This window comes from Diadema antillarum, unplaced genomic scaffold (assembly GCF_040938485.1).
Source record: "Diadema antillarum isolate AM-2024a unplaced genomic scaffold, OU_Dant_1.0 seq00001176_RagTag, whole genome shotgun sequence".
Classification (NCBI taxonomy): domain Eukaryota; kingdom Metazoa; phylum Echinodermata; class Echinoidea; order Diadematoida; family Diadematidae; genus Diadema; species Diadema antillarum.
Genome location: NW_027271979.1, coordinates 73106 through 177051, shown reverse-complemented (window position 1 = coordinate 177051; position 103946 = coordinate 73106). Strand labels below are relative to the sequence as shown.

The 103946-nt window shown below is 38.9% G+C and overlaps 3 protein-coding genes and 1 long non-coding RNA gene across 4 annotated transcripts; 3 read left to right on the top strand and 1 right to left on the bottom strand.

Annotated features, from left to right (window-relative positions):
- Positions 1-410: 410 nt before the first annotated feature.
- LOC139744444 (transcription termination factor 2-like) lies at positions 411-29284 on the bottom strand. The gene is made up of 21 exons (XM_071654881.1): positions 29161-29284; positions 26725-26833; positions 25517-25600; positions 24902-24962; positions 23417-24206; positions 22018-22271; positions 19496-19643; positions 17991-18140; positions 17481-17580; positions 16587-16726; positions 15775-15864; positions 14364-14629; positions 13100-13305; positions 12437-12504; positions 11516-11592; positions 8798-8889; positions 4580-4811; positions 3539-3694; positions 2365-2669; positions 1611-1769; positions 411-474 (listed from the first exon to the last, which is right to left on the bottom strand). Exons 1-21 carry the CDS (start codon positions 29186-29188, stop codon positions 411-413), a joined length of 3579 nt encoding a protein of 1192 aa, XP_071510982.1. The 5' UTR covers positions 29189-29284.
- Positions 29285-31533: 2249 nt separating this feature from the next.
- On the top strand, positions 31534-46403 carry LOC139744443 (ADP-ribosylation factor-like protein 3). Its single transcript, XM_071654880.1, has 4 exons — positions 31534-31594; positions 43404-43614; positions 44670-44776; positions 46170-46403. Exons 1-4 carry the CDS (start codon positions 31592-31594, stop codon positions 46401-46403), a joined length of 555 nt encoding a protein of 184 aa, XP_071510981.1. The 5' UTR covers positions 31534-31591.
- A 14960-nt stretch (positions 46404-61363) lies between these two features.
- LOC139744442 (uncharacterized) lies at positions 61364-84618 on the top strand. The gene is made up of 7 exons (XM_071654879.1): positions 61364-61784; positions 62333-62804; positions 64344-64606; positions 74376-74538; positions 75413-75577; positions 82507-82639; positions 83660-84618. Exons 1-7 carry the CDS (start codon positions 61444-61446, stop codon positions 83878-83880), a joined length of 1758 nt encoding a protein of 585 aa, XP_071510980.1. The 5' UTR covers positions 61364-61443; the 3' UTR covers positions 83881-84618.
- LOC139744452 (uncharacterized) lies at positions 66659-69463 on the top strand. The gene is made up of 4 exons (XR_011711828.1): positions 66659-66927; positions 67379-67523; positions 68315-68406; positions 69038-69463. It is a non-coding gene; the product is annotated as an uncharacterized lncRNA (long non-coding RNA).
- Positions 84619-103946: the final 19328 nt, after the last annotated feature.

Here is a 103946-nt window from a genome sequence, read left to right as displayed (position 1 = left end):
ACATGTACACCATTCCACTACAAAACACTCAACATATTGCAGCAGATTGTGGCGGGACAGGGCACTTTACACATTGTCACACACAGCCTCTTGGAAGAACAAAGCAGTGGTATGTATGTTGCAGCACATCATGACTACTATGCATAGTTCATATATATTTGGTATGCTTTTAACATAGTCAATTCTATTGGCAAGTTTTCACTAGTGATAGCGAGAACTAAAAATAGTTCTTACATCAATACACTTGATGTATCGTACCATTGTTTAATACCATCCATAGCGCTACTGCAACATTTACGTTACAGACTGACAACCTCAGATGTTGTTGAAGCATTGGCCTGCACAATGACAACGCTGCAGTCTGTACGTCAGTGGCTGCATCCATGCAGTGAATTGTAGTCCCACTTTATTTACTGAACGCCAAACAAGAATCTAAGGTCTGCCAGGCTTAGCTTCTGGTTCTTGGTTTGGGCTCTGGAAAAGAAGAGAGACATGAAAAATAATAATTGTTCCATTTTTCTTTTTTTTATGGGAGTCCATGCATCAACAATAAAAGCCCTACACAAAGAGATCTAAAACTTCCTTGATTCAGATGTCTATATTTGAGACCCATGCATATGAGTGATAGAGTTCAGGACACAGTTAAGTCATTAATTACATCACTCCTGTGGTGTTTCCCCATCTTCCATCACTTTTTGTTACTTTTGCAGCTAACAAGTCAACCATAAGGTACAGTGAAAAGAGTGAAACAGCTCATTTTTCAGACTCTTTCATCAAGGCCAAACCTTTTAGGGGATCCTCATGAGTGCATGATTTATTTTTCCCCCTTTCTTGCGTCTTGAGTCGATTGGTAATAATCATGGTGTATCTGGTAGCACTGTTAGATCTCAAATCCATATCCCACTTTATTTGCCAAACTAACGCACTTCAGTTTAAGTGCAGCGCCCCCTTTTTACATGCAGATGAAGTTCATTGTACTTTTTTATTTCAATTTCAATAACACTTTTTCATTGACGATAACCTTTAACCCTCTTTGTATGCAGATAATCCTCATTTCATTTCTATCCCTCATACCAAACTATCATTCCACTGCACTGTCCTAGTGAAGGTATGGCTGTAAAATGTCACTTTTAGCCAAAGTTCACTGATCTTTGACAATAAAGAATCGAGACCTTACAGCCCTGTCCCTTCTTCATTTCTCCTAGACATATATTTCTTCTTCCTAAGTTCAGTGACCTTTGTCATTGAGGCATATCTGACCCTTTGATTGATCCCATAATTGAGAATCTGAGGCATGTCGAAGAATGGATGGCTAAAAAAATGGCTTGTTGTTGTTGTTGTTGATGCTAAAATGTGCTTCAGTCTGCATTGAATAGTTACGCCCACCACTGTCCCACCACTCATATTATATATGGGTGGTGGGACAGATGGGAAAACCCCAAACAAACTGCTTCCAACACCCTCTTTAACCCGTTGAGGATGAGCCGAAGTTGCTACAACATGCATTTCTCCTAGATGCATGCTGAGTATACTCGGGTCTCGTCTTCAATGGGTTTAAGGGCCGTGGGGCAGGCACCCGACCGATAGCGAGGAATGAGAAATGGACCCACCCTGTGAGGACATCTTGGGCCAGCTGAGTCTTCTTCCGCTGCAGCTGAAGGATTCTCTCCTCCACCGTGTCACTGCAGACAAACTTGTGGATGTTGACGCTTCTCTTCTGCCCCACTCGGTAGATCCTGTCACATGCCTGGTCCTCCAGGGCGGGGTTCCTGTCCAAGGCAGGGGATGAGATATGATTAAGTCAGCACCATGTGTTCAGGGAGACTCGTAGCTATTAGTCAACAGGGTTCTGACATCATTCTGGATACCACAGTTCCCATATTGTTACCTAAATGTAATTTTGAAGATTAACCTCATATTATTGACTTTTGAGAACAAATATGAATAGACACCATCAACAGCTCCCCTTGAAACAATCTTTCACCTATCACCAAAAAAATAAGTTTCATTGATATGGCCTGATTACTGCATACATTGTTGACCAGTCAGAAATAATTTTTCTTGTTACACTGGAATGCTGGTCACGAATGCCTTGGAAAAGGAACCCCTAGAATACTGCAAATATAAGTTTTGCTTACATTTGACACATGCTCTCATTTTTGATGACTGAAAAGAGAAGTTACCTCAGGTGACAGGAGTTCAAGCATAAATCAAAGTTAGATACCTGGTAGACATAAACATCCACCAATGCTACAAAGAACCGCAAATTAACTTCCACCCTAAAAAACAGATAAAACAACATGGTCTGTATCATGTCATAAGGTGTCAAGTGGTGTTTTAAAATCAATAAAAGTTTTTACTGACCAGTGCATGTCCAGGAGAAAGAGGTTGTTCCCACCGATGAGGTTCAGCCCCACCCCTCCGGCCCTCAGGGATACCAGCAGCACCTCCCTCCCATGGGGGTTGTTGTTGAAGTCTTCCAGGACCTCGTTGCGCTTCTTGGGCGGGATGTCGCCACGTATGCTCCAGTACTCAAAGCCGGCGGCGGTCAGGTGCGATGCCACAACGTCCAGCATCTGTGTCCACTGGGACACCAGGACACTCTTCATGGGCCGGTCTCGAGGACTCTCGGCTCGAATCTCCTTCAGTCTCCTCATCACCACATTGATCTGGCCAACAGATGAAGTAAAAAACGTTCAGGCCAATGTCACAGACTGTCACAAAATTGTCGCAACTATGCTTGATATGACAGACTACTCACGTTTCCTGCAGTATTATTTTGATATTGAATAGTGCACTAGAACACAATACCACATTCAATGTGCAAAGTTAGGCATATATATCTGTTCTGTAGCACATAGTTCGGAAATATGAGAAGTTTGTGTTCAATATGAATGAAATCAACTTAGCATATATTGTAATTTTTTTTCACTACATGTTTGCAATAGGTTTGCTCTTTTCAGAACCATGGCTAAAACATGATCCACCAAAAACTTCATATAGCACCACCCTACCACGTAAACCACTATCCAGAATATCATCTCTACTTAAACTCCTTAATCGCAGCAACATTTTACCATTGATATTATGAGATAAAGACTTAATCTCTTTTTGTTTTTGTGCACATGGATGGCCTACACATTCCTTGGATTACTGTTTTGTTATTCTTTCTTTAAAATGCTGCCAGCTGTACAAATCTTCTGGTAACAACAATGTCTACCTGGATGAAGCTTGATGTACAGCTTGGATTAAGTTGGCAAATGGTAATTCATGTCAAAATACCTGCCACAGTTTCTTCATGTTCACTTCCTGTTGCACTTTCCCCTCTTCATTCTTCAGGAACATTTTTAAATCACTCTGAGAAGAAAAATACTTTCAAGTCTTGAGGAATTTTATCTACCAGTATGGCCAAATCAAAGTCTATCCTTGAAGTTTGCTTTGTTTCATTACAGTCAACCTAAATCAACATGCTATCAGTACCACATGACTCTGGAGGCTGATGATTTGATAATTATGAACATACACTACAGACACACACCTTCGTGCTGACAAGGGTCGGGTCGTACTTTCGCTGCTTGACCTCCTCCTTGGCCCCAGAAGCACCGCTGTCCTTGTCACTGATTCCAAGCTCCTTCATCTGACTGATTAGGTCGAGGTCGATCCCGTCCGAATCACACGATTCAGTTTCAGGCAGCTGGAGAACGAAGCCGTATCAATGATTGGTGAAGGTATTTTCTTCTAGAGAAAAGGCGCCACAACCTTTGGTTTGGTTATAACTATCCATAAGAAAGATTGCACCATTGATCATTCTGTTTCATAAGAGTCGAAGTGAAAAGCAGGATCGAGCTCAGGATTTAAATCTGTCACCTAATGCTCACCAGGCAGTGGAATTACCGAGTGTGTTGAAGCCAATTCATGGAAGCCACACAATAATCTTGACAGCATGAGAATCCCATCACACGCTTCACATTGCCCATACTCCTCTTCAAATATTACCACCCCTGTAAGAATCCCACTATTCCCACCAGAATCTCACTGGCCCCATCTGAATCCCATAATCCCTTTGCCAATCCCACTACTCCTCTCTAAATCCAACCACCCCTGTCAGAATCCTATCATCCCTACCCAGATCCCACAGGCCCCATGAGAATTCCAGCACCTTCATCAGAATCCCACTGCTTCCTTCACAATCCTGTCACCCCCCTTCAAAATCTCATCGCCCTCTTCAAAATCCCACCTCACCCTTCAGAATCCCACCACCCCTTCAGAATTCCATTGCCCCCTTTAGGATCCCGTCATCCCCTTCAGAATCCCATGGCCCTCATCAGAATCCAACTGCCCTCTTCAGAATCCCACCAACCCCTACAAAATTCCATGGCCCTCCTTCAGGATCCCATCACCACATTCAAAGTCCCACTGCCCCCTTCAGAATCTCACAGCACCCTTCAAAATCCACCATTCAGAATCCCCCCTTCAGAATCTCACCACCCCGCTCAGAATCCAACTGTCCCAATTGGAATCCCACCACCCCCTTCAGAATTTGGTGACCCCCCTCGCCCCACCCCTTTCAGAATCCTACCTGCTTCATAAGGCTGAGATGGCTACAGCATTGCCTCAGTCTCAGAAGGATGACCAGGATGTAGGAAGCGTTCATCTTTCCTCCTGGAGCTGCTCGGTCCAGCTGCTGCATCACTTCCGTTGCCATGGCACCAGGGTACCCTGGCGCTGACTGCGATGCTGCGGAGGGAAGGGTTGGGGCTGAGTTTTGACCTTTGCCCTCGTGCCACCTGATGTACGCCTTGACCGAAGATCTTGTAAACAGCATCACAAGGACAAGAAGGAATACATTAAAAAGCATCAAGGGTTTGTTGGTCAGAGCGCATGGTATCGATATCACCTTATCCCCCATGTCAAAGTTTTTTGCAGAGCAATCAATCGTCATATTCCAGTTTTCAAAATAGACGTTCAAACTTCGAACAGCTGAGAAATCATGTTCAAAGGCTGATTATCAGAGCAATGAAGTCATTCTACAGTCACAAAGTCGAACACTTGAAGAACTCTGAGCCTGGAAAGTGACATCAACAAATATGTAGTCTTGCCCGAATCCGCAAGAAGCAGATTAGTTTCCCATCTGATGGTAAATCAGATCTTGACATTGCACATGAACTGAAATCGCACTTTGCCGCCACTTGCAAACATGTTAACTGCTAATCTAATTATGATGAAGAAGTTGAAAGACACTGTGGATGAACAGAATCAAGAGACTCTGCCTAGAATCTGCTGTTTGGAAGATGAACACCACAGTCAACACCAAGCTCATTTCCATTGATGAAGCTGGGTTCAATCTCTGGACCAAAAGAACCCCTGGATGTGCCAATTGTGAGAGACAGGCAGTAAGCGTTGTTGCTGAACACCAAGGACCGAGGACTAAGCCTACTGATGGCTTTTGCCATGAGAAATAGAAGAGGACTTGTAATATTCACCATGACATGATAAAAGGTGCTATGACTTATGAAAGTTCAACGGTTTCTTGGAGCAAGTTCCCCTTGTTGCTGGACAGAACACATGCATGCTCTTTGACAATGCTCAAGCACATGGTCGAGCACAAGAGACAAACCTACCAGGAAATGCTGAGATCAGATACATTCCGCCATACTCTCCATTTCTAAACATCGTTGAGAATTATTTCTCTTTACTCATAAGGCTGCTGTCTAGAGGGAATTGGCAAATGTCCGTGAAGAGATTCTCCGCCAGTCTCATGAGGATTGAATTGCCACGCTGGCTCAGATTGCTGATCAGATCAAGTTGTCGACGTGATCACCCTACACATGAGCCAGAACCTCTTCCGGCGAATGCAACGTTACCTCCCACAGTGCATGAGACAGAATGACATCAACATGTGAAGACAGTGAAATCATCATATGGAGCTGGAGTGAGTAAAGTCATGCACAGACTACCTTTAATGACTATATAACAGGAATAAACTAAATTTCTTAGTTGATTCTTTTCTTCTTTTCTTTTTGCTTTTGTAAGGGCAGTGCACCACTTTTTTTTAAACGAAAGTACAAAAGAGTAAAGAAACATTCTCTACAAACTGAAACTTGAGGAATATTCTTTTTTTTTAATGGAAGAAATGAAAATACACATGAATGTATTCTTCATGAAACTGTAAAAGAGTACAAAATACATGGAGTATCCAACAAATGTCAGTACACCCCTCACAAAATGTTCATGACAAAAAAATATTTGATGTCTTCGAAGCATTATTGAAATCTTTTCTTTTGTCTCTACAATTACTTTGTCTAAAATACCATGTTTACAGTTTTACCCCAATATTGTCATTCAAATTAAAGTTCATAATGAAAAGAAACATCAAGAGTTCGATGTTTCATAGAGGGTTGTTCTCACTCACATACGATACATTCAAACTTGCTGTTTTTGCATGAAGAAGGATTTTTAATGCTCGGAAGAAGTGAAGAAACATTCTCGAGAAAACTGCTATTAAAAAATATATATAAATTTTCTTTGGCAGGAAAAAAGTATTTATGTACGTAGAAGTTTAGTTGGTTTTTTTTTTCCTATTTTTGCAAGGAAAAAAAATTCTCAGGGAGAAGTACATTAATGAAATAAGTTGCAATATTTGCTTATGACAGTAAAATGTATACATATTTATGTATCTATGAAACTATGATACAAGAGTATGAGAAATGCCGTTTTTTAGGAACAAGATCAATCATGTTCTATGAGATGATGCAACAGACTAATCTTAACAAAAGTAAAACAAGAAATAATTGTGCGTTTATCATGAAAATGATTGGTACATATTTATTCATGAACTGCTACAAAACTGCAGCAAAAGATGTTCAAGAATGATAATTTTTGTAAAAGAATATTTGTTGTTTGAGATAATGCAAGACAGTAAAGAAACATTTTCAAGAAAAATTATTTCTGGTATGTCAGATTCATGGAAGTTTTGTTATTTGGATATCTTTCTTCAGGTGTGCATTCATACAGAAGTTTCAATAAAAAATCATATTTCTTGACACTGTATAGTCTGGGCTTTTTTTTTTGTATGGTGCTGTGTACATTTGTTTGGGTTTTTTTTCGAAATTATGCAAAATAGTTAAGAAACATTCTCAATAAAAATGATTATTAGTATGCATTAGACAATGAAATGTGAATAGCCACAAGCAAGAAAATTTCATCTTTTCTGATGAAATATTGCATGTAAGGAAGTCATGTTCACAAGATGCATGGAAGTTTTATTATTTTAATTTGTTTTCAATGTCTGTGCATTTACGCAAAAGTTTCAATAAAGTTCATATTTCTTGACACCGTAGAACAGGTGTTGGATGTTGATTCATTCAGCTATTATGTGGACATTTGAACGGCCTATAATGACGATCAGTTTCAACCAGTGGAAATTTGACCTGAAAAACCTTCAGAAATTCAACTCTAAAGTTATCTACTAATGACTTCACATATACATGCTTAGGACAGAACTGAAAGAGGGATAATTGTATGTATGTCTGTCTTCATTTGAAAAGCTAAATGTCATTATCTATAATAAAACTAACAGAACACAAGACCTCTACCTTATTACTATCTTTATGATCTATCTGGATACATTTTTTAAAGTGACTGCAATATAGCTTTGATATCACCATTGAAAGAGGATAAACACTCACTTCAAAATACAAGAGAGAAGTGTGAATGTGTTGCTCCTACAAGTAAATACATTACTTTTAAAAGTAAATATATTACTGGGCTCAGCGCAAGGATGACACACAAAATTGTGAAGCGTTCCATACGTTTATTATGAGCCCCCTGGCGGAGACTTCCAATATGAGCTCCCTCTAGGGACATTAATAATGAGCTCCGTTGCGGAGACTTCCAATATGAGCTCCCTCATGGAGACTTTTATTATGAGCTCCATCATGGAGACATTATATTGTATATCTAATAACAATGTTTGATTTCCTGAAGATCTATTATTGTCTGATTTTATGTCAGTATTGTCTGGGGCAAATTATTTATTCTGATTCTATGTCAGTATTGTCTGGGACAAATTACTGTAAACGTGGAAATTTTCGCGGTACATTAATTTTCGCGGATTTCGCACTACGTTCGGCTAGCGCGAATTCAAAAACGCGCGAATATATCTTCGCAATTTTCTATGCACATTTTGAACGGCCTGAATTGTGTGCGCTTCGTCGATGATACTGCTACGTAGTACAGACATGTTTACGCATGTAGCAGTATCATCGCACGCACCGAGCCCACGGCCGATTGGTGTGCTACATCCCCGCGACTACAGTACTAGTACTACAGTACATGTATTGAGTAAAATACATGTACATTGTACTACGTAGTTGAGTGCTTGTACTCGCACTCGCGCCACTCGCTACGCCGCTTTTCATACGCTGGCATCGCTGGATGAAAACAGCGACTGTGTATTAACCTGCTGCGGAGCGCGAATTTAAGAACCCGCGAATATGTTTTCGAGCCGCTCAGCGCGAAAATATTGACGTTTACAGTATTCATTCTGATTTTATGTCAGTATTGTCTGGGGCATATTATTTGTGTTTTTATACGGTCCCATTTTAATCTCTCTCTCTCTCTTCTTTTTCTTTAAAACAACAACAAGTTACAACAGATTACTTCTCTTCTGTATCAATGTCTTCAGGAAGAGGAGGCTAAAGCTTAATCATCACATTGTGAATTATCTTGGAAAGGCAGTGTTCATCAGGAGGGTGTGGATATTATTTCTGTCTGTCTTTCTCTCTCTCTGTCTTACCTGGACTGCTGATACAGCTGATCGTAAACTTTCCTCTCCTCCTCCGAGAGTTGAATCCTGTGACATTTAACAGTCTTTTCTGGCAGCACAACCTTTGAAAAAGAGATAGATGCATGCCAATTACTGTATTTAATTAAATGGTGAAATTTTCATGATCCTTTACATTTTTGTGAAGTTAGGGAATCACACTGTTCATGAAAAATCACGATGTGGCAAAATACTCACAAAAATCATCCCAAAAATTTTCTCCACATGCACTGTCCGAGGCCAGCACACTGGCATTTCAATTTCAAGTGACTACTAGTTTTAGAGCCCTGATGCTATGCTATCAGGCTGCCCTGCTCAAATCTTTGGAATACTCGTACTTTTTCTTTGTGAGAGATTTTTTTCTCATTTCAACTTCAAGCAATGTTTCAAGAAAACGACTTGTTTGAGAAGTCACACGCTCTCCTGAACAGTTGTCTTGGAAGTGCTTTTTGTGCTATTATCACCGTAATGAGAAGACCACAAAGTGTGGAATGAACAACTGCCAAAAATGTCCAATCGACTGTCATTCACAGTAATATCTGTACGCAAGAAATCAGTATGTACCAGAGTCAATAACTTACAGAACAAGAGACCCGCGGGTCTAGCGCTCACCTGAGTATCGCAAGTTCACTTTTCACGCAGTCACTAATCTAAATTATTCACAGCTCTACCAAAATTTGACCAGGCATTCTCAAGTAGAAGATGAAAATGTACAATAAGGGCCCAATTTTTTAAAGATTCCTTAATTTGGGGGGATTGGGGCCCCCTGGGGCCCTCTGGGTGGGGCATGGTGCCCATTTTGATAAATTGAGATCCTGACCCCCTAGGGATGCTACCTGCCAAGTTTGACAAAAATCCATCATGAGGTTTTCAGGAAGATGATGAAAATGTACAATTCAGGCCCCCATTTGGACCCTTCCAACCACCCCTCCCCCCTCCCCCCTACCCAAGAGGGGCACCCCTGGATCTCCTATGAACAAACTTGAAACTACAGTCATTAATGTACTCACTCATAGTATTATCTCAGCTCTATAACTTCTGATTCTAGAGAAGATTTATAAAGATTCCTTCATTTGGGGGGTTTGGGACCCCTGGGGGCCCCCTGGGTGAGGCATGGTGCCCATTTTAACAAATTGAGATCCTAACCCCCTAGGGATGCTACCTGCCAAGTTTGGTGAAAATGGGTGATGGGGTTCTCAAGAAGAAGATAAAAATGTACAATTTAGGCCCCATTAGGACCCCTCCTCACCCCCTCCCCTGGGTCCCAAGGGGGGCACCCCTGATTCTGCCATGAACAAACTTGAAACTACAGTCATCAATGTACTAACTCATAGTATTAACTTAGCTCTATCACTTCTGGTTCTAGAGAAGAAGATTTTTGTGGATTCCTTAATTTTGGGGGGTTTGGGCCCCCTGGGGGCCCCCTGGGTGGGGCATGGTGCCCATTTTAACAAATTGAGTTCCTAACCCCCTAGGGATGCTATCTGCCAAGTTTGGTGAAAATGGGTTATGGGGTTCTCAAGAAGAAGATGAAAATGTACAATTTAGGCCCCATTAGAACCCTTCCCCACCCCCCTCCCCTGGGTCCCAAGGGGGGCACCCCTGATTCTGCCATGAACAAACTTGAAACTACAGTCATCAATGTACTAACTCATAGTATTAACTTAGCTCTATCACTTCTGGTTCTAGAGAAGAAGATTTTTACAGATTCCTTAATTTTGGGGGGTTTGGGCCCCCCTGGGGGCCCCCTGGGGGCCCCCTGGGTGGGGCATGGTGCCCATTTTTACAAATTCAGTTCCTAACCCCCTAGGGATGCTACCAGCCAAGTTTGATGAAAATCGGTCTTGGGGTTTTCAAGAAGAAGATGAAAATGTAAAAAGTTTACGCACGACGCACGACGGACGACGGACGACGGACGACGGACGACGGACGACGGACGACGGACGACGCACGACGCACGACGGACGCCGGACGAAGGGCGATCGCAATAGCTCACTTGAGCCTTTGGCTCAGGTGAGCTAAAAATACTGACAAAAGGAGATGTGTGCATCTTTCCATGTATCAGTAAAATCATTTTGACCTGTAATTGGCAGGCTCTAGATTAAAAGTTTCATCACACGTTTCCCAATAACCTCTGCTCAATTCTGAGAATTACCTTTCACACTGTCATAACCTACTATATCAGTATATGCCTAACGTGTATTATTGATTTACACTTTTGTGCCCCTGTATCAAATTGCATCAAACAATTAGCTAGATCAAATGATTAGCTATTTTGATTTACTAAAATGTATGTTACTACAAAACAAAACTTAATGATTCATGCAGACTGATATCAAATTAAATGTGTAGTAAGAACAACAATGATTTTCAGTAATTCAAACGGTCCTGATCAAGGAATTCAATGAAATTTTGCATACAAAACAAATGGAGAGTTGCTGAACATCTACATCACATCAAATTACCAATTTGTCTTACTCTAAACTTCATTAATTCAAAACATTGTTGTGTGTGTCTAATTTATTCTCAAAATTTTCACTGATCTACTTCTCTGATTTTTCTGTTTTCATCCGCAGCAACACAATATCAGGATGGAATTCCCCTTCAAAGTGAGCTATAGGAATGCCAAAAAAGTTTTTTGAAACAAACTCCTATGCTAATAATAGGCATTGCCATGGAAATGTGACTCACCAGTGGCTTCCCATTTGCCATCTTCTGGTCCTTGGTTCTCCTCAGGAGCAAGCTTTTGACCAATGTGTGCAGCCGGTCTGACCCTGTCAATAGAATTGTTGTCATCCCAAAATTAACAAAGCTACTGATGTGCGTTTACAATAGGACTGTCGCGACGTGAGGTAGATTTGCAGCTTGTTGAGTGTCATCTTCGTAGAGGTGGCAGATGCAAAATATCAATCAAAGCGTTAACAGCTGCCTGTTTCAAATGGTCATAAGTGTCACACATGATCGCACAGATGTTAAAAAAAAACAACCCTGAAGTTGACTATTTTTATGCATAACAGTCGCATACTGCTCCTCCTTCAAATAGCTCATTGTGAAATCCTCTGATTACACAGATAAATGAAATAAGAGGACTAAAGCTTTCCTCTGAACTGCTGAATTTGGTCATCTGAACTCACATCAAAGCTGTGGCATTACACCAATGTATTACAGTTGTCAATGAATGATACTTGACTTAACTGAACTCGATTTGCAGGCTGAAATGTGTGTTATTGTTGTTTTTTAAACCCCTTTTGGCATTTCTTGTCATTGACCGTACCTGAATTTAACAAGTTTTAGAGGGAGCACTAACTGAAATTTAAAACAGAGTGCATAAATAAATAATGCAAATATGTATTATCTAATAGCTGTCCCTATTCAAGTTTGTTTCTAGACAGGTACATGTATATGTCGCTTTTAGAGAAAAACATTTCACAAAGATATGACCGCAAATTAAAAGACAGATTTGTAATGTGTCAGTTGGTGGCAATGTGTCAGTCAGTAGGTCTGAAGCAATGCAATCTTTTACTGTAACAAATGTTGTCACCAACTGAAGGAGGAGGAAAATCAAACACTGAGAGAAGGAGGTAGATAGAAAGAGACAGGGAATAAACTTACTCCGCCCAGCGTTCTCTACTTGTCTCTTCCAAACCTGGTATTCATCAAATGGACTACACCTCAAGAACCTAGTTACAGAAGATAAGAAGCATCAGAGTCAAGAGTCAACATGCACTGTTTGCAGCCAATCCTTCATGAACTGAGTTATCAACAAATTACCTTATATTCATGATAAACAAATTCATGCTTTGCTCTTGAAGTAGTAATATAAAGTGAAGACAATAGGTAAACAAACTTGATTGAGATGATTTAATTTCTCACTTATAAAATCTTTTTTTTTAAATACTCACATAACACTTACAAGTTCTAAGAGTAATCCATCTCATAAAATTAGTCTTGTGGATATGCTGCCAACAGGCATGTTATAGGTGATGAGTTTGAGTCTCACTGGAAGAACTGACCTTCCTTTACAATCACCACATCGAGCAGGGCACTGTTTTACAACATCATACATCATGGTTGCTATGGAAACATGGAGTGAAAAAAAAAAACCCAAACAAGCCAGTGATGTTGTCCTGACTGGATGTTGATGGTAGTAATGTATCAATAAAGGATGCGTGAAGCATGTATGAAGGATCTATGAGTGTCTGTGCAGATGTGGTGTGGAAGCCAGATAACACACATGACCGTTGTCATGACTACGTCTGATAGGATGACACTGACCTGAGGAGAGAGAACATGTCCAGAAGGTTGTTCTGGATGGGCGTGCCCGTCACCGCCCAGCGCGCCCTGGCCCTGAGGCGGCAAGCGGCAATGGCCGTCTGACTCTTGTGGTTCTTGATGGCATGGGCTTCGTCCAAGACGATGCGGTCCCAGAGGATCTGGAGCAGGAGCGGCTGACTTTGTTTGCTGGGCGGGGCATCCTCATCCTGTCATCGATTTGAAATGATTTCTCGATTCTGTTTGTGTACATCACTTGCTTCCAAAGTTGTTGAGATGACTTAGCCATTAAACAGTGACTTTGTGACTCTCACCTATCTCAGAGAGGTTCTTAATTATAGATCAGATGTCACAGGGGATACAGCAAGGACATTTCCAGACTCTCTACGCACAACCCGATGTCTCTAGTCTAACTCTTCTTCAAAAAAGGCAATAATTTAATTCTTACCGCATTTGTAAAAAAAAAACACACAGAAAAAGAACTTTTGAGCTCCTTTGAATTCCACATGAATAAAGTAAGCAGAAATATAATCATATGGTTAACATTTCACTGCCCCTAGTCCAATTGAGGATCCACTGCTTGTAACACAAAAGTTTGTTGGTGTTGTAGATTCATTTCGAAGACAATGAAATCATTTCTGGATAATCTTTTCCACAGAGCATCCCACTGTTATGTTTTTTCCCATAAAATTTGTAATAAAGTATTCACAATAGATTGAAATGTTGTAGCCCACCCCTCACATGGTTCTGTACTCTCAGACTCCCAAAGGTACCCATCAGGTAGCCATGTGTTGACCAGTATGCAGATTTAGCCTTGAAAAATGAAAGAATCCTTTGGCTTTGCGATATTTCACATCAAATGCTTGAAGATATTTCCGTCTTCTCAATTCCCCCCTCCACAAAGAAACAAATAAAAGCCACCAAATCTATATCACACTATGCAGCTGAGGGAAATACTCCTGTATGTTTCCCTCTATGTGCTAACAATGACTTCCATTGACTGATTTCTGTTCAAGAATCACCATAAAAATGCTTTAACTGACTTCAAGATCAGTGAGGATTTGTTAATAGACAAAATATACAGTAGATGTTCCTCGAAGGAAGTAATTTGTATGGCGGATTGATTGTCAAAGTATAGAGTTTATGGTCTACCATGCATCAGCATGTATGGTGAACGTAAACTCTACACCTTCCCAGAATGTACGCTGTAATAACAAACAAACAAACAAACATACACACACACAAAAACACTTCAAGCTGGACAAACCTTGACAGGCTCCAAGCCTTTGTCCTCTTCCAGAAGATGCTTCAACTCATTGCTGACCACCTTGTAGGTAGTGAACACCATGTCGTGACCAGCGAGCCTCCCGGCGTTCTTCTCGCGGCCGGGGCCGTGGTAGAGGTAGACGCTGAGTTGGCTCGGCTCACAGCGCCTTTCCACCTCCTTGGCCCACTGGTGCATCAGGGAGGCGGGGCATACCACCAGGGTGCAGGATGACTTGATGACACCTGCCTCGGCCACTGCCGTAGAGTCTGGGGTCAAATCGCAATCATGGGCATTTAATGAAATTCGGTAAAATCCCTTTACTCGTTCCTACGACTTTAATGCTCCCAAACGAGATTCCTTTTGCCCATCAACAAGGAAAGGACAGCTCAGTAATTTGTCTGTGCCAAAGCAGTCAACTGAACCCAGGAGATGAATAGAGTGTGCACTGGACTCACAAATTCTTCTGTTATACACTATATAAAGACACCATAATGGGGTAAGCGAAAGTCAAAATCTAGTGAGCTTAGCCTTGATTGCTACATACGCTTTCATACAAGTTTTACAGCAAAATGAGCACACTCCAATGTTGGAAAAGGTAAATCTACACAACGTCGCTGGGGCGACAAGACCTCGTATCTACAAAATGTCCAATGTTCAGGAGAGCAAAAAAACATGGCAGCTAAAGCACTATATCCAATGGGATAGACATTCCTTTGACATGCCGTGGTGGCTTCATTTTGGGGGTAAGACATCTAGGGTTTGGACAGGACATCACTTAACTGATTATCTGACCATTAATCCAAAAAAGTCATTTTCACCAAAATTGCAGATACAAGGCGTTGTCACCCCAGCGACGACAAAATCTGTCACAATTCTGAGACAGAAAAAGAACAGATACTGATAGCAGAAACTGTAATCTTTTGATCAAAGTCACTTTTCTACTCATGTGACACTACAAATAAACATTCAAATAGGCCCCAAATGCAGACAACCTGGAGTATATTTTAGGAACCGGGTACACCTGGTTTCCGTCAATGAGTTGAAACAACAGGAACCTGGTATTCTTGGTTCTTGGAAGGAACAGATTAATTTCCTGAAAATCCAATCGCCCATGCTTTTCTGTTGGCATATATGTCATGATGCAGGCATATGCTCTCAGTGCAGCATATATATGGTGTTATTTTCCAATTACGTGTCATGTATGAGGGCATCCATTAAGTGAACTTCAAATGAAATGCTACATTTTACCGTTTCTCACAGTGACAAAATCCAGTCAAGTAAACCAAAATGCGGTTCTTCTGCAACAGAAGCATTAGATTTTAAGCTGTAAGGTTTAGCAGAGAAGAACAGCACACACACAACAAGAAGCTTTAACAAAAGATTTAGTTTTAGAGCGGGATAGAATCCTTACCTTTCTCTGGTTTTTGAGACCCAGTGAGTTGCTTGTGTTTCATGACCAGAGATATCATAGTGAGAGTCTTGCCCAGTCCCATATCATCAGCTGGATACATGATACGAGAGAGAGAGAGCGAGTGTGTGTTCATTACGGGAGTCTGGCAAACACACACTCACATACACTGAAGCATACACTCATGCACACATATACATTTTAATTCTTTTTATTAAGTTTCATTCAATTAACCCGTTGAAGATGAGTCCCAAGTATACTCAGGCAAGTGTCTATGGGAAATGCACATGTTGTATAGCAAAATCAGCCCATCCTCAACAGTTTGATACATAAAATAATATAATATGGTACTACATCACAGTGACAAAATAACAAAACTTTATCATTAACATAATATAGCAATAAACAATTTTTTAAAATCCTTTATTTCTTTGTATTCTTGTATAAAAAATACACAAAAGTTTTTGAGTAAAGAAAGAACCCGTGTTTATCAAAAGACAGTGCAACAAGCCCAGACCCCCTCCCCCTTCTCCCCATTGCAAGTTTCTTCCTTTCCATCCAATCAAACCCGAAGGTAACCTTCAATCTACAAACCTATTCAAATGCACTTCTAATAGCCACCTTTCCACCCTGTTAATGTCCTATTTACCCCTATATATTTATCCCACGTATATAAATGCACTTCTTCACACACACACACACACACACAGACAGACAGACACACAGACACACACACACACACACACACACACACACACACACACACACACAAAGATAAGAATGAGGAAACTCAAAGTGTACAAAGTGTGACTAACCAAGTATCCCACCACACGGGTGCTGTTTCTCTCTCCACACCAACCAAGCGAGGGCGTGTTTCTGATGTGGCATCAAATTGACCTGCAGTCCTTGAGGGTCATCCGATTCTGTCTCCGGCGAAGGACAAGTTTCAAGTGCTCTGTAAGCCAAGAGAGAAAGAAACAACACACCTTAGTCGCAAAAACTGACTTCACTAGTTAACGATTTTTCCCCCTTTTAAATGTACAGTATGTTCTTTTTTTTGCATTACACTGATTTGTGGCAATTGTATCTGAAAAATATTTGCGATATTGAAAATGGAATTTGATTTTTGATATGAATTATGTGTCATAAAGCTGTCAGTTGCTCGTAAAAAATGTCCGGGGAGAACTTTATCTACGCTGTATTCTGTCATTGGTCATTCAAGGCCAATCTAATCACTTTGATGATTCTGAGCTCATTTGTTTAATTACTATGATTCTAGCTCACATCTCATAATCTGTTATGGGCTTTTACTTGATTTGCTTTCCATCTAGATCACATTCTTTTTAGATTACTGCATTAATGGAAAAAATGATATGTCATTCCCTTCTAAATAAATCATTCTGATTCAATACATCCACATGTATAGCATTTATGTCTATGTATTCCGTTAAGTTATGTCATTGTTTATGTATTCAGTGAAATCATGTCACCATAAGTAACTTACTGTTATATCATGATAATCACACATTGCTATCTTGAAATGCTCCTTCATTACAAACATGCAATAGAAGGCTAAGCAGTAATCAAAGAGACACATCAGCCATCATAGGTTTATATCACAGTTGAAGATTGGAATCAGTAAAATTACAGAACAAAGTGGAGTAAACAAACTACATAATGCCAGAAATTTGCCCATTTTTTGGAATTACTTGTGAAGCTTTTCCAGGGCATCACTGATGGTGGAATTGACTTCCCGTTGCCTGGATACCGTCATCCGGCCACCATATAGCTGCTGCATCTGAGGTTGGGCTGCGAGTGAAAAATCAGGGTCATTATTCAGGCTGTCATGTAACTGTCCCAGTGCCTATTTTGTTATTTGCTTCTATATGGTGCTGCATATAGAAACCCTAAGACCAGATGAGAGAACATTTGCATGTTGCAATTCTTCATACATTCAGGATAAGATAAATGGGGCTACCATGAATACATATGCACCAACATATTAGTCAGTGGGCGTACACAGCTTACAAAGAATAGATAGATATGAATGGTAAAAATGAAACTAATGAATCATTTTTCACTGATTTCTGACAAAATATTGCAAGTACCAATGCAGTTACCAAGGTTTACAAAAACCATCTACACTCTGAGGTCATTGACCTCTGTATTGACAAAGTATTAAGGAACATAAAACGGTATACAAACCGATGATGACTGACCTGCATACTGATATGGTAGATATATGGTTTGTGGCTGATTGGACAGTCCAGTATTGGTTACAGCTGACTGAAGTGGCAGGAAATGTTGCTTAATAGAAGTCTGTTGCATGGCGGGTTTCTTCTGAGTTGTGGGGTTCGAAGCAGTTGCAGCTGCAGATAAACATGAGGTGTGAAAAAAAAGACAAATAAATAATAAAACTAGACTGCAGGGAATGTGAGTACAGTCCCACCTCTATAATCCAGCCCTCTCTTATCCAGACTTCTCTATTATCTGGACACCTCCAGGCAATGAAGGCCAGAAAAAAAAAAAAAAAACCTATTTCAAACACAATCAAAACTACAAAACTCACAGAATTTACCTATAATATTCCCTGCAGATACATGGGATGAATTTTACAGTATGATGTTTCAATTTCATGACTATGATTTTAAGTAGACAAGAATAAATTACAATTCTGTTGGGGTGTACACTACCTATGTAGCTAATACTGGGTTGGCAGCCTAATTGTACTCATTGCTTCTCCCATACCCAACCAAATTACTTATCCGGACGGGCTTCAGGCCCCACATGGATGGATAACAGAGGTCGGACAGTAATTCAAAATAATAATAATAATAATAACAATAACAATAATAATAATAATAATAATAATAATAATAATAATAATAATAATAATAATAATAATAATAATAATAATAATAATAATAATAATAATAATAATAATAATAATAATAATAATAATAATAATAATAATAATAATAATAATAATAATGAGACTCTTATAAAGCGCTCATTTCTACCTAAAAAAAAAGATACTCAAGGTAAATGTAAAACTTTTCATAACACAAACATTAATCCCGAGATACAATTATATGCTCCTTGTCAGATATGTGATGCTATCAATGCAATGTCATGTAACATGAGAAATTTTCTAATAAGCCAGAGCTTTATGGGAAGGAATCCTTCATACTGGTTTGCTGAATCACAAGTGGTCATAACTTAAAGCCACAAAGTAAAAATGGCATTGGAAGGCATTGTGGAATGTGATATCATTAGAAATGAGGCAAGCACTTAAAAGTAACCAAATCATTATTCTGTAACAAAGGTAATCGAGAACAAGTCAGGACTCCAAAAGAAAGAAGAAAAAGGACAAGCTTGGCCAATCCTCTCAACAAAAGGCTAAATATAAAAAGAAGTAAAAACCCAACTCCCAAAGCCATGATACAAAGTATGACAATTACATGGATGTACTTAGCTATCCATTGCAGTACACTCATATTCATTCCATTTAGTTTATTTATTTATTTATTTATTTTTTGGCTAACTTGTGGTCCTAAAGAACCACCACCCCCCCCTACAACTTTTTTTGTCTTTTTTTTTTTTTGCTATTGCAGCTTCTCTCCTTCATGTGTCCATAAAATAACAAGAAAGGCACAACTTTGCAATATATAGGCTCCTAATCTACCAAAGCTTGATGTTGTGGCCTAATGAGGGAGAAAGTTACCGAGTGATATTTGATTTTGTTGCGGTGTCTTTTGAGAGAGGGCCAGTTGGTCCAGCTTCCTGATAGCTCTCTCCAATTCAAACGCCTGCTGCTTCAACCTCTCTCCGTTGTCTGGTAGACTACCGAGTGGAATCTTCTTCATCAGCTCCTGGAGGGAAAAGTGGAAGCTTGAAAACATGTTGAATATGACTCAATATTGTCTATTCAGAGAAATATATTTATGACAACTGCATTGTGTATGTGTATACATTCGTATCCCGGCAATTACCCCCAGAGGGCATTTACCCCCCGGCAAAATACTGGCTAGTGGTAAGGTTAGAGTAAAGATTAGGGTTAGGGTTAGGTTTAGGGTTAGGAGTTTGGATTAGGGTTAGGGTTAGATTCAGGATTAGGATTAGGGCCAGGGGAAGGGTGCGGGGTAATTTCCCAGGGGGTAATTGCCCTAGACCCGTATACATTGTATACATGCGAATTGAGAGAATGCAGCAATATCAATGGAATACATCAGTGAAAGTTACAAGAAAATCGGACAATCTGTTCAAAAGTTTTGAATTTTTAAAGTTTCTGTACAGTTACGGCTGGATGAGAAGACTACTACAGTTTGTGATGTCACATGCGTAGAACGATATACAGTAAACCTCGGATAAGTCGACGTCGAGTGAGTCGAAAATCACTTAACTCGAAGCAAAATAAGAAGTCCCGATTTTTCCCTATGTGTTTTCTCTAAGAAATATTTGGATAAGCCGAAGTACGAGAGTCGAATTTCGGCTGTGTCGAAGTAAAACATTCAGTCCCTTTTGTACATAATACACGTAGTTTACATCACTTGAGCCGAAGAAGATTTGTCTGGCATTCTCATTACACTTAGAGAACAAAAAAATCGGCATGTCGAAGAACCCCGTCCCTGGCCCGCTGCAGGTAAGCATGCACACTCACCGTACCGCTCTGCACGCATGTCGAATACATACACATGTATACATGTATACACACAGCACATCGATCCATATACTTTATCCATACACACAGCACATCCATACTTTATCCATGTCAAGCCAGAACTCCTTGGTCAACCAATCGCTGCTTTAATATTTTAGTGACAGGCCAAGTGGGCGGAGCTTGTTTGTGCGTGCCCGACTGGCTGTACAGTTTTGTTCAATGGAGGTGGGATGGGCCTGGGAGAGTGTTTGTCTCAGGGTAGGTTGACAGAGATGGCTACCTATATTGCACCATAGACATAGCACATGCACATTGCCACATTAGCGCAGACATTCTCAGAACTACTTTTAACTACTAGTATTGATACAAATTCCATGTTCAATTTAGAACAAAATAAGAACATTATCTTCAAGAACAGACAAATTTGAATGCAAACACACACACGCACACACACACACACGCATGCAAATGTACTATAATACATGTACATAACTGTGAGTCGAAAAAAAATCGACTCTCGCCAGAGTCGAATTTCACTTAAGTCGACGCATTTTTGTCAGTCCCGAGAGCTTCGACTCATGCGAGGTTTACTGTAATAAAAATATAAAAGAGAATTCCAAAAAATATGACTTTAAAAAAAAAAGTACACATTTCTCTAACTTGTTACTGACATACGTTCAGGGTAATATTATTCCCCCTACCTTCTGAAAGAGGCAAGTCGAGTGCTCTTTTATAAAGGAGAGAAGCAAAAATATGCTGATTTTCTTTAGATGTTCTATATTTCATTCTTCACATGTGACATCACAAGCTGTAGTACTCTTCTCATCCAGTGATGGCGGCACTGAAACTTCAAAAATTCAAAACTTTTGAACAGATTGTCCGATTTTCTTCTAACTTTCACTGATGTGTTCCATCGATACTGCTGCATTCTCTCAATTCGCATGTATATGAAGGTGAACTTGCCCTTTTAACAATATACTGAGTATACTACTTGTAGCTACTGCAGAGTAGCAATGGATCACTCCATGCTCTTTCTTTGATGTTTAAGATGAGAAAAATCCACAAAACTTTTTTTTTTTAAAGGATGTACATATACAATTTAAAGAAAATTGCCTTCAAAATCTTGTGACGAATGAGGAGGGCGTTGTTGGAAAGGTATAGTCTTTTTCTTTTCTTTCTTTCTTTTTTTCTTTCTCTCTAAAGTGCATAGAGACCTTGTCAAAGGTATTATGCGCTATATAAGAACAGTAATAATAATAATAATAATAATAATAATAATAATAATAATAATAATAATAATAATAATAATAATAATAATAATAATAATAATAATAATAATAATAATAATAATAATATTAATAATAATAATATTTTTTCTTGAGCTTATTTGACTTGTTGACAACAGTAAGCGCCTCAAGTATTGTTTAAGGGATGGTAACACTTTAAGTCATGTGTCCTTTGAGTTCTTGCTGTTGTTGCTGTTGTTCTTATAGTCCTGACTGATGTCGTTAAAACTGTTTAACACTTCTATAGAAAGACAAAGGAAAGCACGATGGCAATCTTCAGGGTCCATATTCATGCCTGACCTTCTGTTTGTTCAGCTGTCTCTCGTAGGCCTTTCTCTGCGCCAACATGGAGGGCGGATAGACCACACCAGACTGGACTACTTGTTTCTCTCCCATTGGTTGTAGAGTGGAATGGCTGGATGGCGCTGTTGACTGACATATGTGTGTTGGTGCACCAGGCTGGGCAGAAGGTGGTGAATTACTGGTAGGCACATTTGGGTTGGTGCTACATGTCATCGCTGCTTCTCCTCTGCTCTGAATGCTGTAAGGTTTCTCTGTTCATTGTTGTAATGGAAAATAGCATCAATTTTTGACATTAAAAAGACATAAAATGTGTGCCCCATAAATCTCTGCAGGCATGGCAAAAAAAGGAAAAATTCTGAATGAACACCTTGACCTTATCAGTTTTAAAGCTTCCTTAAAGTTAATGTGGTAACATGCATTCCCATTTTTGTTTTAAGCTGGACTAGGTATGAATAAACTTGATCCAACTATCACAAAAATTATGGAAATAATTGCAAAATTTCAGACTATGACTTATGCCTATACAAGCCTCAGCAGGTTACCAAAAGAATTTCATGCAATCCTCCTGGATTATTACTGTGACTAAAGTGAACTTATGACCTTCAACCTTGACCCAAGAGCACTGACCAGCAAACCACAAGGTACACAATCTTTATCAGTTTATCTGTCTATGGTCTTTCATACATTCACCGTGTATTGCCAGGGCACCTTGCTTCAGTCCAAAAGTTATTGCAGCAACAAGGAGTGATCATATTTATAGGCTCACATGGACTACCATTACACCCCAAGCCCCACTCTGGGGTGGAGACTTGAAAAGATTCGGCAAGTATTTAGACACGAGCACAGAAGAGTAAATCAAAGATAATGCACAGACTTACAAAATAGGATGAAAAAAAAATTGTATGCTGCAAATATCCCATTGTAAATGTTTAAATTTATGTACTTTCAGACTGTTGCCCTTACAGTTACAGGTACAGTAATTTGGATGGCTTTATCCAGAAACAGGATCTTTACAGCATTATATTTCTTGATACCTTGATACCATAAAAATTTTAATAGCAGGAACAATTTTCAGGTTACCCTGGGATATCTATCACAAAAGAGTTAAGAGACAATCTGAGCACAGATGGTATGTGGTTATAAAGAACAAAAACAGATTTGACACATGATTTGACACATGCTTTACAAAACTTATCCGCAGCAACCTCAAGATGAATGAAGCAAGTATTGAGAGCCTGTAAATGACAGTTTCTCTTCCTCAAAATTGCAGGTTGAATGTTCTTGGAGTGTGGCTTGCTTGTTTTGTTTTTTGTTTTTTTAATTAGTTGTATGTTTGTTTGTGTGTGTGTGTGTTTTCTTTTTGGGGGTGGGGGTGGGTAGGTTTCTTTTGCCTTACCTGCTGGGTCAAGTTTCATCTTGAGCATAAGTCTCTCTCGAAGTCCTATTGTAGGATCCAGATGAGGGTTTGCTTCAGCAAGGGTTTTCCCCAAACTCTGGGAAGAAGAATGAGTTCTCTTCTGTTTCTCTTCATCCTCATTCTCACTTGCACTCTCATCGCTGGAACTGCTTTCAGCAGCAGCTCTACTAGTCTCCCGCCAAGACGAGTTGAGGTCTTGACCTTGCCGCAGTGCTGCAACCTCCTTAGGTTTCCCTACTTGATCGTGGAGTGTGGCCTGGGCGGTGGCTGCCACCTGTTGCTGGGCTGCAGGTTTCACCTCGCCTGATTTTGATTCCTTTCTGTGTGTCTCTCGGTCACCACATGTTACAAGCTTCCTCCCAGACTCTCCAAGGGAGGACGTTTTCTTGGAGGCACCATGCTCTCCTGCGTCTCCATCGCTATGGCAACGGTGGGCATCTTTCTTGTGCTCCACCTTCTTCCTCACATTGGCATCACAGCCTTCACTCAGTGTTCGACTAGAAGTAGAACTCCCACTCCTGGTAGCACTGCTATCACTGTCAGAGACTCCATGTTTAGAGCTGGACCTTTCAGATTTGGCAGTTAAATTGCTCAGTGGGCGAGGATCTTCTGGAGAAATATTCCTCACATCTGACTTTGGTTCTGTGTTGTCCCTCATATTTCCGCCAAGCTGTGTTCCTTTCTCTTTGTCTGTTGTGGACATCTGATGATGGGCTCCCAAGTGATGTTTATTCACATCTGCCAATGGTTTACGATCGCCTTTGCGAACCTATGAAAGAACAAGTAGTACAGGAGAACTGACCCGATGTGCAAAACACCAGAATGAGTATGCGATTTACTTTGTAACTAGAGCACTCGGACGGGGGACCCATTCGAGCACATGTATCCCCCAAACCCGTCCCCCCTTCACCCATTTGGATGACTTCTAGGACCACAATGTTGTGTAATGTGGCAACTGTTGCAGGATACAGTGACATCTGCTGAGAAATGAGCCCAGTATAATATATCCAGGAAATATGATATGCCATCTTATAAAAGTCAGAACAATGAGAGTTAGTGAAAAATTTAGAAGGAAACTTAAGAAGGAAATCCATTGCATGGAAATGGGTGTACTTTATACAGTGTGAAATGTTCAACTTTATCATGAAAGTCCACATTTCAGCACACTACATACTATTTTATTTCATTTATTTATTTACTTATTTATTTATTCATTTATTTACTTACTTATCTATATATCTATCTATCTATCTATCCATATATTTATTCATTCATTCATTCATTCATTCATTCATTCATTTATTCATTCATTCATTCATTCATTCATTCATTCATTCATTCATTCATTCATTCATTCATTCATTCATTCATTCATTCATTCATTCATTCATTCATTCATTCATTCATTCATTCATTCATTCATTCATTTATTCATTAATTTATTCTTTGTCTATCTGTACTTACAATGACATATCCACACCATCCTTTCTTCTCCTGTTTGGACTTCGTGCAACGGTAGTATTGTCTAAAGAGAAAGAAAGTAAATGAGGAAATAATACACAAAACAATATAGTGATCTATAGATGAAAGTGACCTTACTAGGCCACAATCCCGGACAGATTGGATTTCAGTATTGCATAGGAGGAGAAATGTCATGTGTCAGTCAATCAAATATACGATGAGTCAGTCAAGAGAAAAGAAAAGACCATATTTTCTGAATCAGTATGTGAGAATTATGCCAGATTCTGATTAAACGTAGCACTAACATGGCAAAGAATAAGGATACTACATGAACAGTTACATGACAACATGAAAAAAAAAATATTAAGGCAACCATATTTCTAATACGTTCAGAAAAACTGTTGGACTTTTATGTCACTAATGCTAGTTTTACATGTCATGCAAATCTTGTGGAATTAGAATTTTGAATGGTCAACTTATGTTACTAAGGAATTTTTAAGACCTCATGGAATCCATCTGATTCTTTCATTTTTTTTATTTTGCACTGTTTCATTGTGATTGATTTTATTCATAATTTCAGCTGTTGTAAGATAGTATTAGTGTTTTGTGCTTTCTTACCTGAGCTCTCCATTGGCTTTGGTCCCAAATGCTTGTAATTCAACCAGTATGTCAGGGTGATTCAAGCAGTGTGATGGGGGAAGACTGGAAGTGGAATGGCAAAAATAGCTAATGGTCTTGTATTCTCCATTCATGAGAGATTAATAAAAAGAATGTGTAAAGGAAACCCAAACCCAAAGAGAAATGTGGATTGAGTGAAAGCAGCAACATTAGCAGAACATATCAGTGAAAGTTTGAGGAAAATTGGACAATTGATGCAAAAGTTATGAATTTTTAAAATTTTGGTGCTGGAACTGCTGGATGAGGAGACTACTAGAGGTTATGGCGTCATGTGTGGACAACAATATAAAGAAACTATAAAGGAAATTCCACAAAAATTCATTTTTCATGAAAATTACATATTTCGTCAACTTGATATTGACCTTATGTTAAGGGCAGCAATTATCTCTCCTGCTTTCTGAATGCTCTTTCATTATGCTAGAAAAGTGAATTTTTGTTGAATTTTCTATATATATTCTTTATATTGTTGCCCACACATGACGTCATAACCTCTAGTTGTCTCCTCATCGAGCGGTTCCAACACCAAAATTCTAAAAATTCATAACTTTTGCATTGAATGTCTGATTTTCCTCAAACTTTCATTGATGTGTTCTACTAAATGTTGCTGCTTTCACTCAATCCACATTGCTCTTTAGGTTTGGGTTTCCTTTTTTAAGTTATAATCTCTAGCAACTAAATAACTGTACCTATCTACATTATACCAATACTTGGCTTCAACAGTGAAAACTCTTATATCATGACAAAAAGCCACAACTTTTTGTGGAATGTGTCCCAATCATGAAAGCAGTATCACATGTCCATAAATGCATGATTAAAGCCTAAAAAGATGCAGTTGCAAAGTGGTGGCACTAAATCCTGAATGTTATCTACATTTTCTATCCTAACAACCTTTCTCTGGGTTGGATCCCTTTTCATTCATATCGGTTATTCAGAATAAAGTTTCAGATTAAACTAAGTTTAATTTTTAAAAAATGCAGTGTTGCCATTATCAGTAAGAACTTGATTCAGAATCAACAGTGCAAATATAGCCTAGTGCATTGCGGCATAAAAGGGCAAAGCTGGTATCAACTCTACCGAGATATTGTGTAAATGAGCCAATAGAAATTAAGCTAGAGTACAAGTTGTTCTGTCTGCGAGGAAACGCTTACTCTGTTTCCTGCACAAAGCTGCACTTTTCTGCTGACACTCCACAGATGTAGAAACTTTTTCCTTTCCTGGGTCCTTCGCTGATGCCTGTTTTCAAGAAACAGGGTAGTCCTGAAACAGAGAGATTCATGATTCATGATTGCCAAACTTAAAACAGATACTGGAAAATGACCCCCCAAAAAGTATCTCACAGATCCTCTCTTTCAAAAAGTGACTTTGACATGTCATGTGATGGTCTGGGATCCCCCAGATGTAGGCAGAACACTCTATCTTTCTAAATTGACCAAATGCCTTTGACCAGTAAATGGTCTGTAAAAAGAGTAGATTGGAAGTTACTTTGGTGGGAATGTACAATCAAGAATTAATACATTTCTGGGGTACACTTTCTCTGCTGATACACCATAATCATATCTGTGGACTTGTTTATTACTAAGCTCGACTGAAAATTATTCCATTCACCTTACATGGTGAATTGACAAGATACCCCACATTAAAAACATCCATTATCAAAAGATAATACACAGCAAATTTGCATCATTGATATTAAAGCAAAATGCAGAGTCTTGATATGAAATTCAAACATCCTAGGTAGGACATTAGTATACTGTATAAGCTGTTATTTTCACAAGGGTTTAATTTTCGCGAATTTCATGAAACACAATTGGATCGCGAATTGAACAACACGTGAAAATGTTGCCGAACATTAGAGTAATAGTGCATTTAAATTAGTGTCAGTTTCAATTCGCGAAAACAACATCTCGCAAAAATGTCTGTGACCTCATTGGCAAAAATATCTGTATGTGAAAATAACAGCGTATACAGTAACCATATCTACCAAAATGAATAAAAGTAGGTTACAACAACATCCATCCAACAGATCTCTAGGTCTACATAATGTGGTAGATCAACTTGAAATTAATTACATCCAATAAAAGTGACTCAACCCTCTAAAATACTGAAAAGAGTTTTTAAAATAAATGAATGCCCAGCTCACAAAACCCACAAAAACAGTTATTTGGGTTGTTGACTGACTCAAATCTTTTAAGCTTTTCTTACCTGAGAGAGTACTAGTAATCTCTTCTCTACCTGCAATCAAATTTGGCGACTTAAAAACAGAACAAAATTAAGATATTTCGCAGTTTTCTTGACCATAATTTTTGGACAGGCACTGCATTCGCTGTGATTTTCATTGATAATAAGTATGCCAGAGTCCTTTTTGGTGGGTTTTGAGCCGGGGGCACATATATGTACATTGTATAATGCATTTTGTAATTGTACCCCACTCAAATTAATAGGGATTTGGTTGTACAAACTCTTTTTTTTTGTCCTTTTAATTCTACACGGTCGATCTAGGGTATACAGACTACAGTTGGTTAGAGATGTCTAGTAGATCTGGGGTACCCGCATCTCGCCACAGTCTGAAACCACCACAATGTCTAAAATGGCTACAAGCACATCGAACATAAATGCACGCACGAACACACACACATGGCAGTGCCTGTGGGTCTAATGCAGGTGCATTAACACGTGCAAGTTGCATGCTGGCGACTCACCGGTAGTTGAGATTTTTTTATTTCACGTCCTAGACGTGGATGGTGAGGTAAATGACGGCATTTCAAGGAACTGCGCATGCTCCTTACACTAGCCCGACCAGACGCTGTTAAAAGTGTTAGTACGCTGTGCGTTCGTTACAATACGGAAGCCCATTCGTGCTTCGCCAGAAAATTATCTGGCGGCCGCCAGATAATTATCGTTTAGCGATATCGATATCGATTATTATCTGGTGACCGCCAGATGATCTGGCGGCCGCCAGAAAATTTTGTGGTGGCCGTCAGATAATTAAGTGGCGGCCGCCAGTGAGTTATCGCGCTCCACTGAAAGTTTTATCCTCCGTGGCACGAATGGGCTTCCGTATTACAGCGACTGGGCTGTGTATAGTTAGCACCTCGCCACCCCGCTCTCCCATCCATAGACTCTTCTTATCATTAATCTGTAGACTGTAGATCTAAATAGAATATGAACGGTATGTCGAGGTGGTGTGGATCACCCATTTTAGCATTTAATGATACAACATAACACAAGGCAGGGCAGGGGAGGCCGCTGAAAAATGCACCGAATTCTGGCTAGTCTAGAAGTTTTAGCTAGGTCTAACTGTTAGCTGTCTAGAACACTAAACGTTAGTGTGCGTTTATATGTGCATAAGCTAGTGTGCACTAACTACGACCAGCTGTACCAGCAGCCCCATACCCCATACGCATACAATGTACTAGTAGATGGGGCTGCGCTGCATGGTCTCGCGCGGTCGTAGTTAGTGTGCACAGACTACAAAACTGATATAATTATCAATACATGGGACTACGACTCTACGAGGCAAAAATGCATTACAATCGCAGACTTCATAAATGTAAATGACAGGGAACATATGACTTATAACTCACCGTGTGATTTACAGGGTACTTGCTCCATTTTAGCGTGTAAATTCTGTTGTTAAGAGAACATAACTTATACAATAAATGGAATCTATTAACTTTGCTTGTGGATTTTCAGCCAGTTCCGTCGCAGGATCGTCGGGGAAGTTTACACTGCTCAGCTGTCGACATTTAAATTTGTATTGCCGCTGCGTAAATAGTCTTATCTACCAGTCGTCGTAGAACTTGTATAACCTGCGAAGAGTCGCTATCCATTCCTGCAACAACCATTCTTCACGAATAAGGTGTTGAGTATTTCAGAGTAGTATGGTATGCCTATTCTAACTTGCCGATGACTCCTGCGACTCCCTTACGGTCTGCTATTTGATTCAATCTATTATACAGTCAAACCTGTCTATAGCGGCCACCCAAGGGAGACGGAAAAAGTGGCCGCTATAGACAGGTGGCCGCTATAGACAGGTAATCCAACTTTGTGTGCATTGCTTACATGTACATGTATCATCGGTGTATCCTTACATATTCATGTATGTGTGTACGTATGCACACACTGTGTGTTTCGTGCATTTAACCATGCCGGTGTATATGAAATTGTTACACAGTAGTATGTGTATTGTCGTGAAGATAACTTAACACCAGTGCATTATTATGACTGAATGGGGGATGAATGCAGCGGTGGCGGTCACTGAACGTTGCCCGCACGGCTACAAAGCAGAAAACATGCTGAATTATCGGCTCGGCTACGGTTCCATTGGTTTTTTGGCCGCTATAGACAGGTTCAAATCTACCGCGGGAAACAAAATTTGTGGCCGCTGACCGCGTTAGACAGGTGGCCGCTATACACAGGGTCTTTAACAGGGCTTTTCTCTCGGGGGGATTTTTCAGCGGCCGCAATAGACAGGTGGCCGCTATAGACAGGTGGCCGCTAAGGCAGGTTTGACTGTACTTTCTTTGGGAGCTCTGGATATATGACCACAAACGCGGCCCTGGTTTGTTCTTGGTCTCTGTTTTGAATCCCTTGAACCTGAAATTTTGGTGGCCCGAAAAAGAAATGTCGTGACCGGAAGTAATAGAAAATACAACAACGACAACAACACCCCCCCCCCCCCAAAAAAAAGAGAAATCTTTTTGAATTCTAGCTGCCCAATCGAGCCAATAAAAGGTAACCTTTTTAGAAACTTTATGTAATGAACTTAATGCACAACTTCAAGTGAATCAGTTGTCCACTTTCCTAAGACTTGAATTAAACTGATGTACTTACAATACACGGAGCTAGAGCTGGTGTTGATAGCTCCACGGACCATGGTTCTGCTAATAAGCTACTTTCACTCAATCCTCATTTTGCTTATATTTTGGGGTTTTGGTTTATTAAGTTCTGCAGTCCCATTATAGTTGCATGACTTGTTGTTTAATCAATCCTTCATGTGCACATATACAAATAAGTGAACACTGAAAATATATAGGCCTATTTTTTTTTTGTTCTTTTATCTCTGCATGATCGATGACAGATCCAGGGTGGGGCACACCGGACGTGCCCCCTTTATTTTTGAGATAAAAGATATAGAAAGAAAAAAATGAACATGCGGGCATGTCTACCACCTTTAATTTTGTTCACCTTAAAATTGCGCTGTTCAAAAGCCTTGTTCTTTTTTTCTTGTCAGCTGATGAAACCCGGAAGTGGCTTTTTTTTTTTTTTTTTTTGCTTGCTTGCTTGCTTGCTTGCTTGCTTGCTTGTTTATCAGCAGATTAAACATGGAAGTAGCACCGGAAACATTTTTTGCGCCCCCCTCCTTTAAGGAATTCCTGGATCCGCCCCTCCATTTTGCAAAAGTCGTGAAAAGGGGATGTATATAGGCCTGAAGCCAAGACGCCTGCTCAGTATTCTGATGAGGAAAGAAAAAAAACAACAACAACAACAAACCAAACCAACAAACCAACAGTAACACTGATCACTATGATTAGCATAGGCCCTAAACATTTTCCTTTGCCATAGCCATGACTATCGCCTATAAAGGTGTATATTTTCCCCCAATTTCCAGTGATTTAGACCCATGGGATCTCGACATCACCCACGGATCTTTTACCATCTACTGGGGTAGAGATCAGTGGCCTCACGTCCCTGGTACACAAACGTCGAGTCCATTGTATGTGATTTGGTATAAAAGGTAATATTAGTGTTACTTCAAATTGAACAGAAATTAAAAAACACTGCATCTGACATGTTCTATCCGATACAGTACAGTAGTTACTCAGCTAATAAAAGAAATACCGGTGGTATTGTTTTTCTTCTTAATCCTGGTGTGTAACAACTATGCGAAGGAATCTTCCCACAATGCAATGTTTTCGCCTAGTCGGCGGAAGTTCCCTGACGTCACTGAACATCGACATAGTTACAGAAAGCCGTTTGCTGCTGAAGAGACAATCTTTGAAACAGACACCAACCATGGTAGGAATTTGTCATATTTCAATAAAATATTTAGCTGTGCCGTTCGAAGGTGTATGTGATGTTGGATTTGTCATGTTTTGATTATAGATTACATAGAGGGGATGTTGTCAACTAGCTGAATGAATGCACGTCTAACGTTAGCTGTCTGCATGAGTTGCACTCATTCACTCACCCCTCACGTTACCGCACGCAGTGCACCGCCGCGCAAGTGCGCTAGTCATGATGTATGATGGGGGGTTGGGTTTCCGGACACCTAAGTTCGCGCGTGAAAACTTACCTATTTTACATAGAATATGCACCCTTCTTTACCTCAAAGACTTGATATAGACTCCTCATATACTAGACAACATACTCTGAAAACGGCGTGAGAATTAACCTGCTAAATGGTTGGATTTTCCCCTTCAAAGTGACCCCGTGTACGAATGTATCAAAGAGAGAGTTGTGCACGCGTTGATTTTGTAGGGGAAATACATGGAGTCGGAGCGAACGTGCACGGTGTTTACAATTCTCGCCGTACGATCGAATCGACGCTAACGAACATTCGATCGAACTGGCCTAATGACATATGTGTGTATAGAACTATTATTAGAAGTACCCGGGTAACTCGTAATATCTTGTGAGACTTTCACTGCGTCATTTTTATTCCAGACCAAAGAGGTTTCTAACCTCTTTGTTCCAGACGCACTTACACGCACTTAAAATACGCGTCCGGTCCCACAACCTGTCCGGACACACAACGCTTGGTCATACAATCTGGTTGGGTGTCCAACATCGACACCCACCCTTATATTTTTCTATCGGTAGAAACTTAAAATATCTCACAATTTGCCTGAAATTTTACTCACATGCAAAGAAAATACGGCATTATCGTGATATAGTCCCCACCTAGATCCCCACCCACCACAGTGCGCGTGCACCTGTGCGTTTAGGGTTAGGACTTGGGGTATAGCATAGCCCGGTTAGGTAGGTTTTTTTTTTAATTAGTACGGACACGCAGCGGTGGGGACTATATCACGATTATGCCGAAAATACTCTGAATTCACAAGCGTACATTGAAAATGTGATTTGCGGTATGACCCGCACCTTGTCGTCAGCTCAGGGCGTACAGCAGGGGGCCTTAAAAACTGCGACCAGCCCGAACGCGAAGCAACGCGCTGCTGGTTGCAGTTTATGCACATGCACGTAGCTGCGTAGTTAGTCTCAGCTCCCCATGTGTATAGAAACATAGATCTGACTACTGTAAAAGTGGTTTCTTTCGCGGTGGTTTTATTTTCGCGCTTTGAGGTTGAACTGCGAATTTAACATCACGCTTGTTACAACGCTATTGCGCACTTCCACACACAAAGATTCTGCGTATTCAACATAGTACACACAGCGATACCGCGTAATGTAGGTACAAGCATGTTATAAAGTACTCGAGAATCGGAATTTCAGGTAAGCTTGCATTTAATTTTGATTTCTATTTAATAAATAAAAGAATAATTGGATTATAGTTTGGGTTTTCATGTGCAAAATAAAACAGTTTTTGCCGACTGTGAATTCACAGATTTTGCCAACCGCGAATTTAAACACACGCGAAAAAGTCGGCACCGATGGAAACCGCGAAAGTATCTGTACGCGAAAGAAACCACTTTTACAGTTCATCATGTTCGTTCTTTACACGCAAAGTGCTATAATAGGGCCTACATGTACATTGTAGATAGAGGAGTGTCAGTTTTGAATTAGATTGTATATACAGTGTCGATGTGTTGGACACCTACCATACTAGACTAGGGATCCTTAGGTCCATATCTCCAAACATCTTGCCTCCCACAATATCTTCATCGACATACAACACGGGTTTAGACAGAAACTTTCCACCACCACCCAACTCATATCAGCCATTCATGACTGGTCTAGTACTCTTCAATCAAGGGGCCAAACAGATATAATTTTTCTGGATTTTCGAAAAGCATTCGACCGAGTTCCTCACCAACAGCTAAGCATGAAACTTCAATACTACGGCATAACCGGCGATACTCGACGCTGGATCAACTCGCTCCTTTCTAGTAGACAACAAGCAGTCACAGTAAGAGGATCACAATCAACCTGGAGACCTGTGACAGCAGGGGTGGTATTCTGAGGTCGTAATTAAGTCTGTAATTAACTTCGTGATTAAGTCGTGAAGTTAATAGGCCCTTAATCATGGGCAAAATCGGTATTCTGAGGACGTAATTAAGGTATGATTAAGTCCCCTGTAATTATCTTAGGTCCCTCCCATCTAATTGTTATTCCATCCAATCAGACGCGTTGTTAGAAGCCAAAATGATGATTACACGCGCAAATATGACCTCAATGCGCGCTCCTGCACGCCCCCTGTAATTACAACCCAAGAGCTCCGTGCGCACACTCCGGTATTTGATTACAACCCCTCACATACGCACGCGAAGATGTCAACCTCTTTGCTCACATAAAATGACAAAATTCCTCGAAGATCGACTATATTTCTTTTTTTCTCTGAATTCTACGGATACCATGATAACAAGATTCAACCGCTCCTCGGTTACCGAAGACGGTAAGCATCGTTGTGGCCGAGAAAACATGATGTAATGCGTGATATCGGAGTAGTTAATGACACTCTTTGGTATCATTAAGTTTTCCATTAACTTTCATACTTAATTACACCCTCAGAATACCGATTCGTAATTAACTCTGTGATTAAAGGACAAGTTCACCTTCATAGACATGTGGATTGAGTGAATGGAGCAATATTATTAGAACACATCAGTTTGGGGGAAATCGGACAATCCGTTAAAAAGTTATGAATTTTTGAAGTTTCTGCTCAGTCACGGCTGGATGAAAAGACTACTATAGCTTGTGATGTCACATGAGTACAACGATATAAAAAAAGAATAAAGAAAATTCAACACATTTCCATTTTTCTCGCATAACAAAAGAACACTCGACTTCTCTCTTTCAGAAGGCAGGGGGAATAATATTACCCTTAACATACGTCAGTAGCAAGTCGAAGAAATGTGCACTTTATTCAAAAAGTAAAGTTTTGTGAAATTCTCTTTTTATTTTCCTCATATAGTTGTACGCATGTGACATCATACACTGTAGTAGTCTTCTCTTCCAGCAGTGACTGTGCAGATACTCAAGATATTCGTAACTTTTGAACAGATTTTCCAATTTTCCTCAAACTTTCACTGATGTGTTCTACTAATATTGCTGCATTCTCTCAATCCTTATGTATATGAAGGTGGACTTGTCCTTTAAGTCCTCTCAGAGGTGCACGCGCATTGATACGCGCAAACGCGTAGGTCCTTTCCGCCAAAACGCTTGTTGCTATGGTAGTTAATATACCCCCTACTTAATCATGCTCTCAGAATACCAATTCGGTAATTAAGTGCTAATCAGACACTTAATTAGCTCTCAGAATACGGCCCCAGGTGTACCCCAGGGCTCGGTGATTGGACCAGTTCTCTTCCTGCTCTATATAAATGACATCAATGTTCATGTCCAGTCCAAGATGCGGTTATTTGCAGATGATAGTGCTATTTACCCTGAAATCCACCATATAGAAGATCACAAAATCCTGCAGCAAGACCTCCATGCTCTCGCCGGCTGGTCCAAACAGTGGCTACATGGATTTCAATATTCCCAAATGTGCTACTCTTACTATCACCAGAAAACGGAAACCTTTGCTCTGTGAATACAAGCTCCTTGGAGATATCATACCCAGACTCGGAGTCCAACAATACAAGTACTTGGGGGTCACTATCTCAAAAGATCTTCGCTGGACTACACACTGCCAGGCCATTCGTCAAAAAGCAAACAGAACTCTCGGTCTCCTTCGACGAACATCATCCCCATGCTCCAAAGCTGTCAAAAACCGGGCATATCAAATGCTTGTTCGTCCACAGCTACATTGTAGAATATGGATCAGAGGCATGGAATCCATACTACACCAACACAGTACAAGGCCTTGAAGGAGTCCAAAAAGCAGCTGCTCACTTCGTTCACCATGATTGCAGTTGGGGTGCTTCCTCTACAGCCCTTGTATCCAGACTGGGATGGGACACACTGCACACACGACGCCTCACTGCACAATGCACCATGTTCTACAAAGTCCACTACAACCTTGTCAACATCTCACTTCCGCCCTCCATCTTTCCAGCCCCTTACATGTATATTGGCAGTCTTGACCACAAACTCCAATACATGATACCAGAAGCTTCAATTGACCCATACAAATATTCCTTCTATCCACGTACTGTGCGGATCTGGAACCACCTACCAAGCAATGCTGTCACTTCACCTACTGTTGATACCTTCCAGAAGGCTGCCCTACCAATCGTCAGAAGGTTGCAGCCTCCTGTAGGGTCCAAAATGCTCTAAGCCTGGCTGCCTGATTTTTATTTGCACGCACATGACATTTTATCGTAAATATCTACATAACTGTATAATAGCACTTTCAAGCACTGTCGGCCAATGTCGTCATCGCACAGCCCATCCCAGTTTAGCTTTCGGCGAGCTGCTGCCGGGATTATCATTTCAAGGTTCAAGGATGACTGCTACATATTAAATCCTGGTTGAATAGTACTTAGGTCCCTAGTAGGGCATGCAATTTACTACAAATCATAAAGTATAAATAGATATTAGAAGTTTCGAACAGTGTCTAGAAATGGTTCTATTTCTCTAATTCTACCTAATGTTAGGTTATTAGCGTAGAATGAGTTTAGACACCTGTATAAGGTACAGCTAATAATAATAATAATGGTAATGAGCCATCAGAATTCGGGTGTGTTGTGAAGTGAAGACAGAAATGGTGCTGATGATGGTGGTGGTGCACTACGGTTTGACTGCCGTAGGCCATGTGTACATGTTGTAGACCATACTACCTCAGTCAACACAGCACAAGCGCAGATCCCCGACCTGCGTAATTCATGTCGCCCCAGTCCCCACTGAGAATGCCTGCCGCTCCACCACTCAACTCCCAAGTGCGTACAGAATATATCTTGACTATCGGCTGTGCGATCGCAGCAAGGAGAGAGCCAAAAATATCGGGCCTCTTCTCTCTCGGGCTCTCTCTGCTCTGCTATGCGTTTGCCTGGTCTTACCTCATTGCTGATTGGCTGAGCCACGGCACCGCATTGGCTGTGTGTACTGTGAGTGTTGTATCTCGCTCGTCTCGCTTCCTGCCATCACCGGCATGCACAGCGTGTGTAATCACTGCACGCTATCCCGCTCTCGTAACCCGTTTGTATGTTCCCTCACAGCCTCGCTGCGCACCGCAGAAGTATCGGCTAGGTCGCTCGCTGTGGAAATCTAACATTTTCAACATTGCTCTATGTACTTCAAACATCCTCACACATACAATGTACATTGCACATACTCGCACACGTTAAAAGTAGCATCAAAACATAGATAAATCGCTTGAGAATTCATTAAAAAATACCACGAGAATGAAAAAAAAAATTGCATGTATGACCAAAAGTACTTCTTTGATACCGGTATTCCTGGCACAGATAGGAAAATTCCATAATAAAGGGCAAAATTATACGGAAAATTTACGTTGTTTTCCAAAGAGCCATGACGGTGTACTCGGTATCAACGTAAAGCTTATGAATGGAAGAAAGCGATGATGTCATTTTCGAAAGGCATTGTAGGAGAGCAAGCCGACCAATGAGGGAAAATCTTTCATAGTTGAAAGCGATAGCAAACTGATCATCAACTGATACTGATTTGCCGTCGTTTGCTATGGTAGGGATAAACGGCATATGACGTCATCGCTCATGACTGGTGGGAGTGCAAACCTTGTAGTGTGGTGGGCAGGCACAGGCATCCAGAGGGATACTCGCATTCTTGGCTTAACTGCAGAATACGCTGTCATAATATTCAGTACGGTAATTTTACTGTTCTAATACTGTAAAAGTGGATATTTTCGCGTGACTAATTTTTCGCGCTTGGCCGGGTCGGAAGAGTTTCGCGTGTTTTTAATTCCGAGGAATCAAGACATCACGCACAGGCACATATGGCAAGCAAAAATATTCGCGTGCTTTTATTTTCGCGCTAGTTTCTGGTTGCGCGAAATGCGCGAAAATTTGAACACCGCAAAAATTTCCACTCTTACAGTACTATAAAGCTAGTTGGTCAACCAATAATGACCTACAAAGTTACAAATGTAGGTGCCTGTTCATGTGTTGTTGTGCATGGGATCCACGGGACATGCATTGGTTCACATCGACGGATCATATCAGTCTGGGAAGAAACCCGCCCATGAGGGAGGCTTCTCATGTCATGAGAAGGATCCCTCCTCATGAAGGGTGCACGTCACGAGACCGACACCCATGAGTCATATAGCCCACAAGTCATACAGCCCATGAGTCATAGAATCTACAGCCCATGAGTTTGACATCCAAGTAAAATAGGCCCACGAGTTATACAGCCCATGAGTTCGACACTACACAGAAAAGGTTCACAAGACTGACACTGCAAACAGAGCCCACAAGACCAACACTACGCTTAAAAGGCTCGCAAGACAAATGCTGGCAAACAAAGCTCACGAGACTGACACTATGCAAACGAGGCTCACGAGACCAACACTAGGCAAAGAAGGCCCACGAGACTGACACTGTGGATAGATCTATACAGAAGTTGAATGTATGTGTATGGTGTATATGGTCTTGTTTCAGATCAATGGTGTAACTTTGAAAATGACTACTCTATGAACTCTAAAAAATAAGTACAAAGTCGTATTCCCTTTTCCTGTGGTGGTTTGAAAGGGCACTAAAAGTGCTACCTCCCATAGCATAACAAACTTATGTGGTCAATTTAGCTCCTTGCCAGGGAGGCATATGTGGTCCAAAAGTGCCATTCTTCAGGGACAAATTTTACAAGGTTTTAGGGTAATCAATATTATGTTATGAAGCTTTCCAAAATTAAAATATTATTATTGCTGTTGTAGAAGAAGAGGAGTCATACTAAATACCTATCACCATTGGAACACTACAACATCTCATATGTGTATGTGACACTACCTTTAAAGGGGTGTTTCGGACGTGACATTTTCCGTTAACAAATTAGGGTCGAGTAGAATTAGTGCTTGGAATAAGTAAATTCAAAAAGAGAGCATCAAATCATTATTTAATGCATGGCCAATGATGTGTAGATTTACATGTAGCAGTATGAAGGCATCACCCATGCTAGATTAGCAAACATTCAAAAATACATTTTTGTTAACAATTTTCCGTTAACTTTTTGTCACGTCCGAAACAAATTTCAAATTGAGATAATTAATACAAAAATATGTAACGAAACAGTTTTCACCATTTCTAAATCACCACTGCTACTCTCATAAGAGTCTGTGAATATTAGGAAAGTATTTGTTTTTTAATAAAAATTTGCTGGGAATTTTACGTTTTCCGTTAACACATGTCACGTCCGAAACACCACGTCACATCCGAAACATACACATGGTAACTTTCAAGTCAGGTTCTCCACTAACAGACTTACCAGGTAGATAGTTGCTTGTATGACTTTCATAACAACACACTGGTTATATACATGCATGAATTATGTCAGCTCAGTTTCATTTGTACATTTTGGAGTAATAAATGTAAACAAAGGGTGTTTCGGACGTGACGTGTTAACAACCTATTTAGACAAATGGACCAGACACAGCAATATACATTTGTTCACTCATTCTTCTTGTATCATTATCATTTACAGGGTACAAGATGTAGAATGAGCTATAACTAACATTATTTAATGGCACCTACTTGCCTAGAGACACAAGTATGCCTAATTTTAACCTAGGATTGGGATAACTGAGTGTCTTTCATTTCCTCATCCACAGAGGGAAAATGGGGAGTAGAGTTTCAAAATATGTGTAATATCTTCAGTATGTAACTCATATTTGATATCTCTTACATAGTCTCTCTGCAGTTTATTTAAATTCTTGGTAGTTTGAAAAGCAACAGATGTTTGCATTATAGTAAACACTGTTTCGGACGTGACACATTAGTGTTAACATTACTTTTTACTTGAATTCTATACAATTTTGCTCACATCCATTTGTGTTTTAAGTCAGTTTCATTGAAATACAAATGCAAGGCAAACTATTTGGAAAAAAATTAACTTACCATTACTTATTTTTCTTTCTTTTTCACCTTTATTTGTCAAGAATATTTGATACATGTATGGACATGGATATTGCATAATGTTCTCATTGGACATTCACATGTTATATTTCTGTACAATACATTGCACAGCGACTCATAAGCGTGCTGCAGCAGTACATGTATGTTATTAGATTAGTGTCATGCTAAAGTGCTGTGAATAATGAGTCAGTTTCATTAATAATTCATTGATATTTCGTTACATCAACTTCTGTAAACACACAAACCGTAGTACTGAGAATACTGTGAAAATCAAAATGTCAGATTTCTCTCCCTACTTGTACAGTGTATGAGTAGGGTCAATCCTGATTTCAGATAAACTGCGCCCCACTAAACATTTTTGTTAGGAATAATCACATGATCTGGAAATGTAACTATCCAGACAATTTACCCTTAGTCAACTATCCCCCCCCCCCCCATGAAGTTCCACCTTAGTGCACTGTGCAGTTGAACTGGGATATTATTAAAAGTGTATGAAACTAGAGTGTGAGTACTAATAACTGGGAGAGGGCTATGAGCAGTAAGATACTTTTACAACTCCCCTTCTCTATTCTATAAGGGTCATTCTTTTGTGCATCTCAATCTGCTCTACCAAAATATGACAAGTCAAGTTTTACAGGTTGTGCATATGGTCATATAATATACGGAGAACAATCAAACTCCAAATTGAATTAAAGAGATGTAAACTTGAAATCACATCATATACCATCCACTCCCAACCAGAAGCTGATTTAGCGTTAGAATAGCTGCTAAAAATGAATGTTTAAAGGACATGCACATTGTAAGAACTGTACTTGTACATATCCCCGAGTGAGCTAGATACATAGATGTACATGTATGATGTCTTAACACATGTACATAGTAAAGGGCATTGCATCATAGACAGACAGGGTAGTGCAATATATTTGAACAAGCAATGCACTTGTAAACAGATAAATTTAAGTAAATGAAAATGTAAAACGAAACTTGAATTTAATGATTACATAGACACATACAAAAAAACAAACAAACAAACAAACTGGCAACTAAAAGTGGTATAAGGGGATGTAAATATGATCTTGCCTGCTAAAGTACCCTATAAATATATTTAAATTTGATGGCACATATGTGTATGCATAACGTTATCTAACTTGTGTTCCTACAGTCACAAATACCATGGTAGTCAGGATATTTAGCATTTTATTACAAATAACATTTTTTTTACTTGTTACTGATAGTACAGTGCAGGACCAATTGATTCCAGTACAGTTCTACAAAATTTCGAGGCCATGATTCCATCTTTGTCACAGGTATCAAAAATACAAATAACAGCATTCCTCACTTTGAATATGCATAAATGCACAGAATAATTGAGCATGTTTGCATGCGCAGGAGTTAACTGGACAGATGTTCTAAAGGTAACTTCTGTAGTAATCTATCTAGCTAGTAACCAATTTCAGCAGACAAGTGAGCTCTACTTCAGTCGAAGGATGTGTTTGAATTCACCAGGAGAATGTTGTTGCAATTTATCAAATGCATATTATTTATGCACTGATTCTTGAATATTTGTGTAAGAAATCATAAATAGGAGATTATAAAGCCTAGTGATGCCATGACTTGGTTATTATGTACAAAGCACAGGTCACTCACTCAACAACAGTAGGACATAAAACCACCTGTACATCCTGTATTCTTCATGACTCTTGAAAACTTGTACTAAACAATCTGGGTTGATTGAGTTTTTGGCAGCATAGAATGCACATGTGTATCTATATTATGTACTTTAAGCTCTTTATTTCACTCTGTGTCATGTAAACTTTTAAGAGTCACGTCCGAAACAACAGTATGGATTTTACAGATCTATAAAGCTTAGTGGTCTGCAATCATTATTCCTGACTTGTAAAACTGACCTTTTTCAAATGTGTGTAGGTGACATGAATCACTAAATCCTTCTGTATCTCAATATTACCTGTATCCGACTTGTGTAATGGCAGGCTTCTTGATAACTAAAATACTTTGCATGAATTGGCTAAATTACAGCTTTTTCCAACAAGTTACAACCGTAATAGGACATTTGGTAATAAATTTGCTTTTCCTCACCACTTAAATGTGGCAGGCAAGCTTAAGGGATACATTGCGTTGCTTTGCCAGGACAATAGTTAAGGCTTCGTGAAAGGCTTTGTATTAAACATTAGAGACACAAATTTGTGTAAACATTGTGTGTCACGTCCGAAACGAATGTCCTGCATGTATACTATTAATATGTTGAATGCATTTTAACAGGGTAATTATGCATAAGCTGTGGCTTGGCCACCATTAAGATTTGAATTCTAATGAAATTGATTTTGTTATTCCACTTAAAATGAGTTAAATTGTATGTTAACTACTGTGTCACGTCCGAAACAATAGCCTTTTGTTAACAGTCACGTCCGAAACACCCGAGTCCAAAAAATATCACCACAAGTTAAAATGACTGAAATCTGGTGACACCTATATCATTGTGTTACTTCCTAAGCATGTTTTGTATACACCATTAGTGATTCATTTTCTCTCATTTTTAATAAAGAAATTCAAAAAAGAAATGGTCATTTTGTAAAAAATGACATATTTTGAGTTTTCCTCCTCAAATATGAAAAAAATTACATCTCCTTATCAAAAAATGTTGACTAAAATTTGGAGTCTATATTGGAAGCATGAAATATTGATAATGATGGAAAGAGAAGTTGAATATTTTTATGCTTCTATGTCAAAAAATGGAAAAATGAATTTTTCATAAAATTAGCCCCATGCTTCAGTTTGCCTCCCCGTAATTTCCTTTTCATTGATATGGGAGCTCTGAAACATTTTTTCCCATTAAATACCAACCCTAAGTGAAATGTCCAGCAACATTTCAAAGCATGAAAAGCAATTCTAAATTTTAGCCATTTTGTCCATCAGTTACACCATTGATCTGAAACAAGACCATATGTCGTAGTTGCACAAGTGCTTGCTGATGTTAATTACGACTATGTGCAAAACATTTTTTGATGTTTCACTCCATAGATATTTTCTCCTTTTACTTCATAGATGATATACTGTATACGCCGAATATTTCGTGAGGTTTTTATTTTCGCAAATTTCGTGCGTCAGGTGCTATTTGCGAAATTAGAGACACGCGAAAATATTGATTCTGATCCCGATCGATGTGAATGTGACGTACACGTATACATTTCTCCGTTCAATACAGGACTCCACGATTGCAAATTTAACCACTCGCGAAATCTTTGGGAATTCCCGATTCGTGAAAAATTTAGACTCGCTAAATATATGCCGTATACAGTACACACATTTTCAGAAGTTACTATTTCATAGATTATTGTTATCCCATTAATAGCAATTGAAGTGTGATTACATTTCCAGATGTTCTGCAGATTTTTGTAAAATATAATGCAAAAAAAAATACATCAGGTATTCAACATATCATTTATATCAAATATTGCATTGATAGCCTTTCTATATTTGTATAATGTAGAACAGTGTGTTAATGTATGCTGCCATCTTCTCACTGGTCTCACATCTTTCTGTGTGCATTGAGGCTGTACAGTACATAGCTTTTACGTTTATGCAAACACACATGCTGTGTTGCAAATGCTGACCATATCCTCTTTGCTCTTTTTGTTCATTTTCAGGGTCTTTTAGATTTATTACGAAAGATGAAGGGAGGCACACAAGGCAACAAAGAGCTGAGAGTTCTGCTTCTTGGGTTAGACAATGCAGGAAAAACAACAATTCTGAAATTCCTCTCCAATGAAAGTGTGGAAAATATTTCACCAACACAAGGGTTTAACATCAAGAGCTTAAAAACAAGGAATTGGAATCTGAACGTGTGGGATATTGGAGGTAGGTGAAACATGATTTTTATTGTATCGTGTCTAATTGATATTACTTTGATTGGTCTGTAAAAGTACATTTGCGGACTTTGAAACATTTTGCTCAATTCAGCCTATGGTGTGGACAAGTTGAATACATTCACCATTGTACATAATTATGTACATGTAGTAGCTGTTAGCACTCGTAAAACAATATATATCAAAGAATATGAAAGAATCCTGAAGTGGCATTTTTTTTTTTTTTTTTTTGGCCTCTATATAAAACTCACTTACTTGGTGCTCTTGCACGAATCATTTGGGAAGTATTTTCCTCTTTGCACATGAGCAGAAAAAAAGGTCATTCATATATAAGTACCAGCAGGTATGTTAGGTTTTTTTAATTTCTGGGATAAGCATCTGTGCGGTAACGGTTATTCATGTAATCCCTGTTATAAATGCTGCTTGCCAGCACATCCACCTGACAGCAAAGTTGGTATTTGGCAATATTGATAGAAAGAGATTGTTCATACAATCAATACAAATTAATGACATGGATGCTTTCCCACGTGTTCACTGACGGATTATTCTGGTTATCTGGTCTACACAAGTTCATTCTTTGTTTGAACAGGACTAGTGAATCCCATCAATTGTTACGTAAAGCTTATAATGCCTTATGTTTCTCTGAAAATTAGTTAGTGTGCTTAACCGACTGAGAAAAAAAGAAAGGTCATCCGTACCAATGTGCCCATGAGCCTCCCAACTGGCTTATTGAAGTCATGCACATTTCTTTTTTCAATGTTGTCTCTATGTACGAAAAGGCTCATATATTGTACTTGGTTCATTTTGGAATTTGATATATTTGATACACTTGTAAGTACATGTACATTTTACTTATATACTAGTCATGAAATAAACATGATACTGATTACTTTATATTCTGGAAGAAAAAGCAACAAGATAATGATGACATGTACAATCTATAAAGTTTCAATAATGTTAGAGTGGTAGCATATGTTTTTTCAAGTTTAGAAGTTAAAGCAGGGAGAAGATTCCCTTTATGTGTCCCCTTCTTGCCACCATCCACAGGTCAAAGAAAATTAAGAGCGTACTGGCGAAACTACTATGAAAATACAGACATTCTCATCTACGTCATAGACAGCACAGATAGGGCAAGGTTTCAAGAAACAGGTCTGGTAAGTACAAATAACTATTAGAATTATCATTAATCTTTAAAAATCTTCTTCTCTAGAAGCAGAAGTGATGGAGCTAAGTTAATACTATGAGTTAGTACATTGATAACTTTAGTTTCAAGTTTGTTCATGGCAGAATCAGGAGTGCCCCCCTTGGGACCAGGGGGAGGGAGATGGGAGGAGTCCTAATGGGGGCCTAAATTGTACATTGTCATCTTTTTGAAAACCCCAAGATGAATTTTCGTCAAACTTGGCATTCGTTGGCAAGTAGCATTCCTCAGGGTTGGGATCTCGATTCCTTCAAATGGGCACCTTGCCCCATCTAGGGGCCCACAGGGAGGCCCAACCCACCCCCATTAAGGAATCTTTAAAGATCTTCTGTAGAACCAGAAATAATAGAGCTAAGTCAGTACAGTGAGTTAGTATATTGATGACTATTGTTTCAAGTTTGCTCATGGTGGAATCAGGGGTGCCCCCCCCCCTCCCCTTTCAGAGTCCCAGGGGAGGGGGATTGGATGGGTCCAAATGTGTGCCTAAATTGTGCATGTTTATATTCCTCTTTGAAAACCCTGTGATGGATTTTCACCAAACTTGGCATGTAGCATGCCTAGGGGATATGATCTCAATTTGTTGAACTGGGCACCATGCTCCCCTTGAAGGCCCCAAAGGGGCCCACCCCCCCCCCCCCCCCCCCCCCCCCCCCCGAACAAACAAAAAAATGAATACATAAATTAAGGAATATTCATATATCTTCTTGAATTAAATTACTAAATTGTACATTTTCATCTTCTCCTTGAAGACAACATAATGGATTTTCACCAAACCTTGCATTTAGCATTCCCATAAGGATAGGATCTCAGTATGATTGAATGGGCACCATGCTCCCCTTGGGGGGTTCCAGGGGGCACAAACCTACTAAATTTAAGTATATTCAATAACCTTCTTCTCTAAAATCAGAAGTGCTAGAGCCTAAAGTCCTTTTTTCCAAACTGCATTGTCCAATTTTTAGTGTACTTAGCAGGTATTTTTATCAGTGTGATAGAATATGCAAATGGACACCATGTCCCCAGCTTTCAAAGCTGCCCCTGCCCCAAGTTTCCAGTGTTCTCAGGCGAGAGTCTGCAAGAATGCATGGAAAGTGAACTTGCGATACTTAGGTGAGCACGAGATCCCCGGGTCTCTTGTGTATCTGATACGTTCGTTCAACCCTGCAAAAAGATAAATGTCCGTCACAGGGAAAATTGAGTCAAATGATCGCGAAGGAAAATTTGAAGGAGTATGCCCAGGCGCATAGTTGTTTGATTTTTTTCCCCCAACAGCCAAAAAAAAAAGGAGTTCGGTTAATACTTGGGTACAGTTGATACACCATTATTTACAATATCCTTGTACATTTCAGGAACTTGCAGAGCTTCTTGAAGAAGAGAAGTTACAAAGGGTGCCAGTGCTGATATACGCCAATAAGCAGGACCTGATGGGTGCTGCGTCAGCAGGAGAACTCTCAGACCTTCAAGCGCTGGACCTGCAGAACATCAGGGGAAGAGTGTGGCAAATCCAGCCCTGCTCAGCAATGACAGGAGAAGGTGTACAAGTGAGTGATGTGTTGGGATCAATGCCAAGGGCCAAACGATAACCTACACTGGACAGCTGTAAATGTCATAGGCTGCATTTATCTAAAAATTTTCTGATGCAGAATCACGATCCTAAACGCGTTTGAGGCGTTTTAAGGGGTTAGATAAATGCAACCATGTTTTTACACGCGTTAAGAAACACTGTTTTGAAGCACCTTTCAAAGGGCGTTTTGAAACACGTTAGAGACCACGATCACCATTCTGTGAGTAGATAAACGCAATGCCATTTTGAAACGCATTTATATCTCAAGGTCAAATCCCAGCTGTTTCCGGTTGTGCTCTCTACCCACTATTTGTGTGTGACTGATGAAGCATGTTTGGTGGTATGCAGTTGACCTTTACTTCCCGGGTCAAACGGCGCAAAGCAGCTGCACAGTGGCACCACTTGAATCGCGATTATATGATGGTTAGATAAACACGGCACCCTGAGAATCGCATTTCAAATCACGTTTGCAAACACCATTCCAAACGCGTTTTGAAACATGATTCTCTCTCTCAAGTTAGATAAACGCAGCCCTTGTTTGATACATGTCAAGTGAGGTCAGATTACATAATGTCTTTTCCCCAGCAAATATCAGCTAAGAAAGTCCACGGGGAAAGTAATTTTGTAATTTTGGACAGAGGATAACAACAACTTTAGGGGGTGGGGGATTCTTTGTGCCACAGGGGTTAAAGGTCACTCCTTGGAGGACAAGTCCACCTTCATATATACATGTAGATTAAGTGAATGCAACAATATTAGTAGAACACATCAGTGAAAGTTGGGAAAATCTGACAATCCATTCCAAAGTTATGACATTTTAAAGGGATGGTACAGTATTGGTGGAGATGGGAATTGGGCTTTTAACTTTTTGCGAGATACCAAGAAAACACTTATCAAACAGTACAGAGCATACCATTTTCAATTCAAAGTTTATTTGATGAAAATCGGGTTTGGCATAACTGAAACATCCCAAAACAAAGTAAAACAAAGCGATCATAAAAAAGTGTGGGTCCCACATGTGGGTCCCACACTTATTAGAATCGCTCTGTTTTGTATATCTCAGCCATTTCAAAACCCATTTTTATCAAATTAACGTTGAATTCCTCATGGAATTACATGCTCTTTCATATTTCATAAGAGGTTTCTCATCATCTCACCAAAAAATGTTGGAAACCTGAAATTAGGTCTCGACTAAAACTATACAATGCCTTTAAAGTATCTGCGCAGTCACTGCTGAATAAGAAGACTACTGCAGTGTATGATCATATGTCACATGCATACAACGATATAAGGAAAATAATAGGAGAATTTCACAGAACTTATAGTTTTTGTATAAAGTGCACATTTTCTTCGACTTGTTACTGACGCATGTTAAGGGTAACGTTTTTCCCCCTGCCTTCTGAAAGAGAGAAGTCTTTTTGATGTTCTTTTTGTTATATGCGAAAAGTGAAAATATGTTGAATTTTCTTTATTCTTTCTATTTAGCGTTTTACACATGTGACATCACAAGCTATAATAGTCTTCTCATCCAGCCGTGACTTAGCAGAAACTTCCAAAAATTCATAACTTTTGAACCGATTGTCCGATTTTCCTCAAACTCTCACTGATGTGTTCTACTATTAATATTGCTGCATTCCCTCAATCCACATGTCTATGGAGGTGGACTTGTCCTTTAAGATCAGTGGTCACAATATTTCAAGTAAACCCCATTTAAATGTAAGTAAAGGGTCATACAAGAGGCAGAGTGCAGTGGTTGCCTGAGAAGGCATCAAGCTTGATTCAGTGGACTGCATATATTAGTGAAAGTGCTCTGATTTAGCTCTTGTTGTTATTCACTTTTGATGTGCATATCACTGATCTTTCAATATACTATTATAGTATATGTATGATGATTTTTGTGTAGACCATGTCCCAGTTTGCTGTACAGTATGTACGTTGTCTATAATGAGTAAAGTACACAGTGCACAGATTGCCTCTTACAACTGTATATAGGCATATGCAGAGACATGTGTGCTTACATTACTTTTGAATAAATGTCTCATCAATGTACCATTGTGGAAGCAGTGAGGTTGTGTTAAATGTACAATGTAAATCCTCAAAGTGTTACACAGCTTTCACGTCTCTTCTTTTCTCAAAACAGGATGGAATGAAGTGGGTAATAAACACAGTGTACAAGAAGTAGAGTGGAAGGTGAGGACAGCCCCAATTCATTACCAAAACTGTGTCAGCTGGGAGGTTGGTGCGATGCGTGGACCTCAACATCCCCTGAGCATGGTCCAGCACATCACGTCGTCTCCTAGGCAAAGTTCTATGTCTGTCAGCAGCATCGGCAGTATGAAATATATTGCCGATTATCTGGTACTATAAGAGTCTTTTAATGTCACTCTAATCCAAAGCACTGCAGCAACAGCTGCACTTGCGATCGATGAAGCTCACCTTGTTATGATTTGCCACCGACCACGACAGCCATTCACTAAGGTTACAATCACTCAACCGCATTCATGGAGCCCTGATGATCACCGTCATCGTTCATGTCACCTTGAGTTTTGATCCGTCTTTAACAGTCTTTGCCATGGGCGTAGTGGGAGATTCTGTACTTGTGTAGTAGATTAAATAAGGAAGAGTGGACGGGTATGCAATCTCTGCTGGATTAGTGGACTAGGCATAAATGTCTAGTGCAATGTGTAGGGGCAAGTTAGCTGCTTACTTTTATATTCCTATGATATCAGTACTGAAAATTAATACATTTAGAGTCCACATGCACCCAAGTTATGATGTCGTTCCCTGATTGATTAAGCCAATTTCAACTGACACATTCACTCATATACATGAATGCCAGCAGGTCAATTACAGGATTCTGCTGTAGAAAATGTACAGAGCAGCTCTGTCTGAACTGATTTTATCGTTGCTGTTCCCCAGACCAGTCCCACACACACAAATTTTTATGGGTTTTATACTTTTTGACAGGAGAAATAGATTGGTAGCTTAATACACAAGCCTTAAATTTCAATGTCATCAGTTGCTGCAGATTTTTAAAGGGTTTTTTGGTTGGTTTGTTTGTTTGTTTGTTTGTTTGTTTTTTTTTTTTTTGTCCCATACACCATTTTGAATTACGCTATTCATGACTGTGTCAATTCTGAGCCAGATGTTCAAGGGAAGGCGATGTTCGGAATATATTGACTTTCTTGTTGATGTTATATAAATTTGAGTCTTTATAAAAATTAAAATTGAAAAAAAGATCACTCGTGCGTACTTAATCAAAACAAAAGAAAAAAAAGAAGCAAACCACAAAAAGGTCAGTGCTGTTATTAAAGGTTGCACTGGGTAATCCTCATGTTCCAGTCCCAAATTGGATGTAGAAATATGGTGTGACTATAATGATGGCTTTTAGAACATTTTTCAATGTATACTTTGAGATCATAATGCCTAGTGTGCATGATGAATTAGACATATTTTTTATGTGGTTTGTTTGATGTTTTTATTGTCTGTCTGTCTGTTTGTCTTGAAGCCAGAAGAAAGGTGTCACACCTCGGCTTGATACAAAAATTAGAATAAGAAATCATAGAGGTCCTTGTATTTCTCGTATTCTCTTGATTTGCTTCAAATTGAACCCATGCTAATCTGTGAGACTGTTCTTGGATGAAACCTTTAAGGAAATTTTGAAGGCTTGCTTAAAACAAGGTACTTCCTTAAAGCTGGAAAGCATGTTAACGGGTGTAAATGAATATTATGCTGTGTTGTCAGTTGTTGTGCACTGCTCTGTCATCATGTCGAAAATAACGAGTAGTTTCCATTGTCTTGAGGCATGCAATCGTACCGACGTGTGAAATTAGAGGGCCAGTGTGAATCATACTTTGTATGTCTCCTTTGATCATCTGCGCAAGGTGCTTTGCTGCAGCGTAAAACAGTGTGTGACAAATACAAGGTATCAGTATAACAGGCGTGTCCACAACAATTAGAAGAAAAGGGCAAAACTGAGTATGTGGCATGGAGGCAAAAGTGATGATATGTTATCAAAATGGAATATGTCTTATTTTTGTTCAGACCCAGAAGGCCATAAGCATGGCACAAAGCCTAAGAAGGAAACCCCCTTCTGTGTCTTAATTGACAGCATAGCTTTGTATTCATTTGCAATTAGCCCATGGAGAAATACATAGGGAAAAGTATGTCATAAGTTGAATTCCATGAATAATCGTAGCTGCTGCTCCAATTTCCGATCATTTTTTAGTTAAGAAACACATCCTGCAAGTGTCCACAGACATGGCATCAGAAACTCACCAGTATTATCGGAAAGAAATGTTCTTTTCCTCAGGCATGAAACCTGTCAAATTTGTTCGATGAGTGTGTGTGCATTGTCAGTGTTATCCTGTGCACTGCCATGCCAAACCCAAGATGTACCTGTGCAAGTTTGAATCCAATGTTTCACAATCACTGAGTGTCCATAGATTTCTCCCCACGTTTGTGGGTCAGAGGGCAATGGAGGTAACCTGTCAAAGTCCTCACAGGAAAGGAGAGATGTTGGTCAGATATATCTAGTGCCAGATTTGGGGTTTGTCGAGTTCAACTGTAGTTCTTGAGGGAAAGGAAAGTGTAACCAGGGAGGTGTTAGAGAAGGAGAAGAAACTAGAGTCTGTCCTTTGAACCCATGCTCCATGCTGCCGAGAAATTTAGGTCTCTATCACTAGTGTTAATAAAGTGCTTTGACAAAAGACAGCACTTTTGTGGTTAGTATTCGTCATTCCTCAATCACAATAAACCTAGCAAGCAGCAGTTCACTGCCCCTTTCTCTGTTTTCCACAGCAACTATTTTGTGTGCAGAGAACAAGACATGTATGCAAAGTAAGATCAGTAAAAGATTGTGCTTCTTTATCTGTAGAATGCTATTAATCATGCAGAAACAAGCATTAGCCAGCCAAGTACTGTATCCAAAAGATTTAACATTTAAGTGCTTAACCTGGCAAAAAAAAAAAAAAAAAAAAAAAAATGATGCATAAATGTGTCGAAGATGGTTAAAAGTTCACTTTTGTGAGATAATTACATTCCTTTTTTTTCAGTAGGGTGTTGAAAACAAGAAGATTTGAAGGAAAATTGAAAGGATTTTCTCCATAACATTATTACCAGCCAAGTTCCAATACATAATCTCAAAGTTTCCTCTTAAATACAGCTTAAGATGAATGAGATTGAGAATCTCTTCGTTGGTCTCCATATTCAAACTGTAAAGAGCAACTTGGAGTATGGAAAATCAAAGCCAGTGAAATGCTAAGCATTGCCTTGTCATGCTACAGAACTTTGGCATGAATTTGCACAAATTGCAAAGAGATTCCACTCCTTCTCTCTAACATCTCCATGGTGTAACTAGCTCATCAAGATGAACATGCACCAACTTTGGAATATTTAAAGGATCAGGACATGGTCTGTTTGATTCCTGGGTACTAGTGTGCATCTGGCTGTAGTCCGTTTATTTTATTGTTGCATCAGCTCATTGATACATGTGTCATCTCTGTTTGTATCCGTACGTGAAGGATCTATACAAAGATGTCATCAAACATTGGGCAACTCTCAGTCCATATTGGGCTACTTATGTCTTCAAATTTGTCATACATCAGTGTATCTGGTTTTAGCTTGCTTTGCCCCTAAGATTGGCTCCTATTTTTTAGATGTTTGATTGGTTTGCTCTTTCAGTATTCCATTTCCCCAAAGACAAGAAGTTCAGTTGTGTCAATGTAGTATACAGCTGTCTAGCAGTGTGCACCACAGTTAGGTGTGGCAGTTGCAGTCAGTAAGTGTGTTTGAGAGATGATTGCCGGTATACACGAGAGTCAGAAATCTAGAGAGTATCGAATTCTTTTACCTGTGGTTCCAAAGTTGGACAAGATGTTGATATCGCTGTATTGAATCTCTAATTTAGTTTGGTTTTTAAACAATCATGAGACCATTATACATGTGTATATGGATTCCTTTCTCTTGGTTAGGTTGTACAAAATTTGAAGACAGTAGTGTCATTCAGACGTAAGTTATGGTATTCTATGGTTATGCTGGAACAGATCTGTATTCACTTCCTTTTTTTCCCTGTGTTAATAAATCATATTTTTCATTGAACGTAATGATACACAGAATCTGTGTTAAAGACAGTTGTACAGTAAAACCTTAATGACTGTGTAATTATATAAATAGCACCTTGTTTTGTAAAAAGAATGTGTCAATCTTAAATTTTGGACACAAGAATTTGATGAGGCATGTTTTATTGTCAGAAACAGTGTACCGGAATCCCTATTGAGTGAATTCAAAATCACTGTACCGGTGATGTCATGAAGATGTCATCTGAGTTGATTTAAACCAGCCCTTTCCCACTCCCATGGGCCAATTGTCAGTCAACTGGCCAATCAGAAACAAGTATTGGTTGTGAGACCACTGGCTAGAGGCTTGTCAAGAGTCAGAGTAGGAAGTAGGGGCAGCAGGGTTCGCAGAATTTGATCACCCACCTCACAGAGGATGCGACAAGCTTCCTTTACCTCTCAACACCCACCCACATACACACCACACACACACACACACACACACACACACACACACACACACACACACACACATGCACACAGACACACACACACACATACACATGACATTCTGGGAAAAGATGTTGATAATTGCTTGCAGCAGAGTTCTACAAGTTCTATTGCTGTTCCCTCCAGGTTTGGAGCCATCAGTACACTACGTCAGTACTTCACTTTTGCTCATATGACTACTTATTCATCAATTTTTATCTCAAATCATTTCAGTATCATTAGTTTTGTATTTAAAAAAAAGTGAATAAGTAAAACTCTTGTAGTATCTGTCTTGTGTTTGTAGATTAAGCCTCAAAAGAGTTTATGTGGTTACTGGCACAGACTCAAGTGTAAGAAAAGCCATCAAGGCCCTCTGACAATAGTTCAGTGTACTTGTAATCCCCATATGTTTGACAGTCGCACGCAGTGAAAAACGGTGTTCATTTTTGGTAGTACAAGTGTATGTACAAGTCTTCAAAACATGTTGCTTATGATAAAGAGTTTATGCTTGTTAATTGCCCGTCTTCAAACATTTACTTTTACTGTACAAATGTAGTGGACTTCACATGACAGAACGTGTAGTATTATTAATTTCACAATGAAACTCTGAGTGATTCACATTGATATGGAGCAGCATAGCACTATTTATTGAATCAGTGTTTTCCAAATACAGTGGAAACTCGATATAACGAGATGGTCGGGACCGAGTCATTTTCCTCGTTATAGCCGATATCTCGTTATATCAGTAGGCATAAAAGAAGGCATAACATAAAGACATTAATTTGCACATGTGGGACTACCCATCATATTTCAATCAATACCGATAACTTGATATTGTGTGTGAGGGAATTACTCACCTTTATGGGCAAGAAAATGTTTTTTTGCCAAGGAAATCCAATATCAAGAATGTGTTTCTTATTAATTGTAGATGTTTGAATTTGTAAATTTATATAGCTTGCGATTGTATCAAGATCGTCTGTGGATTGGTATGTGGTTATCGTATGGGTGTGTGTTGTGTGGAAGGCTTGAATATGGTCTGCACAATGCTGTGTGTGTATGTGACACATTCTGTATGTAATGACTGCGTGTGTGTGAAGATGGGGAATTCCCTATGTAGAAGGCCAATCACAGCATCAGATTGCCTCACACCTGCTAAACGTCATGATGATGTCATGTATACATATGGCCGTCCCACCACATTTTCTGCATGTATCAGTGTGTGCGCACACACACACTTACACGTACAACATGCAGTGCTAGCTGGAGTGCACTGATGAAGAAAATGATTATATGTGTACAAGACAGTTTTTGGCGCATCAAGCTTTACAATCTCGGAAGATGATAGCACAGGCGAAGTAAAGCTTTACCGAAGGCATTTTGCTTTAACTCGCTATAGCAGGTTTGATTGACTATGTTTTTCTTTGTTTGGAAGTCACAAAATTTATCTCGTTATAGCGGTTATTTCGTTATAGCCGATCTCGCTATAAGAGTAGCATTTTACATAGACTTGTGTGGAAGGAAATTTGGGACCGGGAAAATTTCCTCGTTATAACCGATATCTCGTTATAGCAGTGTTCGTTATATCGAGTTTCCCCTGTATAGATGTTTTAGCAAGCCCTTTAAATGAAACCAATGAGAAGTCATAGTGAAAACAAACAAACAAACAAAGAATAGAAGTTTTATGTTGCATAGGTGCTGTTTAAGCAGTTCTATGGCACTGGTATCATGCAGTGCACATGAACACAGAGACCCCATGGCCTGGGTTAAACTTTTTAATTGGTGTACATCAAGTTCCTCAAGTACTGGGCTGAATCAAATGATTGATATCTTCTGAAAACTGAGGCTCAATTGTTTTAATTGTTAGAATTCAATGTCCCCCTCACTTGAATGTTTCATTTTGAATGTTTAATGTGGCGGGAAATCAAATCCTGTTATGGGTCCAAATGATGCAACTGGTTCAAGTTTGTTATGGGATAAGAGTCCCAGAAGAAGCCACGTCAATTGCAATGGCCGTAAGCACTACGACAGATCTATGTTAATTCTTATACAATGGTAATCCTAATGATTTTGCTTCTGAGTAGTGATACTAGTGTTTCATAGTGTATTTCTAACCAGTGTGTGTTGTAATTGATATGGCATGTTGTTATTTTTCTTCTGTGCAGCCTATAAATTCAGAACATTGTAGTTATTCAGGTGGTAACTGTGTATTCACTCTCATGTGTGATGTGCGCATGGAAGTACACAGTCCTTGCTAGGTCGTCAAAGTTTGATATAGATATTCAAGAAAAAACTCTCTATTCTTGTAACGATGTGTACCATGCAAATTTGTGATCAGTCATATTTTTTGTTTATTGTTGTCATTTTGTGGTTTGTTTCTGAAACAATGTAAACATTGAGGCTATATGATATGGCAGCATCACCCAAAATACAAATTCCTCGTATTGTACATGGCACATTTGAGTTGTGCAAAATATGGGAGGCGGTCTAAGATGTGTTTTTATGTATTCGTAATGCCTTGATAGAAAAATGTTCTTCACTGAAGTACAATCTTGTGTAATTGTAGAAGCCTTCTCTATTGTATTTATGTATATATGGATCTTCACTCTCTTTCACGGAAAAAAAAGTAAACTTGTAATTGGATGATTGAAATAAAAGAGGAAGAATACATGTTTAAATTTGGCGTGACACAAAACCTCATCTTTAAACCCCTTGGATACTGCTGCTTGTTTTTTCTGTGTTTCTGTGTTTATTTGTATCGTTGTGTGTTTGTGTAGTTTTCTTTCACCTGGACAACCAGAAATGGAGCCTTTAGTCCTATTGCGTAAGAGATTGGCACTCAATTCTACCTCACTGGTTTTGCACACGCAGCTATGTGACAGTGGTGTCATTCATAACAGATGAACATGGCAGCAGATTTGTAATGCTAAACATGTACATACTGTACAGAAGGAATCCCATAATTTGCTGTATAGTGGGGTGTGCTGAACTGTCGAGTTTGGGAAATTTTTGCAGAGTGAAAATTGCTTTTTGTGGTTCTCATATCTGCTCAAATAAAACACAACATAACAGCAGCAGCATCAATCAGAAATTCACACATTTTGGCTTTGTGTTATTGTGGTTGTTTGTTTTGTTTTGTTTTGTTTTGTTTTGTTTTTTGTCTAGCCGATCACTAACATGTTTATTTCTAGTCATCTACAAAGTAGATTACTACAGTGAACTACAGTTATAACGAAGTCCTCGGGACTGGCCATTTTTTATTTTTTTTAACGAAATTTCATTATAACCAAATGGTATAGTATATAAAGATAAATATATAGATGATAATTTTTGGCCCTGAATTTTTATTTTGTTGTAACGAGAACTTTGTTATGAATGTGTTCTTTATAATGGAAGTGCTCTTTATATGTCAATATTTGTATTTTTGTCTGATACACATAATGCTCTCCACAAAAGTTTCAGTTTTCAGTTTCAGTAAGTTTTATTTCTCCACTTGTACATAACAGAAAATGAATATAACAATATCAAACATATTCACAAGTCATGAAAATACAAAGAAGATTTCACATTACAAGTATATAATAATGGGAAATAATACATGAAATTCATTACAGATCTTTAAGTGTACAGGTGGGGGAGACCGTTATCAATAAGGAAATCGCTTGACTTGGATAACGGCCTCTGAACATAATAATGCCTTGTAACAATTTTTTTTTTTTTAAACTAAAGGAACGGAACACACACACACGTAGATTGAACAAATAACGTAAATCTTTAAAGTATTTTGAATGTCATTTGACCAAAAAGGACAACACAAGGTGGAATGTATGAAGACACACGCACAAAAAAAACCCCGAGAATAAGGGACCCGAATAGGAAGAGTAGAGGGAAGAGAGAAGAGAGGAGAAGAGAAGAAAAGCGATGAGATACAGTGTTCAGGAGTTGGGAGCTAACAAAAGCGTAATTTCTAATTCGAGTGGTACATTACGAGAAGAACGTTTTCATAGGATGATTTAAAACGTTGTAAAGAAGAACTGCGTTTAAGGTCATCATTCAATGAGTTCCATACATCTGGACCATGATGTCTTGTGGAATTTTGAGCTATAATGAGTTTAGGATTTTCCAAATGATGATCTGTTGCATGACGGGTAGCATATGAATGAATACTATAATTTGAAATTACATATCTTTAAACAATTCAGGGAGCCGATTGTTAGTATATTTATACATAAATATTGCCGTTTGCCGTGTATGTATATCAGAAATTCTAAGAGTCTTTAAATCATAAAACAAAGTCTTAGTGTGTGCTAAGTAGTGTGAAAAGTGTTTTGCTCTCCGTGGTCAGATCAAAGATACTGAATAAGTAGCTTTCTAGGAGGCCTATTGAGACTTTCTGTCGGTCAGATATGATGACTGGTATTAAAAACTTGAGGTGTTGGAGCTCTCGGGTACGAACCCTTGCAATGTCCGCACCAGAAGCGATCACACAATATCGAGCCAAATAACAGTAAGAATTTCGACTCGATCCCCATCAGATCTAAAGTGAAAAGTTGTCAGGATTCCAGAGAGCCCGTGAAACGGGGCTCGTGTTTAAATTCATATAATTATTTATATTTTAAACTACACGTATAGCCGCCCTCATATGATTATGTATCAAGTCGCTATAAAATGATTTTCTCTACCGGGAGACAAGCACAGACACAAACACACACACTGACACAAATTTACACACATACGCACACACACACTCACACACACACACATACACATTTATAAGTGAGTCACTTTGTTTGCGTTTGTAACGTGTTTGTCTTGCCGATCTTTGTGAATTCAAAGATTTGTGCTCCGCTGCATTCATACTCCGTCGTGCTTGTGAAAGAAATGATATTCTCGATATCCTGTAGAGATGGTACACACAACTCGACACATATAGGGTATCTAGTTTTCATGTAAACATCTCCACTTTTTGATCGTCAAATGGCTGAGAAACAGAATGCCCTCATAATTGAACCCCCCAAAACACACATACACACACACACACACACACACACACACACACACACACACACACACATACACAATACAACAAAACAAAACAAACCAAAAATGAGTAAGTTATTCATAAATCTATAAATCTCATACGTGCAATGTTCACAGAAACGTGATATCGGGCATGGATTTATATACAAATAAAATGAGATAATGATGTCTTAGCCTCATAAGTCCCTCATTGGCCTGCACACAGATTTGAACTAAACTTCTTCTTCTTCTTTTTAGGTTAGGCACTATTATGTATTTAAATTTAGCTATTTTGACATCTTGTTTAGTTGACACCTGCATCCATAGCTTGGTTTGACAATAAAAAATTTTGTATTCCAAACCACTTGTGTTGCGATGAATTCTTCGACGGCTTGAAGGGCTGTCGTATGTCTATCAGGATGAATGTTGTGTGTTCTGTTGTTTTTCCAATTACTGTATTAACTTAGACATCAATTACCTGTTTAGATGATGACAGGAAACGGATTGTAGACTTCATAAGATTTTGGTTTTTGTTTGTTTGTTTGTTTGTTTTTTCAAAGGATTTAACGAGATAAGATCGTCAAACGTTGGAAGGTCCAATGATCAGACCACACGATTTTGGTTGACGTCACAATAGGTCCGGCAATCACTAACGCACACTATCTGAGCAGCTTCTCGGTTTGGGTCGCCCAAAAAACAAACATGGTCACAGTGTTTGCACATGGGAAGCCATATTATTATCACAACGGTGTGTTTGTGGTGTAACATCGGTTAGGGTCAGGAAACAGAATATTGCTACTGACTGAAAAAAAAAAGGCAACTTAACTATAAATCAAAGAAAAAAAAAATCGTTTGAGAAACCCGCACTGCCTTTTAAGAGTGTATGAATATAACGTAGGTGCCTATAAAGGGGTTTTTGAAAGACATCAGCCTATCTACATTACGTGCCGTATGATGCCGATTTTGATATAATGGCATGACATTTTTTCCCCCTAGAGATGTCGTTCGTTCGCGGTAGTCCACCTCCATTTGTTTGATTCCCATTTGTTTTCATCTATATATGGCGTTAGGCCTATATGTGATTGTTAATTTTTATATAATGTCTAAATCTCTGCTGCCGCATCAACTTCACAAGTAACAATATAACTATCTTATCACGATTCATTCATATTGTACAACGTTTTGATACAAATAACAATTACGTAGGCCTTTCTATTTTAGCTGCATGTGTTTCCTCGATACTACCGACATTGTATAGACTTCATTTAAGTTAACACTCAAATGTCTTGCTGGGTTATAGATAATAATAGTTACCTTCCCAAGCTTTGATTCGATTATGTGAACCGAACTTTTGCAATTCCACTCCATACATGTTTAAGTTGGAGTATCAAAATCAAACAGACTGTTACCAGGGATTCCAATAAAGTCTTACCTATAGGTATAATAGAAAAAGGAGGTACAGAAATGTATAAGTTTCATGGACATAAGTTTACGAAGTACAAATATTAGCAGCACTCTCGGCTGTATAGACATCAAGACAAGTGATCATGCCGATTACCTATACAAAATTTCACTGACTTAACTATTTCGAGTACAATGTAAAAGCAAAAAGAAAACAAAACGCATTGCTAAATATCTACCCGCGGTATCATTATGTTGTGTGTGTATGTGTGCATATCAAGCAATCAATAAACCTCCGTCTGACTGTTTATACCCAACTTATTTTAAGGGGAATAAAATCCAACTTTATGATGTGGATAGAGGAAATGCAGTAATAAGTAGAAAATAATCAACAGCGAAGTTTGAGGAAAATTCGCACAGTCAGTTTTGGTGCAACTACCGCTGACTAAAAAGGCTGCTACAGTAACATGTCCTTTCTTTGCATAATAGAATATAGAAAGTTCGACATATTATTTTTATTTTCTGTATAATGAAAGAGGACCTAACTTACCTCTTTCAGAAAGCAGCCTGAATGATATATTTCAGTAACAGTCGAGGAATGTAATGTGTGCTTTTCATTGAAGAAATTGCATTTTGTGGGATTCTCTTTGCATTGTCTTTATAAACATATCGTCGTCCTAAAGTGACGTCACGAATTATCGTCTTCTCATCCAGAGATAGCTGCACCTAAACTTTCAAAATTTTAACTTTTTCAACGGATTGTCCGATTTTTTTTTTCGCTGATATATATTCTGCTGATATACCTACATTCACTCAATCCCCATCGCATGCGTATAATCATCATGTAGGTTTCATTCTCCATTAATTCATTTCTAACATGACGTGGAACAACGATCATTGTATACCACATACACGTATGCACTTATAAGTCTTTTAGTGGTCTCATATACCTGTGATATCTCGGAGGTAGGGGAATAGGGAGGGGGGCTATAAGGATGGCAGATGGAGTTAGCGATCTGTCATCGTATTAACGTTTATTATATCCAAGAAATATTGCCATCATTCTATATCAAAAATAATATACCTTTCACTCGGCCCACATAGATAGATACAATCGACATTTCAAAGGAAGTGTGACAAATACAAAGCAGAAGAAAAAAGGAAAAAAGAAAAGACAAGAGGGTTAAAAGTTGGACAGGACTTTTAGACCGGGAACAAACATCAAAAGTAAAGTTCATCACTGTTGTCCAACAGAATGAGATCTCCGAACAAGCTTCTCACACACAATGCCTGTCTGGTCTTTTACGTTCTGTCCGTGTATGCTTCACCTCTTTTTCCTGCTGTCGGAAGTCCTGTGGTTAGTACGGAAATGATAAGACTAGTTCCTCTGAAAATATGCGAAATGCAGAACGTTACCATCACACTCAAGATTCTGCGCTCATTTTAGAAGAGTAAGTTCACCTTACATACTCCTGAAACTCTATAAAACATGAAAATAAGCAAAGATTTTGTAAACACACATACAATAATTGCCCTCAACAAATCGTAATAAATTATGCGGCATGATATTGTGGCAGAGCCAGAGGGGCCTAGTAATTCCAAAAAGTCCCAGAGTTCTAAAAGCGTCGCATCGAATCACTCTCTGTTTTTCTCTTTTCGTATTCATGGTAGATAAACAAAGTGAAAAAGAGAGAGTGTGTGCGTGTATGTGAGATGGGAAGAGAAGAAAGAGAGGTAGAAAGGAAAACATAGCAGTGTCGTCGACAAAAGAATATTGATCGCTCTATTACCATCACAATAGTTTTGCAGGGGCGTTCCTTGCCTTCTGTTCCGCGGGATCAGCGGGATCAATAGTGGGTAATGATGTAATGGTGCCAGGCGAAACCAGCCAATGAGAACTGCTCTCTCGCTGGGTACGGAACATCCCCGATTTATTTATAGCACATTAGCTCATCGAATCTCGGGCTTTGCGCTGTGTATATTTATGCGGAACCGTTTGACAGTTGTCAGAGACAGGGACAGCAACCTGTTTGCAGGAACCACCAAGAGTAACTTCTCAGCCTTTAAAAGAAAGAACAAAAAACTTCCTAAGACAACATGGAATCTGCTAGGAGTATTTTGCGACGCGCTAGCAGGCGTTTAAGCCGACGGTCAAGGCGCGGGGAGCGGAGAACTTCAGAAATGTCAGTCGAATCCACGGATTCCGTGGTGCTACCTCCAACGGCAACGGCCGAGGAGATCGCCGAAAAGCGCAGCATGACATCGAACGAACGTGGAGAGTCTGTTTCGCAGGCCTTGTCAGGAGATGAGATGCTTGCAGCAGCTGCTAAATTGTCGGATGCTGATACCAACAGCTCGATTAGCACGGAGGACCTGCCATCTCCCCAGCCCTCGGCTCCTGTCAGTGCCATTGAAGGTTTGCTGCAAAAGCAGCGCAGGTATGTGCGTTGTCAGTCTGATTCTGAATACTTGAAGATATATATACAAATACCACGCCCTCACCCCTATGTATTGCTGAATTACCTTCACAGTCCTTTACATTATGCACCAAGTAATGCAATGATTGCCACATGTAGGCCTACCTTGTCAAAATAGAAATTTAGTCCCTTCCAATATTTTAAATGTTTAAATATGTTTTGTTATCACACCTGTTGCACCACTGATTACATCCTGCAGACACGTAACCATGGTAATGTAGACTTTTAAAAAATTTTTGGGAAGTAACCATGCATTGCTGGATGCTGGAGTTATTAAGTCCTGTAGTCTATTATCCCCGTGCACTTCAAGCTTGCTATTATATGTCACCCACGTGTGCATGGATATGTTTACATTTTCAGAACAATGATGTGTAGACATCATAAACAGAGTAAATCTGGACGGACTGAAATATTCCAGTGTGATGAAATGAGAGTAATGATCGTGATTATATAAGTGCTCTCCAAAGATTTACTTGACTTGGATGTATCATTGTTCTTAATCCAAACAGGGAGTTAATGTGTGAGCTGCTGACTATACAGAACAGCCATCGCCCGGTGAGCAAGGGGGACCAGCGTCGCCGTCTCGAGCGCTTTCTACGCCAGCACATCCATGGGGACGTATCTGACAGCATCAGTGAGGACTCCAACGATGGCAGCGAGTCGTCATCAAGGCAGCGCCGGAATGGTGTGGTTACCATGGAACTGGAGGGGTTGTCTCGGCAACAGTCCGTGACACAGCGGCTCCAAAGCAACGGCTTCCGCCAGCGGCTGGAGAATATCATCCGCTCCACAATTGGCAGACAGGAGAGGGAGGTCGAGGCAGCCCTGAGACTGCGCACTGCTGGTCTCCCGGGCAACAGGAGGGTTCCACTGGCTGCTGAAGGCGGAGCGGTGGCTGACACTGCAAGCCAGGCCAGCGGAACATCTTCTTTCTCTGACTCCAGTTCTCTGCATATCAGTGTGCTACATGAGGGTGTTCCAGTAAGTTTCCCTGCTACAAATAAAGATTTGTCCACCAACTTTGCTGAAAAAAAAAAATGATATATGCTTCTAGGACTGATCCAAACCAATGCAACGATTGTCCTAATGAAATCGTCCTCAATTACTAAATATCCCAGGAAAAAATACCATCCTCGTCAAATTCAACGAGACTTCCCAGGATAGCTAGGCAGTTATGTATGCTAAGATAACTTTTGATGAATCAGATTTTCTTTTGTTATCGTTATAAATTGTGTTGGGGGGGGGGGGGAAGGGGTGATTGATCAGGTGGTAAAATGAGAGGGTTAGAAAATGGAAACAATTTTAAGGGTTGTTTTAATTTGAGTATGGCTTGAAATATCTTTTTTAATCATCTTTTCTGATCTTTGCTGGCATTTTGCAAATTGATATTTGTTTTTATCATTCTTACTGTCAGCACAACCATGGACGTACAACAACAACGGTCCATGGCACAACATACACGATATGAAACAATATGGCTCTACTGTTAAATGCTATTGAAGCCTTGAAACAAGACTAATTCAGTGCACAGTGGCTGATGACTAATCAGACTTTGGGTATTGCACAACACAGCGCTGTGAGCACAATACAGGCATAGAAGGACACAAGGAATACACTGCCTCTGTTTGCTCATGAAGTTCACTATGTAATCTTCTAAATGTCATTGATATTAGTAGGCTTGAGCAAAGATTCCTCTATGTTTATCAGTCTGAAGGGAAGGATAAACTCATCTTTAGTGTGCAGTGCATGTACTTTTCGTTGGTTGTGCTTTGAACAAAAGGAAGTAGGTGTTGGTTAGTGACTAAACACTACTAGGCTGATTATGAGAGTTCAGGAAAGGTGCTATCTGCCTGATGTCGCAGTGGGGCCCCAAAAGAGGTTGATGCTTTATTTGCTATCACAAGTGTGTTCTGTCCTGTCCTTGTTACAGTAATGTCTGCACTGATCCATAGCATGAGATATGGTGTTCACAGTTTATTACCCAAAGGCACGACACAGGTCTATACTGCCATGTAAGATATATACAAATAAGATGAGCTGGAGTAAAGTTTATTTTCAAAGGCATATTCTACATTTGCATTACATTACTGAATGACATTGAATGTGTAGGACCTAATGGAAATGTTATGTAGGGGGTCTTTGCCTTATGATGTTTTTTATTATAACAGTGGGAAGAGAAGATTCCTGCATGACATTATCTTAAGTGTTGCAGAAAGCTCTTTCATAACAACATGTAAGCAAACAGATGTACATTCATGCTTTTTTTCCTGAAAACTTGAAGCAAATGTTGTAAAGGAGACTTGTCAGTGTATTTTGCATGTATAAACAAGTGAATATATGAATTATAGGTATAATGATATCAAGGAACATATATAACATATTTCACATCGCCATTTGTTTAAATGTTTGGTGCCATGTCAAGTTCTATTTACCCACACCACTGACATCACCAAGTACATGGTAACAGATGATGGCTTCATAAGGTAGTTGTCTCATTATGAATTTTTTCTTCTCACACAGGCTGCTCCACCACCCCCTCCTTTCCCTGGCCAGGGGATGGCTGCCCCCCGTGCCCCACACATTCCCCCTCCCCCACCCCCACAGCCGCCACAGCTGGCCCAGGGCCCCGCGCACTGGCACACGGCCCAGCAGCAACGACAGCAGCGGGTCCAGCACCACAACCAGTTGCAGCACCACAACCAGTCGCAGCACCACAACCAGTCGCAGCAGCAAAATAGTGGCCGGTGGCCATTACCTTCTGAGCCTTGGCTGCTCCGTGGCAGGTATGGAAGAATTTTTGAAAAATCGCTGAAATACTCTCTAAAAAATTTCGAGTGAATAATTCACTCCTCGGAAGGAGTGAATAAAATTTCACTCAATTAAGAGTGACTTTCACTCGTTGTCGAGTGAATTTCACTCTTGTAACGAGTGAAATTTGTGTGAAACCCATTCGCCGAGTGAATTCCGAGTGAAAATTAAGCCGAGTGAATTCCGAGTGAATACATAATTAAACGCATTTGGCTAGGCCAATAGAAATTGAGAATTCCCCTGTCATGTGTTTACTCTAAGCCAATCACCAGCCGCAATTTCCCCTGGCTTGGGCGCGAGCAGGTTTACCTGAACAGCGACGCGTCGCCTAGCTAGCTGTGCGTGGACTGTGTGCAATTGCGTACTGTGTGCTAGCTGTGCGTGTATTATGCATAGGATCACAAATTTACGTGCGTGTAAGTGCAATCGTGAGAATCTGAGCCTGGATGTCGTGATGGACGTGAGCAAATGTCTGTCTTCAAATTGAGTGGGGCGGAGATATTATTCACATTTTTGAAGGTAAGCAAACCATAGATCGATCTAATTATAACTTGTTGAGTTTTTTTCAGCAGACTCCAACCCCAAGCACCTTCTGATCTGGAGATTCTCCCGCCCGAAACCCCTAGCAAACGGGAGACTCCAAGTTGATGTGTGCGAAGCGCGAAGTTCCTAGGATTCTAGATGTTCTCTGGTGCTATCTAAGGCTTATTTTTTCAACATACGATAGAAATAAGTAAGAAATCCTTTCCACCGGGAGACACAGAGCCAGGGCGGGAGAAATCAAATCTCAAACGGGAGAACGGGAGATTGTGCAAAAATAGGCTTTCGGCGGGAGATCTCCCGTCGAAAACGGGAGAGTTGGAGTCTCTGCATTACGGGCTAGTCTAACGTTATACCTCTCCGTAAACGACCATAAGTAAGTTACCTTTAGGGTTCTATACGAATAACCCCGGGCCGCCCGTGGCACAGTTAGCTATATGGGGCTGGTCATATCATAGAACACCTTACGAACAGCTAGAACCCGAGGCCGAAACTCAACTGGCACACACTAGGTGTTGGGATCTAATAATACGTTGAGTCTTTAGACTTTAGTTTAATTGTACACGTTGGGATCTAGGGCTTGAACTATTCAAAACAAAACAAAAATGAGTGATGAATGAAACGTTGGTCGTTAGCCATTGAATTGACATTTGTAAGCATAACATCATCACATAACTATACACAGCCCAGTCGCTGTACGTAGGTACGTCTTAATGTACAGCGACTGGGCTGTGTATAGTTAATCATCACACAGAGATTACTGTGGTCGAGTGTAGAGATCGAACTTTAACTGTTACTAAGCTGTGCTAATTAAAGCAATAGATTAGAAGCGCCTAGCGCCAGACACATACTCTACATTGCTATTGTTGAGTTGACAGCCGAATCACTGACACTGGTCTGTGTTGCCAGATGAGATGGTGATCTCGATCAGTACGGTAATAAAGAATGGTGAAATTTGGTGATTTATGATTATTGTTCATTAAACACTGTATGTAGTAAAAAGGACTTTTATTTGCCGCTATATTCGAGCATCCAAACAGCTGGGAGAATACCACGTACACTAGCTCCCACGTCATGTGTCGTGATCATCTACTACTGTACTAGGTAAGAAATATGATGCGTGTACTGTTCGTGTTAAGTGTTGGTTCACTGTGACATCACACTTCTAGCTGAAGATCAGTGTGCTCACACATCATGGAGATCGATCCCCCTTGTAGCAGACGATGACTGGTACTATTTTCAACATTTTTTTTTTTAATGAAAGGTACAGGTGACCTTAGGTACCGGTATTGAAATTTGGCAGAGATCATCTTTGGGTCTTTAATTCTAACATTAAATATGCTGATGTAGCTAAAAAAGTAATTAGGCCTACTAGCTTTTGTATTGGTGCTCACTTAGTATTTGTGAGGACAAAACAACTGCATAATTATTGACTTGTGGAAATGAGTTCTAAATACATTTCTGAACCTTGTGTTTTCGTACTTTCCTCCAGGAAAGACGTAGACATGACAGCCCTTTGGGAGTGATGGTGATTTAAAGGAACTCGGTGTAGGGGTCATCATTTGGAGAACAAAGACAGATATTGATAGCTGTACAGTCTCTGTCACACGAAGAGGGTGCAGATCACCAGATTGCAAAGTACCAGATGTGGTCTACGACTAGCCATTGAATTCAGGGTTGAGGAATGCTGGAAACACCGGGCCAACATCAGCGAAGGAGCCTCTGAGATATGGACTTCCATTGCATTAACCCTGCTGTAAGCTATTCTGTTGTTTTCCACTATGATTAATGAAGGGAGACTAGTTTGAAATTGATTTATATTTATTTTACATTCTGGAGTCTTAGTAATTACATAAGAGGCTACATTAAGAGACTGAATGCTTGGTTGGTTTTATTTTGTTTGAAGAAATGATTTTCAAGATACTTCATGGAGCAGTTTTGGAGCTGTCCTTCCCTCTGAAAATGAATGTCTTGACAGGTTAGTACTTGTATTTAAGAAAAATGTGTACCGTGTACTTGCCGTATCGACAGAAGTGAAAACCATGTTATGGTCAGTCTTGAGTTGTGTAAGTAGAGCTGTTGCTTATATCAAATATGTATGTTAAATGATTTTGCTCTTCAAGTTTATAATGTAAACTGGAGGAACCTACTATCCTCATGCCATTTGTATTATTCATAAAACCATTAAATTTTACTTATTTGCCCAGGAATTCAACACACACATCACTTCAAGGGGGAAGAGATACTTCAAAAGCTGAGGGAAGGAGTTCTGACTGTTCCGAGGAGACATCTGCACACCCAGATCATTGCAGCATATTTGTTGTTGAAAATGGAAGCAGAAAACTGTACAGCGTAAGTTCAATTATTTAAAATATTATTATTATTCATATATTATATTATCATAATTATTGAAAATTGGTGTGGAATACCAGTTTCCCATTGTCATGTCTTGTACTACATTTCCATCCAATATATAACCATGTAATTTGCCTGTTCATTTTTTTTTTTTTTTGGTCTTCTCAAGTACCGGTATAGAGAAAAGCAGACTAAAATTTGCCCCCCCCCCCCCCCCCCCCCCCCAAAAAAAAAAAAAAAAAGAAAGAAAGAAAGAAAGAAAGTAGAAGGGACTGGTAAGTATAACATTGTTAATGAAGTGATGGTTACAGATTTAAAAATAAAGCCTGGTGTACTTGTATGAGACATGTAAACAGAGTGTACGTACAAGACTCCACGCTGACTTATTTTCTTGGTAGCCCCATCAGGCCACATGTATATTGATTTGATAATAGTCCTAATACTTATGATTTAATCAACACAATGATTAATAAAAAAGTGGGAGTTGATGTGCCATGAAGTTCAATGGATAATCACATCTTGTATAAATTTTTCTACTAACTGTGCACATTCACACTTAACCTATCTGCATGAAATTTTCATATGTATTAACTGATATCTGGCTCAAGTAGCAATAAATGTACTTGAAACAGTGGTACTGAATAGCAATAGAAATTAATGCCAAGAAAAAAAAAACATAAAAATAGTTCAGCCCCTTAAAAGATTAAAATGAGGGCCAAATTTTTGATGTTATATATTTGCGTCCTAGAATATGATTAACATTCTTCTTGCTTTCTTTTTAAATTCAGATACCAAGTAGTGAGCAAAGGATGTTGTAGCCAAGGCTGTTGCGATGCAGTACCCCACTTTGTGAGACACCACACAAGGTGCAAAAGGACATGTAAGTTTATACTCGTAAGTTTATGTGATCTACAACTTTTTTTAGCCCTCTTTAGCAGAAAGCTTAAGTGACATACCTTGTAACATGGTATCTTATTCATCTAGCTTGCAAAAACTTCAACATTTTCAACTTTTCTCAAGAGCTAGTGGACAGAATTAAGCAACCAAACGAGGAGTTGATCATCCTTGTTTAGTTAGGGGGCAAGGACCCAAAGTTTTTCAGGTTATGGGCATGACCCCCCCCCCCCCCCCCGCGGCCCCTTTACAGGAAAATTGCATCTATTTCTTAATTAATTCATTGTGCAAATATACAGGCAATGTGGGGACTTTTTATAATCTTTGATGTACCTTCTCATAGATGTGTAATAAAGTTGTGTGCAGATTGGCCTGATTCCATGACTTAGGTTCGATAAACGTTAACTTCAACGTAACGTAATGTAACTTAAGTTCCAACATGCCAGTTGCGCCGTTCATTTATAATAAACCTATTCTCGTTTTCTTCCATAAGAATGCCACTACATGTATTTCTACTGCTATCAGATCTTCATCAGTTATAGTCAACTCTGTGCCAAAGTCAAATTTGTTGAGACTCAAGAAAAAGCTTTGACTTACAATGCATTCTTATATTTCAGGAGTATACCTGTATGGCAAGGATCATGGATTCATTGAGTATCGTTTGAAGACCTTGAGGAGCTATGACACCACTCATCACCTCAGGCAGAGAGAGAGAGTAGTTGCAGCTCCCACCAAGCCCCTGACCGAGCACCATTCCATCGTTAGATTAGAAGCCCAATGAGAAGAGACAGCTACCATCGGTGTATAGGTCTAAATACCCTTGCTTTTCCTCTTTTGAGATACAGTATATGCTCCTCTGACGTTGGAACTTACATTCTTGTTGAAGAGTCAGCCTCATCAGGCTCAGCGGTAGTTTAGCATGAAGCTGTTACCAGGATGTACTGCAGCACTTCAACATTAAAAGTAGAACAGGGCTCGCCGATGAAAAGAGTTTGTTGCATAGAATGTGTGATTGTTAATGCTTTAAATTGTTGATTGTTGTATATACTGTACTAGTAACTGAAAATAGTTTTGACTTATATAGTCAAGAAAAAATCTCCTCTTCATGGCCACATGTTAATCAATACATTCATCTGTATGGTGTTCCAAGCATATGAAAGAATGTTTGGCCACACACAGCTTGGCATTCCGCATGATACGAATCTGGCTGCGCTCATGATTAAGCACCCCCTTCTCTCCAGGCAATTCTGACTTGCTTTAATAAAACCTTTTTATGGTCTAATATTCAAGAGAGAAAACTGTTGACAGACACTCGTATGTATTTTTTTTCTTTCCCTCATATTTTTTTTTTTTTTTTTTGGGGGGGGGGGGGAATGCTACAAATAGCAGCTAAATAGTAGAATCTTCCAATGGTCATCCATGCTCTTGGGATGAAGATCATGTCTCCATGTTGTGATTAAGTTACATGTACCACATACATTTGCCACCCCTTTGATTAACAGTGATGCAGTACAATATGCATGTGCTCAAATTTATTGCATCCATCTTCTTTGGAGTAGAGGGAAAAATCTTTAAAAAAAATAAAACAAAATTGATGGGAATCATTGATCCCTAGGGTTACGGGACCCAGAGTTATTTTGTACATTTTCACCTTTATGTAATTGATGTACTGTACTTTGAAAAACTTGTGGGTAGAAGCTCAATTGGTTCAACTTCTTTTTCCACGAAACATCTGCAGCCCATCATTGATAAACCCACGGCATTAGAGTAGATGGACCAAATAGATTAGTTCACTAATGTGCCAAGTCAAACTTATGGATAATTCTTCCCTTGACCTCATAACAAATTATTAAGATAACCTGCAACTGACAATCATATTTTGTTATAGAGTGTTAGCAGTGATGTCACAATTGCCCACCATAAGGCTGCGTTCACATAGAAGTATACTATTTGGGTATTCGGGGCTCGTTTTCGAGGGCACGCGAATAGCTTGAATCGAACGATAGGATTTCCTAACACCGGTTCACATAAGAGGGCACTATTTGAATGTACCGAATAGCATAGAATAGTGTAGCAAAGTGGGAATCGAACTTGTTCGATTTTCCTGCAGCGTATACCGTCTCACGTTTATGAAATAATGACAATTTTGGTCTGGATTTGCCCTTTAGCAAAAATAAGCATGTAGACTGACATTCTGATGCAGTTTAGAAATTGTTAATAAAATTTGCTGGGATGTAGGAGGAAGAAATCCTCACTGCATGGGATGGCAAGTTGACGGTGAGGGTGATGGTGTACTGGGTGCCCGAATAGCGAATAGCGAATACCGTATACTTCTATGTGAACGCAGCCTAATGAAGTCAATTGCCTAAACTGACTAGAAATCAAAACTGCATACAAAAGCTGCAGCAATGTTTACTTCAGGGAAACCTAAGGCTAAAGAACACCTTTGTTAGAGAGGCATGCATGAATGAATATTGATCGCCTTTGCTATGAAAGCCACCATTATGGTGGCCAACATGACGTCGCATGAAATCAGTACTCTATAAGAAATTCAGTTTGCATGCATTAGTTGTTCCTACATCTGGCAAAACTCGGAAGGATTACAAGTGTTCAATATTGTACAATGATGCCTTATTTAGGTGAAGAAGATCAATGATATGATACATGTTGTGTCAACTGTATTGATTGCAATTCTTTTTCCATAAATAGTAAGCCCGGTTGAGGGGGGGGGGGGGGGGGGGGGGGCTACGAGCCCTCCTCCCCTTTGACATTCCATGCCAAATTTCATGAAGGCATGATTATTTTGGGGGGTTATTGATTGAAATCAATAACATAAATATTTTCATGCTGGACGTGTCGCTGACAAATTTCATTGAAAAGGCAATGAAAAACAAAAAGTAAGAATCAAAGAAATACATGAGTAAATAGAAAAAATAGATACTTCAGTATTTTTTGATGGCACAGTTTTTTTCTCTTTCATTTGCTATGGACGCTAGAAAGAATATTTACACAAAAAACAAAAAAATGTGCCTTTTTGGAACTTTAGTTATGGCAAATGGTCTGATTTCATTCTCAAATTAGCATAATTTAGCCAAGTGACTTTTTTTGTTGTTGAAAATCAACATTACCGTTTTATAGATTATGTCACAGGTAATTTGTGTGTGGATTTTGTAATGATCGCACGGTTGATGGCCGAGGTCTGGGGGGTTTCAGGGAGGCCCCCCTCTGGCTCTATCATCTACATAAATACCCCACCTAAAGCCTACTTAAAGTCAAGACCATGCTTCTCTGATCGAGTATGTTTAGGTATTTGTGCAATGTACTTGTAGAGCATCACTGTGTTATATGACAGAGGACCCAAACTTGATTGACCATGCAGTATTGAAAATTTCTGTATTTTTGTCAATTTTTCAAAGTAACCACAATTCCTGGTACATGTGTAATTGTTTTTGTATTATAATATAGATAATGGTGACTATACTTTGCAAGTGTTTTGTAGCTTATCATTGAACATGCAATAATTATATTCACTTGTAGTCGAAAATTAAACATGTTCAGGAAGGGTACTTGTAAAATTTTTCACTTTTGCACAAACTTTATGAATTTGGCATATTTTCGGGGAAATGTGTGATGCTAATATTTGAAGAGTTTGTTTGCAAAAACCGATATGTCCATTTTTGAAGATTTTGAAGTACGGTCTCTGTCATAAAGTACAAAATAATACCTTTTGAATTATATATTGGTCACTACATATAAAGGTACATTTTTGAAGTTATGATCAAAAGAAGCAAACATTTTCTTATTATTCTCTGTATTTTTCTTGACCTTTAATCGCAAATATCTCCATTTGGCACATATGGACTTATCAGTTTTTGCAAACCAACTCTTCATTTGTAGAGCTTTGGGAATGACAGCTAAAATAGCATATTTACAAGGACCTTGTGATGATTATGGTGACAGTTGTTCTTAAATGATAAAAATATGTATAATTATTATTGGCCACATAATTCATGGAAAACCAGATACTCAGCACATGAAGACTGTTTGTAACGGTGTACTGCTCTGTAGTTGAAGTTTAGATATATAAAGAGGTGTATTCCTTTTTTTTTAAAATTTCAGGTGATCCAGTGGACATCACACATTTATTTAATATAGAGAATCAGCTCATAAAAAAAAAACATATCATGCGTAGCATTTAGTACATTATCTTCTTATATCCCCCTCAATGCTACTTAAAGAAAGAATAAATTAATAAGAAAGAATGAAACAACAGCCAATTGGATTACTAGCTTATATTTATTCAGTTTCATGTATTGATCCAGCTCGGGTAGGAATGACTTTCAAAACTGGAACACAAAGTTGGCAATGCACTGGGCTACCAGTGGTGGATCGTTGGCTTCAAAATACATGCATTAATATTAACAAATATCTATATTATGAACGTTGCTTGCTGTTTTTGTTTGTATTAGTTTGATTGGTATTCATTATTCCAGAAATGGCTCCAGACCACCTACATTATTCCCAAATTCATCACCATTGTCACTTTTTCTTCCAGGGTTGAATAACTAGTGCACTGAGTGCTGTGATAGAGATATGTGCTCATGTAGAGTGTAATTCTGTTTGGGATTGAAAGAAGATTGAAAAAGGATTGAAAAAAGACTGAAAAAGGAGTGAAAAACCTCCGGAGTTAAAGAAGAGTGAAATGAATAGGAGTGAATTGAGAGTGAGAAAGGAGTGAAAAACGACTGACAAAAGAGTGAAATACGTCAGGAGTGAATTAAGAGTGAGAAAGGAGTGAACATCCCACCAAAAACATTTCCGTCTTTTTTCACTCTCTTTTGGAGTGAAATTTCTGTTCACTCGAAATTCACTCCACTTCTAGTGATCCTTGACGTCACTACCAAGGGGAGTGAAAATCGAGTGAAAATTCACTCTTTCTTTTTTAGAGAGTATGCCTGTTGAAGTTGTTTGGTTTTAATTTTGATCAGTACTGATACTGATATTCAAGAGACATCAACCATTGCTTGGTCTAGTTTATTGTCAAAGACTGCTCAGAGTATTTTGTGTTGGATAATTTCTTCAATCGCAGAAGTCACAGTTCTTTCAATGTTGGCGCAATTTTTGACATGTCTCTTTATTTCAATATAGTTGATGCACAGGATAACTGTGCATGGATTATGATGTAAGAGCAGGGATATGCTTGTATCTTTTGTCAGCTGATGCACCACTTAAGGGCATAATTTACCATTTGCAGATGAAACAAAAACCCAGCATTAGTGCGTTAAAATAGTTCTAAAATGTGAGTAAGGGATAGAAACGACCACTGTAAAGATTTGAATCGGTAAAATCAATGTTAAGTATTGTTAAATATACCAAATGTGAACAATAGTTAGAATAAAAATGCTTCCAGACTAAACTGTCTACAGTTACGTTTAATGAGAAAAATATAGATATCTCCTAATATTTTAGGCTTTATCGCGAAAATTTTAGATGATAGGATGTTTTGTGGTACAACAGACCTACACATATGTATTAAATGTCATATCTTGACAATTTGTAAATCACTCTTCCCAAAGGTATAAAACAGGACCTTTAATGATGTTGGATCCTTTTCAAGTCAGGCAGTTGATAGAAAATTGCTTTCGTAACCCATGTGGCTGAGGTTTTTACTTTCATGTGAACTATACCACTTGCTTAACTACTACAGGATGATATATCAGAGTGTATTTGAAATAGTAAGGATGGTTTGCTTGCATTAGTCTCATGAACAATTTTTAGCTGTGCCAGACATACATGCAAGCCTTCAAGTCTTTCTCGATCAAAGGGTCTATTTGACACTGTCAATACACATAAATGATGATCCCAGAGTGTGTCCTGAATACAAAGGGTTAAACAGCACATCAATTCTTTGGTCATAACTCTCAAGAGACAATTCTTCATCCCCTTACCACACAGCAGAGGCAACAATGCGCCGACAACCGAGGCGACGCCTCCCAATGACGTGCAGCAGGTGCACCGAGAGGCGATCGTCTCGGAGATCAGCGACCTCGTGCACCGACAGATCGTCCAGGAAACCCTCGAGAGCGACTTCAGGGGACGGCTTGAGTTCCTCATGATGGTAAGGAGAATGAAGTCATTGCAACTCTATTATCATGGCAGTATTGAATATTCAACCTCTCTGTTTTGTGTTGTTTGTTTTGGGAGTCAGGGACAAGGTAGGAAGGAACAAACTTCATCACATCCTATTCTAAGTAGTGTATGGTGGGTAAACTGCATTTTCAAGATTTCAAGAAGTTCTTGATAAGTAGATCGACTAAAAGCTAATTATTTTTCACATGTTGGAAATGTCACAACATTTCATTTACATTCAGTAGATAAGCTTGAAAAAGTGCCTGCAACAAATTTTGGCCAAAAAACAATAGAAAACAAAAAGGTCAAAAAAACAATGAAATACATAAGAAATTAACAAAACAATAAAAAACAAAAGAAATTGATTTTGATTGTGCTATTTTTTAACAAGAAAATTGTTCAATGTGTCTTGAGGAACTCTTACACAAAAATTTAGCAATCATTCAGTCTTTTTAATGGAGTTATAGGTGAAAATATGATTTCATGCATAAATTTGCATAATTAATTTACTAAAATAGTAAATCAAAATTTTTCTTTTGGATGACCATGTAATCTTGTAGTTGACATCCGGCTCTATGTTCAGGCAAAATTTTGCGGCGATCGCGTGATCGGCGGCCGAGATCTGAAGGGGGGGTCAAATTGACCCCCCCCCCCCCCCCCCAGTAAAAACTTGGTCTCAAATAGCCCAGTTAGAATAGGGTTAAAAGATCTGCTAAAATGATTCCAGAATTTTTTTTCCCACCTTATCTTACAGTAGTCATCATAAACATCTCATTTGCACAGAGATTTCCTTAAGTTGGAAGGGAAGAGATGATGTACGTCTCTGATGGAAACGTTTTGTTGTCCTCATTCCTCTGTTACAGAACCGACTCAGCAACACGGATTCAAATGGTGTCGAGGTGATGAACTTTGTCAACTCCATTCAACAAAGTCGCCCGCATCGTCGCAACGACTTCTCCCACCTGGGCATCCGCATTGCCAGGAGCGACCAACACGCTGAGGGAGGAGCCGTTGGTGGTGCAGCTTTCGTAAGTTACCTTGAAAAAAATGTCTCTTTACTATATAGGGCTGCATTTCATGAAGAATTGTTACAACTATTGCTAGTCACAATAAGGAGACAATGTAGCTCAGTGGTGTCTCGAGGTCACTGGTTCAAACCCCATAGCATTGTACACACGTCTAAAGTCCTTTGCACAGAAAGGGATAATGCACATACCCCTCTCAAGACCACAACGTTACTACGCCCTGTTGAAATCTGATGCGGACTCTCTTCCAGTGGAAATATTATATGAAAAGAAATATATCCTTAGTGGAACAAACATTAACAAAGGCTCTATAGTGACAATGACTGTTTTTGATACAGTGTGGAGCTCATAAGAACCAGAGCAATAAGGTGCAGGTAGGTTATGCATCCATGTAGCAATTATATTCTGTTAGCAACTGGTTGATCTTAATCACAATACTTTCTAGAGTAATGCTACTGTAAAACATGATATATTCGCGACATGAATTTTCCACGAATTGGAGCCGAATGCCTTTTTTGCAGCATGAAATTTTCGCGAACTGCCACTGGCATTCAGTGCATATAGTGTAGACAAGAACTTTCGCATGCATTTTAATTTTGCGAATCTTGGCGCTCGCGAAATTCGCGAAATTAAAATGCACGCAAACATTCCTCCATTCAGATGGATTGTTATGGGAATGATGCTCTCTTCAGCTAGCAATGTGGTCCAGCGCCCTCTATTGGCAGAAACAGTCTCAAGCCTCCATTGCTGAGCACTAGCTTCTTTTTTTTTCTTTTCTTTTTTTATGTACACATTCAACACCTATGCCTTGATTAATTACTTGAACACAGATAACTAGATTATTGACTATTAGTCTCAAGATATTGTCCCATGCAGAAAAAGAAAAGAGGGAAAGTGCCTTGAATGCAGTAGAAAACACAATACCATCATGATGTGGTGAAATTTGCAGCAGAATTTTGTGATATAGAAAAGGTTTCAAGCACCAGTAGATGCTGAAAGCCAGAGTTCAGTGCAAGACTAGTCTGGAATTGATATTGATATCTATTTTTTTCATCTGTTATGCTGTCAACACTGATTGCACTGACATCTGTATCATAGGTGAAAAATTACAGACCTTTATTGATGCAAATATTACAACCACTAAAGCCATCAACAGCTATCTCAGACCCGATTCCAAAACTGGTTTTGATCCCCAACAAAATATGAAGAAGAGCGCCCCCTGTTGACATACATAATGACAACCATCACAGTGCTGGAGAAAAGAGTACTGCATGTAGTATGATAGGCCTGCAATCGCTACATGATATAACTATGTGTGATAGATATTCAAGTTTGATGAAACCTGACCCTTACCAATGGTGTCCTCTGACCAAAAGGGCATCTCAGTCAATCGGAACAGACACGTCAGAGGTCAGTTCCAAGATTGTGAGGAAGAATTCACATTCCTCTCTCCCAACACATCCTTGCCTCTTCACTTCTCAATGATCAAGGGCTGCCCCTGCTAGGCTGGGGGGGGGGGGGGGGGGGGGGGGAAGAAGGGGGAACCAGAAAAACAACATACCAGTAGGTTTCTGAATAGGGTCAGGTCATCTGTTATGGTCACTTCCCATTCCGGTCTCCACACCTTACTATGCCCCTATCTCTCTGGCAATATTTTCCGTAGTCATTTTTCTCCATTTTTCTCTTTCTCTATCTCTTTCTAGATGTCTCTTCATATTTCTATGGTATTATTTTACTCTATTCCTCTCTTTCCTTTTGTTTGTTTGTTGTTGTTCTTTGAACTCTTTGCTGCATTAAACATTAATTCTTTTCTCTGACACTTTTTGGACAAAAATTCTGAGAGGATAAACTGCCTTTGGTCAGCTTCAATTCTTTTTCTTTCTCTTTATTTTCTTTTGAATGTAGTAAGGGTCACATGACAAATCCACTTCACCCGTTGAGAACGGGCTAATTTTGCTACAACATGCATTTCCCATAGACGCTTGCTCGAGTTTACTCGGGATTCATCTTCAACGGGTTAAAGGGATGGTACAGTATTGGTGGAGATGAGACTTGGGCTTTTAACTTTTTGCGAGATACCAAGAAAACACTTATGAAATAGTACAGAGCATACCATTTTAAGAGGAATTCAAAGTTTATTTGATGAAAATCGGGTTTGGAATGACTGAAACATCCAAAAACAAAGTAAAACAAAGCGATTTTAATAAAGTGTGGGTCCCACACTTATAAGAATCACTCTGTTTTGGATATCTCAGCCATTTCAAAAAAAAAAATTATCAAATAAACGTTGAATTCCTCTTGGAATTACATTCTCTTTCATATTTTATAAGAGGTTTCTCATTATCTCACCAAAAAATGTTAGAAACCTGAAACGTATAAACCTGAAATTAGGTCTCAACCAAAACTGTACGATCCCTTTAATTGAAACTTTCAGTGATCTCAGCTCTGCAATGAGTAATGGGTACAGCTTTGTATAGGCAATAATGCTGATATGGAATATCACACATATACAAAATCTGTGCATTCAAAGCATATGTGACCTTGTGGGGGTTAGGTCTGTAGTATCCTGGTAGAGTGCCCACCACATGCACAACAAAGTAAACATGGGAGTCTTTGTGTAACTAGCGCTTGGTGTTTGCAGGCGGGCACATGTAGACATAGACACAGGATGTAAGGTTTAAAACTATGCCACATGGACAGTTTAGCAACAGGAAAGAAGGACTGTTTTTGTAGGGACCTTTTTTTTCCTTTGACCCACCACATTTAGAGAGTTTTGATTTGGAGACAGTGTATTTGAAATATTGACTGAACAACGGTTGCATCGACAAGCCTGCTGATTCTTTCATGTTTGTCTTGTCTGTTTTTCTTTCTCTCCCTCTCATTCTTTGTTTTGTTTTCCTTTCTTCCATTGTTTTCTTTGACCATTCCCCTTGCTCTATCTGTCTTTGTTTTTCCCAAATGCCATGTCTTCACACACCCCAAATTTATGCATTGTGTGTGTGTGTGTGTGTGTGTGTTTATATATGTAGTATGTATATATATATATATGTTTGTGTGTGTGTGTGTATATGTATATATGTATATATATATATATATATATATATATATATATATATATATATATATATATATATATATATATATATGATATATACATGAAGAGTTTGTTCGCAAAAACCGATATGTCCATTTTTGAAGATTTTGAAGTAGGGTCTCTGTCATAAAGTACAAAATACATGTAATACCTTTTGAATGATATATTGGTCACTACATATAAAGGTACGTTTTTGAAGTTATGGTCAAAAGAAGCAAAAATTTTCTTATTATACTCTTTATTTTTCTTGACCTTTAATCGCAAATATCTCCATTTGGCAAATATGGACTTATCGGTTTTTGTGAACTAACTCTTCATATACAGTCAAACCTGTCTATAGCGGCCACCCAAGGGATACGGAAAAAGTGGCCGTTATAGACAGGTGGCCGCTATAGACAGGTAATCCAACTTTGTGTGCATGCCTGCATGTACATGTATCATCGTTGTATATACACATGTACATTTATGTGTGTACGTATGCACACGTGTGTATCAGGCATAGAACAATGCCGGTGTTTATGAAATTGTTGCACAGTACACTAGATGTAGCATGTGCACAGTCATGAATTAGTGCATTATTGTGACTGAATAAGTGATGAATGCAACGGTGGCGATCACTGAATGTTGCCCAGAAATGACTGGCACAGCTAAAAAGCAGAAAAACACCCTGAATTATCAGCTCGGCTACGGCTCCATCGGGTTTTTGGCCGCTATAGACAGGTTAAAATCTACCGCGGGAAACAAAATTTGTGGCCGCTGGCCGCGTTAGACAGGTGGCCGCTATACACAGGGTCTTTAACATGGCTTTTCTCTCGGGGGGATTTTTCAGTGGCCGCTATAGACAGGTGGCCGCTATAGAGAGGTGGCCGCTAAGGCAGGTTTGACTGTATATATATATATATATATATATATATATATATATATATATTATGTGTACATGTATATTTGTGCCTATCTCTATTTCTATGTTTCTCTGTGGCTGTGTCACTTATCTGTGTAGCATTCTGCTGTTCAGATCTTCATCTTTTTTCTGCTCCCTCCTTCCTTTCCTTTCTCCTTTTCTCGATCTTTGTTCATCTCTCATACCTTCCCCTTTCTCAATCTCTGATCTACTTTTTTTCCCCACTCTTTGACCTGTCTGTGTTTAGTTTTATTTGCCCATCTTTTTATCTTTACTTCTTTTTCTCTCTGTCTATAGTCCATCTTTATCAATCTTTAACCATTCTACATTTTTACACTTCTTAGTCAATTATATCCTCTATCTGTTCTCTCTCTCTATCTATTTACCCCCCCCCCCCCTGTCTGTCTGTCTGTCCCTGTCTGTCTGTTTGTCTCCATGTCATTATATCTCACTGATCTTCAACTGAACTGTGTACTGTGGCACAACTTTTTTAGCCAGGTCAAGGCTTCGGCCTTAACCACAGCCTGTTGCACTTTCTTGACCAAGGAGACCTTATGCTCGGCCCAGAACACCAGAAGTCATTTCATTTCACTTTTTTGGGGGTAAATTCTCCATCTTCACCCTCCCATTCCCCCCCCCCCCAACATACATACACACACACACACACACACACACACACACACACACACACACACACACACACACATACACACACACACACCACACACACACATACAGACAAGCGCACCCATGCACAGAGCTAACCATTGCCTGTATAGGTTTTGGCCGTGGATGCACTGTATAAATATTTTCTATCACAGCATTCAAAGATCAGACCCTAACAGTGATCATGTCCTATAGACTAGAGAAGATTTTATTGTTTGGAACACAGGTTCACAGTGTCACTACTATGCCATTATGCTCACCAGAGTTCAAAGTGAGGTAGTGAATGATATACAGGGAATTATTACATTTTTGTGGTTGGGGGTAGTTCAAAAGGATCTGTGGTACAGTATGTCTGGAGCGAGAAAATGATTCTGAGTGATATGAAATAGAGTACTTCTCCAATGTGCATTGCTTAAGATTTAGTTATACAGTATTTGCATCTTAGCCACAATGATACTTCTGTGTTTATAATGGCTTTAAATGTGGAATGGTGGCATATGGTATCTATGTTTGAATATTATCATACTAGATGTATCAGTCCAGTCATCAAAAAAAAAAAATATTTGGCTATATTTCTTCATTTGGGGGTATTTGGTGAAAAAAATGGCAGACAGCCTTCTGATAACACTATGATGGTATGCAGCAACTTAGGCATTCATGAGAAAATGAAACTTAAGAGCATTTTTTATGTTTCTTTCAATTTTGTAGTCATTTAAACCATTAAAGACGAGTCCCGAGCATTCTCGGGCAGGTGTCTGTGGAAAACGTGTGTTATAGCAATATCAGCTCATCATCAGTGGGTTAATATGACTCATGATCCAAGAGAGAAAAAAAAAAACAATGACTCTCTCTTGAATTGAAAAGAGACGGATTAAGCCTTGGACCACTTCCTTTCAATCAAGTGACTCCCAGAAACTTAAAAAGTCACCTGCAACATTAAATTCAACCTATTATATTTACCCTGTCTTTCGATGGAATGGTGTAGATAGTTCTATGGTGACATTTGAAATTGAATATTGAGTATGAAATTATGACACTTGGATCAACAACCTCCTTTTGCGTACACACATCTCACTTTATACCAATTTTGTTTATTTCTTGTGTGCTGTAGAAAAAAAATAGATATGCTAAAAACAAATTACACACTCATTTTGGTAAGTGGGCTAAACATGTATCTGATTATCAAGCTTGGTAAGACCTTTTGAACAAAGAGAATGAAAGAAGGGTGCTGGATTTGTAATAATGGAATATCCCTGAGTCCATTGGCCTCAAATCTGTAATCCATGCAGGGTGAGAGTAAATTGATTTTTCTTCAAGGCATTGTCAAAAGTTACCAAAAAAATACATTGGGAGGTAGAACGCCCTTTTCCCTATCAATCTGTGACCTACTTCACCCCAGGGGGCTGCTTGTCATGTTTTCAAAATTTGCTTGAAAAAAAAAGAAGAAATATTACTGCTCTCTTCCTGGCAGGCATAATCCTAGAATAATTGGGACAACCCAATTTTTGCATTTTCGTCGAAGTAATAATCTAGAACTAGTTTTGCACATTCACCCTAATCAGCCCCTTTCAGATGTGTCATGAAAAGTTTGCCTCACATTTCAGATTTATTTCCATGTTTAACCCACTATACTAAGTTAAACCTTCATGAATATTCATTTCTTGTCGTGTGTGTATGTGTTCACCAATAATACAATCAAAGCTTCTCCGCAGCTTTTCAAATCATTAATATGCAGTCAATTAGCCTATTGTAAATTTACTTTCCTCTTTAAAAGTTTTTTTTTTTTGAGAAGACCTCTTTTTTACAATTTTCAATGCCATGATTATGATAAGACTTCTTTGGACAATTTTTGATGACATGCAAATCATTTCTTTTATAGCACACCTGTACATCTTTGTTATTTTCTTTTCTTTCCTTTTTTAGAATATGTTAAATTGTATCAAATCTCAACAAATTATGTCAAATCAAAGCAAATTTTGCCCTATCATGCAGAGCTTTTGAAAATTAAGTCAAATCAGTTCAAATCATATCTGTCAATGTCAGGTAATACAAATTTACATTAAATCTAATCAGTTCTGTGAAATCATGTCACTTTAAGGAAAACATATTTTTCATGTCGAGTAAAGTTAATTTGCATCCGTTCTAATTACATGGTATCAAAGTATGTGATATTCATCAAACTGTATGATGTGTCAGTTCATGTGATTTTGTGTCAAATCAGCCCCTATTTAATCAAATCTCTTCCATTGTTTTTTTATCCATCCCATCCAGATGAGTGAGATGGAGAATCTGCGGTCACGCATGGACGAGCTCCACGAAATGGTGCGCATGAGCATGGAGATGCAGCTCGACCTCCAGAGGGCGATCCGACAGGAAGTGGCTGCCGCTCTCCACCAGCAAAATGGTGAGTCTTGGATTCAGGTCTCGATCTATGGAATCATATTCGCGAGGTTTCAATAGTAATATGATACAGACAAAAGCAAGGAAGTACTGTAATACTCGAAACATTCATGGCATGAAACTTTTGCACATTGGAGCTAACAGCCTGTTTTGAGGCATGAAACTAAACTTTTACAAAACACCTCAGCATCCAATCCATTGTGTCAAAAAAAAAAACTTTCGCATGCATTTTATTTTCACGATTCTTGGTTCTTCAGGAAATTCGTCAAAGTTTCATGCAGGGGCGGATCCAGGATCCACGGCGCACGCCCCCCCTTTATTTTTTGTTGAAACAAAAGAAATAAAAAGAAAAAAATGGGGGAGGGGTGCGTGCGCACCCCCTTTAATTTTGTAAACGCACCCCCTCTTTACGGAATTTCTGGATCCTCCCCTGTCATGCGTGCGAAAATTGTTGATTTAACAGTAGCTTGTGAAGGGAGCACAGCAACATGTATAATGTGTCTGGATGTTGTAGAGCAGGTGTAAGATCCTACAGAGGAGCGGGTACATTGGTAGTAAGTGACAATAACTATCATGTATGACTCAGCAGATGGCACTCATTAAAAATCAGTGTGATGGTATGCTTGCACTTGAGGCTTATTACATTCTCCCACCAACCAGTAACGGGTCATTGGATTGTATGTTGTAACCTCTGCCAGCAGTGCAGAGTTCGCAGCAACAAGAAATGCATGCAAACACAATAATTATGTGATATGATTCATACTTTTATAGTCCCCGTTTGATGTATAAAAACATTAGTGGGTTCTCAGAATTACAACCTGGTGATTGAGACGGTGACTCCACATCTTCATCATTTGATGCATCAACTCACATTCGGATGGTAGCGTGCACTGGACAGGTTTTATCTGGTTTCTTTTTATCAAGTGGGTCACCAACGTCTCAAATTTCATTAGCAATCCATCGACACGTTTAGACCTGCTGCTTCATGCTGCTCACACCTCTTCCCTATCTGTCCTGCCTCCAGGCACCACACCCACCCCTGCATCCATGGCGACGCATCCTGCTTCCGAGGGCAACTGTATCATCTGTCTGGACAAGGAGGTGGACGCCGTGCTCTACCAGTGCGGCCACATGTGTGTCTGCCTGACCTGCGGCCTGAGGCTGTCCACCATGGGTTCCCACTGCCCCATGTGCAGGGCGCCCATCCGTGATGTCATCCGCGCCTACCGCTGCCAGCGCGAATGAATTTCTCATCGCTTCCTCTCTCCCCTCGCCCGTCGAGACATTTGGTTCCACTGCTCCTTTTGTTAGCATGCAAATCAGTGCATGGGAAGTCTCATCATGGCCACCACCATGTCTAATGCATGCTAATGAGCCCATGAAGGATATGTTCTGAGAGGCAGGTTGACAATCTCATCGAGTATTCTCATTTTTTTAATACTTTTGGTAAACACATCTGATCACTGTAACTTGCACAGAACAACAGCCATAATGCCAGTGAGATGCCATTAATGGAAATACAGAATGTAGCCAAAGAAGAGACAAAAATGCATAAAATAGACATGCAAGGGCATGATAATGTCATCCATGTTTACACTATTTGTGCTATGAACTATGAGAGGCGGTTTGACAGTCTCATCAAGTATTCGCATTTTTTTAAAACTTTTGGTAAACACATTCTAGCATGCACTATAACTTGCAAAGAACAACAGTCATAATGCCAGTGAGATGCCATTAATGGACAAAAATGGACATGCAAGGGCATAATAATTTCATCCATGTTTACACTATTTGTGCTATGAACAGATACTGACCAGATCAGTTTTCCCTTTACCTAAACTTAAGTGCAGACAGAGGGTAATACATGTACATTTAAAAAATGTATCATATTGTAGCATCAAGTGTTTACTTTTCAAAGAAAATTTATATCATATATTTCACTTTACTTGCATGATATATATGTTTTTGACTCGTATCCCTTTTATAGAGCATTGCTCCTAGCAATACGCTTATCTGACAAACATTGAATAAAATATTTGAAAAAATATGATCATGAAAAGATATTTTCATAACTTTTAATTTCCTTTTTTTTGGCCATAGGACTTTAGTTTATTGTTTTTGAACCTTTTATTTCACAAGCTGTTAGCTTAATGTACTTTGATAAAAATGGTATAATGTGATTATATATGTGAGATTTTAATCTCTCCACGTGCCTATTACGATATGTATGATATATCTTCCTATATGCACTGTTAACACATAACCGTGAACCAATAATATGGATGGACGCCTTACACACCCATGACATAGCAATAACAAAATAACACCTTTGAAAGCCTAACATGACATGTAAAATAGATAGTGTCTGTAGAGACAACATGAAATATGAGTGATATCTCTATCTTTTTCACCATCAAATGTCTGAATATGCGCAGTTTTGTACTGATTAGTTTATATCAACTGTATTCTCCTGCCAGGTAATATCTTATGTGTTAATTTACAGTATGAATATCTGTCTCCTAAATTTTCTGTTCACACTGCCTGTTTATTCATTGAAAATGTCAGTTTTATCAAAAGAAATCTCAGAGAAAATGTAGAATTATGGCATTAAAACTTGTGCAATTATATATCAAATATACTTCCCTCTTTTCTATGTTTTTTTCTCTTCTCAGTGCCTTTGTGATGCAAATATATGTAGTAAGATATATCAAATATAATGCCATCATAAAGATAATGTTAGCATTTGCATTTCTGTTAGTGAGAGCAGCAACAGGCGATTGTATTTATGTGTTTTTGTTTGTGTGTGTATTTGTTTCGAGTTTGCTTGGTTTTTGTTTTTGTTTTGTTTGGTTGTTGGTTTGGGGTTTTTTTTGGGGGGGGGGGGGGTTGAGGTCAGGGCAATATTTCATCTTATCGGGTAATCAGGTTCTTTGTGTTGTGTGTTGCAGGTTGTGCAAATACAAACAAACAAACAAACAATGTTTGTTTCTGAAGGGTTGTTTTGTTTTGATGGTTTGCAGCCACAAAGGTTGGGAGCATGATTCACACAGCTGTATTTTGTGGAGAAAGTTTAGCCATTTATCTCACATACACAACATATAGAGTTCTTCATAGAGACACCATGAAAGACAAATAGAAACATGGTATTCATATAAACATTGTAGTTGTATGGGTGTAGATAGGACTACATAGTTTTGGTTGGGGAACACATTCCACCATGTCTTCAAATAATCAGTTTTGTTTTGTTTTGTTTGTTTGTTTGTTTGTTTGTTTGTTTGTTTGTTTGTGTTTTTCAAATCAAATTGATACCACTCCAACTGATATCTTCCTTCTGAATATGTGTTTATGTTAGTGACAGTTTGACAAGATTACCTTGCCAGATTATTATATCTTTCAAGACTCCAAAGAAGAAGCAGCTGTCTAATTATAAACCAATTCCCCAGCTCAACCTGATAATTGGTTCACAATGGTGTTTGGTACCTTTGTGTTTCTTAATTTTTGCAGTTTTTAAGAATTTAATACATTCCCTGATAATCATTTTTGTTTTCGTAATGCGTGCAGTATACAGAGAAAAACGGAGTGAAAAGTTGTCATGAAACATAGATGTGCCATTTCTATTCTTAATGGTGCATTATGGCCATAATGTTGCAATGTTGTATACATGTGAAGCCAACATTTTAAGCTACGATAAGTTGGATTGAATGCTAAACTAAGCACGAAATTTCAGCGACACCATGTTGTTTCCACTGTTCAGAACAACACAAAAAGTTGCTTGTTTGATATTTGTTCAAGTATGCCGTAATGACTACTTTTGAAAGTAAAATACAGTGTACAAATTCTATCTGTAAAAATCGAAATCAAACGCATGATCGATCGAATCAAATCCCTACTGCCGATGTGTGGAACAAAGTATTAGGCAGAGACGTCTCCAAATGGCTGCCTGATATTTGATGAAATTCGCAGATCATTGCGGAACTACATGTCGCCCACAAAACTTGATGTCTTGAAGATACATTATGTCGTGGGTTCGCGGGTACATCTCGCTATACAGTAGGAGTATAGGCCCTATTTGCTTCATCGCTACGTGGTTGCCAAGATACGTGTATCTGAAGAAGTATAGGCCCTGATATTGTATCGTGCGACACACAATGGTATAATTTTTTAAACCAATGTACCATACTACAAAGCCAATGATGTTCCGGATGTTTATACACATAACTATAAAAAAATCCCCCAGAATGAGTGATAACTGACAAGCTTGTATCTTAGAGTACAGATACTGCCATAGTGTAATATTCGTTTTCATTGATTCGAAAATGAGCTGCGGCCTATAACAGCTTAGCCAGACACAATTAGCGAAAATGAACCGGCAAAATCTGCGGGAAAAAAAAAATGCCCTTGAACACATAGCTGCAGCTTCGATCGGACTAGATGTTGATGTGATTCAGCTCATGGGTAAAATATTTCTCCTTACGGTCCAGCGGCAGTCAAAAGTTGAAATCCAATGAAACAGTAGTCTTCATGACAGTATATTAGGTCATAAGGTTTTGGTAAGAATAGAATAACTTCTTTGTTGTCGCCTTGTTTTCAATTTTCAAGATGACATTATAGGCCTACTATTATACTCCTTGTCTGGAATGGGTGAATAGCGAGCCTGTAGATTGCATAAAAGTGTGCCATGTGATTCAAACATATCATTCAAATAATTATATCCTCAAAACAAAGGCATAAAAGGCTACAGTGCAGGTTTGCACTCAAAAAGTACATGCACTGGGTTGTCTGGTACTTTGCCTTTTTGCGCTTATCTTGGTTTGTTTTTGGTGTTTTTCTTTTTCTTTTTTTAACGTGGACAGAAAAGAACCCGGGGCAAACAGAAAAAAAAATAATAAGACACAAAAAGCAACCAAAATAACTCGTCATGGACACATAATCGCACGTCTGTTGATTTCCATGTTCCGGGTCAATTTCTACACATATTGATCGCCTGCCGTGCGTGACAAAAGCTCTTGTTCAAATGGCAAAGTGATAATGTCGCCCTTTTTATGGTGTACTGAGTTGTTATGTTGGTGACCAGTGCAGTGACTTTTTCCCCTTTGACTATTATCCTAATGGGGGTTAACGTGAAAAACACACGCCACATACTGGCTAGGGTGTTGTGCACGATTTCAATGTCCTCAGTGTATAACTACACAAAGACACTTTTTTTTTTCTTTGTAAGTTTTCACCTACATGTCGTCCTTGAGCCATCACGTTCGCATCATTCAGTCACATCATATGTGTTTGCATTGATGAAAAGCACAATGAAATGTATATTTTATGAGAGATTCTGTTTTGTTGGGCAGCTGAACGTGTGGGTAACAAGCAGAGCAAGTAGTCACGTTCGCAGAATTTTCGTAAGTTTGTTCTCACAAATCATGTGTTGAAAATTTATGAATCCAACGCCCTATTTTATTTTTCCTTGCACAGACACGCCCCTCTTCCCAAGGTTGCTGAATATGGCCGCTTTGGGATCACGTCAGTTCTTCCATATTCATTTAACAATAATCGGACATTTAGGCCTACCACAATCATTATCACTATCATTATCATTGTCGTCATCATCATCATCATCATCATCATTATCATCATCATCATCATCATCATCATCATCAATCATCGTCATCATCATCATCATCAATCATCGTCATCATCATCATCACCATCATCATCACTCTACGCCACCACTTGACTTTGGGTTAATGTTGTTGTTGTTTGTTTGTTTTTTCTCAGCATGATCAGGACATTCCACAGCCCCACCACCAACTATTCTTTCTCAGTCTTTCATCATGTTCATGACCACTTCTACCACAGCGGTTGAGTGGTTATAAGACCGCGGGCTTCGTGCATGCATGCACGAGGGTCGAGTCCTATAGTACCATGCAGGGCCCGGCGTTCGTGCCTTTTGATAAGGCACTGTATGCTCATCACCAATTCACTTTCAACCCTTGGTTCCCTGTGTTGGATAGTCATGTCGTATCCACGCTTCACATTACATCTCGTTCAGAGTAGGGAGAAATCCCATTCAGCGAAATGATTAAACACACAAAAACGGGCTCTAATAATCGGGCAGTGAGGCCTTCATCATAATCAGTGAGGTAACTTTCACTGCCCCGGTAGAGTAGGTTATTGCCATAGAATTAATTATACTAATTTAGTTATCGCCTGTTAATTTTTGTGGCTATCTTTCCTTACTACAAACTTTGCATACACGGCGCCCTCTGTGAACGTAGCACGCGGTAAAAAGGTAAGCAATATAAGCAGGTCAGTAAGTTTGTCAAGTAAGGTACCTATACCCTAGGAAGATTGGAAACTTTTGAAGGACCCACTCACTAACCATGGAAATAAATCTGCTCCTTATATGTGCTTGTATAAATAGAACATTTTATGGAATTGATTATATTCTAATGCTGTTGTGTAATGATGCCAGTACTCAGTATAATTATCTTTTTCATGTCAGCCATGGTTCTATTCACGTAACTTTTGATACAGGTTTTTACAGACTTGGAAATATGGCAACTGAAACTAATAAAGCTGCTGGCAAAAATACTGTTTTGAATGAGTTCACTCTTCATGCTAATGGCAGAATGATAAGCGTATTGACAAATATAATATGTTTGATGTTATTTTGCATGTCAGGGTGCAATCCTGAGGAATTTTCAATTGGGTGACAACTTATCACCCTCCTCTTGTATTTCCTTATAAATCAGTATTCAATAGTCTATAATAGGATTGCAGATTCTTACTAATTACTTTGAGATTTGAAACCATCGGTATACGCGCAGGCCGGCAGAAAAGCTTCATATGAAATTATGTAAGATATATAGCTGTTAGCTGTGAATAATTGTGAACTTTTACTTACATGCGGATGTTCTTGTCAGGAACTTTACTCTTCCTAAGAGTCACATATACAACATGTTGAATGATTAATTCTGGGCCAAACTGTTGCAAATTAGTGAATTTAACAATTCTTTTTCAATCGAGTCTCATTTTTCCATGGATAGCGTCCAAGACTTCCAATATGAATGACTTAAAGGACAAGTTCACCTTCATGGACATGTGGATTGAGTGAATGCAGAAATAATCAGTGAGGGTTTGAGGAAAATTGGGCAACCCGTTAAAAAGTTATGAATTTTTAAAGTATATGCGTAATCACTGCTGGATGAGAAGACTACTACAGTGTGTGATGTCACATACGTACAACGATATAATAAGGAAAATAAAAAGAGAATTTCACAAAACTTTACTTTTTGAATAAAGTGCACATTTCTTGGACTTGTTACTGATGTATGATAAGGATAATATTACTCCCCTTGCCTTCTGAAAGAGAGAAGTCAAGTGTTCTTTTGTTATGTGAGAAAAGTGAAAATAAATTGAATTTTCTTTGTACTTTCTTTATACCGTTGTACACATGTGAAATCACAAGCTATAGTAGTTTTCTCATCCAGCCGTGACTGAGCAGAAACTTTAAAAATTCATAACTTTAGAGCGGATAGTCCGCTTTTCCTCAAACTCTCACTGATGTGTTCTACAAATATTGCTGAATTCACTCAACCCATATGTCTATGAAGGTGAACTTGTCCTTTAACTGCGCTACAAAAATTATCATATGGCAAATGGTCATCAAAAACATATATTGTGCTGTTATTGTCGTCGTCGTCTTTGTTGATTGATGTTCTTGTTGTGAAATAAAGTAGGATTGTATGATGACCAATAGATACATTAAAAGTTGGTAAATTACTCTATTACAGCATCACGTGTTCGTGTAACGCATAGGGCGTATAACGGAATTTTGAAGAATCAAGTTTTCCCTTGAAAAAAAATATATAAAAAGAAATAATTGTTGATCCTGCAATCAATAGATGCTTTTAATAAATGGCCAAATCTAAATTTGACAATATAATGTGCTCATCTTTAGTTGAGAGATTGGCAGTATATAAGGAAGAAAGATAACATTGTGATGAACATTATCTAAAACTGAGAGAATCAGTGATAATTAATGCTCGTTTTGAATGCATGTTTTTGAAGACTCTGACATGTCTGAGATCTTATCAATTGTCAAGTAATTATCATAACAAACCAAATATATTGAAATGGAATTGTTGTCTAGCATTATAGAAAACTTTAAATCAGTCTTGTCAATGCTGCTACATTAATTCATTATCATGTCGAATAACATGGTGGAAAGTAATCTTTTTAAGCCACCATTTTAACTCTCCCCTTACCCGTTCATCGGCCTATTAAGAAAATGATAAAGAAATATTAATATCAATCAAGTAATGCTTTTATGTTTTTCAATCCTTGGATTGATATATCATACCATTGTATTCTCATTTTCCATGGAGTAATGATTCTCTAGTCATTTAATTTATAACATTAGACACTTGCCTCGAATATCAAAAGTCGATGTTTTTACCCACTGTTGGCGCGAAAGTCACGGTTGAATGACCTTGAGTGCCCTTGTTATGTTCGTTGTGTATATGACTGTAAAAGCGCCGTAAAACTTTATATAAAATGTTTGCTCAGGTCTTTATTTGTTCCCACGTGGGCAAAAATGTGTTTCAATAAATGTTCAAAGTTCAAGGGAGATGATATCCACTATAATCAAAATGCCTTTAACCCAATGCCTGCATGCTGGCGCCCAACTTGTTCCATCCTGTTCAAAGTATATGAATATTTCAGTCTCGTGATGGGGAATGGGTTAATTGATAGCTCATAAGCTTTAAATCACATGTCTTCAAACTCGACGCCCTCATCCGTCAAGCCTAGACTCCTTTGCCACTTGCCCTATGAAATGTCATCGAAGAAAAGTTGTTTCCAATGTCGGATATACGTTTTAACTACCACCTCAAACTTATAATTACGCACAGTTTCATTTCTTAATCGTTATTTTTCTTCCCGTCACTATGACAATGACGTTGGTGAGGAGAATTATTAGACTATTTCTAAACCTCGTGAGACATTTTTGATGGTCATGTAATTGATACTGGTGGTCTATCTTCTCTAAAGATTTGTATTGTTTATTAGAGATGTTCAGCGAAATTGGCAAATTTGAGCTCCTGTCTTTCAAATAAATCTACTGATTATTTACACGATATAATGAAATTGTATAAACTCCGAATTCATATCATCTCATATAAATGTCGCGAACAGCCGAAACACCACTGGATCTTAGCTGGGACCGTTACCAACCGAATTTCTGACGTCAGCACAGTAGATATTATTACCGTTAATACTGATGGGAGAAATGGTAATTTGTTTATTCAAGGTACATGCGTTCATCAAACTTTGCGAGGCGCCGTGGGAATCGCCAACAGATGCATGTTTGTTTCCATCGTATGTACTATGACTCACCATGAGAGAACATACGACAATGTGACACAGCTGTGATTGCATTCAAAACAAAATGAGACCGCTGGGCGCCTGACAATATCACAGATTTGACATCTCGATGATATTAGGGGGACGTCATTCAACTCTCGCCTTCACACGAAACAGCCAATGCTATTGATAAAGACACTTCATGTATTTCAATATTGTGGTGACTCAGTTACAAAAAAAAGAAGAAGAAGAACAAGAAGAAAAGATGTAGATATTGCTTACTGCTGAGATGGATGAAGAAGCATTCAACCCTATCAACTTTTTGCAAATTATGTCGGCACTTATCGAGATTTCTATTATGAACAAAACGATATCACAATACCAGCCAGCCCATTATTCTGACACGACTTTTTCAGGGTGAAAGTGTGGTCAATGCGGTCAGTACAGAAGTACGCTGTTGCATTTTACAATGATATTCATCGTTTTCCTTTGTCTGACCTTCAAAGGGAACTCAAACCCAAAGAGCAATGTGGATTGAGTGAAAGCAGCAGTATTAGTAGAACACATCGGTGAAAGTTTTAGGATTGTTGTACATTTTTAAAGTTTGGGTGTTGGAACCGCAAGATGAGGAGACTGGTAGAGGTTATGACGTATGTTTCGACAACAATATAAAGAAAATATAAAGGAAATTCTACAAAAATTCACTTTTCTAGCATTATATTATAGGAGCACTTGACTATAGTTAACCGCTTTCAGAAAGCAGGGGGAATAATTGCTACCCTTAACATAATATGTCAGTATCAAGTTGATGAAATATGTAACTTTTCATGATAAATTAAGTTTTGTGGAATTCCCTTTATATCTCCTTTATATTGTTGTCCACACTTACGTCATAATCTCTAGTAGTCTCCTCATCCAGCGGTTCCAACACGACAACTTTACAAAATCATAACTTTTGCATCGATTGTGCGATTTTCCTCAAACTTTAACTTATGTATTCTACTAATGTTGCTGCTTTCCCTCAATCCACATTGTTCTTAGGGTTTGGGTTTCCTTTAATACTGGCCAACCGAATACCACTCGTGACCGAATGAACCATGAGATAACCAGTGGTCAGTATGGACGGACCCTTGAACCGAATCTGAAAATTGATCAAAAGTGGTTGCTTATCTTTGTACTCCTGATATTGCAGTTGTGATAGCAGATTAACAAAAGATTGAAAGAGGGTATTCGTGCAAACATAATTTAAAAGTACGACACATTATCTTCCTGGAAAAGAAGAGCATCGTTCCTGTGATTCACATGTTTTAATTTTCTGTGCGGGTTAGATGAAAACCGTAGAAATATTTTCACTCCACGGCTTAAGTTGATGAATTCGGGACAAAGTCTATTGTGTGGACTATAAAATATCATGTTACTTGTTTGCTCGTTGTAAAGTTTCCAATTAAGCTACCAACTATTAGTTTAGTCGAGGTCATTCTGTTGTCCTTTTATGGGATCGTGCGTCCTTTTTTTTTTGGGGGGGGGAGGGGGGCTGGCAAAGCTGCAGTGAAAGAGAGAGAAAAAAAATCGACCTAATAAGAGTTCGACCGCCCTTCCTTAGAAAAATATTTGCATTAATGTAGTTCTTTTTCACATCCGCTTGGGATCAGAGAATCCAATTTCACTGACGGTTAATCATGCGTACCACATTGATATACGGCTATTTTCACACGAGTGGTGGTCACAAAGGAAACATATATACCGCCATTAACATTGTGCGCGTCATTAAAGTCTAACGAATGAAAATATTATGACAGTGTATAAAGCAGTAGTCAATTTTGGGTGTGTGCACGCATTAGTGTGTGTGTGTGTGTGTGTGTGTGTGTTCGTGTGTGTGTGCGTGTGCGTGTGTGTGTGTGTGTCCGCGCGCGTACTTGTGCATGTGTGTTTTACTGGATTTCCCTTGAGAGTGTAGTGCTTTTCAGCTGGAGCAATGTTATAATAATTATTATGTTTGGATCCCAAGGGGAAGACAATGCTGATTAAAAGTGATGAATGCTTTGGTTAAAACAGACAAACAAACAAACAACAAAAGAGGTATGATTAAAAACCTGCCATTTTTTCAGATGCTTTCAAACCTGACTCTTTGATTGTCATTACACTCTATTTGGTTAATAGTAAGTCAATTATTATCCAATGAATATAAATTGAAAAGACGAATACAGATCGAAACAAATTAAACCTGTTTCACACTGTCTTTTCTCCAACAGTTGAATGCTGTGAAGAATGCTGACAAAAAAAAGTTAATATAACCGATGACAGGGAATAGTGTTACCCAGCTCCTATTCCAGTTCCGAACTACTTTTCAAGCAAGACAGACTAATTCTTCTGAATCTTCTTTCCGTTCTGCATAAAAAAGTGCTTGATACACAACTAAAATTGTGCCTATATACTGCATACTGTGTAAACGTGGATACTCATTCTATTCTTGTACTAGGAAACGAAGTCCCCCCCCCCCCCCAAAAAAAAAAAAAAAACTCTTCAGCGGAGGTTGATGACAGTAATTGTTTCATTGTCTTCTTGGTAACACCGATCACCTAGATGAACTCGCCAGAATCAGGTCTTTCTCCCATCTATCGCATGTGCATATCTTTTACGTAACTTTCATTTAGTTAATTCAATTCAATTCAAATGATTTTATTTCCATATAAAGCAATACAAAGAAATATACATAACGCTTACATGAGTACATAATATGTTAAGGAACTCTGAATCATATAAGTTTCAACAACACGTGAATACAATATTATAATGACATCAACTTTGGTTTGGATAAATAAACAAGTAAGCGACACAATTTTGTAACTCTATATAGAAAAGAGTTCGTTAATAATTAATGTCAGAAATAAATGTAATAATATGCCAATAATTTTGAATATGCTCAAAATTTCTTTGCGACAAAAAAAGTTTACAACATTCATTTTCAACAAAGAGTGACAATGTACAAAGATATCACGAGAAAAGAACAAATTGTAAAACATGTAAATACATATTCTCAGTATGTGCACTCGAGAAACTCAACATGGTAAGTTTACTGTGATAAAATCTCTCAATCAGTGAAATAAGCGAAACGAAAGAAACATAATGGGCATTAAATATGCGCCTAGTCTTCCCACTGGGGACTAGGCGAGAATTATGAGAAAGGAGAGAAAATAATAGAGCGAAGAGACGTGTAGAATCATTTGCTGTATAAATTACATGACAACTGGGTAGATTTGCTTTTTTTTATCACGATGTGGGTGTTTACAATATCATGAAAAAGTTGACGTCTTGTACATTGTAGATGAAGTCATGCGGCATCAATTGCGGAATACTGAGTATTAAGATTATTTGATTTTACCTGCTACGCTCCAAGAACAGAAACGCGATTGCCACAGTCATTGTCAACGTCTTACCATAACAAAAACGCTTTCCGCATCTTGAAAGTGTATATTGTTCAATATTTCATATATTCCACCCTTCCTCCCCTTGAAAATCAAAAGGCACACACACACACATACACACACACGCACACACACTCCCACATCAGTTTATGTGGTATTGTGCGACTCGTTTTGCAAAGTGAATACCATTTTCGTGACACATGCGAGCAAACTTTTATAGTTAAAGACAAGTTGCACAAATTCACGCTGATTCATTAAAGATGTGATAATTACTACATGAAATGCATTCATCTTCTGCTTTCTCTCACGCTCTCTCTCCTTCTATAGTTTTGTCTGTGAAGAGGTGTATTTCGACACATTGAAAGTCTTTACATCTGCTTATCACATCAAATTTATTTCGTGCCTTGCATCTTTATGACTTGTTTTAAACGTGAGCGTTGTTACTTAGGAATTTGAAAGTGATGCTACGATTAGACGGAAATGTCACGCGCGCATCGACTGAAATCCACCGTATTTAAGGTCGGAGCTGTTGGAATAGTGTAACGAGACCAGCTTTCTCTGGCGACGTCGTTAGTGTCATCTGGTTGCTAGGCAACGCTGGGAAGAAGAGCGTAAGCAAGTATTACTCGTCAGTCATGTTGATGTTGGGAATTAGAAGCCTCCAAAAACGAAGGTGTTGTCGAACATGCATAATTTGTGTGCAGCCTTTCGCTTCTTTCTGCGGAGGTGAATGAGATTATTGGGTCTAAAACGAAAAATGGGATCAATTTCTCCAAAAAGAAGAGTATCACACTTTTACCCGCCATCAAGCCAGTTTGTCTGGTAGCAAGGATAGCTCCGTCATGTTCTACAAGAAGACAGCTCTTCAACTTATCATAGTGTGTCCTTAAATAACCTAACCCACTTGAAATGAAAATGAAAAAGATCGGTCAATATTAGAATAAAAGGTACATTCTCCCCCTACACATCACCTTCTTTTGCTGAACGTAAACGTATTATTAATCATCTTAAAGTATTTGACCTGACATCGACTTACATAACTATTGAAAAGCGAAAGTGTCACATCAATGTTGCATCGTCTGTATTCCTAGCATCTGATAATGAAATCTGGTTGCTGAAAAATTGTAAAGTTCGTTCTCATTATATCGAGACTCGGTTCATGCTTTTGAGTATGACGGAATTAATTTTTAACTAAGATTATGTGAATACCAATGCCACTTTGAAATTAGTTACATTTTCGACCAAGTGTGGCGGCCTGTTGTTGTTGTTTTTTTCCTCTTGAAAACTGGTGAGGGATTCTGCCTTCTTATTTAGATTAAAAATATTTCTAAATGCAAGGGCCAATAAACATTGGTCACCCAAAGATGGTGTAGGTCTCCTTGTTGAAGATTCGCTGTATCATGTCTGATTCCAAAAAGATAGATTTCACGTTATGAAGAATTATCCTTCCCTGTAAAAACATGCAAACAAACAAATAAACAGATAAAACCACTACAACATCAATCCTCCGAATGAAGGCGAGAAAATGAATGAAGTGTTTCACAGTACTGCATCTGGGAGCTATACGATATTTTATTTTCATTTTTTTTTTCCATTAAGGAATGCTAGCGATGTCCTAGTGTGTATTCCAATGTTTAGGCTGATCGTCCTGTCACTTTGAAGAACATAGAATATATCCAGTGAAGGGTTTCGGCCGGTCGTTAGCTCTCGTAATGGTCGTTATGCGTACTTCAAATGGTTTGCCAATGATCAATGGCTACCTCGTTCTCGAAGTACAGGGTGTTCATGAATTTTTCATTTTAGATGGATTCCGTTTGATCCAGATACGAACATCTGATCTTTAATGGCTCTACAATAACAGTCTCAATGCCTTGGTGCTGTCAGATGAATTTAATGAAAGAACAAATTATCACTTTCCTTCGAGAATTGCAGATACTGTGTTATTCATGATAACTCCATTCATCGCACTTGTTATGCCATCGATTAAAGGAGACTCTTAGAGTATAAGGTTTGAAATTGCGATTGAATTGTCGTCCTACTGAATTGTATATAGGACAACCATATTCACTTTTATACCGCGTACTGACATACTGCAATACTGTCATCCCCAACCGAACATTGTACATGCACCTAAATCATTGCAAAGGTTTACCAACCATGACTAGGAGAGCCAACTTGATACAGAACGAAACATATCATTACACAGTGATAGAGATCCTATTTTGAGACAGCTTTCGAGCTCTTTTAACCCTATTATGTACAAAAAAGAGAAGATATTAATTCATCCATAAGGTTGCTGTACCATAACTTTTTATTTTGTTTATTCTCTTCTTTCATTTAAATTCTGTACATATTAAATTTCACAAAACATACAGACAATAGTGGTAAAGTGTGATGGACAACGACAGGAAAATACTATAGCGGAACGTGAGAACAAATATAAGTTTCGGTCCATCAACCACTGTCCCAACAAATAATATTTGAATGGAGGCTTTATTTTTGTGTATGTACGAAAGGGTTCACTGGCACATGTAGAGATCGCATGAGCTGCGTATCAATCTATGAGCCTTTTGGAACTCTCATCGGATTTCAAAGGTAGCAAACAGCGCATAACTATTAATTTATCATTTTTTATTATTATTTTTTTTTGGGGGGGGGGAGTTACGTGCAGCTTTCAATGCAGTATGAAGTCAGCTTCACGCTGTGATAGGCCTAATTAGACCAAACAGACAAACGCAAAAGTACTAAAAATCGCCCAAAACACTATAAAGAAGGTACAATGCATGTTGATGTTACGACACACTGTGTGGGCTATACAGTACACATCTACACTGCACTGCAGGGAGCCGAGAAAATAAGAGGTTCTATTTTGTCTTTCCTCAAAGTTCTATAATCTCCAGTTCTCCTTACACGGCAGTTACGTAAACGCGCCACAAGCACACACTTCTGTACCACGAACACATGCGCGTACACGAACACAAATCTACAAGTTCAAAAATGAAATGTATTGAATTTACATAAAATATATCTTTTCATTGATAAAAGAGATGTAAAGAGGGCGTAACACATATTTATTTTTATAACTTATGAAATTGTCACTAGTCGTTGTAATCATCTAGGTGATCTTCTGTCAGTATAGTTTAAGCGAAGTACGCCGAAAAGTAAACAACTTCGCAATGAAATATCATTCAGATGGGTATGCATGAATGTGTGTTGATTTCGGTTACAATTCGTTATTCCGAAGGTTCGTTATTCCGAAGGTTCATTAATCTGAAGATGAAATAAGGTTTGTTTTTCCTATAGAGGATTCGTTAATCCGAAAATGAAATAAGGTTCGTTATTCCGAAGGTAATTCGTTAATCCGAAATGAAATAAGGTTTGTAATTCAGAAGGCTCATTACCACGCACCGTCTTTAGACCCTACATTTTCGGAAGAACGAACCGTCGGAATAACGAACCTTATTTCATTTCCGAATTGACAAACCGTCGGAATAACAAACCTTATTCTATTTTCCGATTAATGATACCTCATTTAATTTTTGGAACTACGAACCTTCAGATTAACAAATCTTCAGAACAACGCCACAAATGTTCGGATTAACTACGTATTCCATAACAATTCGGATTAATGAACCTCTATTATAGGCAGAGGGAATTTGTGTGTTTGGGAATAACGAACCTTCGGAATAACGAGCATTAGGCCTATTTCATGTTTAGATTAACTCGTTGATGGTTGATTTCGATTGTTTACCGAATTGAGTGTGAACGATATTCGTGTCGCATTCAATTTTCACTCAACGCTAAAAGTACAATGTGTTGTTTGATGACCAATAGAATGACGGCATGTATAAGTGAGTTCTTGATGGAGTCTGAACACAAACAAATTTGTATTATCATGACAGTAATGGCTCCTCCTACAATAAAGATGACGATATTAGATGTCATGATGCTTTGAATCTGTTTATTTTGACATACTTTGTCCTCCAACATCTACCTTGGTAAGATTCAGCACACACACAAACACAAACACAAACACATACACAAACACAAACACAAACACATACACACACACAAACACACAATATATGAACGGACCTCCATGATAATACTTCTCATAAATCCGTCAGACTCTGTTAAGAATATTAACTTATCTGAAATAAACATCGCTCAAAGCCATGAATGTGCAAGATTTGAGAGAAGGGAGGGATGAATAATATGACGCGTTAAGCCACAATTTTCGAACATTTAAGAGAGGCATTAACCGTGAATTCTAGGTTGGAATGATCACAGGGCCACCGATTTATCAAACCCGTTTCTCCGAGTATTATACTCTGGCACTTCGGGGAGAGTTTCAGGCAGCTGACCGCGAGAGAGAAGATTTAGTGTAACACGGTTACAAGACTGAGTGACAAGGAGCGAAGGTGATAATGAATCATGGAAAAAGTGGATTTCTGGCTTCCGAGGTACGTGATGGTTATAAACCTCCCACCGAGATTATTACCATTTTAACAAGTGACATTTTCTTTCCTTCTAACAGCCCCTATATTCACGACATCTTCAGGGATACACAAAGTACCAAGCGAATAAACATACACGCACATACACACACACACACACACACACACACACACACACACATTTATTTTGTACCATTCAATTGTTCATCTGACGCAGAGAAAGTTGCGTGTTTTTTTGTTTTCTTTCTGAACATCACTCACGATACACTATTGACCGCAAGTTTTCATACACACACTCCTGAAATACTCAATAGTTTACTAGAAGCATGACATGCCTACCATTTACCTCATCAAACTACACTCAACACCAAAACAAACATACAAACAAACAAAAACAAAACAAACGCAAACAGACTAAATTATAGACAAATTTTACAAGGACTTAGCACACCGAAAACGTATACTGTCAATAAAACTACCAGTTCATATATTGTAGGTCATAACACGACCACAACAAACTTCAGTTTATGAACTAGGAGTGTCTGATCATGATGGCCTCCATCTTATCCTGAAAATATATATATATCTTTTAAATTCAGATTGAGCAAACTTTGTGTAAACCCCATTGTTGGTGCCGAAATTTCATATCAAGAACTTCATCTCGAACTAAGAAATCTTTTCACAGAGAGAGATCCAATCTCACAGAATGACGTCATGAATACAGTATGGATCTTTCAGGTCAAAGGTCACGCGAGAAGCTGCGTCGATGCGGTCAGGTCATGTTTCCTGACACGCTGTGTGCTCGTTTCTTACGGCGAACGAGCATGCAAAGAGGACTTGCATTTGTAATTCTTTTTCCTCTTCCTCTTGGCTCTTCGATATCTTTCATTTCCCCCTCATTCATCCGCAGTAACTCCTCTTTCTTTCATCCAACTCTACAGGAGCATGATCTGATAATCTTCTGAGCTGTTTAACATTTAGATTAAGTTTGATTCGATGAAAATAATGTCATCCCATCGCGTTTATTTCGTGTTAAGAACTCTGCATGGAAACTTCAGATAGACTGAAGCGAGAGAGAGAGGGAGAGATAGAATGAAATATAATTACAATACAGTACGCTTATTTTAATGTTCACGGTAAAGATCTAAGGATTCAATTTAATCATCATGAAATGCGGCTGGTTTTGTCATGGGGTATGATAGGAGAAACATGAATTCACTCACAATTTTTGTCTTTCTATTTGCAATCTCATATCGACTTTTGTCTGCGAACTACAGAGACAGTAGTAGTAACTGAAATGTATATGTGCACATTTGCTTTATAGGCCCTACAGCTAGTGCACTTACTGCCCCCATCTCCAAACACTGAGTCGTTACTTTATATACTCATCATGCCTCATACTCGCTCTACATTTTACATAGCAGGACCTTTAAAAAGTTTGCATCATTCGCGTTTTGATTGGTTGATTCCTTCCTTATCTGACGTTCCAAAAGACACACAAAAAAAGTATGCCATCCAGGGTCTTTTCTCTTTTTTTAAATATTTTTTTTTCTGCACTGTGAAATAAATGAATGACAAAACAAAAGAGATGGGTATGATTAAGGTATCCAAAAATTCATCATGATATAAGACCGCCTGGCCCGAGGCTAAACTTGGACGTGTAGCGAGAGAAATCACTAATGTGATCATACGAGAGCACTTTGATGAACGCGGCAGGAGGCATATTCATTTAGCCTTTTCAGGTCAGACAATTGGCCGGATAGTGTAGAGCGAAGGCCAGAGCTAATGAAACATGACAATCGAGTCTTCAGACAACAAGGGGATGTGGCTTTTTCGCACGTTAACATCCATGTCTATCTTGTATTATTTTTACTCCGATCTGGCTCGGCCGGGGAAGCGCGTATTAGCCGCCTCAAAAAGTCCATGGCCAGCAGTTCCATCCGCCTTGGAAAGACGCTGTGGGTAAGGTCAACTCATGCGTCCCTGGGGGACATTCACCAACTTCCTCGCGGTCATCACTGCTGAGAAGGACCCCCCCCCCCCCCCACACACACACACACACACATTTACACATATTCACACAAACAGGCACACATACACCCACACCACACGAAGGAGGGGTGGGGTGCTGATCCATGTCACTATAAGGAGGGACACGAAGAGTTTTCATTTCCTCCTATACTTTTTTTCTCTTCTTTATGACCTCCGTAATGATGCCACTGAGTGATTGATAAAAATGTTTTCAGATTGACCTAGATATGGGTCAAAACCCCACATTTCTGACCAGAAGTGGCGAATTATGTGTCATGGTGAGCCGTGGGCGGCGAACGTATGGGGCACTTTCTCCAGTAATCGCATCGGGTGGCGAAGGGCGGGAAGACTACCGATCCGCACCCCTCAAAGTGAGGTGACAGCGAAAGATTGAGAATAGACGTTGGCTTTGTGTTTTTCTGGGTTTCTGAGCCTCGTTAACTCTTTCCATCACATTGATTGTTTCATTTCTTAGATGTAGTTGTAGTTATATGACATCAATTTTGTTTCCTCACTTCATCATAATCAAACATGATACGAACCATACAACTGATTTACAGGACATAGCTGATAAACAAGCAAATGCGATTTAAGTTATGCCATGAAAAATTCACTGAACAGATAAGAGATGACGATATCCTACAAAATGGATTCTTAGCCTAGTCACCGATATTTCAAAAAGTATAACTGAACAAAATAAAGAATAACTATAGAAAAATCGGAGCATAAACCTTCACAGTAAGACAAAAAAAAAAGATGAAAATACCAGAAACTTAAAACGAATGATGTCTTCCAGAAGCTGATCCAAACACACTGCTTGCTTCATTGTTATCATAGATTAACACAGAAATAATTTGCAAGGCTCAAGCAAAATGTACCCTTCCCCATGACTACCGTCATCTTCATAATAAATCATAACCATCATAACATTCATGTTGAAAAAATAATAATCAAACGAAAATACCCACAAAATAGACTTTTGCTTGATATAGCTCATATCATTTCCAAAATTAGACGTTTAGAGCTTAGATGTCATAACCTTCCATGATGATATACAGGAAAACTCTAATACTTTGATATTTTTTAAAGAATAAGGATATTATGATTATGTGTATATCCAATCTTCTGTTGTTTCGTTTGAGTCTATAGAGCGACAGAATTTCGAGTCGACTCTATTTATAGCTTTATTTATTGGCCGCTTTAAGTGCAAGATAAAATGTTCAGTTAATACTCAATAGTACAAAGGCAAGTGATATTAAAAGAAGAATCAGCTCATACCCGATGTGTTTCCCAACTTTGAATGAGAAATCAACAGGAGTTTGTTGAATACATTTGCACTGTTATAGGCCATTCTTAACGTTGCCAGATTAAAGTACTCTAAGATATCAAGTTCCTTCTGTTGATTCCACTGGTTTCTTGCGAAGTGAATGAATACAATCCTCGTAAGTTTTCACCGAAATTGAAATTTCATCCCTCTTATTGCGAGACAAACTGAACTGGAAAGATGGCTTGGCTGGCAGCTACGCGTGGTCTCATGACGCTATGATGTCGAACTCGATGTCGTTAATATTTAGTGTCCAGGTTTTTAGGTGTCCATGTGTCTATAATTATCTGAACATGTGCGAGGAATAAGGCCTATGTACTCTTCAAAGGTTGCTTTCGAAAAACGGATAGACAATACACCTGTTCAGCAAGAGCTCCGTTTTAATTAAGAGAAAGGTTTTTTGGGGTTTTTTTTTTCTCGTGTTAGACAGAACTTCCTGGTCCTAATTGGACATTATATCGGCGCCTTTTTCAGGGTGAAATTCGAAGGCCTTCTTGCCTATAATATAAAAAAAAAATCATCAGCAATATACAAAGATGTACTACAACCTTTGAGGAGTCTAAAGTTTCAGAGACGGGATCAGTCTGAGACTGAAATTGACAGAAGATACGAATATCATGACATTTCGTCACTTTAAGTGCAAGTCTACATGCACCTTGGTTTAAATTGACGTGTATGATTAGACTAATATCAGCAGAGCAAATGGTCTCATCAGCA

Excerpts from the sequence above, each read along its gene's own strand:
- LOC139744442 (XM_071654879.1), top strand. The coding sequence starts at position 61,444 with ATGGAATCTGCTAGGAGTATTTTGCGACGCGCTAGCAGGCGTTTAAGC. Across the intron at positions 62,805-64,343 it reads TGCTACATGAGGGTGTTCCA|GCTGCTCCACCACCCCCTCC; the intron begins GTAAGTTTCCCT and ends CTTCTCACACAG. Across the intron at positions 75,578-82,506 it reads CCGTTGGTGGTGCAGCTTTC|ATGAGTGAGATGGAGAATCT; the intron begins GTAAGTTACCTT and ends CATCCCATCCAG.
- LOC139744443 (XM_071654880.1), top strand. Across the intron at positions 43,615-44,669 it reads GAACGTGTGGGATATTGGAG|GTCAAAGAAAATTAAGAGCG; the intron begins GTAGGTGAAACA and ends CACCATCCACAG. Across the intron at positions 44,777-46,169 it reads GGTTTCAAGAAACAGGTCTG|GAACTTGCAGAGCTTCTTGA; the intron begins GTAAGTACAAAT and ends TGTACATTTCAG.
- LOC139744444 (XM_071654881.1), bottom strand. The coding sequence starts at position 29,188 with ATGGAGCAAGTACCCTGTAAATCACACG. Across the intron at positions 2,670-3,538 it reads CGACCCTTGTCAGCACGAAG|ATCAATGTGGTGATGAGGAG; the intron begins GTGTGTGTCTGT and ends TCTGTTGGCCAG. Across the intron at positions 475-1,610 it reads GCCCAAGATGTCCTCACAGG|AGCCCAAACCAAGAACCAGA; the intron begins GTGGGTCCATTT and ends CTTCTTTTCCAG.